Source organism: Chiroxiphia lanceolata, chromosome 2 (genome assembly GCF_009829145.1).
Source record: "Chiroxiphia lanceolata isolate bChiLan1 chromosome 2, bChiLan1.pri, whole genome shotgun sequence".
In the NCBI taxonomy this organism is placed as follows: Eukaryota; Metazoa; Chordata; class Aves; order Passeriformes; family Pipridae; genus Chiroxiphia; species Chiroxiphia lanceolata.
Window position 1 is genome coordinate 113130011 of NC_045638.1, and position 144179 is coordinate 113274189.

A 144179-nucleotide genomic window follows, 5' to 3' on the forward strand; every position below is an offset into this window, starting at 1 on the left:
ATTGTTTGGGACTGAGGTTGAACATGTTTTCATATTTTAGCTGATGTTTCTCTTTTGGCTTAGATTTATTAGCAGCCCCTTTGCTGCTAAATTCTTGGATGAAGGTAAATAAAGCTATAACAATATATTCTGCACAGCAATCTGCTGTGGAAAAAAACCCTTGGATTTCTGGTAGTAAAGAGTGAATGTACTATTAATATTAATTAATTTTCTTATTCCTATCCAGAATGCACAAGACTTTTAATAACTTAAGTGAACAGAAGTCAAAAACATGATCAAATAGAAAAGAAACTACAGAAATTGAGCATCAATAGTGATTTTGTATTAAAATGAAGACTGTTATACCTTAAACACCATGTTAGAAAAAATCCAGTTCACACATTTCAGCCCAGTCAAAAGAAACACCAACAATTACCAGTATATCTCTGACTCTCTAGATCTTTCAGATTTCTCTAATTCATGCCATTTCATACCAATCAATATATTTGTATTATCTGAAAAGCAGGTCTGCTATAATTAGAGTATCAAAATAATACATTACTGTGTGAAAATAACACACCACCAAAATGAATACATCACTGAATATTCATATGTGAGTGTAAAGAGCAATTCAAGCACTGCTTATATTTACATTGGCCTGGTCATGACTGGAGGAATCTATTAAAACATTAAAAGAGATTTGGGTTGGCCAAGTAAATCAGAATCATGCATAATTTCACCTGTTTGAAATAAGCAAATAATAAAAATAAATTAACTTGGTAAACAAATAAAAGAGCCAGTAGCAGGTCATCTGAGCTCATTACTCACCTTTCCTTCCAAAACAGATGACAGACCAGAAAAGACATTTAATCTACACATACCACAACCAAGAGAAGAGCTTTATTGAATAATTATGCACAAATGATCTTTTCAGGTAATCAGCAATGCTCAATAAACACAGACCCATTCTCCTCAAGAGTATATTAATTTTGCATTTTATACCACAGGTCTTCAGCAACCCACAAACAGAAGATACTGTACTTCTTCGTGGAAGGTTTTGTGCAACATAAAAAAAATAAGAAGTTGAGACAATAAAGTGCTATAGAAATGTCCTGGATTTATACTGAAATTATTATGGAAATCTGTGCAATTTGTTAGGTAGAATCTTGTTTTAAAACGGTGTTAAAGGATCCTATAGAAATTAAGGTCATATATAATATTTTTATTAAACACTACAGCATGGTCCAATTTAAGATTGGAGCTTTTCCATTAATAAGATGACTTACCTGCAGTTGTCCTAGACCCTATGCATGCCATATGCAATATCTTATATGTTTTTAACTTACACATTTAACATATATATTATAACCTTATAGGTACTGAATGATCAATATGTTAGATATTTATTATTTGATATTTGTTATTTACATATTTAGTGTATAAATAATCTATATATTTCTAGTCCCATATTTTGGGCTCTTTTACACCATTATGTCCACCTGCAATGGGCAATATGCAAAGTTTTACATCAGAAGATAATAGGGAGCCAAAATATTACCTACAGTAGCTGAAATCGTATTGAACAGTCATAAATTTTGCCTAATTCAAAGCATGTTAAAAAAAAAAAGGAGGCTCCAGGAGGTAAGAGAGCTGAACATGACCATCAATGGTAGAGAACAAACAGCAACACTGTTTGTTTTCAAACACAAAGCACTAAATCTTATCTGAAGCAATATATCAAAACCTTCAAAATAGTAATACAGAAATACAAAATACAAAAAAAAATACAGAAATACAATTCCAGAACTTAAACAAGGTAATGTACAAGAGAATATTTGTAGCATATTTCCAACCTACTGCGGTAGGAAAGTTCATGAATAATATTAGGGGCATTTATGTGATCCACTTTATTCCTATACAATGTTTGTCTAAATGTAATGAGATCTGGATTGGCTGAATATAATACAAATTTTAGAGTGTTATACTTGCAACTGATCATGCATGTTAGAAGGGGAGGGAAAGGCAAATGGAACGTTTTTAATGCATATAATCCCATGTGTTAATATCGACACTCAGCTGCACTTATATAGGAGGTTACTGCTACTGAATTTACAATGCTCACAAATTAACAGCCATAGAAGTCCCATGGATTACACTTGCATCTTCTATATAGATTTTTTTTTTTTAATATCTGTTTCTATCCAGGTCAAGGCCATGACATTCTAATTTCATTTGAAAAATATTCATATCTCATTCTCTGAGGTAGCTGATGTGGGAGAAGTATGACCCAGAGAAGATGGATTTGCTTTGTTCTCTGAAACTGAAGATTAATTTTGTGTCACTACATTTTAATAGAGTCTTCCATGCATATACATACCACTATACATCTCTCTGTGTGTGCATATATATATATATTTTTGCTCAAAGCACACTGCTCACTCAATTAGGCTTGTACCCAAGACCATTTAGAGATTATAGTCCTAAAATAATTGCTAAGCCAACATGACATGAAAGCCTAGAACTTGCAAGTGAAAACATTTAGAAAGCCTTTCCCTCTCAAAGGTTGGAACAGATTCCTGCCTGGTATTGGCTACCATTGTTTTGCTGGAATGGTAAGAATTTAAAGTGGAACATCTGTCCCCAGAGACAATTTATACCTATTAAGGATTTGCTTCCTGCCTCATTGCAGTTCCAGTGGCTACAATCCCAAGGCAGTTTTTCTCCCTTCACACAAAAATGTATTTTCCTCCATTTTTCAAGTACTGCAGCTGACTTGTTTATATTTGCATAAGACACAAGAGGACTCAAGATAATATCTTAACAAATTCTTTATAAGCCTGTGAGCACACCTGCCAGCCTTGAAAGGGGAAATACAGCATGCAAAGTACAATGGGTCTGCAGGGAAAGAACACAGAGCAAAGGACCTCCTGACATAGACAGGAGATGTTTTCAGGGAGTAGATTCAGAACAGCAAGGACTGCTACAAGGTAAGAGCAGTTAGGAAGTCTTCAAGTCTAACATATGTATGTATTACAGCCTTTCATGCAGTAAGTTTGGGAGATAAATGTGTTATAATATTGGCCCTGGGAAACAGCTGTGAGCTGAAACAAGTTGACAGGCCTGTATGCAAGGCCCAACAGACTCATCCTTCCTGGAAGTACAGAAGGGAAAATAAGCTGCATTTAAGTCTATAGCCTGTATCGGGGAGGGTTACTGTATCAAGGAAGGTCCGAGATATACAGACACGAAAAACAGACACCGTTGCTAGCTCAACAAAAACCCCAATATTTATTACAAAAGGTGGCCAAGAAAATGAACAAACCCAAAAGGGAGGAACGAGGAGAGGAATAAGCCCCCAGCGCGATCTCCCCAGTTACCCAGTTGTTGCCTATAAAGTTATCTTACTGACCTAGCATACCTATAATTACCCATAGCAGAAGCGGTATCCTTGGAGAGTCAGTAAGTTAACAAGCTGGCAAGCGTCCCCGCCAAAAGGCAACGTTGTCCTTGAGGTAAAGCTAGCTCTCTGCAAGAAAGCACTATCTGCTTTTTAAACAATTAATTGAGAGACCACAACCTCCCCAGGTGTGGCCAGCACCGCCCCACCAGAGGTCCTCAGTCCCACCGCCCGGTTATGTAAGTGCACCTCTTCTGTGCATGCGTGAGAACTTTGGAAATCCCCGCACACGTGCGCAGAGTGTTGTGGGGGTCTATCTTAATTGAGTCTGGGGCCGAGCCTTCCTCGCTTCATCATCACTTTCTCCTCCAAATGCCCTTGACGGACAAGTAACCAATCACAGGATACCAATTAAAACAGTTTATACAAGAAGCTCTCTTCAAGGACAACTTTCCCGCTTATCAGTGCTTGTTTTCCCATAACTTGGCAGGGAAAGAGCAAAGCTTTCACAGGTGGCAGGGCCAAACACAGACCAAAAGTATCAGCATAAATTCACCCTAATACATAGCCAAATGTGACAATAACCGAGACATCTCTTCTATAGTGGAGGTTGCAATAGCTCAGATCAAATATAAATTAACCCAATGAAATGATGCCTAACATCACTAAGTCCAATTTCAAATAAAACAACCACTAATTTTTCATTGTTTTCTCACCCTCCTGTAAATTTATGAGGTTGGCATATATTATAGACTCTGCATTTTAGTGTAGTATATTCAGACCTTTTGGAAGAGGTGAGAAAAATCAGTTATTCAGCTGAATAATATTCAGATATTATAGAACAGAAAAGCACATGAAGCCTCTGAGAGACAAACTGAACGGATTATGAGAGAAGTTAAAAGAAATCATCACAGACTTGTCATTAAAGACTGTGAATTAAGGACAAAAAGGGGAAAGAATTGGATCACACTCTCATGTCATTAGGCTCACCGAACAAATATATGGCATAAACAATAAGGAGGCATTAACAATAAGGAGGCATTTACACAGTGATATTCAACTATCAGTTGTTATATTTGCTAAATTCTTCCTCCAGGAAAGGCCACTGACACACTGGCTATACTTAGGGTTGACTTTTTCAGACTTATCAATGCTCTACATCAATAATTTCACAAAAGGGGTTCACCAAAGAAAGAGGAGCAAACACCAGGTGTACAGTTTGCTGACTCAGAAGTACCAGTATTGACATTTTGAAGGAAAATCTTCATGTTTACTCTGTGCCCATGGAAATTTGAAAACCAAAAGCAGCCTTGGGGCAAAATATTACTATAAATTCAATAGTAAGACTAGTTTTTAAGGATGATTGAATTTTCTTTAGATGCTACCTGTTGGAGGGGAGAAGCCTGTGAAGTTAGCCATCCCCCTTTGAGAACTCCTAAAGTTCACTCCATGTATCAGACCACACACACAGCTAGTCCACTACCTTGACACAAGTACAGCAAAAAGAGACTGTTGGGAGAGAAAGTGCAAGAGAGAAAGACTTAATGTGTTTTCCAGCTTCCCTAAAAATCATAAGAGTAAATCCTGATGGTGCTTCAAATTGAATGGATTTATTTTGCATTCCACCTTAAGCACTCATTCTCTTGTCCCTCCCACTAAACCATCCTGTTTCCCTGCACCCAGGGTCACTTTTGCCCTTCCTGTGCTTCTAGCAGGAAAGTTTCTTTTTACCTCCCCTACGATTTCAGGTAGAAAGAAACAAAAGAGTTCTCTACAAGCACAGGGGGTGCTGCACAACTGCAGAGCATCACAGGGAGAAGGTGACTCAGGGAGGCTGAGCTTCCCTGTGTGCTCTCTCCAGGGAGAGCAGTGGAGATCCCTAGAGGCAGGAGAGGCCATTCTGCTGGGAGCACAAGGAGAAGGTTGCTACCCAAAGGGATGGGGCTTTTCTCACAGAGGAAGGTGAATCATCTTTGTGTGCCTATATTGGCTTGCTGTGCCCAGGCCAGAACTTTCGTCTTCCTGGTGTGTGGGCTATCAGGGTTCAAATACATTTTGAAGCCTGAAAGCAGGCTTGTACACCAGCTTGTACTCTTCGAAACATGCCCTGCCATCCTCTTCTCCTAAAGGTATCCTCTTTGCAACACCCTGTCACATAATTTAAACAGGGACGTACAGTCTGTTAGAAATGAACTGCCACGATGGCATTTCTAATTTCTGACTGCACCATGGTTGCTACTGCAAAATTTCACACCCATTCATGCCTCATCCTGTTTTGTCCTTTGTAAGAATCATCTATTAAATAGCGTAAACCAATGTCAGGTATTCCAACAAACTTTACCTTTGCTTTTCCCAAACAAGTCTACACAATGTTTTGACTAAAATCCCCTGTGGCAGATGAAATGCACTTTCCTATTCTCCATCAGCAGTAGCAGTTGTGTACCTTAAGTTCACCTGAAGAGCTGTCTTATAGAACTAACTGAAACTTTGTCCATTTTGAGCTTTATGTTAACATTTTCAAAGTGCTGAAATGATTTCGAAAGCCTAAGTCTCTGAGGAAGTGAATAGGACTTTGACACAGAGGTCATTTAGCCACTGTTAACCTTACTACATCTCAGACAGACTAAAGGTATCATGTGAAGAGCGAAAGAGAGTCCCCATTTTCCTTTTAATATCAGATTCAACAGAGGATGTGCTTTCTTGGAAAGCTTTTTATATTCTCCTTGTTTTATAGTCTATTTCAGAAACAGCAATTTTTCTGTCTCCTTTTCTTTAACAGAAAGAAAAAGTAAAAAGAAGAAACTTTGGAAGTCTTACAATTTTTGTGATACTTCTTCCTAGCAGAGGTTTGTTTTTCTTCTTTTCAAATACGCTGCTTACTCAGAGTATAAGAAAAAAAAATCAATAATCCAACAGGTTCAATAAAACAGACAAAGCAAAACACACCCCAGTGCATCTCTGAGCCTGCGAACCTACTCACATACTAGTTATTTGTAAGTCTCCTTCGGGTAGAGGAGTCTAAACTAAAAAGTCTGTATTTGTAGTGCAAAGCTTTCTTTAAAAAAAACCCAAAACACTTAAATAGTTTGGACCATTTTTCCCACAAACACAGATATTTCCTTCTGGCATTGAAGCAAGACTGTATAGTCCAATCTAGTCCAAACCTGAATGTCTTCAAAAAGTCACTATGAAACACATGAGAGGAAAATGTGGATCCATTCAGCAGGGCTGGCAAAGAGCAACTCTTCCATATATTGCCAAGAAACTGTCCAGTGTATGTGTTTAAAGCAAATGGTCAGAAACCGGTCACCAGTAATGATAATTTTGTCTGTTCTGAGTCACAGCTTATTATGACCCCATTCTCAGAATCATCTTGTGAAAACAAACTTCCTGGACATGGATTTTCCCAAGTTTTAATGGTAAACTGCTTGCATAATATAAGAAGCTCCATAGTTACAAATTTATGCAAATCAGTACCAAAGAAAGGGGACAAACCCAGCAGTTCAGAGTACTGTTTTGTTCCCAGGATTCTTTTGTTCAAAGTTTTCTATCACTTGAAAACATTTGGAAATAACAGACAAATTGGTGTTCCAGTCATTACTATAATTATCTTAATTTTCTTTTTACTAGATCTTCCAGATAGTTGTTGGCTTGGAATGTGGGGCTACCGGCTAGCTCTTTTGTGTGTGTGAATCACCCTAGCCATGCCCTCTCCCTCCCTCGTTCAACACCTTTCTTTCACAGTGGGACAGAGAAAAAATTCCCAGCTGGGTTTTTTCTTTAAAACAAGCAAACCTATGACATTGTTTCATGAGACCACTAATTTTAAAAAGCAGCATATACCTCAGACTAAAGCAAAGCTGAGTTCAGAAGTTAAAGCATTTTGAATCTACCAAAAAAAAAAAAAAGTGAGCAAGTCAGGCTTTTGTCAGAAGGCTAAACATCTATGTTTTGGTTTGGTTTGGTTTGGTTTTTTGTCTAATAAAGAACATTTTATATCGCTTTTGCTTAACAACTATCACATATTTTAATCTGTGGCATCTCTGGAGTTCACAGTATATTGCCAACTGCCACTGTGACATCTGCTAGGGAGGGCAGAAATAATTTGCAGGCAACTGACAGCTACTGTGGATTGCAAGACCCTGTCATTTGAGAGATTACACCGGAAAAAAATTGTAGTAAAAAGCTTTCTTTATCCCCAGCCTCTGCCATTAAAGTATTGTACATTCTCAGCAAAAACAGTGAATCCTCTTAATGAAAAATAGTCTCATGACTTAGAAAATAAATCCTCAGTTTAGTTGGCTTCTGGAAATTGGTGGAGTCAGTCAGACCTTTACAAAGGTCTGAATTGCACTGGGGGAGACTGACTTTGGACATCAGGAGGAATTTCTTCACTGAGAGGGTTGTCAAGCACTGGAACAGATTTCCCAGGGAAGTGGTGGAATTACAGTCCCTGGACATGGCACTTAGTGCTGTGGTTTAGTTGTCATGGTGGTGTTCAGTCAAAAGTTGGACTCAATGGTCTTGGAGGTCTTTTCCAACCTTAATGATTCCATGATTCCATGGAAGTAACCAAATGCTACTCGGCCAAGCCTTGCTTTTGTTGCTCTGAGATCTGGGCGGCTCACACATGTGCATGAATTTATCCTCTCATCATTTCTATGAGTAAAACACATCAGCAGACAGATGAAAAAATAATTCCTGGAGACTTTGAAGCCAAAACAGCAAATGTGCTTCAATAAGTCTTAACTCTGTTTACAGGTAAGTCAATAGGAATTTTTATTTTTCACAGCAAGGTCTACACTAAGTGCTTTTAAAATCACATCAGAAGCAAACTACCTAAAGGAAATAATAATTAAAAAAAAAACAACTAGGAGCTGAACTCTGACTTCCTGAGCTTCCAGCTAGTGCTCTCCACAAAGCCAAAAGTGGTTTATAGGTGCTTTACAAGGAATGGTGCTATGGTGCACAGTCTAGCACTTGAGACCCAGCTCTACATGACACTGTTTTCAGCACTTGAATTCAAAGTCTGCATTCTCTTAAGAACCACTTCGGAATATAAATGCCAGCCTGACAGTTCAAGCCAATTTTGTATCTAAAATTAAAACAAGACAAAAACACCCCCCCCCCCCCAACCTTACATATTTAAATACTTACATTTGAATACTTACATGTTTAAAAAACCCACAAACCTCTGAAAATGGCATGATGGTGAAAAGCAGCCAACCAAAACCAGTTAATTCATATGGTGTCTTAAATAAGCGCTGTTTTCCAAGAGTGTCTGTAAGGGACTGGATACAAGTGGACTGCTTGTACACTTAGATGATGATAACGTCCTTCAGAAATTCTGTTCAATTACTGTGTCACCCCCACACAGCAGAGCTACTTAAATCAATATATTCATGAAGACGTTCTCTTCAATGTCATAGCACTTCAACAAGCTGGATACATTCCTGTGTACATCCAGTTATGGAAAGAGTTCATAATTCTTTGCATAATCCAATTCCAGGCCCTTTGACTGCTGCAAGCACTAAGTGGAAGAGTGTATTGTACAGTGTGGCTCAGTGATCCATCACCTACAGGGCTGCCTGCTGAATTATTTAGTCTCTACCAGTACATAACTCACAACTATATCCTAAGAGTTTTAGTTAAACTGCAAACTTCTCCTTTGAGTCCTCTGCAAACCCTGTTCTTGCATTAAGTTGGGAATGTGACTGCTCTCCAGCACACTTTATTGTGAAGAAAAGAAGCTTCTTGAGTGAAGACATTTTGTATCTAAAATTGAAGTCAAGTAATTCCATTTCTAGTGTGCACATGCTGAATGCTGCTATGAAAAATCCAGATCTTTCAATGCCTAACCAGCAAAGTTTACAAATGCTAATATAGGGCTCATACTTCATATATTTTCATTAAATAGCATCAAGGACAAAGGGTTCTGGAGGAAACAGACACCTTATCACCGTTTAAAACATTTCCCAATTAGAACATTAGTTAAAATATCCATCCAAATAAATTTTTTGGGTTTTCCTTGTTTATACCTTGCTAATTGAGTCACTATTCAAATAGATCCTTTTCAAAAGGGACCTTTCTTAGCCTCTGGTGTTGCAGACTGCTGTGTAATGTACTAACCCACTCATCCACACTGCCTTCAATTTTCTTTGATGCTCCCTATTTTTCAAATGCTGTAGTATAATGTTAACCTTGCAACTGTAACACCTATTTCTAACATACTTACCTCATGCACTTTATTTGGGCAAGTTTTTCAAAGACAGTACTTTACATGTGTAAATGTTCTATGTGCATGCTGTGCCTAAAATAAATTAAAAAATAGACAGACAGATAGATAGATAGATAAGATAGATAAATGCCAGCCTTTAAATCCTGTTTTGAAGACAGATCACGTTTTCTCCTCAGCTGGAGACTCCAGCAATGGCTGTGACTCAGCCACTTTATAAAACATTCTCTGAACTTTGGATGTTACACACAAAAATTAGTGTGTACAGGAAATATACATTGTATATCTACAAAATGGGCCATGTACCACTGCCATTAAAATTGATGAGAGTTTTGCCATTCACTTCAATGGGATCAGGAGCAGTATATAGAGATGGATTGGCTATAAGTGTGCACGCTGGAGCTTTATGGGCGTAACAATATAAAAGCCCCGTGTGAAGCAATGAAATGAATTATAACAGTGCTGGGTATGTCAATTTTCCTTCTTCTACCTTCACCTGTTGTATAAGGAACATTAAACATTTCCCTGGTTAGCCATAGAATCATAAAAATTACAGATAAAAAACTACTGTTAAGTCTACTTCCTGCCAAGACAAAATTATTCCTCCTTGTACTGCCGCGGTCTGAAGGGTGGACAGGACACGAGGAAGGGTGCAAGCAGAATCCTTTATGCAGGCATGCACACCCTCTTTTTATCCGCTCGGGAGCAGAACGGGCCAGAACATAGGGCGGAGCATGAGACAGACAAGCAGAGGGACAAACCAGGATAGGGACAACGGCAAAAGGGGGAGGAGTGGGGGAAGCAGGGAGCAGGCAAACTCATGGCAAGCCTGGGCTTGTCCAGGCTGTGCACTGTGTAGTGTGAATACAATGAAACCACATAATAACAGCAAAGTCCACACGACAAAGTCCTGCCAATTGCTGCACGCTTCTCTCCACGCCCGGAACTGTTCCCATCCTGAATCGTGTTTCTTCACATTGTACCTTTTCTAATCCTCTTTGTAGTCAAGTTTTACACCACTCAGATGTTCTGGCGTCTTTTCTTCTCTGTAAAGAATTATTGCATCAGCAATCATATAGTCAGACGAGATAGATTTTTCCTAGAAAGTAAATCAAAAAAAGCAAAATACCCTATTAAAAAAAATGATACATTGCTCTGAATTTCCTCTTATAACCAGTCTTCTTTATTTTTTAAGATGTTTAATAAGCACCGAGTATGTTAAATAAAAAAGGAAAAAAATGCATCTAAAATATATCCTACATTTTGACGCATTTTCAAATCAAGGGACTTCAAGCAGGTTAAGATGCTACAAGAACATATATTCTGAGACACAAGTTTTGTCTTGCTACTCTGTGTCACACCAGAGTACATCAAAAGATGGTTTGGAAGATATCACAGATTCTCATGAAAGACAGCCATGTGTCTCCAGAGATCTCCCCAGCAGCAAAGAGTTATGGAGACAAGGGGAGAACCAGCAGGAATTGTGTCAGAACCCATCCACAAACAGATGCTGCTGTACAAGTGTTACAGCAGGGCAGAACAGGTGACTGAGACACAGCAACAGTTGGATCTCTGTAAGATTTACTCTGACACTGCAAACAGATGAGCCTCTTGTCTGTTTTGACTGCTTTATTTGATTAGCCCTGTCAGGAGTAAGGTCAGGCCAAGCGCTTATGCTCATTAAAGCTGAAAGCCACACTTCAGGGAAGCATCATTTTGGAAAGAAAAAGGTAAGGATGTCACTAACCAGCTAAGGTTTCATTCAAATTTGGATTGCTGTGCTGCCTTCCAGTGCTTCTATTTTCTTCAGCAAAAGACTTAGTTCTGCAGCAACTTTTGCAGCATTGCTTACCATGGGATCGTTACCTGTGGTTTTAGGGTAACATATCTGTTTCCTTTTCCTCTGAGACCATGAAGGGTCACATCACCCTGACACAAGGGTGACCATGGTCTCCACGTCCAAAGGGCCATCCCAAAGTGAAACAGAGAGAAAACATTTATGTTTTCAACAAAAATATGTTTTCAACCACCATAAACAGCTGGTGGGAGCAGAAATTCTTCAGTGAGATACAAAGGCTGACATGAAACCCAGGTTTATGTTGCACCTCTTTCTCTCAAGAGCGGTTGCGACTTTTTGATCCAGACATTTTATTTTGGAAGCACGCAAAATGTTTTTTTTAAATGGAGTCATAGAAGCTGAATGATGCTTGCCCTGTTGAAAACTCTGTAGAACTACTAAGAAACTAAAACCTTCCAAGGCCGTTAGACCTTGACCTTAAGTTTTAAGAGGCAGGTAGGAAGATTAGCTAAAGAATACATTCTCAGACAACTATTTCATGATTGCTATGATCTATCTTATAAAACCTATCTTTAGTCAGAAATCACGTGGCGGGGACACATCTAAAAGCTAAGATGTGTGTGTGCCCTGTGTTCTCTGATCCAAGTTTGACAAACTAAGAACTTGAAGTTTCAGTTTTACTTGGAAGTTAAGACACTACCAATATGTGCTGTTCAAGTTTCCCCTGGAACAAAGAGTCTCATTTATAGCTAATACTGCGTAAAGTTGCATCAGCTCAGCAGTTACAGAACCAGACTATTTAAGTCAGGTCAGATTCTTAAAATTTCCCCCCACAAAATCAATTTTTCAAATAGGAACCCTGTACTGATACAACTGTTCATTTTACAAGAAAAAGGTAGACATGTTTTATTTAAATGCTCATAGCTAACCTAAAGACCTTGCAAATTTAAAACAATCCCACTGCAGTCTTAACTGATGTCCTCAATTTTCCTTCTTAGACAGCCAAATGAACTAAGGGGATACTCCCACCCCAGCACAGTGGGAGTACCTGTGGCTCTCCCACTTCTCTCCCCCAAAGGAACTCTCAAAGGATATCTCTGTGGTACTGGCACTGGTGTGTGCTCTGCATGTGGCACTGGGCAGCAGCACAAACAAGCTCTTCATTGCCTTCATCAGAGATCATAAAGATTTCTCTGGGGACCCCACAATCCAACAAAATGGTCATTTTCTTCTCCCTCATCTGCAGGCACCTGCCTTTTCCCTGAGACTGCAATTTCCTCTAAGATAGAGAAGCCAACTTGTTTACTACCCCCTTTCCATCAGCCTTGCTCGAGAAAGAGGAAGAAGGACGTAGTATTGAATTTAATTACAATTCACTGGCAAAAAAGGTGTGAAAAGGGAAAATGTTGTCGCCTTGTACTGAAGGTAAGCAGAAGTCAGAAGTATCCAAGAGATACTTGAAGGGACACGAAGCCTTTTCAAGAAGTACCTTGAGTGGACACTACCCACCATGTGCAAACCCTGCTCCTTACCTCTACAGGTGTGAACTGCCATCCTTTCTGTTCTTCACTTCTCACTGCCTCTCCCTCCACATGTGCTTGACAATTCCTGTCATCAGCCAGAACTGGTTAGAATAGAACAAAAAAACTCCCCAGCACTCTGGAAGAGCATTTATCAACTGCAAAGCAAAATAAATATCACTTATTAATTAGCCTTGTTTTTTACTCCCTTTTTGATGCATTTTCAGACTGCTTGAGAAGAAACTCCAGATAGGGCTTATGCAGAACTCAGTGTAGCTTTTATATACACCAGTAGGCACTGCAGGTCTAATGCAATTCACAGGGATCCATCCATATGCCGAGATTGAGGGAAGTTCAGTTTTCAAGGGTCCCTTTGTTCCTTCTGTGATTACCCAGTTCATGTACTCCTCAACCATTCAATTGAAGCACATATTTCAATTCCATCCCTGAGTAAGTTACATTCTTGGCTTTCCATTTCAATTTCCTCAGGGCAAATAAAACTGATGGAAAGCTTTTTGACAAAGGTATGGTTATTTCATCCAGTAGCCTGAGACAACTCCAAATCTGGATATGACATTTAATGTTTCTGGGACAGATGCTCTTAAGTCTTTTCACAGGAGCAGAGTATCATCTGCATAGATGAGTAACTTCTGTGTCTTAAGTTGCACATGCTTTACATACTCTTTAAGTTTTCAGAGATATTGCTGATAATTTAATACTACAGGGGCACCTCAAACATTTTTCATCACAAAGCCCCTCCTCTACTTAATCACAGAAACCTGAAGAACCAAAGCTGCTGCTCATAATCAGCTTTTAGGCAACTAAGATTTTATTCAGTTCAGCTGCTGTGCTTCTGACTACTGTCCTCTCACGGTTCCAGAGTTTATGGACAGGACAAGTCAGCAAGGACAAGTGCTGAGTGCTCCATGACCATGGCTGTACTAAGGGAGAACTGCTATGCAGCCAGAGTTGAGACTCAGCAACATAACAAGGTGTGCAGAGAATAAAGGCAGTGAAAAGCCAACTGAATTTTTCAGAGACAAAAGGCAGTTCAGTCACACTTGTAACAAGTATTTGTGATCTCACAGCAACAGAATCAGTTGAGAACTGCTGCATTTCCAGCAGTTGCATGGAGCTCCTTATAGAAGGCTTCATGTGATGAACTTTATTCCTGTGTTTGTTAATGAGGAGCAGAATCACCAATTTGGTAGTTACTCCAGTATTTACAAGCTGTTTATGACATGTCCTTTTGTAGTCAGAAAAAAAAAAAATCTGCATTAACAAGTTCTGTTTGTGGCTGCAAAAAGTATGTAATGTACACACAAAACATATAAAATGTTTTTAAACTGAAGGAGGGTAGATTTGGATTACACGTTAGGAAGAAATTCTTTATAGTGAGGGTGGGGAGGCACTGAAACAAGTTGCCCAGAGAAGTTGTGGATGCCCCACCCCTGCTGGTGTTCAAGGCTAGGTTGGATGGGACTTTGAGCAACCTGGTCTAGTGGAAGGTGTCCCTGTCCATGGCAGGGAAGCTGGAACTGGATGATTTTTAAGGTTCTCTCCAACCCAAACCATTGTATGATTCTATGAAATATATAAATGTACAGTGTCACACACACATCCATTTCCCCATGAGCAACTCATAAACTCTCTCTTTCTTTAACTCCTCTGGTCTTTAAAACACCATTCTTAAAAACAATGATTATAAACTTCCATCTGGGAAAGAACCCTTTGCTCAGAGAGGGATGAAAGGGCTCCTTTTTACTTCCAGACAAGCACAGGATGAAACAAATACACCACAACATGATCCACTCAAGAGCATAATTCAAGCACTGCTGGATCAGAAGTTTTTACAGGTAACACACAGGAAAACAAAAACACAGTCTGCATGTACACATCTGTCTATATATTTATGGAGGAAAAACATAAACACCATCAGTCCATGTTCTCACCTGGTCTTACACACCACAGACAGGACATCATGAATTCACATAACATTTCTTACCTGGGTGGATAAACCACTTTTCCAGATTGCCTGCTTTGCACTTTAGGACTGTAATTATGTAACAAAACCCTCTGAATACTGTGCTGTTATTGTGGTTATTAATCATTCTGCTTCTGTTTAAAATATGTGCTCTAGATATGCTGCATTATGTTACAAACTGAGTACCAAGACAAAACACATCTGAATCTTAAGGACATTTCAATGCAATTTACTCTTTCAATTTGTATTTTTGTAAGTTCAAACATATAAAAAATATATAAAAAAATAAAAAGCTGGTGTCCATATAGCTGCTGACCTTTGCAACTGTAAACAAAAGACAGCTTTTAAACAGTAAACAACTTTGCAAATATGAAACCTGTTTTGCCAGTGCTTGGAATAGTCAGCATTTAAGATGACAGATTCTACATACAAATCAGTTCTCACAGAAACACAAATTTCTAGATGTGTTCAGAGAGAATGCAGGATTTCTGTGACCTCAGACCATAGAAACTATTTATTTAAAAAAACACACTGTGTTAAAACTGAATTAATAAATAAAAAAAAAAAACAAACAAAAAAGTGGGAAACTCCACCACATTAGGCCCTATTCTAGAATAAAATTCCCTTTAAAAGCACCACCTTGAAAATAATACAAAGCTCCCTTGACTTCATAAGGACTTCACAGAGGCCCACAAGTCCAAATTAGAAGACACATTGAGTATTTTAAGCCAAAATAAGTTAAATATCTAGCTTCCTTTTTATTAGGCAGCAATGCTCTAAATTCAGTTGCCTTGAACATGTTCATATACACATCCTGTACTCTAAATCAATATTAATTTATCATATATTCCTTACAAAGATCTAACAGGCACCAGGTGGACTAGATTTTCTTTAATTTAGCCACGTACATTGGACCCCACGCTCTCCCTCTCTCTGGAAGCACCAGAAGTTCATGCTGCTGCAAGCCATCAAGAAAAGTGAATTCCTGAGAAACAGCTCTGCCCATTTCACTTATATCCACAGGCATAACATTGCTGCAGGAGTTTAGGATGAGGTTTATCACATCACTGTTTTCTGCCTTTGAGAGAGTGCACGTAGAATACACCAAGGATCCACCAGGACGCAGTGCTTTAATAGCAGACCTGAAAATAGCAAAAAAAAAAAAAAGAAAAAAGGAAAAAAAATCAACATAAAAGTGACATTTTGGTGTGGGAGAACATGTAAGGACTTATAAATCTAGAGTGTAAATAAATACAACAAAAATAACACTATGAAAATGTCTTAACAGCATATAATTGACTGTACAGGAAACTACAATTTTGTTTTCTCATTTATTATTGCACTCTCAGTTAACTGAAGGTATTTTTTACACAGCAGTGACAACTATAAAGCAGCATCCATTCAGAGCTGCAGAATGATAGCAGCTTTCAGACAATCACATGCTGTGAAAATGCTGCAACTGTGCATACAGAATGGGTTACACCACATCAAACGTGTTGGCTGGATCCTGAGCTGGCTGCTTGCATGAACAAATATCAGAATGTACACTTGCACTAATGGCCTGAACTAATTACTGGGTTGTAATTTTAGAAACATTTCTGCAAATTCTGCAACTTATTTATCAGGTAAGAGGACTTGGGGGTTTCACTGAGTCACTACTTTTCAACCTAATTTCCTAAGGATCATGTGTTCTTTATGTGCCCTTCACCTACTGACCTGTTGACAAATTTTGACTCAACAAAGGCAAAATAGCGGCTTAAAGCCTGAAAGCTTTATAACGAGTGGTGGGTGAAGGGAACAGAGGTTCTTTATCACTTTACCACTGAAACTGAGTTTAAACAAACTGCTTACTTTGCGTTAAAGCAGATCTGCAAAGTCCTTATTTCAGCAACATAAAATATAACCTATGAGAGTTAGAAGTGATATTCAAGCCATATTCACCTACTGCAAATTAAGAAAGTAAGGAGAAAAATCCAAAATCTTGTACCACAGAAGAGCATTCTTCAAATCTAATACCATACTACTAAACGAGAAAGCTACAATAAAGGTTCATTTGCTATTAAATCCCATTAAATTATACATTTTGGAGCCTTGAAGGACATATGGCTCAAAGACTGAATTGTAAGCTAATATTCAAGCAGATACTACTGGGTTGAAGCAAATACCACATTAAAATACAATTGCTCCTTCTATTTGTTTAAAAACAAGAGAATCTGAACAAGTGAATGATGTTACTTAGCTTATGGATATCAGAGAGTCAACAAAGGTAAGGGCTGAGAGGACTGCAAGTGAGTCACTGGGAATTTAGGAGGTGCAGGAGGTGCAGGGATACTGGAAGCATGGATCACAATGACATAGTCACACTGTATGGAAAGACACTGAATAATCACAGATTTGTAGATATTACTGACAATTCTGTGTTCACATTCATACCCCAGAAAAAAAATGTACTGGGAAAAAATAAAAAGAAGAAAAACAAAAACAAACAAACAAAAAACAACAACAAACTCTTCAAACTAGATGAGGTGAGCAGCCTCCAAATGCAGAAAGTCTGATTCCAAGCCCAGACAAACAAATACAATGCCATTGAAACAGCATTTCCTCCAGAGACAAGCTGAGAACTTCCTAAAGGTGATTTCTGAACAAAAGCAGTTGAGAAAGGAAAGAAGAAAATATAAGGGGGAAAACATAATCCCTTTTAACAGAACTGGGACTTTTCAGGAAAAGAATCAATAAAGAAAAGCTTCATCACAAGCAGGATCAAAGCCAATCAGAGATCACAGCTGCACTGAAAGTCCTGTCCGAAATAGGAAGGAAACACCAGGACAAATGACTGTTTCAGACAGGTGAAAACTAAATTGCTTCTCTTGGGAGTATACACGTCACCTCATTTATTTTATGAGTCTTGATTATGTCAATCAGCAAGCCAAGTATATATTTTACTGAAGTTTATGCTTTTCCAGTTTTAGTAAAAGAACAGAGCTCTCTCAACTGATGATGCCGTAAGAAAAATAAGTGTTTAATGCCTCTGTTGTATCAGTAAAAAGATGGAGAGTGAGCAGATGGCTGGCACATTTAGCCTGAGTGAGTAAGCTGTTCAAGTTCAGTCTGTTATAAGTAAAAAACAGGTTACAGTGCACTTAGGTAGTCTAAATATTTTCAATTTAACTGGGCCTAGTGGACTCATTCCAGGATACTTTGAAAATTAGTAAGACATATCACAAAACTGCAAGCTTATCTCACACCTCTGAGTAGCTTTTGAAAGCCTGCAAAATGTTTAAGAATGTTTCTGTCACAGACAGGTATAGCACAACATTTACACTGCCACCTTGAGACAGCAAAAGAGAGCAGCTGTAATCCTAATGTCCTCATGCCTGTTCTGGGAAATCTAAAAGCATTTTTTCACTCATGTAACAGATCCTACTTTCTGGCTTCCACATTAGAACTCAAAGAGAACAGGGCTGAAGTCTAAATGAGCTCTCATAAAGTTAAGCTGATCTTATTATTTTCAGAATCCAGTTAGATAACTCATTTTTGACAAAATTTTCCCCTCCAGCTACACCTTTTCCATGTGTGCAGCAGTGCCAAGCCATGAGAGGGTATCTAGAAATGCCTGAAAATGTTTTGACCTGACAATCAAGATATACTTTTAGCACAACTGATAATTTTACTCACAGAAGCAGATAATGGCACTCCTTTCCTACCTATAAGGCAGGTACTATATAAGCATTTAGACAAGTGAGAAAATACTTTTACCATGTAAAAATGGAAAAGGTAAAGATATATATATAAGTAGTTGAAGCTACTGCTTATAGGGTTAAAAGCCTGGAGACTTGGTAAGTGTCCTTTTCTTACCATACAGAAAGTAACATACAGCCATATGAAAGTAATTTTCAAAGGCACCATGTTCCTACAATTGAGTCCACCAGAGCAGCACAGGCCTCTGAATGCAAGCTTGAAAATCTCACATCAAAACTTGTCTAAGCCTCCTCATCCTGTGAATCTGCACTGGCACATGACCCAAAAAGGTTGGCCTGCTCACTGCAGGTGTCTTTATTTTGAACCTAAATCATGAATTAAAATATCTGAGGAGAATTACTTTCCACTGCAAGGTTAATCAAAGTATCTATCCATCTTGTCAAGTCCAGCAACACTTGTTTCAGTGCCTGTGCTCAAAGTCAGCCCTGATTAAGCCATACTTGGCTTTTGATAAACCTACATTGAGCTGCAAAATTCAAAGTGAAGAAGTGCCAGGCTCAAAGTCACAGAGTGAGACTGCACTGGGTGAGCAGATTCAGGGAGTTTGGTCCTCTCCTCATCAGCATGACAGAGAATTCAGTCATAAGGGAATTTGTCCAAATAAATTTAAGGAACCAGCCTTCCTCTCTAATCAGTGGAGAGAAACAAGTGCAGCCAAGGGATAGGTAGGACATGAAACAGAACCCACCACTGCTACTATAACTCCACCATCTAAGAATGTAAGATCCCTCTTTCACTGGGAATCTTGATTATGCCTCAAATCCTTACTTAAAGCGCAATTCTTAGTTTAAGAAATTTAGTACCTGCTATAGAGTACTTTGCAACTTCCAAAATCAGGCTTCAAATCTAGTATGATTAAAAAAGATGCCAGGGCAAATGACCCTGAAGTACTTTTTCACCTTCCTCCTATTATAACACCTTGTTTAAAAGTAAAACACATTAACTAAAGGTAGTTAATCTGCAGCTATTTTTCTCTTACTAGTACAGAGACATTCATGTTCATTAAATAACTAAAACTTTCAGCTTAAATATAGATGATACTTAACTTCATAATTTTATTTCAGGTACGCATATTTACTATAATGAATTTTACATGTTTACAGGCACTAATACTGCAAGGTTTCAAGCTTCATATGGAGAAACATGAGAACACACATTAAAAGCACTGGAAACTTTTCCTGGAATCTCATGACTTGTTCACCTTTCCCTTCAACCATTTTTGATTTAGTCAACTGTTTTCTGGGGTGCTGAACACAACTTTAGTATATACCAGCATATCGCAACTTAGGCTTTAGTGACAGCAAAGAGTCTGAAATTTTAATGACATTTTCTAATCAACAGTTTGGAATTACAATAGCTGGAAACCTGCATGATAAGAGTGAGATTCACCAGCACATCATTCTGCAAAAACTTCTTGATGCTTCTCCACACTTGCTTTGAACTCCTCCCATTATCAATTTATTGCCACTTAATTCACCTTTAAATCTTTCCAGCACTTCAGCAGAAGAACCATCTGTAATCCAAACAAAAAGGGGGGCTGATGTCCATCCCATTCAGGAAGTTCTGTGAAACAAGTTAACAGGTGCAGATTGCTCTCCTCCTCATTCTAAATGAGGTTTTACAACAATAAAACCAAACAGATAAACAAATAACCCCCCAAAGTATTAGCAATACATTGTGTTTTTGCAGGGTGTGTCTCTGGGTACAAGTTCAATGGCAGATATTGTACTGTGGAGGTGAGAGGTACAAAAGATGGATTAATCTATCCTAACCCCCTGAATTACAAGAGTAACAGACAAGACTTTTAAAAAAAACACATTAATTTAAAGCTATTTTTTTAATTTATTTCTCAAGATTTGCTAAATTAGGGAAAACAGAGCAGTATTATTGTTTATTATCTCAGGGAAAAAAAGACCATGCTAGAGTCAGAATTCTAAGTCCAGAAAACTCTTATATGCCACTAAAATGTAGTTAGCCAGAACCTAAAAAGAGGATTTTTCCCACTTACAGAAATTAGACATGGGGGGCTGACTTTTTTCATTCTAAAAGTCTTGGTGTTTCAAACACCCTTGTAAAAATGGGCAGAAAAATACATATATTTCATACTATAGCTACCACCTGCATGTCCAGCCTACTCGTCCCCTGCTTGGGTTTATGTTGCATGCCATTGGAAGGATCAGTATTAATTATGTTAATCACCCAACTATTTTCAGTATTAAAGTAAAAAGATTACATATTTTTTAGGGCAATTTTAAAATATTACAACACTTCAACAGTGCCATCTTTTGGCAGCTAAGATGTATTTCTGCTCAATATGCCAGATAATGTTTTATCAGAATAAAAAATGCCAACCTTTTTAGAAGTGATTTGCATCTCAAGGACACAATCTTGCCATGTGCTCTGGGATGTCCCTTCCAACCTTATCTGTTCTGTAATTTGCTTTTATCCTCAATTCTAATACTTTTTATTAACTAAAGATACCCACATTACCTTTTTCCTCTTACAAGAGTCCAGATACTTTGTGGTAACATGATGTGCATGTTAAAGATTTTGCTTTTATTTCTTCAAACAAAGCCAAAATGACAAAGAAATTCCTCCTGTGTCAAAATACCAGTGTTTTTGTTTTTTTTTTTTAAATATTTTGTGATGGACAGTGAAAGAGGTGCACAAGAGAAAGTTCAAGTACTCTCTCCACACTCCGAGCACCTACTCCTCTGCTCCTCTAAGCTTTGCTACTGTAGAGAGACATTGCAGCTCAGAAAAACACAGCAGGAACAAGAAAATCATGAAAATGAACTGAATTCTTCTGAATTAAACTGAACTATAAGTAGAAGTAGACACAGGCACCAAAAAACCCTAAACCAAACAATGAAATTCCACAAATGTAGTCCACTGTGACAAACCTTCAATTCTTCTGCCATTTACTCATTCCAGAACTACCTTCTTAACTTATACACTCTCACAGGTCTATCTCTCTTCCCAAATTAAACTTATTATTTACAAGAAGAAAAACATACAGAACCCAAGCAGAACCTTCTCAGCTACAGAAGGGAGAATGAAAGACTTTTAAAGCCAACCCTGCCACCCAACTTCAGGGTTAGAGGTTTTCCTTACTGCTTCTGAAACACACACACACAGAAAGGACTGAAGGTGGAATTAAAGCAAAATTCGTGTCTAAACTTAAATATGTGATCCCAAAAACAACTGACTAGCCACTGGGTGGCTTATTTGTTTATTCATACAGTTATTTATATATTCAATAAACTTCGTTTTCAACATTTCATGAGCAACTTAATCTGTAAGTTGCTCTCAGGATGTTGCCAAAGGCTTAAGGAACCAGGCAGTTCTTAAAATCAGAAACCGTTTATTTTAACCCCCCCCAACTAAGAGCACACAATTCCTCTTCCAGATACATGTGGGAAACTCTACATTTCAGTGAAAATACAGAGATGGCACTGAACGAGGGAAAAGAAATTTTCCCAGTAAATCACAGTATTTACTACTATGTGAAAAAGACTCTTTTTTTCAACAAATTGTACATATTCTATGAAACCTCATCACAAAAAATTTTTGTGAAAACATCAGACACAAATAAACAAACTTGCAGTTAAAAGCTGCTGTTTTCTCTGGTATGTGAAAATCACAGACACACTCATAAGTTTAGCCATTACATTATTAGGTATTCAAGCTTAGCCCTAAAATTTAATTTCTGTCTGAGACCTGATAACACTGGGAAAGCCACTTTTGGGAACCAGTGTATGCTAGCATTTAGCATCAGGAAATGAATATTCCTTCCTTACTTTGCAACCTGTTTTCTGCATGAACACTCCAAATAATAAGATCTGCAGTTCTTGGATTACAGCACTCAGCAGGGATGCTCTGGTTTTGGTACTAACAATCATTACAAATCAGTGGTGCCCTCACTGCTTATAAAATCTGCTGTTCAGCATTTATGCCACTTATTTACATTTCAGATTTCATACAGACTGGAGTAGGAAGGTTGTTGCAGCAGTTTCAACACTTCTTCCAGATCTTCCTTCTCTGAAGCATCTATTCACTTAAATAATTACACCCTATTGCAAACCCTACTTCCTTCCTTCACTTTTCTCTTTGATGCCCCAGCTTCCCCCCCAAAAACAGATGAAGAAAACCAGATTACAAGTTAAGCATTTCTTTAATTCAGAAGAAGGAAATCTCAAATTTTAGGCTGAGTGTTGCTTGATAGAAATATAAATAGAACTCCACTTTGATTTCATTCTTCTCATTTGTATGCTATTCTTAATACTACTGCTAAGTTGAAGTAATGCTTGGTTCTTATACTTCAAGCTTTGTCTTCAAATCACACAACATTTCATAGAATCATGGACCGGTTTGGGATGGAAGGGACCTTAAAGCCCATCCAGTTCCACCCCCTGCCATGGGCAGGGGTACCTTCCACTATCCCAGGTTGCTCCAAGCCCTGTCCAACCTGGCTTTGGATACTTCCAGGGATGAGGCAGCCACAGCTTCTCTTGGCAACCTGTTCCAGGACCTTACCACACTCACAGCAAAGAATTTTTTCCTAATATCCAATCTAAACCTACTCTCTTTCAGTCTTAAACCATTCCCCCTTGTCCTGTCATCCCATGCTCTTGTAATATATTTCTAACAGTACCCTCAATAAAATTGTTGGGATTCAGCCTTAGACTTGTTTTTGTTTTGCAGATACAGGAATCAAGGTGAGAAACACCTAGGAGCATAAAGCACCAGGGAACCTGAATCCATAAACCAGTACAGCCCTGCGTGAGCTGAGTCATGTAAAAAGCCAGATGAATGTAATTTCAGCCCTTCCAAATATTACTGGAAGTATCTGAGATGGGATTCAAACTCAATTTTTTTAATTTATAATTATGCACCCTACCCAAACTTGAATAGAGTTGCATTCCACCGTTTATAGTTTTGCTAAACTTTTAATGCTCTTGTCATGTTTAACCTTTCTTGATCTCATTTTATCATTTACTTTCACCCTTTCATGTGGGATCTGAGACATCTTTAGTATTCGGAATTCATTCTGAAGTGACCACGTAAAAAGAACAGTAACAATACAGTGGACAACTATACATCAAATATTTTACCCAATAACCCTTATAATACCTACCTCTTGAAATTAACCATTTATTTCAAATGCTCCAAAATATTTTAAAAGACCAAAAAAAAACCCAAAAATCAAGGGCACACAGCAATAGATTGATTGACCTACAGAACTATTCAGACCTATGTTGAGCAATAAGATTGAAATTACCATCCTTTTACTACAATTTACATACCAAAACTATTTTGTCCTTAGCAATCTAATTCTTATTACTGTTGCAAGAGTAAAATATATTTTCAACAGAAAGCTTTCTCTTGATTTAGGAATAATTCAATTAAATCTGATTTGGGCTGGCAGGAAAGTATCTTTTTTTAAAAAACAAGGTTCCTGCTGTCATGAGTTCTCCAGGACTACAATCTGGAATGATTTATGCAAATTCTCAAAATTTCTCTGCATGATATATGCTTTCTTTTGGTACAGGTTCACAAATTGGATTTTGTATGTCAGGTATTGAAAAGGGAAAACAGAAACAGGTCAGTGTTTTAAATGTGATTGATTTCTTCAAGGGAAATGGGTGACATGATGCATTACTGCAATAAGATACTCATATTTCTGTTATAAATCACAGGCTTCTGCTAGGCTCTTTTTCAATAGGAACTCATGCAAAACTATCTTCAACTGCTGCAATGGGAACTTTCCATAAAAACTTTGTTTCTTTTGTTTGCAATATGTTATTTTTCCCTCAATTTGCTTTGACAGATGAACTTCAGGCGTGACTGTTACTTCGTAAATAACATTCAAGTTTAGAAGGTTCTATTGAGAAGTCTTTTTTTTAATCCCAAAGAGAAAAACCGTGGAGTTATAAATGCTTCCCACATGCCAGCCTATGGCTGGTATCATTAAAATGTGTAATGCATGACAGCCTTGATTTGGATTTTTGGGTGGATGTTCTTAAAAATAAACAAACAATCCTCTCTCCCTCACCAAACCTCACATTGTTTTATTCTTTCTACTCTATTGATTAGAATCAGGAGTCTTTCTGTACTACTGTGGTAGTTTGGTCTAGGCCTTCCTTGGTGACCAGTTTGTAGCCAAGGAAGGGTCCAGATTTACCCAGTATTCCCTACGATTTTTACGTAAGCCAGGCTATAAGAAGAAAGGAGGAAAGGCCTTCGCTCTCTTTCCTTCCGGCGGCTTGGAGGTGCAGGTTCCCTGCTGTTGAGTCTGCCGTGTTGGGGGTGAGGCCTGGAAAGGCCTTGTCAACCTTGGGAGGCGGAGGTTGCCGGCGATCATTCCAGAGCGACTTTCTGTTGTCCCAAGCAGAGTAGTAAGATAGTCTTTTGCTAATTTCTTTTAGTTGCTAGATCTTGGGCTATTGATTGGGATATATATATTTTATTTTGGTTTTGTTCCTTTTCCCATCCCCCTTCCCTTTCCCTTGTGAAATTGTATATATATTTCAATTGTATATAACTTTAACATAAGTGTAAATATATTTATATATATATTGCTTTAGCTGTCTCTCTCTCATTTCAGTTTTCTTGGTTGTTTTTTTCCCTCTTCTCCCTGAGGTTTTTGAGGGGGGGTACTTCTTGTGGTAAGGTTTGGAGACTTGGCAGGGAGCCAGCTTCAAACCATATCAACTACAAATAGTCAGCCGGGTATTAAATTCAAGCAGCATGTAAAAATGTACAGTAGTGGACTCAATTTCTCCATATAAAGAGCTCAGAAGCAAATTCTGAAGTAGTGTTGACTAATGACCACAGCGATGGTTGGTAACCAGCCCTGACTTACAGCTCAGTCATCAAAAAGACTAATAAATAATAAAGAACTGTAAGGGATAATTCTGTGAGAGAATAACAACAAGAACAAAAGAATTTTGGAGAAGAATGTCCAGTTTGACAGGTGTATTGACTGCTTTCACTGATAGGTAAAAAAACCCCCACTATTACAAATTATGCCTGTTTTTGCTTCTGTTGTGGAATAAATCCAAAACCATTTTAGTTGTGACACCAAAAATATTTTGACATTGTACTAGACTGTTGTGAGTCATCTGAAAATGGGCATATATTTGAACAAGTGAGTTAAGACGACTGTACATCAGTAGGGTTTACGCTGATGATGTCGCCCTTGTTGTCCACACAGAAGCAGCCCTGCAGCATTTAACATCCTGCTTTGCAGACGCTGCTGAGCTCTTTGGGCTGGAAGTCAGCTTAAAGAAGACAGAAGTTCTCTATCAACCTGCACTTCAGGAAGTCTTCCATCATCCCCATATGACCATTGGCCAATCAGAGCTCAAATCAGTCCAGCAGTTTAATTACCTAGGGAGCCTCATCTCCTCAGACGGTAAGACTGACAGAGAGATAGACAACAGGTTAGCAAAGGCATACAGTTTTTTTTGAAAACTCCATAAAAGAGTTTGGCGAAATAAACACTTGAAGAAAAGTACAAAGATCAGTGTTTACAGAGCCACTGTGCTGTCTACTCTTTTATATGGATCCGAATCATGGGTCATTTACCACCACCACCTGCGACTCCCAGAACGCTTCCATCAACGCTGCCTCCGTACAATCCTAAACGTCCACTGGTCAGATTATGTGACTAACACGTCTGTTCTAGAACAAGCAGCAGTCACAAGTATTGAGGCCATGCTGCTGAGAACTCAGCTGCGCTGGGTAGGACATGTCTCCAGGATGAAGGACCACTGCCTCCTTTAGATTGTGCTCTATGGTGAACTTGCCACCGGCTGCCGCAAGAGAGGAGCCCTGAAGAGAAGATACAAGGACTCCCTGAAACATCTCAGCCTTGGCCATATTGATCAACATAACTGGTCTACTCTGGCCTCCAATCGGAAGGTCTGGAGATACACTATCTACAACACTGCTGCTTCTTTTGAGAAAGCATGCAAGATCACTCTTGAGGAGAAAAGACAACGCAGAAAGATTCGTGTCTTGCAGAATATTCCACCTAAGGAGTCTTTCTGCTGTGCCTTTTGCAACCAGACGGGTCTATCTCGTACTGGCCTTTTTAGCCACCAGTGCGCTTGTAACAAATGTGGGTAGAGCCCTTCCCAAATCTCCATTCGCGAAGCCTAGCCATGACATCAGTAGGGTAGTAGAGGACTTAGGGCTCACTGCTGGTCTCGCCCCACCCAGATTTCCACACTCATATTAACCCAGATTCACTGTATATTCTAAAAAGCAGCACAACCACATATTCTTCACTTAATTTTCACATGGTGAATCCTGGTTTTCTTCATTAAACAATGAAAAATCTTGTGTCCCTCCCGGTAATTTTTATTCATTATAAAAAACTACTTGAACAGCTTTCTTTTTTATTTCTCACCTCAGAAGCTGGAATTGTAAACATGATAATTCCTTCCTTTGGATCACTCTGAGTGTAGCTTGATGAATATCAGAAGAGAAAAGCCAACTTCTGTCATTTGAACAAGGAGTATCAACCAGTACCTACACAATAAAAGCAAATAAGATCATTCATAATAAAGATACTCACTTTCTGAACACCATGTGCTAAAAATCTATTCAACTCGCTTAGAAATACTTAGAAACACCCTTTTTATTTTCCATTTTCAGGAGTGAAATGATCCAATTGCTATTTTGAGATGTTTTTAATGGAGTTATCAGGTGAGGAGGTAAGAAATTAGTACTTGAAAAGTAAACTCTACCTAAGTAGCTCTCACTTGTTCCCTTGCCCTTCCTAATTACACATCATGCAAACTAATACAGCTACAAGGTCTTCAGAATTCACTACCAAGGCTGAATGGATAACATCACCTAATACATGAAAAAATGCACAACAGGCTTCATAAAATGTTTTCTGTGGCTCTGCATATCCTGTGCATGATTTGTTCCCCTTGATAGGTCAGATATTTTTGTGGGGGCCAGAAAAAAAATAAATTAAAAAGATAGTAGGAAGAAAAAGAATCAGAATGGAGAAATACAATTTGCTAATAATAACGTTACCTTGTCATATAATTCAGGTTTAAGATCTCCAATGTGTCTGCCATCCAGTTTGGAGACCATTATCGAGTTAATCAAAGGTTGTGGGATGAAGGATTCTATGGTCTCTTCCAACCATCTTGCCCTCAAATCATCATATTCATTGCAGTGAAACTGACCTTAGAAAATTTAAAAAAAAAAGACAAAAGAAATAAGTCTTTAAGGGTTTTTTTTCTATTTTTACAAACATAAGGAGTTAGACCGATTTTAGAAGTTCTACTGCTTTGCCATGACTAACTTAGAGCTAACACCTTATAAGCCTGTTACTGCACTTTTTAGAATGCTACTGTATTCTTATAAACCTAAATTTCAACATGCTTCTACAGAGCAAGCCATAAATATTTACAGACAAATGCTTCTGTAGCAATAGACTTCGACAGCAAAACAAATTCGTTTAATCACAACTCGTATCCAAAGACTAGGGCTGAGTGCCCTCTGGGCTTCTTGAGCCACTGTCTAAATGAAGTTGTGGTGGTTTGAAACTCCCAAGAATCTAAGTTTTAAGTTGAAGCCTCCCCTCCCACAGTTTGCCCCTGTGAGAGGGTTTAGTGATGGTTTGGACTTGATACCTTTTTCACCCCATGTGGAGAGTTTTCAGACAAAACACAACCATTCATTATTGGGGGAAGGGGAAAATATTTACAAAAGTTTATTTATACCCACATATATATTTACATTAAATTAAATTTCTCCTCTTCTTCAATAAAAATCCAAGAAGAAAAGAGAAAAGTCTTTCTGTCACTTCTCAGGCCACAGTTCCTTCATTTCAGTTTTTTCTGGCACTGGTTAGTGTCCTTCATTTTCCTGAGGCAGCAGATTTAAGTATAGCAGTCAGGATTTTTATTCTTACTTTGTGGAAATTTCAACCCTGAGCCCGAGCCTTCGGGGGATTTCCTTGTGGATCTTCACTCCTCTTGGGTTAGAACATTGAAGGCAGCTTTCAGTTCAGTCTTACCAACGCTCTTTTGCTCTGCCTCAGCTCGACAGCTTGATAGAAACAGCAACAGCAGCAGCAGAGGGCACGGCCACCTCCTTCATATTCTGTCCTGGCTCAGCTCTCAGGACAACTCCGGGTTTTCAGCTCCTTTCTCCCTCTGTCTAGCTGCTGCTGCATTTCGGGACTCCCTAAGGGTTTGGAAGTCCACCCCTCCTCTTCAGAGAGTCTCTGGTTTTTGGGAAAATAATTACCCCAAAACAGCTCTGTTGAGTTTTCCTCTGTTTTGTTGCCAGCTCTCCCTCCTGCAGGAACATCTCTGCGTCTTTCAGCCGGCTTCACGTTATCTCGTTGCTACTGGCTATCTTTTGGCTTTCAGCCATCGCTGTCTCTGTTCAGGACTGCTCTGCTGCCACTTTCAGTGTCTTCTGCTGCTGCTGACAGTAAGGAAACTTTTCCAACTCTTGATTACGGGACCCAGTCCAGTTTTGACACTATACTGGGTCTCCTGTAGCCTTGGCTGGGGGCCCTTGGTCCCCAGAGGGGCTCACTGGCCCCCTGCCTCCTCGTGGCTCAGATCATGGCTACCTACCTTCTAAAACTATCTTCACCACCTTCTGTTTCTGTGGGTATGTAATTTCCGTAGGGCGCACATGGACTATTGATTGGTCCAATATTATCAGTGGGGCAAACCATTACTACCTCAGAGAAAAGGTTTTTCAAACCACCACAGAAGTACATTCCCCTTATTATTTAATTACTTTTTAAGTAAATAAAGCATCAGTTTCATGTATGTTAAGCCCAGCAGTCCAATCCCTTATTTATTTGAAATTTAAGCTAGAACTGTTTTAACAGAAGTCTTACTTTTAACAATGTAGCCAGAGTAGTTACCACTTCAGAGTAGTTACCCCCCAGTCTTGTACTGCAAGGGGGGGATGGGACCATGGCACAGCACCGGTCCGGGACACAAAGGTGGGATGCAGGTAGAGAGCTTATTCCTGCGCGCACGCTGCTTTTATCAGCTCTGGAGGGAAAGGGTCAGAACATAGGGCGGAGCAGGAGACAGACAGGCAGGGGGACAAGCCAGGACAGGGACACAAGCAAAAGGGGAGGAGTGCAGGAGGAACCAGGGGAGGAAAGGGCGAATGGGGGCTGTCTCCTGTCTGCAGCTTCTCCAGCCAATCGGCAGAGAAACAGAGGAGCAGGGAGGTGAACAGGTCAGGACACGCCCGGAAGATACAAATTCTGAGGGAACATACAATGTGTGTATACATGATAACTATAAAGCCTGCAGGGGACCCCTGGTGGTCTAGTGGTTAGGATGCAGCACTCTCACTGCTGTGGCCCAGGTTCGATTCCTGGTCAGGGAAACTCCCCCGGGCAGATGGAGCTCGTCAGCCCTGTAAGGCCATCCATCTAAGAGAAGGTCACTCTAAACAAACCTACGTCCTGAGGACCTCACTGCCACTGTCCAAGCTTGCTCGGCCCCGGCAGATGAACCTTAGGATTAAAGGGTGGGCTCAGCTCAGCGCACACTGTGTCTCACCTAAAAAATCCACTGCGCAGGCTCGAAGGGTAAAGACCTTTCCCAAATCTTCGTTCGCAAAGACTGACCATACTACTTATTATACTACTTATAAAGCCTGCATCATAAAGTCCGTTCAATCGCTGTACATATTTTTCCATTTATGGAATCGTTCCCATTTCGATTCTTGGTCCTCGACATCGTACTCATACCAGAAACACAGAATGATACTTTTCCTCTTATTCCAGGTTTCTAATTTTATAAAATTTCTATTTTCATGTCTCCTCAAGTTGTCCTACAACAGGTTTGCCACAGACAATACATCTTAGCATTCACTGAGGTATATTAAGAATTAAATTCCTTACATCTTACATTCTCAGCAACAAATTGGTCTCTCCAGAAGCAGCCAGGGGGTAAAAGTGGGTTGGGTTTTTTTTAAACCTTTTGAAAGGACAATTCCTATTTAATTTACTTCATTACCATCACCTGATTCCTCTACAAGACGGAGGGAAAATCAGTTGTAATCAAGTAATGGTTTTAACAACAAGAGCATAAGGTGCTGCGAACACTTTGAGACAATTATTACCCAAACTAACACATAAATGTGGAAACAGTAATCGCAACTTGCTTTAACTCCCTGGCCCAGAAGAACAGAGCTGCTGCTTGCTGTTGCCTTCTAAAGTGTGATTAGAGTCCTTCTCTAACATCTAGGTGGCTTCAGACACAGAGCTTATTAAATCCTGATACAGACCAATTCCTCATTATAAACTCTCTCCCTCTGCCTATAACTTGCCCATTTAATTTGTTATGCTCTGTTTTACATCAGTACACTTAAATTTATTTACAATAATTGCACAGCATTGGCCAAACAGATAGCAGAGGAAAAGAAAAAAAGAAGTATTCCAAAATTGCAGATTACTTACATCCCTGTGGCAACAAATCTACATGACTTTAAATAACTTCTGGAGAAGTAACAATAAGGGAACTAGCAGAGAAAAAAACCACAGAGCTATTCTCCTGCAGACTGATGGACAAAAGTAACTCATAGTTAAGTGACTACTGTATTTCTCATCCTCTTTTAGGTAAACTGAGTTCATAAAAATTTTATTAAACAGCATGGAACAACTATTGTTTTTTGGGCTTTTTGCCCCCAACCTGAATCATGTACTGAAAACAGACACAGTGCCAGCGATCAGCACCTGGATACATTACCTGGACAGGCACACTGCAGGATAGCCACTGATTTACCCCCAGGTGCAGCACAGAGATCCAAAACATTTTCCCCATCCTTCACTTCCAAGGCCAGCACCGGCAGCAGCGAAGCCGCATTCAGCAGGTAATACTCCTTCAGTTTACCAGCCTGGTGTTTCTGAGCAGGGAATCTCCCAGGAGTTCTCCTGATGTAGCACTTAAATGCTGCTGGAAGATAGGGCAAACCTCCTTGGAAGGCAGGGTGATATCCCTGCACACACAAGCTGTTCTCCAGCTCAGTGCATGGGCTGAACCTGTTCAGCAGAATGGAGTGCTGCCAGCACAATGGGGATGTGAGGACATCTCTACAGGGAAAAAAAAGGAAAAGCTACTTAATAACCTGACAAATAAGTCAAGCTATCATTTCCAAGAAACCCTTTACTTACAGTCTCACCATTGGATGATCCTGGTGTAATCAGAAATTAAAACATTTTGGTTAGATATGATTAAGAAGAGCACAAGAAAATAATTTTAATAGGGAATCAAGATACCATTTTTTCTAATTATTGTATTTGAAACACTTAATTTCTTCTGAGACAAGATGTTCTCCATTTTTCTTAACTCTAACAAATGACTGCAAAAGATATACATGATGAAGCATAATGGTCTTTCCATCTACTTACTACTTACTTCCCTGGGGACAAAGAACAACTGCAATACTAGCTGCAAATATCACAGCAAAAAGAATCACATCACCTTTGCGAAGGCCATTCTGGTCAACACTATAATATGCAGTTTTTACAGTTTTTCTTTTTTACATTTTATGTTCTGCAAACACCAGGCCAGAAAAACTTAAAGCAATAGATATTCCTGGAAGACAGTCAGAAAGCAGTGCTTATGTGGTAGAAACATGCTTGTTTGCTCTTTAGTTCACTTTTTCAGGCCTATTTTGCATGGATTTCCCCCCTTTTCCATTTGAATTCCTCTTAGCAATTTTTCATTCGGTCTCAAAAAATACTCCTCAGGAGTATCCACTGCCTAAAGCAGAAAAAACACTGATCCAAACTAAGAGAGTTTTTAAGTTGATTCAATTAAACTGAAGCTATACACCTATGCTTTTTAATAGATATATTAAAAAAACCCAACAACAATGAAGGCATTTAATTTAAATTACTTTTTAATTCAAAGAGGATAAACCAAAGAGGGCACTTAGAGGAATTACATGGTTTATAAGACTCTGAGTATGACTTTTCATTTCAAGGAATGTTCTTTAGCAGCGGTGTGATCAAGGCCCAAATTAAGCAACAGCGTTCACCACATGTCATTAATATCAATTCCTCTCTCCTCCCTTCCCCACCTCCCCAAAACAACAGACCTGACACTGCTCCATGCATTTCCCAGTTCTTCCGTGTACTGCTTGTCAAAGTGATCCAGAATAACTCGACAAATCTGCTTTTGAAGTTTCCCTTTTGTTTTACTTTCCAGCTTTGGAGAAAGAAGGAAAAAAAAGAAAAGTAGTAAAAACAAACAAATGAAACTCTCCTTAATTCTTCAACATAGTTAAGGACATTCAAATATCAAGATCGCAGGAGATGTGATCAAGATGTAACAGAAATTTCAGAGAGTAAACAAGTTAAGCTGGAGTACACTCTTCTTCCCTGTCTGCGAAGAAGTCAATCAAAGCTTGTTGCTATCCCTCCATATCCACTAATAATACTAACAATGCTAATAATACAGTAGTTTCTGGGACTCTGATCTACCAGGAGCAAAATAAGCAAGGTATGATTATGATCAGTATGATCAGCTCTGCCAAGGTGCTAAACCAAAAGAATGGAATTAATTTGAATCGTTGCGGGAGACAAGCTGAGTTAACCCGCAAAGCACCGCAATAACTACTCCAGGAGTAACCAAAAGCACTACACTTTTTGGGTTTTAACCACCTAAATTTTGTAGGGGGGTGGAGAACTTTCGGTTTCCTATCTATAAGGAAAACCCCAAAGGCAAACACCCAAATTTTGCTGGATATTTTTTTTTTTCCTTAACGGCACCCAGCAGCTTCCTGACGATCCCCATGGAACAGGAACAGCTGACGGAAGGTAGAATCCGAAGGACTAAGTTCGGAGCTACTCCTCTTGTCTCCCGGTTCCTTCACCCGGCACCGAGCGCATCAGCGGGGCCGGGGGTTCCCTCCCTCCCTCCATGACGCTGAGCCGTGAAAGATATCCCGGGCTCGGCACAGATGGCAAGGCTGGGCACCAGCAGCTTTTCGTACAAAGCAAGAAAACCCAGAATTCACCCGCTGGTTCGGAGGAGGGATCCCAAACAGGGCTGTTCCCACTGTCCCCGCCGCGCAGGAAGAGGCCGAGCGCCTCTCCCGCCGCACTTCCGCCTGCCGGGCCCCGGCGCGCCCGGGGTCACTGCTCCCCTGCCCTGGCCCTGTCGGCCCATTGCTCACCTGTCCCGTCCCTCTGCTCCCCTGCCCCGGTGTCCTCCCGGCCGCCCCCCGCGGCAGCAGCACCCGCAGCCGCATGGCCGCACCCGGCGCGGCCGCCGCGCCCCCCGCCGGCACGGCGGGGCAGGGCAGGGGGCAGGGTCCCCCGCCCCCTATGGTCTTTCCGTGGAATCATGGGTTGGAAGGACTTTAAAAACCGTCTATTCTCAACTCCCATGGTTTGAGACACTTCGCACTAGAGCAGGTTGGTCAAGGCACCATCCAAGCCTGGCTTTGGATACCGTCAGGGTTGGGGCATGCACCACCTCCCTGGGAACCTGTGCCAGTGTCCCACCACAATCACAATAAAGAATTTCTACCTAACGTGTGTAACCTAAATTTCCCCTCTTAATTTCTACCCATTACATCTTGTCCTGTCACTACAGTTCCTGACCTTTATGTTTCTTTAGTTTGGACTTTTGTTGTTGTTGGTTTGTTTTTTTTGTTTGGCTGTTTGGGTTTTGTTTCGTTGGTTTTTTGTGGAATTTTTTTTGTGTGTGTTTTTTGTTTGTTTTGGGTTTTTTTTTGCTTTTGTTTTGCTTTGGGATTTTTTGTTCTGTGTGTTTGGTTTTTTTTTTGTTTTTCGGGTTTTGTTGTGTGTTTTTTGGTTTTTTTTGGGGGGAGTGTGTTAATTTATTTGGGGTTTTTTTTGGCCTTTTTTTTGCTTGGTTGGTTAGTTGCTTTTGTGTTGTGTTTTTTGTGTGGTTTTTTGTTTGTTTGTGGTTTTTTTGTTTCATTTGATTTTGGTTTCTTTGTGATTTTCTTTTCTTACTTTGGGAGTCTGTACTGCCATCCTGCCCCCTCTGCCTCTCCGGGAAATAAACCAGGATCAGGCAGCAACTAGATTCTCAGTCAACTTAAAAAACTGATCCTCATCTCAGCACCTGCATCCCTGGGGCTGCTGCCATCCCACCCCACCCACCAGTCAGGATTCTGCTACTGCCTTTTCACCAGACCTAGACTTCTGGCTGGTCCAGGCTTTGCAGCTGCTGTCCCGCTGCCCAAGAGCCTCCTCTGAACCACACTGGGGATCAGCTCCAGCTCAACCCGCTGCTGCCACAAAAAATTGATGGAGACTTGAGAATTATTCCCACAAGTATCTTACATGTGTTTTCAGATAAGCCATTCTCTGGAAAGTGAACCAGGGCTGAAACTGGCATCAGAAATCCAGACTGGAAAGGGGTGCAAAGGTCATCTATATGATAGTAGGAGAGCCATTGTATAGATAAATATTTGAGTTTCAGGCACCTACTCATGAAGGCTAAGAACATTTATGCCAATTACCATCACACTTGAAAGCTTACTTAAAGTGTTTCAATCAGGATTGTGACAAAGGGCCTGCAGGCAAAATGGATACTTCCTATGTATCAAATGTGAAAGAAAACCTGAAAGACTTTTGGATAAATGAGTTGTACCAACAGATACAGAACAAAACTGGTATGAAAAGTAGAGTTCTCTGTGGCTGTTAATTCTGCCAAGGCCAGTACCATAGAAGAAAATATATACAGTAATTGAATATTACAGTACCAATGAAACAAAAAATTATGCTGAGTACCCTCCCCCTAAATCTAGGGCTTAAAGTACTTCAAGTTGAAAGAATTCCAAAAGGTAGGAAGCTAACAGACTATGGCAAAGTTAGTGGGTGGCATCCTGAACTTACAGTGTCAAGCTTTCCACTAAAATACTAGAATATATTACTGGAAAAAATACTGCTTGAATCTTAAAGGAAAAAAAAGCCTGTGCTGATTACTTTGTTACTGTCCATCAATCTTTTGTAATGTGACATCATTAGATCCGAAAATAACCGTTTTCAGGAAATATACTGTTTTCTACTGGAGAAGAAAATTGTCATGAGACCACTCCAAGCAATCTTATTTCAAAAGCCACCTAAAGTAGCAAAACTGGGAAATCTGTTTTTAAGTGACAGATGGGCCTCCAGAGGATCACAGTTACCATCAGAGGTGTGAAACTAAATCTAACGGATATCAAATATACCTAATTTTAATAATACAATTATAGTTATTAATGTGCATTTAAAACCTTTAAATCTATGAGTAAGGTCCTGTGGATTCTCGGTTTTAACTAAAAAGGAAGACAAGCAGAACAACTGATTTTGATGCACTGATTCTCCTTCACATTAATTCAGCTCATAAGAATTATTAATCCTTATTTTAGAAGATACATTTAACTTATCTTTAAAATACATACTTAAAATGTCATACAGACAATGCAAAATGTTCTGCTTATATAGTGCATTTCTGTATTCTTACCACTCCTGTATTTAGGTACAAATACTCTCAGCTGAATTCACTGATACATTTTGGAAGTGATATTATTGACAACAAAAAGCATCAATCTTCTAATTTGTGCAATAATTACCTCTCAATTTACTTCTCAAATATTAAAAGCACTTTATATGTACACATATACACATAACTTAGTGCCAATCTATCAATATATTCTAAATTTGACCACACTGCTATTGCAAAAATATGCAGAAATTCTGTCTATAAGGTCTCTATTTTGTACATTTTAGCAACGTGAGACTTGTAGTCCTTAAATATTTATGACCATACTTGCTTCCAAAAAATTTGTAAATTTATGATAATACAGGAAACATGTTGATGCTGTGCATTAGTTTTATTCCATATATAAATGTCAGCTTGAGCAAAAAAAAAGTCATGGTTGTATAAATTACTGAAAAAAACCCTACCATAGTAAATTACAGAGCATAATAATAGACAAAACTGTAAAAACCATTTTTGAGTATTTTGGTCACATATTGATAAAATTTATTTTAAAAGCAAAATCAAAAATGATACGTGTCCACACACAACATACACAACACACAGTTCATATGTATCAACACCTGACATTTTAGTTTCTCAGACGTTGTTACAACAGCACATTCAGCTTTGTTTTCAGTAAAGACTTCGATTCATTTATTTTTGATGGGAGGTAAAATAAAAGGGTAATACACTCCTAGAAACTGAAGTTGTAAAAAAAATAAGTATAGCCTTTAAGCTGAAAACTTAAGTGGTAACAGAGCTAAAGATAAAATTCAGATTGCACACATAAACATTTATGCAACCTCCCCTCCACTTAATATTTTGTTTGTTTCAAGTGAAAATGACCAAATTCTGAGAATAATCAAATTATGCTACACTATTAGAATACAAAAAAAGTATTCTCATGTAGTGACATACAAAGTGTTTCATCCTTTCACTAAACTTGGACTTTACCTCTCCACCCATTCCAAACTTATCTCAAGATGGATTCCACCCCCCCACAAACACATTCCGTAAAAATCTTAATAAAATTTAATTTTATTATGGTGGATGTCTATTTGTGCAACTCATTGCTGTAAGGGGCATATGGCAAAGATTTCCAATATCAAAGTGCTGAACATAAAAATTGCATTGCTTTAACATCTCCTGAAGTAATTTGGTATTACCATGTTATTGAAGATGGAGAGGAATATAAAATAATCAATAATCAAATACTCCTTCTTCAAAAAAATCCCTCTGAATGGGAGTTTCATCCTTACTGTAACTAAGTGGCATAACAATATACTTTACACAAGACAATTGTTGTCTCTAGTGTAAGAGGAAAAACATATAAACAGGAATATATCAATTTGTAACCCTTGTTGTTAATTAAGCACTTGTATGTGATTTTTTTTTAATGTAGATAAACACATGGAAGTATTGTTTAAATCCTTAAAACCCTGGGGTTTCTTTAGTTTTCAAGAGGGTATTTTAGTGTTATCGAGATTAAACCCTGTTGGAGTTTATCTGCATATTGGTTGATTCAGTTTTCCATCAAAATTCATGACTCAATTAGTGCAAAACTTACACTATGTGCAATTTTCCTGTATGTTGTAGTAGTCAATACAATATCCAACTAAATTTTTTTTCCACAGAATTTATTACCTATGTCAGATTCAGTTAACAAAACAAAGAAAACAACAGATAAGAAAACTTTCAGACAGTTCGAATAGCAATATTTTGTATAAAATGTAGTTATTTTAAACTTTCTGTCTTACTCCTTGCTTCAGGTTGCCAGAAATACGAAATACTACACCTAGTGATATAATCCCTAATAAAGGTGTTTTGCTACTGTAAGAGTCAAACACACTGTATTTATATTAACTTGACCATCAGCTTTCTAATGCTTCCAAGGTATCACTTTATTGGTAGCAGGTACCCATGTCCACTCAAACTTCCAAATAATTTTATAAAAAGGTAGAAAAATATACTCAATATTTGTTTAGCCTTTCTATAGTCACCCTATCATACAATGAATCTTGCAAAATAATTTATGAGCTGAAAAAATACCAACGACTGCACAGCACCTGGAGGAAGGTCTCGATGGGATGGTACAACTCTGTGATCTTGAAGTTGTTTTTCTTCAGGTTTATGGATATGTATTTTCACAAGTAAATATTCAATACCATGTTCACATCCATGGACACACAGACCTTTCTTATTTCACACTAAACCCTGAAGAAGTGCTGGTGATGTGGAATGACAAGATCAACTAAGTTCGACAGAACAAACTCCAGATTTAATTGTCACCAAGTCATTTTGCAACATGCTGATAAAGTGTCACTTTAAAAATTTTCCTTCAAGGGTAAAAAAAATGTTTCTGATGGAATTTTTTCACTTTGTGGTTTTAAATTCTGTTTGGGATCCAGTTAAGCAATGACATCATGGGTGTCACTGTTGGGTCTTTGGCGTAGAGTCAGTGGGGGCAGAGGCTTTCCATAGAAATCTGTGTAAGAAATTCCAGAGAAGAAAAACACATCAAACTGTCACCCAAAGGATTTTTACATATGGCAAATTCTTGCTTCCTTTAATGAAAGCTAGGTAGTCTACAAGTTAAGAGCTAATTCCTACAAGCAACTTTCAAATCTAGTGCTAATTAATGTCTAGAGATGTATTGGCCAAAAGAGGGTTTAATTACATTTTATTATACATGCAGCAGCATTTGCAAGATCAAGCCCAAAGGTGATCTGTAAACATCCCTAAAAATAGGAAATGAGAAACCCAAAGTATGCAAACAACAACTGAAAAAATCAAGTATCAAAATTTGAATGTTGCTGTAAAGTCTTCATTGCAATATAGTTTTAAGCGACAGTAACGCTATGCAGCATCCAAAATTTTGGGACCATTTATGCATGGCATTTATCTTGCAAGTCATCCTAACTTTCTAAAAGAACTATATTAAGAATTTTTTTAAAAAACTGCAACATTTTCTTTTGTCAATAAAGGAGTTCCAAGTAGTAAAACTGCTCTAGACAAAGTCAATAGGTACATCAGAAGAGAGTGACAAGTATTCTCAAACATTTGTAATTGATATAAAATTAAAAAACAACCATGCAGATGGGTACATGCAAAGCATTTCACAAGCAAAATAATATGGTAAGAGGAAACAGGTAGAAATCAAGAAAAAACAAAAGCAGCTTTTTGAAGCATTCAAATCTCAGTTTTATTTATACAGACCACCTCTTCCCCAGCAAAGCCTTGATGGCCTGCCAACACAAAATTCAGCTTTAATAAATCAGAATTTCCCAAGGAGAATATATTCCACTTGTTCTACATATGGAATAACTCCTGAGCTAGAATTAACAAAAGCAAAGAAGGTGGATTACACTACTCTAAGACTTTGTGTACATGTCTGCAGGATCAAGGTTTTAGTTATCCTTACATTTAATCAGCAAAATGATAACACTTTTATGTTATTGTAGTAAATCTTTAGATTTTAATAGTGCTAATTCAGTGTTACAGCAGCAAGAAAACTGCAACGAACGAGTACAAGGCAAATAAAAACCTGTACAATGGATGGTTTTATTAGTTACTTTATTAATTTCTTGAGGTCTGGCAGACCACTTTAGGAATGACAGATAATTGTACCTCCTATACTGGAAGAGGTTTATTATTCTTGCAAATGTATCCTCCACAGACAATAAACAGACACTCATTACCTAATGTTGTGCCAGAATCACTATTATGATTGGAAAAATTGCAGTTTCTAGTGAAATAAGTGTATAATTAAAGACTTATATAATTGACTCTACTGCCTGTTAACAGCCAATATAACATTCTCTTCTAAGAATGACACAAAAATGACTCAATATACACATTAAATAGCCTGCTCATCAACACTTAAACTTTCCAGTTTGCATAATTAAGGCAGAGTTATATGTTTGAGAAGGCCTAGCATTAAGAACTAGACCTTTGGAGGTTGTTTCAGCCTCACACTACCCGAATTTTACATATTTCAGCAGCAAGAATTACCAAATATCTGACACTTAAAATAAAAAAATAATTCAAGACAAACACAAAGGACTTACTACCCTCCTTATTGAAAAGTATCTCTACTAGAATCTCTACTTTCACTGCAAATTGTTCCTTCAATTTATAGGAGCTATTTATAGAAGCTATTTATAGAAATTAATCATGAAACCAAAAGGGAAATAAAAATGCCTTTTTATTTCACAAAGGTTGAATGTCTGAGAAAACTTTTAAACCCAACTTGGGAGTGGATTTTGGGCAAAGCTGGGGGGAAAAAAAAAAATCAACACTGAGTTATTTCTCTCCTGAAGGGACAGCCAAAAAGATGATTTTTAGAAAGGTGCAATTCAGGGAATATTCCAAATAAAGAATCACTGGTCTTAGAAAAATTCCAATAAGTATCCCATCAAGAGCAGGCTCTCAGTTTGCAAAATATGTAAAAACTCACTGAAAAACACTGTTGCAAGGACAGATGGCAAGTTAAATCAGTGCAAGATAGACTTGGCAATGTTGGGTTAACAGTTGAACTCAATGATTTTAAGGGTCCTTTCCAACATAAATGATTCCATGATTCTATGGATCTCAAATGGTCAGAATGAAAAAGAAAACAGCTGCTTTAACCAAAATAAGTAATTGATGCTCTTGGGTATCAGGACCTAACTGAAGGTTTGACTGTGCATTTGAAGAGCTTTTTTCATTTATAAATGTATGGCCAGTCTTTGCGAACGAAGATTTGGGAAAGGTCTTTACCCTTCGAGCCTGCGCAGTGGATTTTTTAGGTGAGACACAGTGTGCGCTGAGCTGAGCCCACCCTTTAATCCTAAGGTTCATCTGCCAGGGCCGAGCAAGCTTGGACAGTGGCAGTGAGGTCCTCAGGACGTAGGTTTGTTTAGAGTGACCTTCTCTTAGATGGATGGCCTTACAGGGCTGACGAGCTCCATCTGCCCGGGGGAGTTTCCCTGACCAGGAATCGAACCTGGGCCACAGCAGTGAGAGTGCTGCATCCTAACCACTAGACCACCAGGGGTCCCCTCCATTTATAAATAGTGCTTTCCTAATGGATGTTTTCTTGCTTTTCTTAGGATTTTCTGTTCTGTGTGAAACTTGTGAGTCTCAAAATTCCTGAAAAAAAAAAATTATAAATCTCAGCAAAGGGTAGCCAAAGTCTTGAATTCAGCTGCAGAGTTCTGAGCACTTCAAGTTTGCTCTGATCTCAGTGGTGACACCTCTGGTTAAGAGATCCCTACCAACATATTTTCCAGTGTTAGCTTCCAAATTAATTGGTTTTCTCTTTGTTCCCACTCATGCTCTTGCTACAAAATTCAATAGACAAAAATTGAAATTCCCTTTCTTCCCCTCCCTACCTCTTCATCTGGTTTTTCTCTCTTGCAGCCTTCTCTTTATGTGCCTTTAAAAAAAGAGTAAGACGGTTTTATGATTAAGATAATAAATTACATTTTATGCACATGAATCTCATTCCTGTGAGAAATAAATATCTCAGGTTTAGAAATCTTATTTTCCCTTTAGGCAGCTTTTGATTCTTTGGCAGAAAAGCTCCATGTTCTGTTGTTTCAGAATTTCACATGACAATAGCTCAATTAATTCAAGTCAGGGTTAAGCTCAAGAGTAACTACAGCCACAGCTCCTTTCTCCTTAAGTTTCTCAATTAATGTTCTCTTTATTCAATTTGTATAAGTGTTCTCATTGCTTTAGTTTGGTTGTTCTCCTCTCGTGTTACTCCAGATGTCTCCATGTTCACTAGGCTATTCAAAATTTGAAAAATAAAAATGTAAGAAAAACAAAGAAAGTACCCTCTAAAACTCAGAAAAAAAATGCAGTGTGAGCATATGAAAAACAATCTTCCAGGATCTTCCAAAAATAGAAAACAGCCATTACTGAAGCAAGAAATCAAGCATCTTCCTACCTCACCTTTATATTCCCAGTTATTAAACTTATTTCTGCTCGCAGGTTATGAACGCTAAGGAACTCTGATTCTTCAGGTAAAGCAGCAGATCCCAAGCTTTTTCACTGACATTTCTACTTCCAGACCAATAATTTAGTTTTCATTTGGACTCTTAAAATAACTGGTCCTGAACTGGTCCTCTTACCGTTTGTAATATGGCACTTTTTAATGTTTAGGTACTGCTGCTATGTTTAGGTTTGCTGCTATGCAAATAACTTCAGATCATTAATAGCTCCTGATATCCCAAGCCATTCTAAACTTTATAAGGGAATCTAAGATAAATTTCCTTTCCATAAAAAAAAAAAAAGGAAAACTTGAAAAATCAAAAAGATGCTTTCTACTAAGCAAAAGGTTTAGGTTTTGGTCAATGAAAATCAGAATTAAGACATTAAAAAAAAAAAAAGATGAAGAATGAAATGAATGTAGAAGTGAATGAACAATGGAGAACGCATTCAAAAAGTACAAAACCCAAAATACTTTCAATTACCAGCATGATGTGTTTCACCAAGAGGCTCGAGTTTTCGAAGTCTATTAAGTTTGGGAGTTCCCCAGCCAACTAAAGGAAAACAAAGACTGTCAAAACATGCCATGACTGCTCTTGATTCTGAGGAACTGAACAGAAACCAGCTCATTTTGGGGGAAATCAAAGCATTTACAAACACCCAAGGTATGCAATATATTGCATCCATGGTGAATAACTATGAAATACTTTTAAAAGAAGCTGATTTCCCCTGAAATAGTGATAATTTTAATCACTTTTTCGGGAGTAGTCAAGTTTCTGACTCACTTTTTGGGAAAATAATGTCTTCCTCCACGGAACAGGCCAAATCACTACTGCTGGAAGTTCTTATAATGAAGTGGCAAGCTGCATCAAAGATTTTCTAGAGAGGAAGGTTTAGTAGCATTTCTCTGTATGAAGATCATTCCAGTTTCATTATTCCCAAGTGAATCTTTTAAAGGATTAACAACCACAAATTGAGACATCAATTACTGGTGGTTAGTACACTCACCTGGTGGAAGTGCTGGTGGTGGTGTTGGATTTTTGGGAATAGAATCCTCTGGATTAATAGGTTCTACTCTGTGGCCCCTTTTTAATTTTGGTTTTTTACTTTTTTTCTTACTGTTATCTATAGCAAACAGAATTAAAACATTACATATCATACACTTATATTCAGAGAATATCTTAGATCATCTTCTAAAACAATTATTGAGGAGACACATGAGTGTTTTCAGTCCAAATTTACGCACAAAATTATGGGAAATGTAAAAGTTACACAGCATTTTGCTATAGAAAACAAATTTTAAGCATAAAATATATGCAAACTCTGTGTTTCCATAACAAAATTCAACTTAGCTGGGTCCTGTTGGAAAGTGGACTGCATATTTGATGATGATAAAAAACAAACCCAATTTCAGCTACAGTATCAGCCACACCAACAAACATGCACTTTTTGGAAGAAGATTTTCCAATACAACAACCTAATTCTGCATTTTCATGTTTTCAGTAGATTAAATTGATGTGTGTTATCATGAAAAATAATAACAAAGAATAAACAAAAAATATATTATATAATAAATATAATTAAAAATAATAGAAAATATGGAAAAACAATGTGAAAAATCACATGAAATGACACATTCAAAGGAAGTTTTACCTGAGTCAAGGCAATCTGAGGCTTGGTGATCATTCTCTTCCAAGTGCTGCAAAAGCTGTGTAGTTGCAGAATTGCACATTTCTAGTCTGCTGTCAGTTGTGTTTTGGCTGCTGCTACTTGATAAGTGCTGGGCATCCATCTGGTCCTGCTCTGTTTGTGATTTCAAGACAATTGTAGCCTTTTCAGTCTCCAACCTTTGCCGCTTCTTCTCCTTTTCTATTTGCTTTTCATTCTAAAAAAAATGGGTAAGAATTTTTTTAAACTGACTAATAAGACAGGAAGGTTATTAAAAAATGAAAAAAATTTTCTGTCCCACATACAGCATGGAATTTATTGTCAAATAGGTGAAGAAATTAAATTTCAAATATGATGTACAGAGGGAGGGAGGGGGAATTAACAAAAAATGAAATGATCTTTATGTTTTTTGACTGTTTTCTTGCTTTACTTTTAGTCATATTAAAAAAATAAACCAAAATAGGAATATAAACAATAGCAACAGTCCTGAGGTTAGAAAACTTCTAATTTCTTCCTCTTTGATTACGTTTTACTTTATGTTTATTTAAAATAAAATACAGTTTCACAGAGCTTAAGTATCCTGAAAATGCCACCACAATTTGGACAAATACCTATTGTGTCATACAGACTCAATCACAGGCTGTTTCACAAGTTCTATATCACTAAATCACCATCTCTGCAATATGCACACTCTATCTTCCTCCTCTGTATGTTATAATTAAGTGTATTATTGTGCATGCAGCTGACTTTACACGCTGCGTGGATGTGGGTGCTTTTGTCCTGGAGAAAAGCAAATGTTTGAGTTACTTACTGGAAAAGTTTATGTTTTTCTTTAGATTATGTTATCTCCAGTCAACTGAATAAAAAAATATGGCACAATAAATAAGAACTACCGGAACTGAGAAACACGGGTTAAACAAACTTAAATATATGAATGTGATTTTCATATTTCAAAACTAAAAAACTTCTCAATAGTGTCAATTTTCAACTGAAAACAGGTTATGCTCAGAAATCTAAACAGTTGTAGAAGTCAGTCAGATTTTATGACTCACTACATCATACAAGAAGCAAACAGACCTTGAATATTTCCACTTCTGAATCCCCACTGGTTTAATTAGGAAATATGTTCAGTCGTGTGTTTAGATCTATTTTACTATGCCTACACCACTTTTGTCCCCAAATCAATAATAGGGGGTTTTTTATCATGAAAACATTGATTCAATGCACACAAAACAAGACTGCCAAGATTAAATACAAATTAAAAAAATGGTGTGCAGACAGACAGACCAATTCTTGGAAATTAACCATTTTTCTTATGACCTCTCAGACATTTGTTAGTGGCAGTTCTAAAATAATCCAGATTTCCACACAATCTCATACCTCAGAGATTACAGCAGATATAGGTTGGAAGGGGTTCTGATATTTCCCAGGCTCAGGGTCTTCCTCATCAGGTACAGCTCCTTCTTTTTCCCTTTGGCATTGTTGGTGGGTTTATGTTGTTGTTGTTTCGGTGGTTTTGGCATTTGTGGATTTTGGTTGGTTTGGGGTTTTTTTTTGGGGGGGGGGAGGAGGGAAGAGGGGGAGAATGAACAAAGAATTCTGAAGAAGCCAAGCCATAAATGTTATAGAGAAAAATTATTAGATCACCCAACTCATGTCCCAATTTATGCCAGGATGGACTTTAAAGGTCCCTTCCAAATGAAATTACTCTATGGTTCTGTGAAGGGAATCACACTTCCTTCGCCCAGACTCAGAAAAGTTCAGAAAGACACATAATGCTCAGTTTACCAGCACTAGTTACGTTTTATGTTCCAGAAATTTATATAAGAAATATTACATTGCTATGTATTAAATAATACATCATTGTTAAAGTACATTCTCATCAAATACTTCTCATGAATCATCTGATGGTAATTGCACATAGAAGTCACTGTTGCATCTATTTTGCAGCTGTAAGTGCTGAGAGAGGAAGGAACAAACTCCTTGTTCAGAGGCACAGATGGGAATGAAAAGGAAGACAGTAATCCGCCCATGAAAACATAATGTTTGGAAGGAACAGACAGTGCTGTTGAAAACTTCACAGCACTACCACTGTCTCCGGTTTTCCATTGGAAACAAGGTCGTTGCTACTAACATATTGTGGAGGAAATGCACTTTCTGAACAAAAGAGAAGCCTGGGGAATTAGTGAAACACAAAATGAAACAGAATTACAACTGAATCAAGATTAACCTATTTCTTACAACAAGAAATTGATTTGATGCAAAACAGCAAATCGAGAGTTCATGTCATCTCTTATACCTGAGACAAGCAAAACCAACAGAAGTTACTACTCAGGTTTCCTTTAAGGTACAAGAACTTTAGCAAAACTTTTAAGCCTTTGATCCAATTCAGACCCAATCAATTTTTCCAGTGAACAAATACAACTAAGGTCACTGAGTGGGGAGAGGAAATGCCCATATCATCAGCCAGTTTCTTTGAGACATTTTTCAAAGCTACTCCTCCTCCCCACACTTCCCAGCATGGCATTAACCCAATGCAATTCATCATGGTCAGAAGGTTTTGTCTGTACAGAGATATCTGGTAGACTAACAGTATATGGGTTTGTAAGTTTGTGAAACAGGCATGAAGACCATGTCAAGTTCCAGGGGTTTAAAACCTGCTTCAGTTACTTGCTGAAGTAAACCGAAACAGCAAGAGTATAAGCCAAGGCACTTCACAGGAGCTTCTCACAGTAACTGAGACTCACAAAACTCTGCCTTTATAAGGAGGATGGGGTGCTCAGCAAATATTTTAATAATCCCTCAGTAAAATGATTCACATCAGGCTTTAATAGGAACCACAGTAGGTTGCTGAAGACCAGAAACGGCTTTGAAGGGAAGTAATAAACCACTTGTCCTACTTCCCCTCACTGCACCATCTTTGGTTTCTTCATGCCTCACCTATTGGATATCCTGGAGTTTATTAAGCACAGTGTTCAATAGAGTTTCACATCTAGTCTTTGATACTCACATATTGGTTACAGAGTCTAACTTAACAGAAGTTTAATTTAGAACACACTTGAAGGCAACTTAAGATTAAATGCCAGGATTTATTTTTTGGGTTAGCCTTCTGTGAAGTTATATTAGTAAGGCAAAATTTACTCCACAACCACCATGCAGTTCTCATTCACAGTACATTTCAAGAAGGGAGCAAATAAGATAAAGGGCATGAACCAGACAAAAACTTGTAGGTCCTGCAGAAAAACTCTAGAATTCAGGTCTGTACTTTTAATATGGAGACTCTTGGACTGTAAGTTTTAAATCCTTGACAGCTTGGTTGCACTTACAGAAATGAATCAATTATCTTAGAGAAAATAAGAAGAGGAGGAAGCAGAAATTACAGAGACAATACCTTTCTTCTCGTATCCTTCTCACTCGCTCAGCTCGTTCCAGTTTCTTCTGTTCTTCATATGCCTTTTGCTCTGTGGTGTCTCTTTGGATTCGCTCATTTAAGGCATCAAAATCTTTGGCTATGATATGTAGAAGCCAAAATAACCCCTTTTTTATTGATTTGTCAATTTTTTTCCCATAGCCCATGATAGCTGAGCAAGGTTCCTGTAAATATAAGGGGAAGGAGGGGAAAAGTACTTGCAGTTCAGATCACATTCCTTGACTGAAAACAAGAAATTAGCTAAACAATTACTGTCTACTGCAAAACATGGAGAAGTATGGGAAGTAAATTTGTATTTAGGCATTCCACAAATTCAGAAATATTTACAAATCCTTTTTTTGCCAAGAGAAAAATCACATCTGAACAGTGATCCTTCCTGAATGTCAACACAGGCAAATTCCTTTTCTGCTTCTTTTTAAAAAAGCTGGAATTTGCTGTTCAATTAAACAAGTTTTAAACTGCATCAGTAACTTAATTATTCTTACATGGTTTCAGAACAGAGCAGCAATTACATTTTGAGGATCTCCATTGTAAACATTTGTTAGAATATCAAGGTGAGCAGTAGAATTTCTTGCAGAACAGATACATGGACTGTATCTTTTCTGGGAATGCAGGATTTTAGTTTCTACCTTACTGGAAGCTTTACATATCATTCATTCATGGCTAGGCTTCGTGAAGGAAGATTAAGGAAGACTCTATCCACATTTGTTACAGGCACGCTGGTGGCTTATGAGGCCAATACGAGATAGACATAACCGATTGCAAAAGGCACAGCAGAAAGACTCCTTAGATGGTGTATTCTGCAAGACATGGTTCTTTCTGCGTTGTCTTTTCTCCCCGAGAGTGATCCTGCGTGTGTTCTCAAAGGAGACAGCTGCGTTACAGATGGTGTGTCTCCAGGCCTCCCGATTGGAGGATGGAAGCTTTACATATATATTAGAAATTAGAAAATGAAGCGTGTTACAATATACATACAATTTGACAGAGACACTTGTGTTCATTGACAAGCCTCTCCAGAGACAAGGATTCGATTACATCTGCCTCTGACAGAGCTCCTTCTCTGTCCTGCTTATTTGCCAGCCTGGAGAAAAGATCAAAAGAAACACTTAGCACCCTGACACAAGAGAGATTCACGAATTTCCAAAAGCTAAGTTTTTGAGAAAAGTAGGAAGAAGGGAAAGAGTGAGAAAGGAAAGATAAAATGTCTTATTTCATCTTTAATTCATTATCCTTTCTACTTAAACTTTCTACTTAGTCCATGCACCCTTTTCATCAGATATTAAAACTAAACAATCACTAAGGTGCTTAGTAATTCCTTAATAATTATTCACAGAGAAAGCAATTATATTTACAGCTAAGATGTAAAAGACCATCCTGTTTTACATCTAAAGTTACACAGTGTAATCTGTTGGAGTCACTGGATGAAAGTTCCAGAACTTTGCAACTTTCCAAACCATAAGCAATTCCTGCTTCATGATCACCTCAGGTCTGCCTTATTATCAAATATTTCTCTCTAACGCCAAACAACTTCATATGTGAAGTTTTGAATTTGCTCTTCCTAAGTAAAACTTAAAGCCCAGAGGGAGGAAACATACCTTATTAAATAGCAGGAAGCAAAAACACCCCACATAGCTTAAAAATAAAAAAGTGTTCTGTAAGATGAAGTGCTATCATTCTCTTATTTCTTAGAGGACTCCAGAAGATAGACGTCCATTTAGGATTACAAGAATACAACACAATCTTATTTTGCACATTCTGCAACAGTAATAAGTGCAAAGCTAAGTGCAAAAGCTGCAAGAGGGAGTATTCCATAGCGTTAGGAAATCTGAAAATTGCACTTGCTTCTCTGTAATAAAAGATTTCCACTAAAATAATGTTGTTCTGAAATTTAGCAACATTTCAATTACATGAGAACTCCAATTCAACCTTCTGGATAAGAAGACAAATATTTGGCTTTCATGAACTCAATGGCAGAAGGTTTTGGAACCAGAAATCAAGTCATCATCATTAACTCAAATGGCTTTTAGGGAATGTTAGGTCAAAGCTTGTACTTTGGATTTATCATACTCCTTGCTGGGAAGGAACAATGGTAAGAATTCACTCCACAGTTAGGAGAACTTGTCAGCACATCAGTTTGATCTAAGACCTTATTCTTTCCTATTTTCCAGAATCACAGTATGAGAGTTTCAATTCTTAATTATTTTACTGCCAAGGGTTTTTACTTTCAAAGAAACATTAGGGAAAAAGCTGTATTGCATCTACAGTTCAAAAAAACATTCCTTGTCATCATTAACCTCATGATTCATTATCTAATCTTTCATCTTTTCTAGAAGAGTTTGTTTATGAAGGAGACCATAGAAAAGTAGCTTCTCAAATGTCCAGTCTCTCTCAACCTTCATCATTCTTAACTATTTGTGGTCCAAATGGTTCACTTATTTATCATCATCCTGGGAATACAATCCCTACATCCCATTGATAATCAGAACTTTACTGACTTGCCTGCAGAGCTAAAAAGAGCATAAGGTTCTTCTCCCTGCCCCTCCTTTGATAACTTGTTCCCACTTCTGAAAGAGAGAACTTCAGCACCTTCGATGATTCACTGCAGAGATTCCCGGTCAATACATATACAGAGCCTATGATATTTTCAATGTTTTTGTCACTGTTTCTTCTCAGCAACCAGCCAGAACATGAAATGTCCTCTCAGTGTTTAGCTATGAAACAGGATAAACCAGGGAAAAAATTAAATTAAACTCAAGAAAGCTATGGAAAGTAATTACAAGATTGGAAAAAATTATCTCCATTTTTTTTCTCCACCACTTAACATCTTTGTTACAGTCTGAAAATCCTACTGTGCTGCCCTTCAGTCTCCAAAAGCATTGCTCAGCAGTGCTGTCAATTCATCCAGATCTAATTGAAGAAAATATTTCTGAGTAGTGTTTGTTGCCACAGACTATTCCTTTCTCACCTGAAGATTAAATAACTGTACTCTGTGCTGTGTTATTGGACTGCACACTCTACAAAGCACAGCTGAGGCAGAATGAAATGCCGGTGAGCTGCACAGCTCAGTGTCAGTGTGACACTAAAGTCCTACAGCTTGCAGTAGCTGCTGATTTTTACCCTCTAATAGCTTGAAAGGTGTCATATTTGTCTTTCTGGTCAATTAGTTTCCATCTTCTCTGCAGCAACACTGACTGAGCATTCAAAAAATATGGCTAAGGTGCTACATCTGGAAAAGCAGCATATCCAAATAACTGCCTCCACCTAATGCTCCCCAGGAAGTGAAGTGGTTTTGCTCAGGTCATACATTTACTGAGCACCTCAGACTTTAGGTCAAACGCATAAATGGAGTTAAAATATTTTTAAGATACTATAGTAAAAGGCATTATTTTGCTGGGTTTTGTTTTCCATCTACTATTAGATCCACCTAACCTTGCTTCTCTTTCCCTTCTGGTGCAGAAGAAAGCAAGCCCTGCACTTACACTTGTGCTCCACTTCCAGCTCTTAAGGCCTCTCTATCCCAGGAGCTGCTCCCAGGCACTTCCTGCTGCTGGGCAGTTCCAGCAATGGATCCACCCCTCAGCAAGGCTGGGTTTCAAACAGGCAGAACCAGATTCCCCAAGTAGAAAGTAATCAATTTGCCTGTCTACTGCAGTGGCAGAAGTTTCTCTCTCACACTACACCCTCCTGAACACTTGAACAACTATATAAGAACTAGAAGCAGAAGGAATGAAGAAAATCCTTAATGGAAAAGTCACTCAGGACATGTTACTTTGGGAAATATTCAGAAAAATGTTTCTCAGATTGTACTGAAGCAGGAGTTCTGCTGGAAAGGATAAACCAGAAAGCCATCAGCACCGGATTCAGAGGTATATACTTTTTTCTTACCTAATATATATAAAGTTGCAAATATCTGAAGAAAAAGCTCTGTACTGGGGATTTAGAATGGAAATGTGTTCAAGTGTCAAGACATACAAATAACGTATGTTGACCCAGCAAAGAATTAGGTATTTCTGCGGGTGAATATAGTCTCAGAGCTCTACTCCCCATGCACAGGAACACCAGGTTTCGAGTTAAGTTTTATGCAAAAAAATACCTTCTTCAGGGAATACATCAGAATTATCTTAACGGATAGACTTTGGTTTTAAATTTCCAAGTCCATTAAACTTCCTATATAGCAATTTTTCATGTTTAAAACCCCATAAGAGGTATATATCAAAACATACTTGAAAGCACAGGAGTGTGTCTGTTGGTTTATCATGTTAAGTTTGCTGAATAAGAAGCTTTCATATATAAAATCATGCTTGGTTTGCTTTCAATTTCACATAAAGTATATTTGGAATTGTGTTGGTGTACCAAACTTACCTCATGCAAGAAATACAGAAAAAGTAGGCACCTACTGCTTTTATATCAAGTAGGATTTGTCTAAGCAACTTAAGACAGCTTTTGAACTTTAAAAGTCACAGGAAACAATGTGGAAAGGGAGTGTATGTGTGCACTGGCACAAGTGACATCTGTAGTTCAGTGACAATATTTCTTTAGAAGCCAGAAGACATGCCAGAGAAAAACAAAGTCTGAATGCAATCTATCCTTGAGCTGTTTATAAAATTACTGAGCAAAGAGGAAAAAACCAAACAAAAAACCAACCAGTATTAAAGTTTACTTTACAATAGAAAAGATCTGGTGAAAAAAAAATCATGCATGAAATGGACACATTTGTATCTTGGCTTTCATTAGTAATCCAAGAAGTGTTACAGAAAGGGTATGCGTGGGAAGAGGGTTTTATGTGTGAGGGTATGCGTGTGCACATGTGTTTGTTTTCCTGTTCTGCAGAGTTGGAGTTTTTTTTAAATACTGTTACTTTCCAACTGATGCATTTCCCTCCACTTGTGTGGGATTCTTATACAGTAACATAATACTGAACAGTGAATATTGCAGTGGGTACACACTGGAGGGTGATCTGTAAAAATGTCTCAGATGTGCTGCTTTTGGGGTTAAGTTTAATCAGAATCAGTGATCACAGACCCATGGTGGCCATCAAAATGAAGAGCAAAGCATCCCTGAGGTCAAAATATTACAGTATCAGAGCTATCAACAGGTTAAAAGCAAGTTTAGGAAAATGCATCTTTACAAGAATGATTACTCTGAGATCATTAGTCTTTAAGGTTCCTTGAAGAAGCTGTAGCTTTGTGGGACAGAGAATTCCTGGGGAAACAAGGAAGACAGAACCTTTGAATTTAAACAGCAGCCTACACACAGGAAAGAACAGTGCTCTATTCTTCAGTGTACAGACAACCTTCTATTTAAAAATGCTGTTCTACCTTTTCTCCCCTCAGAAATTTTATCTCTCATCTATTAACTTTTTTCTTGGACAGCAATCAGAAGGATGTTTTATCCTAGAGAAGCAGACACAGCATGAAAAAGTTTATTAGTCTTTTTATGCTTTGCTTATGTTAGCCATCCACAAAAGTCAAACTCCCGATCCACAAACATGTCAGTTTGCCAGCTTGTTTTGCTTGTTCTTTCTTCTTCAGTTACTGGCAGTTCATGAGCTTTTTCAGGAAGTCATGGAACATAAAATTCTTTATATTTTTAGCAAACAAACAGATAGGAGAACAGACCAACAGTTTCAGGTCTTCTTGGTTGCTGACAATAATGACAAACCCATCAGTAACCTTTTACTGATTGACACATAGCTCTTCCTCAAACAAACTTACCTCATTCCTCTAGTTTGCTTTTCATGCCTTCAACCCTTATGCAAAACAATCCTTTGGATATTAGGCTAAGCTATAATGAAGAAATGATGAATAAAGTGCTACAAGATTATCTGCCTGCAAACAGCAATTAAGAGTTTGCTTTCATGCAGTTGCAGGGAGCTATGAGACATCTATTTCAAGCTTAGCCCGAGACAGTTCCTCCAGGTCACATTTAAATAAGAGAATAATTAAGAATAAGATTCTAAACTCATCCTGTTATATCATCTCTGGGCAACTTCATTCTCATATTACCTTTTGAAATGGTCACAAGGTTGACAATAATTATAATTTGTTTTATTTTGTTAAATTTTATGTTTTCTTACCATAGGTCTGAACCATATTCATATTTACTGAAAACATATTTCTCTGCTCTGCTCTCAGTTCAATCACACCTGTTGATCATATAGGCTGCATCCAAAGAGACGTCTGAGCTCACATAAAACATGTTATTTTCAGCTTCCAGATGTGTAATTCCAAAAGAAATAACAATAAGTTATGTTGCCATATATTTCTGGACAAGATTTTAAAAAAAATTGTAAACATGAATTAGTTTTTTATACTTTATTTCACCTTGATATATCAATACCTAGGCAAACAAAGTATAGTCAAATTGCCTATAAGATATGTTTTTATAAAAAACCTGCCTGAAAATCCTTACATTTATTCCAGGTGAGTTCCAAGGCTGTGATACAAAGCTCTGTGGTCTGACAGAAATGAAATGGGAATGGAAATTAGGTGGGATATTGTACAGGACAAATTTTGAATCTACAATTCCACTGTCAGGAAGACAAAAATCTCAAACCATTTAGAGCAATAAAAACCCATTAACTAGGATATACATATAACAATATATCCTATTAAACTGAGAGAATTTCACCTGTCCCCTATCCTGTTGCAGCCCTTTCTCCTGCTCCTATTTTAATTTTCAAATACTGCTTTAAATTATATGAATATTTAGACCTTAATTATGTGATCTTTTAGCAGAAGAGATTATGATTTTCTTTCTGGATTTCTGTGACCTATAGGTGGCCATCATATTTGCACCAGCTAACTAAGGGAAGTTGCTGATTTCTAGTCTTATTCTTGCTGGAAATAAACAAATAAACCGAGGTACCTGCAACATATACATTTATTTCTCTCTGTTGCTCATTTCTGAGGACTCAAAGAGCATTATTGAAATTTTTGGTTAAATAGGTGAAAAAAATGACCATCAAAACATTAAATAAGTTTCCAGTTTTGCTTTTAATCAAGGGATACACCATTCCCTCACAATTACAGAGAAGAAAGCACAGATTAACCGATTTGCAGAGTGAGATCATTGTTGTGTCAGTGAGGACTTGTAGGTGCAGTGTGTGTGTCACCACAACCGTGACTTATGTGAGTGCAAAAGCATGAACTCACCACCTCCCACTTCCCAGAGTATGAGCAGGGAACATGAGAACTGCTGTCTGGACATGTGGAAATAGTGGAAGATGCTTTTCCTCAAGTCTTCCCTATCTGCAGCCACACAATCACAACAAAGGGTTTCAAAACTCCAAGGAACAGTCTCAGATTTGCAACTGAATCACTGTATCTTTGAACCAAATACTTCATAAAATAGCAAAAATCTCCCATATTTTTAATTGAAACACAAGAGAAGAACTGACAGTTGTAGAGATTTTGAAAGTATAAAAGCTTGTACCAGGTGATTCACCAACTGCTGATTCTCCCACTCCACTAAGTAGTATTCCCTTCTCTCTCAGGATTCCTTCCCATTTCATGCAGCACCACACAAAACCACAAGACACCTACATTTCCTACATCATAACTGTGTTACGGATTTATGCTCAAAGGCCCAAGAACATCTGCATTATTTTAAGTAACTAAGGTCTATTTTCTCCCTCTCTACATCTCCCTTGGAGAACTTACTCCAGAGCAGCATGATTTGGTTGCACTTTGGACTAATTCTTACACACCTTATGAAATCCTTGAATACTCAGGACTGCTTAATTCTATTTTAATCCCATGTTTTTACTCAATATCATTATTTCTCCACAAACTACCTTTGCACTTTAGTATTTTTCAATATTGAGAATAAGACACCTTAGCCTGTAAGTCCCCTCTGCTGAAAATGTTACCGATTTTGTACTCTCATCTCATAAATGGCATATTTTTAGGCAGGGCAAGCTCTCTGCCTCTGGTATTTTCTTGTTGAACCACTCCCACACTTCCCGCAAACAGAAACTTAAACTTACAACTATTTCTAAGCATGTTTTTCTAAGGACTTATCTTAAGACAGAGATGCTTTAAGAGGATATTTTCACCCAACCAGCTTGTGTCCGGTAATCCTTGGTTTAAGCATGTTTGTTTATCAAGTATTTAAGTTAAAGGACACTTTTTAAATAAAGGACAAAATAAATGTAACTTGTAGCAAGAAATCCTACTTTAATTACTTCAGATAAATCTTTGACAAATAGGGCAAGATTCCCATCAAACCCCATCAAACATTCTTGTGAGAATATATGAGAGAGCACAGCCTTTGGAGCAAACTAGATTTCAACTCAACTAGTTTTCCTCACAGACTACTAAAAGTATTTTAAACTATATGCATTTAAACGGTTATATGTCTCTCACTAATTTTTTTTGTTGCTAACTTAAGATACTTAAGCAGGAATCAACTTCCAGCCCAGAGTATGACTCCAAACACTATCCACAGCCATTGTGCTCCAAAGTTATATAGGTTTGTTGTCATCATATAACAGAGCTATAATGTAAGTTCACTGCAGCTGGGAACATGAATAAAATAAAATTTTAAGACGACATGTGACCCAAAATTCCTTTGGGACATGTTGCCTGAAAACATCCTCTACCCAGTGCCCTTAACTGACTCGTAACTACGGGACAGGAAAACAAACCAACCTTTATTTTTGTTGCAACCATAAAAATAAATATAAACCCAACCCAACCAACAAAACAAAACCCCAAAATAACATAATAAAACAAAAAACCCACTAACAACAAAAGATATCTATTTCAACCAAGGTAAAGAAAGCAGTATGATCCAGAACACAGATCATACATATCAAAGGGCTCTTAAAGAGAGAATTCTGTTTCTTAATTGCCTCCAAGTCCTCTTCTCTGGAAGAGTATGCAGGATGTTAAAATGAAGGTAAGAAGGCATGAAAATTGTATCAAAGATCAAATATAAACAGAGCTTTTTGTGCCAGGCATTTTAACGAAGGCAACAAATAACCAAGAAATAGTGAAGAAAATTATGGAAATTAAAATAAACAGGAGGTTTTGGTAAATTGGGGGTGGTGGGGAAGAAATAAAACAATCCAGCAAAGCCCAAAAGAAGTCATTACACCTAATTACAACCAGCAACACGAGTTCCATATGATCAACTTAACTGCTTCACATATCCAATTGTATCTTTTAACTTGATGCAGTCCAAATCTCAGTTTTGGATGCAGGCTCCACTTTTATTGGGTGTATTTAAAAAGTGGAAGAATATTCTATGTCGTTGCTTTGCAATTAAGCAAATGGACCTTTTAACTCGTCTTTTTTTTTTTTTCCTTTAAAAATAGAGAAGAGAATATAAAAATTTTCATTATCTTTGAATTTAGGACATACTTTATCATCGTGATAGATTAATAATGGTGGTCCAGCTCTCAGGATCTATTATTCCACCAGCGTGCTGATGTAATTGTCTTTATAAAGACTTTCCCAGTCACTTATGTCATGGGTTTGACTGCAGAGATTCACATAACCCTGATGAGCAAAACAGTCAAGTTATCAAAAGGCAAAGACTCTTGCAGTCCCCTTAAAATATATTGATAAGAATGTAAAAATTGCATTTCTGAACCTGACAATTATATATCTAACTATACATAGCTATATATAAAGGTGCCTACTAGAAGAACAAATACAAACTTAATCAACAGTGGATTTGCTTGATAAAAACACTGAGAGGAGCAGGGAAAAAAGCGTTTCTGGGAGATACAAAATACCAGAGCAACCAAACTGAAATGTCCCAGTGCATTCCTAATTTTTCTCCCCAGATAGTTTATGAAAGCATATCAATAATCCCTGAACTGGGCAAAACTGGACCTGATTCATCCTCCTTTATCTCTGCCCCCTCCTCCTCAAATCCATCCTGCAGCCACATCAGTTCAAATAAGTAATTGCAGCCATATTATTAGAGTAATTCCATTGCTACAGATGATCTTTTTTTAACCACCAGCCTGTGATTCCAGTTCCAAACATGGTTTCAGCATCAGTAATAGTTCAGATAACAGATGTCACAGCAGCATTTATGACTGAGGAATGGCTAGAAACACAGGGAAACCTCACTAACGCTTTTCAGATTTATAGGTATGAGAGCATTTAGAGCTATTTCTAAATACAGTCAATAATTTAAAGCTATAGTTTAACAAGTAAATGCTTTCCCATCTACTGATTTGCTTTGGCTTTCCTGCAGTCAGTCTCTTGGCTGCTTTAACCCAAATTTTCCAACCTCTGATGAACAGAAAGTCCAATGAGGACGTGCCAGTCTGTGCTACTTTATCACTGTAAAAATATCATCTTTTTAAATATTTTTTTGAATATAGGGGCACACTAACTCACGGGATTGCTTCCAGTCCACATATTCTGTTTACTTAAGTCTAAAAGAATAGGCATATTCTCCTTTTATTGACAAAAACTTCAAGGAAATGGATCTTTCATCTCAATCAAAACCTGACGTGCCCCTATCCACATACGCAAACACACAGGACAAAAACAAGGACTTACAAAGCAAAGCTTGTTGTGGAACACACAAGAAGCCAAGCCAACAATTTCCAAGGTTATCTTTGTCAGGAAGACATCCTTATTTATTTGAAACCAGCATGTGTTTCAGTTGCCAGTATAATCAACCGCATTTATTGTCAGGTACGTTCAGTGGCAGGTTTTGAAGGCAAACCTGACAGAATATAAGATATGAAACTAAGGTTCAATTGCTTGCATTCCATTCTTTTGTGAGAATAATGTTTAAACAAGAAAAAAAAATCCTAAGTATTTTTTGCTTGCTGCTTTGCAAGTTTGATAGTTGATAATGTTTGGAGATTTGCAATTTTGTTCGTTCTCTCCATCCCCCCCTAATTATATGAAGACAAATGCACCTAAAACATTGAAAAGCAGATGTCAATCATTAATGCATATACCTACTGAAGATAAAGTCCAGCATATGCTCCAGTGTTTAACTTACTTTCAAATCATAGGAGATTAATCATATGAAAAATGGGTAACTGCCATTTGTGGTCTGAAGGAATAACTGGATGACTTCATGCATGTTTCAGAGCTTTTCAGAAATTACTTGCATTTTCTTGGATACAAGAAAGTCTTGCCACAACACATCATAAACATTAATGGTGCCCTTAGAACTTGCTTTTAATCCCAGGTTTGCCAAGCCAGGCTAAACTAACATGGGCCAGCAGCATTGGGCTACACTGAAACACAGTTTCAGGTCACTTTCCCTGCAGCAGCTCTGAAACATTCCTAAAGGATGTTATCTTGAAGGAATAGCCTGACTTGTGCTGTGGGGAGATACATAGGAAGTTCAGCAATGAAGAGGCATTACTGTAATGAAACAAATACATGTTGCATTTTCTCCACTCCAAAATAATACTCCTCAATAAATAACCTGCAAGCTTTTCTGATCACAAGTTTCAGTACATTACTGTAACTTTTTGGATTCTCTTGATGTGAATCAAACACTACATTCAAACACTAAAGGATTATAAGGAAAAGAAAAATGTAGTATGGGAAATCCACACTAGGGTAGAATATCAACATTCTTTCTCATGGTTGACCCCTGAAGCAGTTCAAGTTTTGTTTTTCAGTTAATCCTCCTGCAGAAAGCCACATTAAATCTGTGAAGATGTCCACACTGTTTAACTCCATGACTTATATTATTCAAAAATCTATTTAGGGACTTTAAATATGAAATATCATTTCAAACTGTTCAAATACAACAAAATCATTTGCATATTGACAGGTTACCTGATTGATCCTTTGCAGTTATTACAAATGCATCCTTCTGGGTACTATAAAGAAGTACTACATTTGCTTAGTAATAAAAAACAAATATAAATCTTTAGAATCAGGGTTTAAGAATAATTGCACCTTTAAGTCTTTCCTGAAACATCCAAAAAACAGGCAAAAGATACTTCTGTCCTGTTTAACTGCTTGAGCAGCCCTTTGGAAGACACGCATTTGATTTAACCAGAAGACCCCAAGTAAAAAAATCCCATAATCTTCTAGTCCTGAACATTTTACTTCTTACTGAAATTTTCCATTCTTGATCACAGTCCAAGCAAATAATTCATGTAGAGTTTGAGAAAAACACTTTCTTCCCTATAATTAAAACCAGTTGAACTCAGATGTTTTCTAAAACATGCACAATGGAAACTTTCTCTTAATTATATCTTCAGTAAAGCTATATATTTAAGAATATAAAATATATATTTAAGAATATATTGTGAATTACATCTTCACAACATCTAGGGTATAAAACAAAACTAAATCCACTTTCTATTAAATAAGAAACAGCACTGAGTTGTATCCCACTATGGTGCACAACGCACATTTGCATAAATTTTATGAAGACTGTAAATGATAATGTAAGAATATAAGACAGTAATTGAAAATAGGCTTAGAAAATCTTCATTCTGCAACATTAGTGATGGGGATTCACCTCTAGAAAAACTCAAACGTAAAAAAAAATAATCTATTTTCATGCTAAATCATTAGTTTTTAAATTACGAGAGTTGTGTTTCTTACAGAGAATCCAAAAATGGAACAGCAGATTCACTTCTATTTCCAAAAAGATTTAAAGGTTGATTAATTTTAATCAGATAAAGAACTAGGATAAATAAGAATTTGAGTTACTCCTCTCTTCCTCCCCAAAATAAAAGTGCTCTCCACACATTATGTTCTTCACTGGTCCAAGTTCTGCATTCTACTCACAAAAATGGGACTGGGCTCCAAATCACTGTATGTGGAAGGAACACTGTAGTGAAGAAGCTGAGGAAAGACTGTAACCAGACCCATGTGAAGGTGGTTATGATAAACTCCTCAAGAGCCTGGAATAAACGGTGGAGTGCACTGACACCACCTATCTCATATATTTGTTCAGAATACCCACCACTTTTACTTTTGCGCATAGAGAAGTGGCTCTAACCTCCCAAACTACTTTTTATGTTATACATACAACTGCTAACATTGATTGTTGTTACGTTTTGATTACAGTGAAACAAAACCAACAAAAAAAAAATTGGATTAACTTCCTGTGTTCCAAGAGGGGGGAAAAAAAGCCCGGGGAAAAAAAACAACCCTGAACACAAAAGCCATGAGAGACCGACTGCAAGAGCTTAAACTGAGGGCTAAGGAACTACAGATAGCTGGAGAAAACAACAGTGCAGCTGTCCAAGAAGAGGAGCAGGACTTTGAACAGCAGGCCATTATTTACGAAAAAGAGCCCATAACTGAAAGGCACTTGCATGAAATCCAGAAGCTTCAGAATGAAATTAATAACTTGGTGGAAGAAGTTAATAAATTCAGCCAACAACAAAAAAGCCTGGTGTCTTCAATGAGGCGATTCAGTGTTCTGAAAAAGGAATCTAACATAGCAAGGGAAATAAAAATTCAAGCAGAGCACATAAGAAAATGTTTGGATGAACTGTCGAAGACAGTGAGAAAAGCTGAAAATGAGCATGGGCCATCACGTGCCACGGTGAGAATCCTGACTTTTCAACATGCCTTCTTATCCCACCGTTACCTCAGTGCCATGCTCTCCTACAATGAAGCCATAACTGCCAAGCAAGAGAAATGCAGGAGGTTTATTGTCCGTCAGCTCGAAGTAGCTGGTAAGGAAGTGTCTGAAGAAGAAGTCAATGACATGCTCCAACAAGGAAAATGGGAGATTTTCAATGAAAATCTCCTCACTGAAGCCAAAATAACTAAAGCTCAGCTTTCGGAGATCGAGCAGAGACACAAAGAACTCGTCAGTCTAGAGAACCAGATCAAAGACATAAAGGAACTTTTTATCCAGATATCAGTGCTGGTGGAGGAGCAGGGGGAGATGATCAACAACATAGAGATCAGTATGAACAACACTCAAGAATATACTCAAGTATCTAAAGAAAAATTTGGGCTTGCAGTCAGGTATAGAAAAAGAAACCCCTGCAGAGCAATATGCTGCTGGTGTTGTCCGTGCTGCAAATGATAAAAGAAATGAACTCCTGGAAATACCAATGGTTCCTACACAGCAAACTGATCTTGAAAAGCAGTCTTAGGATCTCATTTTCCCTTCAACAGCGCTCTCAGGAAAAACTCTGTCTATTTATCCAAAGAGAGTTAGAAGAATGCAAAGAATGTTATGGTTTTCACACAAACACATGAATGAGGGGAAAGGATCAAAGGACAAAAGTGCCACTTTTTTGTTCTTCTGACTCAAACTAAAATAATGTGGCAACAAACTATCTGTGCTTTTGGGAAGCATTGAAAGCATTGTTATCTCAAAGACAGATTTCATAATAATGGTCTAGTTGCTTTTTACAAAATAATAATTGGTATTTTTAATTGCCTTGTGTTTTTTAATACTTTTATTTACTTGATTCAAATTCTAAGGGTTTTTTTTCCCCCAGAAATCTGAAATTCTACAAAACCAATCTACACATAAAGCAGACTCCATTAGTAACAATCCAGAATGTGATGCCTAAACCAAACAAGAAGTCAGAAGAGAGTTATCTGGAGTGTTTCACTACAACCTCTACAGGAAAAGTTACTCACAGACATTGGGTTATTTATTTAATAACACCCTGCTGTATTTCTTACAGATAGGGGTTGAGCTCCTGTTTTCTGAACAAATTAAAGAATACCAGCAGCAGCAGAGCACATCACCAAGCCTACAAGGATATTTGTCAGCAGCTTGCTGAGAAGCCAAGCATTAACAAACCGACACAGATATTTCTATTATTCAGCTACACAGGCAGACCCCCTACTAGGTAAAGATAGGGTAATATGATACTTTATCACACAGTGTTAAGGCATTTTCTTACTGCTGCCTGTTCTATCTAAATGTTCAGTTGCATCTGCAGTCTCACTTTTGCTAGTACAAAAATTAAAGGAAAAATATAACAATAGAACTCCATGCTTATTTTAAAAAAAATAATCTAGAACCAGAGGATGATTTAGGGTTGGAAGGAATTCCTGGGGGACCTCCAGATCATCCTCCTGCTCCAATGTTTGCTCAAATCAAGACAGAAATTTTCCTGGTTGCAGCTCTTATCTACCACTTCTGATCCTACCACATGCCCCTGAAAAGAACCCTGTTATCGTCACACCTTATTGCTTAGGCAGCAGGAAGATCTCTCCCTTAGTTTCTTTACTTCTAGTCTGAACAAAAGCAGCTGTCTGACTCTCCTGATATGTCACATGCTCCAGTACCCAACTGGACTCACTACATAATAATCACATTTATCTTCATGGTAGTCCTGTGGTGGGAAGTCCAGAATGGTGCAGGACATGGATTTATTTGTACTCTACAGGAGTTGCCAGAACTTCTAATGGAGGGTTTCCACAGCTCTAGATGGTTCCATGAAATTCTGCTGATTGTAGAAGCTTGGGATATTCAAATAGGAATGAAGACCAGATGCCTCAAGCAGCAAATAAGAATAGCTCCCCAGCAAGCAGAAAAGGAGTGCTTTTGCCTTCCATATTCCCAATGGCTGGCTTCTACCCCATTCCCAACTGCTTTTGGAACTTAACGAGAAACAGCTCTCTAATGAAATTTAACAGAAAATAACACTGCAACCGAGGCGAAAAAAGTTATTTCCAAAAAGAAATTTTTTTAAAAAAAATTCCACACTAAAACCGAACCCCAAACCAGAAACGTATTTCTGAACTCTGCTGTGCAAAGGCACAATCAATACTACTATATCTGCATACAGTCAGAGAAGGCAGAACAAACTGCATTATAATTCTACAAGGCACTAAGTGAGCTACATGTCTTCAGTTTCATCTAGTGGGACAAAAAAAAAATAAAAAATCAATCTACTATCAAAGGGCACTACTGAATTATTGTTACATTGTGATACTTATAAATAGTTGGATTCCTTCCATCCCACATTAAAATTGCAACTGAAATTAACTGTTATCAAAATACAATCAAAGGTCTGAACCTTAAAAAGAAAAATATTATAACATTTATAAGAAATAAAGTTAATGACTCCACAGATATTATTTCATTAAACAACCTCCCTTAACTGCTGCATATATGGAAACTACCTTTATGTTCCAAGAGCAAAGTAGAAACCAGACAATAAACAATAGAGAGAAAAAAGTTGCTATGGTCAACCTATATATATATATGTATGTATTTATGTATATAAACTTATATAATACACACAGAAATACGCACCTAACATCAACACGACCCCATCTTCCTTTCCTGTTTTTACTTCTAGAAAAAACAAAGGTACATAACTTTCCTTCTCTCCTGGGCCCTTAAACAGAAAGGTATTGTGGTACTTCTTGAGGGATTATTTCAGTCATGATTGACAGGAGAGAAAAATCAAAATACAGCAAACACCACTGGTTTACACAGCATCTCCCATGCAGAGGTGTTCACATCCTTATCTGAGAGGGAAATGTGTTCCTGGGCCAGCTGCCTTCTTCATACAATAGAGATGTTTCTCTGAAGCAAACACAATCTTGTTAAACAAGAGCTGTGCTTTAAATTGTGGAGTAAAACTTGAGTTTCACGAATACGTAGGAAAACAATACAAAAGTGAACAATTCGAGTAGTTCTCAGATGTATATTTGGTTAGAAACAGGCAAAACAGAAACATATAAAACACACTGAAGAAGAACTGGGAAGTGAGAAAATCAGGACTTGTGGAAAGCTTTTTCTTAATACAGGGTGGTAATAACTGAAAATAAATAGCATTAATAAAGCTTACATTGAAATCATGGGAATTTGATATTGAGCATTCAAAATTATGAACAGCAGAAATTTTGCAGTGATCATTAAAGTAACTTTCCAGTGTTTTTGTTAGTTATATAATCATACAGAAGAGCAAACTAATTAAAGCAGAGCTCTGAGTGTTCTACTAAAAAAAATAAAATATTAATAGCTATAATCCCTTATCACCAAAATAACAGGCAGAAAGGAGCTTTCTACTCAAATAAAAACACCTGACCAGCAATTTCCCTGGTATAAAACCATCAGCCATAGCACACAGACTTGTATTTCCTCTTGCAACATAAAAAACCCCAGACAACCCAAACAAAAGCCCCAGCAGACAATTAACCCCAAACAAAACTAGTATTTGCCTAAATAATAGAAAGTCTGTGTGTTCCTTTCTGATAAAAGGAAGGACAAAAAAAAATATCCTAAGTGAAGAAAATTTAAACCTGTATACCTGTATAAGGCTTGAGGATGCTGAAAGAATTTACCAATGAATCTAAGGACTGTATGAACTACTTTCTACAACTTAGTGCCCCCATAAATAACAGACTAACTCCTTAAGCGCTTGAGTGTTGAACATGAGCAAAGCAAACATAAATTAGGTGATAACACTCAAGAGGAAGAAAACTGTTAACATTTTTAAAAAGTTTAACATTTCAAAGTAATTTGTATGAAGACTCAACAACAGCCAATACCTTCTGCACTTTAAGAATCTATTAGAAGGCAATAACATCAACAAATTTAGTTTAGTCTAAGTAACCTCAGTTAATAAATACACTTGGCCTTCTGATTAGCCGCTGATATGGATCATAACGCAGGATCAAGTCTCAGGGAAGTGAGCGGGGTCTCTGCAGGTACAGGCAGCCACCCACATAAACTCCAAATAAACTCCATTACAGGATTAGGGCACAGAGATTTCTACAAAAAACAAATCAAACAAACAAACAAATCCCCCCCCCCAACAACAACAACAACAAACCCCAAAAGAAATTACAACAACAACAAAACAAACAAAAAAACCCACAACCCCCCCCATCATAACCCAAAACCACCCTGAAGTTGTATTCAATTAGAAACAGTTGTCAACTGTCACAGCCGCATTTTCAGAACAGATTTGGGTTAAAGCCACTACATTAAGCTGCCTTTATTGCCTTCCCTTGCATTAGTAACATTCAGAGCAATGGAAGGTAAAGTCTAATCTATTTTCAACATATACACCATTAGCTTGCTGAACTACACTCCATCAAAACAATTAGCCACTTGCATCCTGGTGGTTACCACAGCGTCACCATTTCTTTAAAGTAAGATGCTTCTCCTCTTAATTTTACAGATTCCTTATGATAGCACAGAAATGTTGTGCAATTTAAGGCATCATGGAGGTCTTATGCCCACCATTGTCCTGACAAACCATTTTGAACTTTATTTCGTAACTTCAAAAGGTATTTGTTATCAAAGACCTTTGGTGGGCCTGAATTTAATGAAATATGTTATTTCCAATATTTTGAAAAACCTAATAAGCAGAAAAAAAGCACATGCCAAACACTATTAAAGGAAGCTTTCTTTAATAAGATTTTGCTGATCATGTATCAGCAGCACCACCATGTGTTAAGTGAACAAGACATTTATTGCTGGGAGATCACCAGTATTGTTGAGTATAATCAAGCATTTACAATTTAAGTAATTGATGCAGGCCTAAGTAATGATATTTTTACATCGTGTTGTCATGCCAGATTTGTAAAGCCTGTCATTTCAAGTAATATTACAATTTTAAAGTATTAAAAAATCCCATCTTATTGTTTTTCCACTGCTAAAGAAAGAGAAGACAAATAAATATCCCTGAGAAGGATTAAATAAGATATAAAGTCAGAGGCAGTGAATGGATTCAGGATATCACCAGCTACTGCGGAGGGAAAGAGGAATGGAAAGAGGGAGAGAAAGACGAGGCTTTGTTCCCCAGCATGATATGAGAGTAACATAAATAAACATAAATATCATAAAACTAATTGTAATATTGCTTAGTGCTAAAGTTACAGCAGTATTAGTGTACTTTAACTTAGTAGTATTAGTTATTAGTATTACTATATTACTTTAACTTATGTTCATACTATACATAAATGATTTCTCAGAAGGTTTAAATCTCCCAAATTTCAGATTATTAGGAGAACATTTATTACATTACTTACACCAATACGGGTTTTCCTGATATCTTAGGGCTGTTTAAAACTTCTATCATGGCTTGTTTTGTTTCTTCCATTCTTTCAACATCACTGGAATCCACCACAAATATCACCCCGTAGGACTCAGCATAGTAGTTCCTCCAGATATTCCGAATTCGTTTTCCACCTCCCAAATCAAAGATTGTCACTTCAAAGCGTCCCTGCTTAAGATCAATTTTGGAAAACCCAACTGTTGGAGCCACATCTTCAGGACACTCTGTCAGAGTTCAAAGAAGAAAGTTTATCTTTCAGTTTAAAGAGGATTTAATATCGTGATTCGTGTAGCAAAATTAATATTTTAAAAACATGGAGAGAAATCTCTGTTAAATGGCATCACATTGCCAAACACATTTTTATTTTTATATTAAGATTTTCCCCTTTTCTCAGGTAATTCTGAATTAACACATTAGTCTTTTAGCCAGTTGCATTACACTAATTTAGATAGGAGCATTAGATCAAGGGGGTGGAGAAAAGAAAGGAACCAAAAATGCAGTTTTTAATAATTTATTTATATTAAAATATATTTATTTATATAATAGATTTATTTTGCTATTTATAAATAATATAATTCATATATTTATATTGAATATTTAATATTTTAATATAGATAGTTCCATTGCAGCAGTCTTCAGTGTACGGCCATTTTTACTTCCCCGTCACCACCATCTAAACAGTTATCCAGCATTTGCATGGTATTAATTCAAGTTTGAGAAGGAAAACAAACAAAACATTATGACCTGGGAACCCTTGTGCTCTGCTAAATTTATTCTTTATCTTCCATGGTTGCCAAAACAACTTGAGAAGTTTAAACCAAGACCCAAGATGAAGTGAACGAAACCATGTTCCTTTGAGATGTAAACTACTTAACTCTCTTTATTCAAGAACAAGTTTCAGCCTTTGTTTGTTTATTGTTATTTTCTGTGTTTCTAGTTTGCCATGCAATATGCTAAAACTATTATAGTTTTATATTTGAAACTCTTGCTCACTGTCTGCCTTCCCTGAGGGCAAAGAAAGCTTGTACTTGCCTCACACCACTAAGCTCTCTCTGCAGGGCTGAGATAATTGGATATATTCAACTGTTTTATGTAGTTTGGTAGCCACAAGGCAGGAGAAACAGGTGTAAGATTCAGTTATTTTGGCAAATAAGTCTTTGGTGGCCATGCTGATTTACCCAGAGCGCTAAAAACTGAGATATGACAGCTGGGTTTTAGCAGAAACCAACTGCAGCTGCAGTCTCCTCCTACAGACTGGGTATCTGATGCACAGCCAAAAATACCGGTTCTAATCTCTGCAAGCCCTGCTAAGGGAAAAAAAAACCCCCATAATTGCATTATAAGGCAACTGTTTAAACACTGCAAAACAGTCACAGAAATCAGAACTATCTTTTCCTTGAGTTTAGAAATACCCATCTTTACCTTATCTTTTTTCCCCAGAAAAATAGGATTTTTAGAAATAACTGTCATGTTGAGCTAATAAAGGGATTAAAGTGGATTTTGATATAGAATGGAAGGCTAAATAACTAAACACTCATGTTTTCAGGGCAAAGATTCAGGAATATGAGAGAATATCCTTAATTTTATTCCTGCTTTCTTACATAACAAAAGTAAACAGAAAGTTGAGGTGGAGTCTCCAAGTCTACCAAAACACTACTAAATACATTCTTGTTATTGCACAAGATGAAAGTTATTTAGAACGACAATTCCAGAAGTACAGGGGAAAAATCCTACAGAGAATTTTTGTTTTCATAAGCACAAGTTTTATCTCAAATTACATCCTGCTTGCACTGTCATTGGATGGTTCAAAGCACCCTTCAAAATGAAGTTGGCTCTTACTGCTAATTTTCTAGGCAGTAATTTCAGTGCTCTTCTGATGATAAATGATGATAAAAAATATGTATTATTAGAACCATCCTTAATGTTATTATACACACATATGCAATTTCCCTCTTTTTAACCTTTTTGTCATTATATATAATTACAACACTGATTTTTACATAAAGTTTGCACGTTACTGGATGGTCACCTGAGAGCAACCTGAGCACAGGCACACAAGTAAAAAAGAAAAATATGAAGTCCATTGATTTCTCTAATGTACACCAACATGTGAAGCAGATCTTTAACCAGAATATTTTGTATCATGGCATTAATTCAAAGTAATTATTACATAGAATGTGGTCTACAACCTTCAGAGTTTTTGTCCTACACTTTCGCTTAAAGCAACTGATGGAGACTAGCAGCTTGTTTGTAGTTACAATGTTCCTTCAGCTATTTATTGAACTGCTGAAAAGACCTTATTCTTGTCAAAAATATCCTATGATGCTCATGAAATTTAAAAAGAACCCAGAACATATTTTGTTGCAATTTAGCATTTTTTGTTGCAATTTAGCATTTTGCGCAGTTAACAATATATAAGCATCAAGATACTCTGAACATTTGGTTTTTTTGGCTTTTCAGATTTAAATGATTGAAAATTAGGAATTATTCTCTCTCAGTACTCCATTTAGACAATAAATAACTTCCTTACCTCCTTGAATTCCTCGGACTGTAGCAGTTTTACCAGCATTATCAAGACCGACCATTATTAGCGTCACCTTCCTCCATAAGGATACAAATAAAAGAGAAAGATATTTAAAATCTTTTTCTCCCTCCAGCTAGACATCACTTATTTTATTATATTTTTTTAACACATGCATAGCAAATTTACCAGCAAGCAGTAGAAATAACAGGTTTCAAAATACCAAGGAGTAGCATTGTTACAATTGCGTATCTGGTGTTCAGTATGTCAAACCACCTGAACAGACAGAACAGCAGAACAAGGTATGAAATGAGAAGTCTATTATTGTGGTTCTAAGTTTCATATGAGACAACGATTTTGCTTTCAATTTGTATTTGCCTGCTGAAATTTAATTTCATGGTACTGTAAATTTTATTTGGTGTGGTCATGGTCCCTTTAACAATTCCTGGTAAAATGGTAATTTCATTTCCATTTTCCTGTATTTTTACCATCTCTCTGCCTCAAAGCTGTTCCTGTATTAGGAATTTATTTCTTTTTAAAAAGGAGTGCATCTGAACAACACTACACAGTACATAAAACTTGTATAGACAGCATCAGATGCTGTAAATATTTACCAGAAGAGGATTTTAAACAAAGCAATAGGAAAAGCATGACTGTGTACTCCTCAGTTTTTCCTTCTATTCATAAACACTCAGAGCAGTCAAATGAAATTTGTTCAATTTTATGCCCCTTTAAGTGAAGTAATACTAAAAACATTGTTATTTCCAGACTTAAAACTGTAATAGTATCAAACATGAAGTATAATGTATGGAAGTTCTTTCAGAAGAGCCAAAAAGCTCTGAGAAAAGAATCTAAAAATGAAGAGTAGGATCATAATACATTATACTTTAACAGGAATCTAAAATTAGAACTTTTATAAACTCACAATTGTCTCTAACACATTGGTAGTGTCAGAAAGCTACTCAATCCAACATAGTTCTTTGAACAGCAGCACCTTCTGTAAAATCTAAACTATGTAGCACTGAAGAAAAGAGCAAATCCTCCTACATGAGTGTGAAGTATAAATAAGTTTATTTATTTCCCATAGTTTGCACATAGTTTGAAACAAACTATGTACTATCTGTGCCTCTCTGCTACTTGGAGGAAAAAGCAAGATGTCAAAGTAATAGAAACAAAGAAAAACAGTAAAATTCCATAAATGAGAATGGATCACCAAGCTACCCAGGAAATGCAGTATTAAGATACTTAATACTGCATAAACTTAATAAACTAATAAAATTAGTTTTACACTGGGGCTACTCTTGACAACAAAGTGTTTTAACACATTATACTTGAAAATTTCTAAATGCAGAAACGAAAACAATAAGATAAAACCCAAACAAACACAGTAGTCCTTGTGGTTTTCTACCATGGAGTGACTCCATCAGTGGACAAGGGACAGGCTACAGATGACATTTATCTGGACTTCCGTAAAGTCTTTGATGTGATCCCCCACAACATCCTTCTCCCTAAACTGGAGAGACGGATTCCAAGGTGGATAAGGAATTGGTTAGACAGACACATCCAGAGGGGAATGGTGACAGCTCAGAGTCCCCATGGACATTAGTGACAAATGGTGCCCCTCAGGGGTCCATATTTGGACGAGTGTTATTTAATACCTTCATCAATGACAGAGATGAAGGGATCCCCGTTGGAGTGAGTCCAGAGGAGGGCCACCAAGTGGATTTGAGGGATGGAGCACCTCTACTACGAGGAAAGGCTGAGAGAATTGGGATTGTTCATCCTGCAGAAGAGTAGACTTTGGGGTGACCTAATTGCAGCCTTCCAGTACCTGAAGGTGCCACAAGAAAGCTAAGAGGGACTTTTTACAAGAGCTTGAAGTGACAGGACAAGGAGAAACAGCTTCAAACTGAAAAAGAGTAGGTTTAGATTAGGTATTAGGAAAGAAGTCTTTACTGTGAGGGTGGTGAGGCCCTGGCACAGGTTGCCCAGAGAAGCTGCGGATGCCCTGTCCCTGGAAGTGTTCAAGGCCAAGTTGATGGGGATTTGAGCAACCTGGGATAGTGGGAAGTGTCCCTGCCCATGAGGTTGGAACAAGATGATCTTTAAGATCCCTTCCAATCGAAGCCATTCTATGATTCTATAACAAACATTTTAGCACCACCCCATAATGCTCAACCTGAGGAAACAGGACATGAAAGACAGTATTTTGAATTTTATACTTTCCTGAAGTCAGAAACAAAGCACCCAAATTGGAGATGACTAACATTTCATTTTTAAGATCAGAAGATGTATTAATTATCTCCTGGAGAAAAAAACTGATGGATTTTTGTAACTGAATTAAAAAATACAAAGTAAATGAAGTAAAGTATAGGCGGGATACAGGAAGATCAGCACAGAAATGTAGAATAGCTTCCCATATTTACCTGACAGGTTCCTGCCACCGTTTTAACCAGTTGCAGCAATTGGCCATTAGACTGAACATCCCTCTTCACTATCCATCCAGAGCCATCCAGAAACAATGTGGACAGGCCAGAGCAACTCAAAAAAGACTTCGTCTTGTCACTGCTGCTAGCAAGGAAAAGAAGGGGAAAAAAAGGCATGGTTAGCCCCTATGTTTAACCAAGGCAAGGCATTTCCCTATCTGTTCATGTTCACTTAGCCCATGACAGTCCCATTATTTCTTTCTCTTTTCCATCCTCTCAAATTTCATCTGCCCCCATTTTACGTATCTGGGCAGCAACAACACAGTATTCACATAAAATAATAATGCAAGGCAACTGCACACAAGGAAACCTGCAAGTTAGAAGAGCAAGACATATCAAGCTACAAAATTCCAGTGCTTGCCTTGCTGACACATCCCACAGTTCTGCTGAGGGATGGAAAGTAAGGACCAATTTCAAGCATGAGTAAGGCTTATAAGAACATAACAGGATAAGGCATTAAAAGTAAACACAGAATGTCCCTACCTGCTAAGTGTATTCATTTAACTGTCAACTGCTTTTACACAAAAAGATCCCACAACAAGGAAACTGGGTTCTCTATTGCATATTTTGAGGAACTGGCAACTGTATCTAGTAATGGTCACTAAATTAAATAGAAGTATCAATTACTTCCATCATTTCACAATTCTACTTTCTACTCTTTAAGGAGAAAGAAACTGAGAACATTCCTTCTTTTCACGCTGCTCTATGAAACAAACAATGGAGAATAACTGTGTGATACGTGCTTGGCTATTTTGTTGTACACACATTTATATTTATTTATGTTTATATATATTTATTTATGAAACAGTAAAGCTTACACGAACCATGCAGTCAAGGGCACAGAGATGCAAAAGCTTTAAAACTCCCTCAGTTATCCAAGTTACAATAATCCTATGGCCAACAACAGTAGTTGTCCACGTAAAGGCCTTTTACTTTACTGTATATCAGAGTCCAGCACTTGTTAGGGGCTGGAAAAGGCTGTTTAGGTTGTTTCTCCCCTGGGAAAACGCAAAGCCATTTGTGGGATTATGTTTTCTCAAGTGCACTTGGTGGGTAACATGGAAGAGTGGGGAAATCCAGTGTGCATCTCAAGGAAATTTAAACTTGGGGGAAAATAACCCATGATTTGAGTTTTATGTTATAGGATGTGCACTGTCACCTCAGCTCATCTCAGCTCCCGTTTTGATCAGCAGATTAAGCTAAGAAAACAACTGGATTCACATCAGGGCAGCTGGGATGCAGACATATATTCCCTGCTGCCAACCTGCCTCCATGAGAAGATGAACTGAGAGTTGTGACACTCTGAATTACCACAGCAAGCCTCCTAAAGCTTGAGTCTCAAAATCCCTCTCATATTTTAAGTTATAACTAACCTCAAATCAAGGTAATTTCAAATGATGCAGAAAACTGAATAATTAGAGATTATAACAACTTTCCAAATCTGTCATCTTTCAAATCTAGACAAAAGTGAAAAAGAATTGAGGAACTATCCCTAATAGACCTATGTTGTTCTTAACAAACTGTGGTGGTTTAGATAATTTTATACAGGTAGGAACTGAGAGCTCTTCCTGATCCCACGAAGCTGCTGTATTCAAGGATGTCTTTGTGTGGATTTGCTGTCATTTAATATCAGAAATAGGTCAGATTTCTTTCAAAGCAGAGACAGATACTCTTTAAACATTTATATTCCATTGTACAAGAGAACCTGAGCTTCTCCACAGGAGAGTTGAGTGCATGAAGAACACAGAAGTTTTTAGAAAGTAGAGCAAGATGAATGCAATTATCACAAATAGTAAAACTGAGCTCTGAAGAATACAAAATCATAAAAAAAAAAAATGCAGTGGGGTATGGTGCCTCAACCCACAAGCAAGTAACAACAGAGCTAACTTTGAGAACATAGTTGCACAAATTTTCAGCTGGTTCTACTGAAAAGCAAAATGTAATAGCTCAATGAACAAAGTGTGCTATTGTCACTTTGTCAAATGACAAAAATGTGGCATTTTCAGTGCCTGAGCATCCTTACAGAACAATTCCCACCCCATATTATGCAGACCGTCCAGCTTTGCAAACTGTTCTCAGCACACATGGCCCAGAGCATTCAAATGGGATTCAGGAGACCAGGAAAACTTGTTAAAGACTGAAGAGCAGAGGATTACTATGTCATAGCACAGGAATCTCTGTTTAAATATGGAATCATAAAGGCAGGTGGGCAGGAAGTCACAAATAAGATAAAAATTTTCACAAACATGCCACTACAAAGGGCATTCAACACTGCTGAAAAAATCACGGTAGGGAGGCAAATCACATTGTGTTATGGGAGCTTGGAGAGACTCGATCCCTGAAATATGTATGGCACATGACAGGTATTTTATATGTTGCATTAACAACATCCAAAACCTGTTCCAGACATTACATCTGTCAGTTGAAACTCTTTGTGCCTGTTAAGGTCAAACAAAACCAAGGTCAGAAATACTTCACAGTTAAGCCAGTACACCATTTACGTAGCAGGTCAGCACAAGTGCCAAGGACTAAGAATGTCAAAGATCCCACTTTTAAGTACAAAAAAAGGTGTAGCATAAAGAAAACCAAGACAGATAAGTGCACTAACACTCTAGATTAAGATCAAGAGGTACTCAAGAGCCCTGATGTTCATGATCCAAAGCAATGGGTAGCAACAAGTCCAGCATCCAAAGTCATCTAATGAATATGTTTATCTACTTTCATATCAAAGTGCAAAACCAGCACCTTTTACACATTTTACTGTAAGAATCTACATTAAATGTTGTGCCTTCAGTAGAGGCTTTTATAGTAGAGAATTTCTCTCAGTTACAGCAGGGTTTCACATCCTTTGAAATGCAATCAAACAAACCATTTAAACCTGACCCTCCTCACGAAACTTAATTATTTAATTTCCTACTGTAATGTTCCTCATCTGATGTGTTTGAATTTTATTTTATATTTATATAGACTTACACAGAATTTTAGTTCTGTGTCGTTTTCAAACAGTGGTTTTCACATATCCATTAAGAAAATCTTTGCACCTCAATTACCAAGGTCTTAGGAAAAGTTCTGAAATATTCCGAAGTAAGGTACATATTTCTCAGATTAAGGCGATGGTGGGTTATCATTTTACAGAAAACTGAAAACCTTTTCCTTCTAGTGGCACAAAATTCCACTTCTCAGTTCTGCCAGGTCAAAAGATATCGGTCCTTAAAGCTGTCACTGGTTCCAAACAGAATAACGATGGGCCTCTAGCCAGAGCACGATGAGAACTTCCAAAAAGTTATTCCTCAAGCAAAACTTAAATTTTGCAAGCGGCCGTTTCTGAGCATTTTAAGAATGATTTTAGAATCAAACCCCGAGAACCGCGACGTCTTGAAAAGACTTGAAGCATAGGAGTATCTGCAAGAAAACAGCTATGAGACCGCCAGCTTTCCTGGAAAAGAAATGTCACTACAAGAAAACAACTTTAGGACCTCCAGCTTTCCAGGAAAAGCAAAGTTACTACAAGATTCACTGCACTTCCCAGCCACGCTCCTCCCCTTCAAAAAAAAGAAGCAACTCCAAAATCCAGACATCCATGCACGGTCCCTTCACTCGACTGTCCCACCGCGGAACGCGTTTTTTTTGTTTTATATGGAAAAACCCCCCACTTTCTAAGGGCGAACACCTCCCCGGTTGCCGAACCCCCACATGGCTGCGCCCCCCCCCCCCGTCCCCGTCCCCGGGCGCTCACCGGTGGCTCTGGCGGAGGCGTCCACGGCGGCGGGACGTCGCGGTATCCCCCAGGCTGCGGGGGGAGAACCAGCCAGGGGCGGCGGCCCCTCTCCGGCCCCGCCACGCTCGAGGCGGCTCCGGCACCGTGTAAGGCGCCCCCGGCCCGTCACCCCGGGATACGGCGGACGGCGGCCGCAGAAGGACAAACTTAATGGCGGGCAAAAGGGTTACCCGACGCCCGGCCAATAAGACCGGGCGGCTCTGCCCTATCAGCCAATCAACTGCGAGCATGACCCAATCACCACCGCTCCCTCCGCCTCGCTCCCCCGGCCCGTGCGAAAGTAAACACGGCGACCCTATAATAACACGGGTCTATAGAGCTGCTGTGCTTGTTTCGGTCCATTCTGCTGGGATGCCTGCGCAGCTCCATGTGCCCGGCCCACTGTGTCCGGTCAGGCTGCTGCCCCGGCGCCCTGCTGACGCTCCCCGCCGGGCAGCGCTGCCCGGCCTCCCCCTCCCGCCCTGCCGTCCCTCCCTCCCGCCCCCGGAGCCTCGCCCGGCTCCGCCGAGTAGCGCAGTCCCGGCCGCCCCCCGGCAGCGATGGGGCTGCGGTGGCTCCCGCTGCTGGCGGTGGCCATCGCGATGGCCCAGGCGGCGACCTGTGAGTGGGGAGAGGGAGAGGAGCGGGGGGCACGCGGGGGGACGGGCCGGGGTCGCGGGGACGGGGCCGCCCGGAGAGTGTGTGGAGCTCATCGGTCCCAAGGGATTCGGCAGCTTTCTGGGACAACCGAGTTGTGACTCGGCGCCGTGAGCGGCTCTGGAGCTGTTTATGGCCAAGGGGAAAGAGTCCCTTCACGGGGTTCCCTCTCATGAACAACCCTTGGGGATAGATCGAGGTCTCCAGGAGACACCGCGTTATTGTGCGGTCCCTGACTTTTGGTAAGTTCAGACCTAGGTAAGGGCTGCTTGGTCTCACAGATTAAAAACCAATAATAATAATAATAGAGTCTTTTCGAAACAGTCTTTGAGCCTTTTAGTAGTAAACGAAGACTGCATCTGGAACAAGCTCAAAGTAAGCCTCTTTCTGACCCATTTTACTAATGATTAAACCGGCAGAAGAGAAACCCAGTGTTTACAATTCAGGCTTTCTGTTTGAATGCTGGGGTTTCTGACTCGAGAAGGGAACAGTATCGAAAGATGAAAGTTAATTTTTTAACTTTTTTTTTTAACGGGTTCTGAAAATAAATTTTCTAATGAGTGTTTCATAATGTTCTTTTCTCTTGTTTTCATCACATTTTCGGTTCCATGTATCTTCTCCATTGCATACCTTGTCACTTTCTCTTTTCTCAATAGCAGTGTCTTGCTAATGCAAATTTTCTGTGGTCCATATAGTCCTGTCCCTCTCTCTGAACAATGGCAGAGATTTCTGGAATGGCAGGGAGGCAGGAAGAGAAAACAGCTTAATGATGCAGCTTGTACCGTTCAATAATCATAAATGAAAGTTGCCTCTCTGCTGGTCTTAGTGCAGTTGTTTGGTCAAACACCCAATGAGGGACACATTTTGGAGAAGGAACATAAATATTAGCGGCTGACATTTTTTTTTGTTGGCTGCATAAAGCTTATGTCACCGATAAGCATTTTGGGAGACTCTAGTCCCTGGAATTTTGAAGCTGTTTGCAATACAACAGCATCACATGTCCTTTTTATTCAGTTTATGGGGGCTCCGAGTTTCTGGAAGAGAGCGGGACTGGGCTACAGCTGCTTTCCATGACTGGGGGATTAGGTAAGGAGCTCTAAGTTAGGTTTAAGTGGCCCACTTAAGGCAGGTTTGTGGTTGCATCTGCAGAACAAAACAGCTGTAAGAAACTACTGAATCTCTTCCTCTCCCACAATTTTTCTTTTTTTAGTAGCATTACTTCTAAGCAGGTGCTTGATAAGTCATCATTACCCAGTGTCTGTACAACACCTATGGAAATTGTAAGGCATGATGCTTCAGTGGAACACACCAAGTGCATTAAGGGTTAACTGTTGGTTTGGCACGGTCAGAAGTAGGCTGGAGTTTCCTGTAATCAAACTGGCAGCAGTAGCAGTCAGGATTGTTTTTTAATAAAGGTCCTATCATAATCTTTGTAATTAAAACACGGATTATTAAATACACTACAAATTCTGTGTATGGGAGTTGAAATATTTGCACCCCATGGAATTTGCTTTGAGTTACATGTTTTATTTAAACTCAATGCCATAGGAAATCATCTTAGGAGAAGGATAAACAGCTGTGATGTAGCGAAAAAGACCTGTTTCCATTACCCCACTGTGTACTGAAGACATGAGGTAGAAAGTGTTATATCTGTTTGCATGCACTTGAAGTTTTCTTGTGTTTTATTTACTGTAAAACTGTATGAAAATGAGAATGATGCAGCTAAAAGTCAAAACAAGATTGTTTAAAGTCAGCTGTGAATTAGGCCTCATCCACACCACAGAGCCTCTGCCCCAAAGCTATGTCAGTGTGTTTGTAGAAACCTTCAATGCAAATAAAATCAGCAGATGTGGCACACAATTTTACTTTTTTTGTTGTCACTCCTTTTGCCTCAGAATAGATGGTTCTTCTGCATCCTTCTTATTAACTTGCTTTTATGTAGTGACAAAGCATTTACTCAAAGTAATTAAAATGACACTGCTAGCAACAGTTGATGGTAAATAAGTTATCAGAGTGTTTTCCTGGGAGTGCTTTCCAGTGCAGTTAGGGTTCAGAAAAGGTCTTAGGAGGCCTTTCTTGTCCTGTCATCTCTCTGTGCATTTTGCCAATCTCCCAGGAGACAGCATATTAATGGTGGGCTTTTGGATTGAGAGAAAAGGTCTAAGACATCCACAGTTGCAGAGTTTCCAGTTCATTGCTCCTCCTCTCTGCTCAATGAAGAACAATCAGAAAATCCAAATCCACCTCTTGAAATACGTTGTTAACAGCCTTTCTTGAGACACGCTTCTGGTATACCTTAAGGATTGTGAAAGTGGAAGACAGCAGCAGAGAAAAGCAGGCTTGAAGCATTTCTTTTGTGACAAGAATTTTGCGGAAAGTGGAGGCCCAGAAAATAAGATGAGATTGTTGTTTCTCCAAGCAGTTTCCTTGAGGATCAGTTTCACCTTGCAGGGTTCCTTCTTTTCTCCAGTAAAAGCACCACGTGGATTAGCATGTCTGTAAGAAAAAATGAATCGTCAAATACCAGACTGATACACTTATGAGCAGGGAAGGACACAAGCTGACCTCTCCTCCTTGCATTCCTAAGCAGCTTGTGGTTGCTCTTTGAGATAAAGGTGTGCTTTAAAACTTTGGAGGTGTGCTGTAGTACATCCACCTTATGCTAAAGAAATTTTATCTATTGCCTTTCTAGAAAGATTAATCTTGTCAGAGTGAAAGCAAATAGATCAGTTTGGAGGTACAAGCTCACCCCACATAAAATACATTCGGGATGCTGTAACAGAAAGGTTTCTTCAGGTCATTATCCAGTGTTGCAGAGTGCTTCAGCTGTGTTCCTTAGAACTTGCTAGAGACCATAAGATGTTTAGGATGGATGGTATGGTTTTATTAAATATGTCATCTAAAAGCCATTCTCGATTCAGGTTCTGGGCCTCATTAGCTACTCTAAGTTTTCTCTTTCCTGTCAGTGCACAGAAATTGGGAGGCTGTTCCCTGACACTTGGCTGCTCATGTGTCTCAAAAAGGTCCTCTGGGTTTGAGGTGTTATCTGCTCATGATGAGACTGAATTGACTGTGTCTGCTTGAATTGGTCTTGTCTGCAGACCTGTGATGAACACCAAGTCTGATCTGTGCTGCAGATGTCAGGACCCTCACATGGTTGTGCTCCTCTGAAAGGTTAAGTTGTGCAAAGGCTGGTAAAAGAAGGGCAGGTGTAGAAGTGTAGGTACTCTCCAGTTAACATGTGTCATCCATGCTCTTTAACCCTGTCAGCTGGACTTTTTCCAATTATGCTCATCCATTTTTTCCTTTATCACAAGGTGTGTCCAAAAGTTAAACATGAGGCAGTCTGATTTAGTTGCTCTTCCTGTTGCTTTGTCTCTAAAAAGAACACCGAAGCAAAAATGTCTTTCATTTTTAGTATCATTTCTCAACTCACCTATTTGTTCACCATTTGTGTAAAAGTCAATAAAATGACAATAACAATATATGTGAAAATTAAGTAACAACACATAACATGATGGATCTGAAATATAAAAGTTAGCTAGGATTCTATTTTATCTTGGTAAACTGTGAATGTATTCATAGATTATCTGAGATTTCTCACCTTTTACTTTGTCTTGTTCTGTACAGTTCTGAAAAATAAAATTACATTTATGTTAATTACATCTAACAAGTAGCGTGATTTTATAAGACATATTTTTGGTCTCACATGACTTAAATAGCACCAGAATATTTACTCCTAGATCACTGAGACAGGTAATACAAGAGGCTTTGCAGCTTTTTTCCGCTTGCTGGTTACATATCTCATTTTGTAATACTCATAACTTAAAAAAAAAAAAATCTTGTCCTGAATATGAGAGTTAAATTATGCTTTGGACATAGCATTGCACAAACATTTTGGTGACTCAGGATTTCTTTTTTTGGTCAGAAACAGCTCCCCCAGATACAGAAAACAGACTTCTAGGATTTCTTGACTGCAGTTTTCAAAATGACAGTGAACTCAGCTCTTGACTAAGCATTTAATTCAGAATTTTGTGTTAGGTTCTCATATTTATTCACTGTTTATAACTTTTTTCAGCTGTTAAAAAGGTAGATAAGTAATGAGAGAGCTTTGTTTCTCCAAAGTTTTACCCCAGCAGTATGCCTCCCAGTTCCTGCTCAGGAAACGTCGAGCCAATTCTTTTATGGAAGAAAGTAAGAAAGGAAATCTAGAAAGAGAATGCATTGAAGAATTATGCAATAAGGAAGAAGCCAGGGAAGTCTTTGAAAATAATCCTGAAACTGTAAGTATTTTATGAATATCTGTGACATAGATAGTTCTTTGCAGAGGGAAAGCCAGAAGTACATAGAATTCACTCTTCAAAACTATAAGAATCTTAATGAAAGGGTTAGATTTAATTACTGCAAGATTTTTTTCAAAGTGAGGAGGACTTGATTCCTCAGTTCAGTACCACTGCACGTTGTTTGGTAGCAGGTATATTTTGTTTACCTTTTTACTATAAAAGGTTTATTATATTTTGCAAACTGTGTCAGTTCCAAGTTCTGTCTTTGATAACATTGGATATATTTGGCTATACTAGTTGTTAAGTTTAAATAGTTTCAGTAGTCAATGGTCAATTGCTTTTAGTAACACTTTTCATTTTATTTGGAATGAAGTTGCTGTGAGAAGTTAAATGTATTCCGGGGGGGTTGTTTGTTTTAGGTTGAAAACGGGAAATAAAGGAGCCTAGCTCTACATCCAATAACAGCATCAGACCAGATCCTCCCATTTAAAGAGAATTTTCAAAGTAATTTTGACGCCCAGTTCATTTTCATTGCCTTCATTTTGCAAGTTCCCAATTCAGTGCAGTATCTTAATCTCTCCACTGAATCTTGTGTGTATTAAATAATCTACTTGTTTAGGCTAAACAACAATGGTATAGAAAGCTTGGCCTATATTCTGTGAGTCAAAGTAACTTTTAAATTAGTTTGTAGTCCTAATACCAATATATTTTAGAATGTAATCAGTGATATATTTTACTCTAATTTTATCTACCTGAAATTTTTCCTTTCTTTCCGCAGGAGTATTTTTATCCCAAATATTTAGGTAAGTACAAAAAAAACCCCAAACAACTCTAGTATATAATTCCCTGATCCTCTCATTTGGATAATACTGGTTTAATTATTCTGCCCAGAGCACTTGAATGATTTCCATGTTGATTATAATGCACAGAATCTCCCTGAGTGCTTAGATCCTTAGTGCAGAAGCACTCAGGAGGTTGCTCTGTGATCAGCCGTCCTTAACATGCCCTGACAAGTTTCCTAATTCAAGCTTTGGGAACAGACTCTTTGAAGATGAATGAGCTTGTTGTGATTTCAGTCTAAATGGGTGCTAGTATCATCAGCAGATCGTGTGGGTTTGCATTTGCAGGCTGCCTTGCCTCCCATCGAGCTGGGGTTTTCAGGGTTGCTGCAGTTACTCCTGATTCTCCAGCTGACCTGAGGGCCTGCGTCAAGGGTGAGTGCTGCTGTTAAATGCTTTGCCTAATGCACTCACATCTAAGAACACATGCATGGCTACAAAGCAGTTCCTATAGGCAGAAAAAGAGACAAATAACCATTTAACTCAACAATCTAAAGCAGAAATGGACAAAAAATGTTAGGTGAGACAGAGCATTTTCAGAGAAAGCAGTTTAAGCTTTATGAAGCACCCTGGAAAAGAACTCTGACTAAGTGCAAAATGGAAGGCAGAATTCTCCTGGAAACAGAAGTGTCCTACAGCAACCCACCAACATTCCCCAGTTCCTCTGTACTCTACTATGTCTTTAACTCTTTGCATCTAGCAAGTCATGTTCTGTTAGTTAAGGTAACTGGTTAATTCTTCATTGTACCACTCTTTGGCCCATAGCTGCACTGTGACCATTCATGAAGTGGGTAACATCAGCTGAAAAATTCAAATCTTACATGGAACACAGTCGTTGACTCCCCAAAAAAGGACACAAAGCATGAAACTTGTGATGTTTCTCAAATATTTTATTTTTATGCCTTTATCCATTCGTAAATCCAGTGTGAGTTGTGTTCTCGTTAGTAAATTCACAGGAAGCAATTTTTACCATATTCCCTACCTGCCACAGTTGAAACATCTCTCTAAACCTCTTAAACTTTTACAGCCTAGTTAAAGAAACCTTCAGTTTGTTTGAATGGGAATGGGGATACTTAACCTTCTGACACTGTTTTTGTCACTGAAAACAATGGTAGGCAAAAAAAAAAAAATCCTCAATAATTTAACTGCACATGGTCATGGATGAACATATTTTCCAGAAGACTTGTCCAGTGTGACTGCTGCTGTCACAAGCTAAAATATGCTCCCATTCATATCTTTCTCAGTCTCATTAGAGGTCCCAGGAGGAAAGGATTTAGCAGAGCTGTGTGAATATGTATTATGCAGTGAAAAAAACCTAGTTCACTTGATAGTCATTGTATTTCTCCCTTTGGGTTCACATTATAAAATCAAATTAAATAAATTATTACTAGTCACTAGAATAAAGGAGAAGTGCGTATGCATAAAATTTTCAAATATTTATAAGGCTTAAATTTATGCACGTTTCTGGAGGGGAGCCACTGCTGAGAAAGTAGAATTTAAAATTCCTATTAAAACTATGCAACTTTTTTTTAAAATGTGTTTTTATTGAGACAAAGGTTTTGCGATACCGATATCAACATTTTTTTTTTAAGTTTTAGAAGTTTTGTCTTCCTGAACTTCTCAACCCAAATGGTTTTGATACTGTGAAATGAAAAATCCAATTTTACTAAGGAGAAATAAATAAATAATTGTAATTAAGTGTATTATAATACAGTAAATACTTTCAATCTCAAGCTGAAAAAAAAAAATCAAGGAATAAAAATAGCAATGTGAGCAGAATTGAAAAATAATTTGTCCAAATTATTTATTTGAGAACACAAAGGAACATACATTTTAAAGACACAGATTTCTAGATAAACAATTATAAAAATCAGTGAATAGATTGACTTTAATCCTCATCTAGGAAAGACAAGGAAAATTCTGCAGTTCTTTATTTCTTTTGAGTGAAGTAAGAAATGTTTAAGAAACCTAGTGAGGCGTTATGTACAGAATTGCAACAAGTTTTCTGTCTTCAGGAACATACTTGCCTTTTCACTCCACTTTTTTGAATATGAACATCACTGAATCCTTTCAACTTTTCATTCTGCAGTCTGGTTTTTTAGGACACTATTTTATTTTTTTTAAAGCATGTCTCAGAAGGACATTCTAGAGCTTTAAAGTAGAAACAATGCATTTTTAATGTTTGGAGGCTTGCAGAAAAATTATCCAAAAAGACAACATCATAGTCAGCAGACACAAATACAACAATGCCTTATGTGGTATGCTGATGCAAAACTATAAAAATCATGGGAACTGCTGAAAGAAATGTATGTGTTTCAGTTGGAGAGAAGAAGGCAGTGAATTCTGTGTTCTCTGCCCCAGTCTACATATTTTGAACTTTGCTTTCTGAGATCTTGCTGGCATGTATAAAGAGTCTTCAGTTTCTCTTTATAATGCAGATTTGTTTGTTGTTGAAGTTAATATTTGTAAAAGGTGACAGTATTAAATGCTGATGTATCCAGCCTACCCTTGACCTGGATGGCCAAGGCAACCTGAGGTGCCAGTTTCTCTGTAAAAGTGACCCACCTTGAATAGAGAAACTCATCTAATTTTGAAGTCTTGGTATTCTTGAAACTTTCACCTGTCTACTGAAATTTGTGGCAATATGATGGGGCAGAGCACTGTTCTTTAAAAAGTGAAATACATCTGTAAAATGTAATGAAAACAGTAACAAGTCTGAATTTGGTCATATTTTGCAGGCATTGGCATGGTTTGGCAAGTAATTTGTCTTCTAATTGTTTTCTGTCTGACAAAGAAAGTATTCGTGGCTTGGTATGTTCTCAGTCACTTGTAAATTAGCAGCAAGATGGTTGTGGGGCTACTTGATGTTCTGCATCAAGCCCTTTACTATTTCATGACAGGTACCTGTAGGAAGAGAAGAAGAATAAACTGATTTCTGAGGAAAAATAACCCCAAATAACAAGTCTTTTCAATGTTTTCCATCCCACAGAAATTTCAAACCAGTGCAGCCCTCTGCCATGCCATAAAGATGGATATAAGGATTGCATAGATGGACAAGGCAAATACACATGTGTCTGTAAACCAGGGTGGAGAGGAGAGAACTGTGAAGAAGGTATAGTCTTTGATCTCGTATGTTAGTTCTCAGGAGTACAATTACAGTTCTGCTGTTATTGAATAGTATCTCAGTTGGTTGTATTTTGTTTTCCTTCCAGATATAAACGAGTGTGAAGACTTCAATGGAGGTTGTAGCCAACGCTGTTCCAATTTACCTGGGAGCTACCGTTGCTTGTGTGAAGATGGATACTTCATGCACTCGAACAAACGCGATTGTGGAGGTACAAAGTGAGACTTAAGAACATTATTACATGACAATACACTCTCTGCTGACTAGAGAGAGGAAAGAATTTAGTCCAATAGTTCCATAAATGCTCCAAGTTCATAAAAGGTTGTATTGCCTCTGAAAGATGCAGCCCTGCTTTAACTGGGTTACTCACTGCAAGCATTTCTGACAACCACATAGTGATCCAGATCAAGGAGAAAAAAAGAAAGAGGAAAAAGGCTGTCGATGAGATTCTTCTTCATTTCAGAGCTCCATAAAGCTTGGTTTTATCCCTTACCAGTCTCACATACGCTTTAAGCATGCTAAAACAAGAATCTAAAGTGGTGTGACCAGCTAATATTGTTACCATGGAAATCCTGCCTGGGTTTTGGCTGAATCATAATTAGTGATGCTGCTCTTTTGGGAGTTTGAAGTTCATTGGAGAAGAAACTATTAATGATTCCAAAAATTCTCATAATGGAAAGAGAGATTTGGCGTTTATTCACCCAGAATAATTTTTTTTCTGGACCTGCCTGTGTCTTTTATTATTGGCCATGAACTACGTGCTTCGTTCCATTCCAGATAAAGACCGCGTACTGACATAATTAGCAATTCTTACTGCATAGTTAGAAAAAAATACAACTTCATTCTATTTTAATGTCATGTTTTATTGCCAAACTATGACAACAGTTTTGGATAATGTCAAATAATTTAAGAAACTGAATTTGATGGGCATCTTCAGCTATCACTTTCTTTAGTCTATAAATTTTTGTGAATTAATAACTTCCAATGCCACAACAACCAAAGATTGTGGTTTTGTCAAAAAGGGCAAGCAGATAAGTTGGTTAGAATCTCTGTAATTCTTGCAAAGATACTGGAAAATTTGGTTAAAAAATAATCAAAGATAAAAATAGACGGCTATACCTTAGTACCTCGAGTACCAGTTCTGTCATTTGATAAACTGGATTTAAGTATTTCATTACATCCAACTACAGTTATACAACTAGGAATTTGGAATACACACAGTAACTGTAGAAAGGTAGTCCAAATTCAGGGCAGCTTTGACTTAATAAGGTTCCAGGAATCCTGGCAAGCCAGTGGAAGACTCTATTCTCCCTGTGGTGCACCATTTCCACTACTACTAAACCACAGAGAAAACTGGAATGATCCCTGCACATACAAGTGGGGATGAAGTACTACCAGGGATCTGATATTTTTCTGTCCAAAATACATTTAGTAAGGTTGATGCTATGTGCTGAGTCCAGTTGTCACATCTGCATTGTGAAAATGAGAGTGAAAAACTGGAAACACCCCAGAAGACAGATGCTAAAATGGTTTGAGGGATAGAGAGACAGTGAGGGACTTGAACACCTGTCAGCAGAGCCAATTAAAAGACAATTGTGACATGAATTGATTGTAGCACGTAAGAACCTCCAACAGGATTATCTCTTGTCTTTCTTTCTGGATGTCTTTTTCTAAGGTAGGATTTTATTCTGCAGTCTGGCTTAGTTTATAGGAAGTCTGCAGACTCTTTCTCTCCCTGCCTTCCTGGACAAGCATCACTTTTCCTGTTACCCACAGAACACATCAAAGAATGAGAAAAATAGGCAGGCAGAGACTTTTTTTCCACTGAGAGCATGCAGAGGTGTGTTTTCCCTCTGGAAATCTTTATGGCTATAGCTGTAGTCTGCTAAGAAAGCATGGTAGACCAGTTTTCCAGCCTCACTCAGTTTGGATAGGGTTAGGAAAAAAAATTATATGGAAGAGAGTGACTTGGTTTTTAATAACTTGTTTGTATTTCTAGATATAAATGAGTGTGTGCTACATCCAAACATCTGTGGGACAGCCATCTGTAAAAACACCCAGGGAAAATATGAATGTGAATGTGCAGAAGGCTACACATATAATTCAACTTCCAAGAACTGTGAAGGTAGGGCTTTGCTCCCAAACCACTCCTTTTCTCTTTCATCTTCTCACCCTTCCCGTTTTCTTTTTTTAATCCACAGCTACACCAAACTCCAGCACCTCATCCAGTCGTGTATTTCTTAATCTTCATACTGTTTATTAAATGATGACTCAATTGTTTACTCTTTCAGAGGTTCAGTCAGGCTATATTACATGTAGTGTATACAGTTGCAATGACTTATTCCCAAACATTGGATTCTCAGTTCATGGGATCTCTCCTTTCCCGCTGCAGGGAGGACTTTCAGTCCAAGCTCTAAAAAACTGTCTGACATGTTTCTTGCAGGTACTTTGGACCAACGTGTTGAGGACCCGAACATTACTAGAGTAATTTGTTCTTTGTTTTTAATCGTCATTGCAGTTATCATCATGGCTAGGCTTCGCGAACGAAGATTTGAGGAGGGCTCTACCCATGTTTGTTACAAGCGTGCTGGTGGCTAAAAAGGCCAATACAAGATAGACCTGTCCGGTTGCAAAAGGCACAGCAGAAAGACTCCTTAGGTGGAATATTCTGCAAGGCACGAATCTTTCTGCGTTGTCTTTTCTCCTCAAGAGTGATCCTGTGTGTTTTCTCAAAAGCATCAGCAGTGTTAAAGATAGTGTGTCTCCAGACCTCCCGATTGGAGGACAGAGTAGACCAATTATGATGATCAATATGGCCAAGGCTGAGATGTTGTTTCAGGGAGTCCTTGTATCTTCTCTTTGGGGTTCCTCTCTTGCGGCAGCCGGTAGCAAGTTCACCATAAACCAATATCTTAGGGAGGAGGTGGTCCTTCATCCGGGAGACGTGTCCTGCCCAACACAGCTGTGTTCTCAGCAACATGGCCTCAATACTTGTGATTGCTGCTTGTTCTAGAACAGATGTATTGGTCACATAATCTGACCAGTGGATGTTTAGGATTTAGGCAGCGTTGATGGAAGCGTTCTGGGAGTCGCAGGTGGTGGTGGTAAATGACCCATGATTCGGATCCATATAAAAGAGTAGACAGCACAATGGCTCTGTAAACACTGATCTTTGTACTTTTCTTCAAGTGTTTATTTCGCCAAACTCTTTTATGGAGTTTTCCAAAAGCACCGTATGCCTTAGCTAACCTGTTGTCTATCTCTCTGTCAATCTTACTGTCCGAGGAGATGAGGCTCCCTAGGTAATTAAACTGCTGGACTGATTTGAGCTCTGATTGGCCAATGGTGATATGGGGATGATGGAAGACCTCCTGAGGTGCAGGTTGATAGAGAACTTCTGTCTTTAAGCTGACTTCCAGCCCAAAGAGCTCATCAGCGTCTGCAAGGCAGGATGTTAAACGCTGCAGAGCTGCTTCTGTGTGGGCAACAAGGGTGGCACCATCAGCATAGAGCAGCTCTCGGACAAGATGATTTAAGGTCTTAGTGTGGGCCTTCAGTTGCCTTAGGTTGAAAAGGCTTCCATCAGTACGGTATCGAATGTAGATACCATCTTGATCATCGAGGTCTGCCGTGGCCCTTTGGAGCATCATGCTGAAAATTGCAGTTATAAGGATGGAATATTTGATATCAGTCAATAAATATCCCTAACTCAAGACAAGCTATAGTAAAAGCAATTAAAAATACTTATTTGGCAAGTTAGGGAGATTTATCAGGAGATAATCACCAGAAGTGCAAACTGTGCTTAATCAAGCTGTCTCAAGAAACTAAAAAGATTGTTTTTATAAGTCTATTTAGATGCTTATTTAATCCTCATGGCCAGGAGCTCAGTCTTTATCCTTTGTATGTCCTTAGATCTCAGATATTGGAAAGACCATTTCACTGAGGTCCCTGAATTCCATTTGACATAACATTCATCTAATCCTTCCTAGAAGTATCTACTTATGTTAGAAAATAACAGTGTTACAGTGAACTGATCTCCATTCTAGGCTGGAAATGACAGCATGGCAGTTCTCTAAACGATTTTTTTATAAACTCTTCACATTTAAAATAAAACTGTTCTTAAATATCAAAAAAAAAAAAGAGCTATGAAAAGAAAGGAGCTGCACCAAAAGCATCTTTCCTGAAATGAAAATCTGTAATTAAAAATTTCCAGACAGAGTTCTGTAACAATTACAGCAAAGTTGAAAAATATTGATAGCCAAGTAGCAAGAAGCCATTCATACACAGACCATAATAAAATAACTTCTAAAGTGTTGAAAGTATTTGCATAATTGTTTTGGAGTGTGTTTTATTTCTCTCTATTTGTTAAAGGTTTTGTTTAGTACACATCAGAAATTAAATTTCAGTTGTAGGACAGCTATGAAAGCTCTTAGAGTTTTACAATGAAGAGGAATTTTCTACATTGCCAGTTTAAGAAAAATATATCAATGACTGGTTTTTATATTTTAGATGCTACCTGTATGTTACTGCTCAAAAGGACACAGAAGTAGCTTCTTACTGGCCATGAATCTTTTGCTCCATGACTTTTCATGCAGGTTTCTTGTCAGCTCTTTGTCCAGTTACTATGGGATTAAAATGCTACTGACAATTTTATGTTCCTGTGTGCACCAAAGTGAGAAAAACTTCTTAGTCTGATTCTTGCTTCTCTCAGTATTTTCTTCAGATAAATTCAATTTGATGCAACCCATGTAAGTATTGCTTTTCTAGTGGAACGTGGATTCCAGGAGGTTGCAAGATGAGGATGTTACAACGAAAAGTCTCACCTCTTAGAAGGAGATTATGCTGCTAAGCTTTTAGACCCTGTTGTTGTAACCACATTAAATGAGTCACCAAATCCTTTCTGAGGACAGGATTGTTCAGACTGACGGGAATGCTAAGTGACATTAGCTTTTCATTGCCATATTGTGTGTAGGTGGCCAAATTCAATTATGGTTATTAGAAAAAGTGAATTTACATACACTTATGCACAGCTATCTCTGTGATGACAGATTCTATTAGACTGGAACAGAAAAGGGTTTGTTGTCTTTTTTTCCTCACCCATTCCTGGGAGAATGTTGCTGCAGTTCTTCATGCCTGCTGGAGATGGGAGACACTATGAGTGGAAAATATCTGTACAGTATTTTGTTTCATAGTAGCCGTACAATTTTAGACACATAATTTGATTATCTTTTTATCACTTTTGCAAGTTCAAACACCCTGCCAAAAAAAATAGGTAATGGAAATTAGTAAGTACACTTATTGTGCTAGAGGGGTCTGTCTTGCAGTCAGGAGAAGTGAACTCATCTCCTAAAGGATCAAGGTTTTCTCTTCCCACATGAGTTGTCTAATGCACACAAAACCCTGCCTCCCCATATCCATGCATCATCATATTTCCTCTCTCTTCCTCCAAGCAACAGGAAAAAAAAAATTAATATTTAAAAAAATCGCAGCATAGTATAAAACAGGTTTAAATGCATGCATTGGTACAAAATTGTTTATTCCCACTAGGAGGGCCATTTGTTTCAAAACAAATGTTGCAGTTACTTCAATCTGAGGCTCCAAATCACCCTCATTAGAGTCTCTTGTCAAGGAAAGATTTTGTTTGTTTTTATATTAGAACTGTAAAAGTTACATTGGCCTTTTACACAGCCTTTCATTTTAAAGTTATTTGTTGTGTGCAACCTGCTAAATAGAAAATGAAGTTCCTTGAGTTGATTTAGCTTATTTGCAGTTCAAATCAGGCTATTGTCTCTACAAGCAGATGCTGTTTGAAACACAGCTGTTTATGAGATGATTGTATTTTATTTTAAAAGGTATTTTGCCCTGAGATTATTTTGGATTTATATCAATAAAGCAGGTCCTTTCTTCACATACTTGCCATATATACTCTTAATATTAAATCTAAGCTCTCATGATGTCTTATAGGGAAAGGAAGAGATCTACCCCAGAATGGCATTTCTGCCATATGTGGTGGTCATTTATGAGATCTCTTTCACTACTTCAACCACATTACAGCTCAGCTTCTTAGTGCCTCACAAGTCAGGCAAAACTGTCTCCAGTTCTCCACACCAGGGCTCTATCAGATCAGTAAGTCTTACGCACCCAGCAGGTAATTCTGGATTGTAAATTTTACATAGGAGATATTCCATGAGCATTAGTTTAGCTTAGCAGCAGTCACCTATTGGATTCCTGTTATTCCAGAGAACCTATTTTGTCCATTATTCCACTAATTTGTGTTAGTTTATCAGTCTATGCCATGAATAAGTCTTCCTGTATGCTTTCATTTCTCCTAGATATTGATGAATGTGCTGAAAATGTTTGTGCTCAACTCTGTGTAAACTCTCCAGGAAGTTACAGCTGCTATTGTGATGGCAAGAAAGGGTTCAAGCTCTCCAAGGACACGAAGAATTGTGAGGTAAGACTGTGCTATGCAAAATTCCATGTGGGAAATCACAAAATTGGGTATTTCTTGATGACAGGATAAATTAGATTAAGGCAAATGGTTCTGGATCTCTTTCCCCACATGGTGTGGGGCGCACCAGTTCTAGTTCCATTTCCATCTGAGGAACCATTTCTGACGGCTGAATGTGGATAGGGAAGGGGAAAACTCCAGCGTCAGGGGTTTCTTCAGGTCCCGGATGCTGGAGGGGAGAGCTTGTTCACCCCTCCCCCCACGCATGCTGTCCCATGGCAGCCAGAGAGACAGCACACGAGACATGGAGAGGAGGCGAGAGAGAGGGAATTTATTGTTGGGGGGGTTACATTTATAGGGTTTGGAGGATTCGCAGAGTAACCAATTAAAAGTCTCAAGGGGTTTACAGGAACACCCAATCACAGGAAGGGGTTAACAACCAATAGGAAGGGTCAAATTAACAAGGTCCAATGAGAAGACCTCAGGACATCTTCCCAGGACACTCCTGCATGGGAGATAAGAGTCCTTCACAGAGGGTGTTGGGAAGAAGGAGCAGTGACTTCGCAGAAATACAAAAAGCCATTTTGAAACATGTTTAAACCACAGTTTCTCATATAATGCAGATTTACTGACACAAATGGGAAGCTATTTGAGAACAGATTAAAAATTACTGAAGATTCTGATCTATGGTTTGGCTCACAAAGCAGGCCTGGTAGGGATTTGGATGCCATTCAGTTCATGAATGCTCATTTACAGGAGTCCTGTCAAAAGAAACTTGCCTTAGCCAGTCATCTTTATTATCTGCTGCTTCCAAAATAAGCCTCAGCTTTCTCCTCTCAAACAAGTAATTTCTGTTCAGCCTTCTCCAAGACAGAATGATCAGTTTGTCCATATGTGCCCAAGTTTTCCTTAGACTGCACAGAAGTTTTCATTCACTGTTTCAGAATTAGTCTATGCTTTGCCTGTTTGGATTGAAAAGAAAAACCGCACTGGGTTGTTTTCCACAGTACTCATCTGCCATAGCTTAAGAAAAAGCACTCAGTAATACTTGCCAAAATTGGCTGTTCTTGCTCAGTTTGAAAATTTACACTTCTTAGTAGCAGAAACTTTGAAACTCCAGAGGATCAGAATTCAAGGATTCAAGTCCAAGGATTTTTTTGTGTTCTCTGTATGCTTTGAAAGGTGCAGGCAGGCTGAGACTTGTTATGTGAAGGGAAATCATGTGACAAGTGCCAACAAAAAAAACCACCTCTAACAGAGTCTAACAAAATTTGGATTAAACTTCAGGAAAAAGATCTGACACGGGTTCTGACATCTGTGTGTTAGATCTTGTTTGTACTTTCTGAAGTTTAGTATCTGAACAACACTTGGCAGTAATTATATTTCATTTTGCTCCTCCTTGAAATGGTAACATGTAATGAGGCTGGAAGATGCTCTTATTTTTAATACTGTAGTTCAAATGGGATTAATTCTCTATCTGGAAGTTAATTTCATGCCTTTTAATTGGGGAAAAAGAAAAAGTTTAATCAGCTGAAAATAAATGCAGTCTAAAGACTAGTGATACCAGCAGGCTTAAAATGAAGTAGCCATAAAATTCAAGATGAGCACCTCTACATTTAATGGAACTGCTGCATCGGGAATACGGAAGTCAAAGTTTGGGAACTGCATCGATAACTTTTACAGGAGTACAGCATTTCTTGAGAACAGAAAAGTTCTCACACCTACTCCTGACCATTCTGTTCTGTAGTACTACTATTCTGCCATCATACAGAAGACAGTCATGGGGCGTTTTGAGGGATAAGGTTAGATCCAGATGACTTTTAGGCTCCTACTATGAGACTTTTTTAGACTCCTCAGTGAGGCAGGTACTTTAAACCCCATTCTGGGACAGTCTTCCTACCTCTTTCCACACACACAGCCTGATTTCCTGAACATGAAGGAATCAGTGTTTTACTTTTAAATAAAATCGTACATATTACTTAAGTACAAAATTACACTTTCAGAAGATAAGTCAATAGTGCCTTAGAATGGATAGCTGACATTTCTTTACTGAATATTTTCCTAGTTTAAACTTGCACCACACAAAATAGATATTATTCCTGAATAGAAACATCTTTGTTTAAAACATCAAGTGGATGAATACCTAAAGGAATAAGCACAATTTCCCCCCTGCCATTGCAACTATGATTACTCACATTGACTTTAGCAAGAGCATTAGGATTAATCCCAGTTTTACATATTGTTTGTAGTTGCCACAAATACTTAGAATTTTTTACACTTTCCCTGATAATGTAGTCTTAAGAGGTTCATAGTCCCACTATCAATCCTCAGAAATATTCATCATCATGGCTGGGCTTCGCGAACGAAGATTTGGGAAGGCTTTATCCACATTTGTTACAGGCACGTTGGTGACTTATGAGGCCAATACGTGACAGACATATCCGGTTGCAAAAGGCACAACAGAAAGACTCCTTAGATGAAGTATTCAGCAAGACACGGTTCTTCCTGCGTTGCCTTTTCTCCTCGAGAGAGATCCTGCGTGTGTTCTCAAAGGCTTCCGCTGCGTTATAGATGCTGTGTCTCCAAGCCTCCCGATTTGAGGCCAGAGTGGACCAATTATGGTGATCAATATGGCCAAGGCTGAGATGTTGTTTCAGGGAGTCCTTGTATCTTTTCTTCGGGGCTCCTCTCTTGCGGCAGCCAGTGGCAAGTTCACCATAGAGCAAGATCTTAGGGAGGCGGTGGTCCTTCATCCTTGAGACGTGCCCTGCCCAACGCAGCTGTGTTCTCATCAGCATGGCCTCTACACTTGTGACTGCTGCTTGCTCAAGAACAGATGTATTGGTCACATAATCTGACCAGTGGATGTTTAAGATTGTACGGAGGCAGCGCTGATGGAAGCGTTCTAGGAGACGCAGGTGGTGGCGGTAGATGACCCATGATTCGGAACCATACAAGAGAGTAGACAGCACTATGGCTTTGTAAACACTGATCTTGGTGCTTTTCTTCAAGTGTTTATTACGCCATACTCTTTTGTGGAGTTTTCCGAAAGCACTGTATGCCTTTGCCAACCTGTTGTCTATCTCCCCGTCAATCTTGCCATCCGAGGAGATGAGGCTACCTAGGTAATTAAACTGTTGGACTGATTTGAGCTCTGATTCGCCAATGGTGATATGGGGATGATGGAAGACTTCCTGAGGTGCAGGTTGATGGAGAACCTCTGTCTTCTTTAGGCTGACTTCCAGCCCAAAGAGCTCAGCAGCATCTGCAAAGCAGGATGTTAAATGTTGCAGAGCTGCTTCTGTGTGGGCAACAAGGGCGGCATCATCAGCATAAAGCAGCTCCCGAACAAGATGGTTTAGGGTCTTGGTGTGGGCCTTCAGACGCCTTAGATTGAACAGGCTTCCATCAGTACGATATCGAATGTAGATACCGTCCTGATCGTCGAGGTCTGCTGTGGCCCTTTGGAGCATCATGCTGAAAAAGATTGTGAATAAGGTAGGAGCGAGAACGCAGCCTTGTTTCACACCATTCTTAATTAAAAAGGGCTCAGAAAGTGTGTTGCCATACCTGACTTGGCCGTGCTGATCCTCATGAAGTGAGATGATCATTTTAAGGAACTTGGGGGGACAACCTAAACGTTCCAAAATCTGCCATAGACCTTTTCTGCTCACAGTATCAAAAGCCTTGGTGAGGTCGACAAAGGTTACATAAAGACCTTTGTTCTGTTCCCTACATTTCTCTTGCAGTTGTCTGAGAACAAATACCATGTCTGTGGTGCTTCTGTTGGCTCTGAAACCACACTGACTTTCAGGTAGGATTCCTTCTGCTATAGTGGGTATTAGTCTGTTCAAGAGTATTCTTGCCAGGATTTTGCCAGCAATGGAGAGCAGAGTAATACCACGGTAGTTTGAGCAGTCAGATTTAATACCTTTCTTCTTATACAAAGTGATGATGACAGCATCACGAAGGTCTGATGGTAGTTCACCGAGCTCCCAGCAGCGCACCACAAACTCGTGAAATTTGGTGTGGAGTGCAAGGCCCCCATGTTTCCAGACTTCAGGTGGAATTCCATCAACCCCAGCTGCCTTGCCGATTTTTACCTGCTGTATGGCCATGAGGGTTTCTTCTAAAGTGGGGGCTGTATCCAATTCATACTTTACTGGTTGTTGTGTGATGGACTGAATTGCTGAGTCTTGGACCACACGGTTGGTACTGAAAAGAGTTTGAAAGTGTTCAGACCATCGATTCAGAATGGAGGTTTTATCTGTTAGAAGCGTTTGGCCATCAGCACTGAGTAGAGGGCTTTGAACCTGGTATGTAGGCCCGTATGCTGTCTTCAAGGCTTCATAGAAACCTTTGTGATCACCCATATCTGCGCATAATTGAGTTTTTTCAGCTAGATCGATCCACCACTTGTTCTGGATGTCACGGAGTTTCTGTTGGAGCTTGCTGCATGCGAGACGAAAGGCTGTTTTTCTTGCGTGACAGGATGGCAGTGCAAGGTGTGCTTGGTGGGCGGTTCTCTTCTTCCTCAACAAGTCCTGGATTTCTTGATTGTTTTCGTCAAACCAGTCCTTGTTCTTCTTGAGGGAGAACCCTAAGGATTCTTCGGAGGATTGCAGAATGCTGTTTTTAATATGCTGCCAGGTAGTTTCAGGAGAGGAATCTGCAGAAACTGTGGAACGGTCTTCAAGCCTAGTTTGAAGGTTTGCCTGGAATCTCTCTCTTACTGTGGCTGATTGGAGATTGTTAACTTGGAGTTTTCTCCTTGTGATGTTGCCCATTTTGGGTTTGAATTTAAGATTGAAGCTGAGTTTGCAGCGCACAAGCCGATGGTCTGTCTGGCATTCTGCACTGGGCATCACGCGGGTATGGAGGACATCGCGAACATCTCTCCGTCGCACCAGGACATAATCGATGAGATGCCAATGCTTAGATCTGGGGTGCATCCAGGTTGTCTTCAGACTATCTTTCTGCTGAAAGATAGTATTAGTGATGGTGAGCTGTTGCTCTGCACAGAATTCTAGCAGGAGTCGACCATTATCGTTGCAGTTACCAACACCATGTTTGCCTAATATTCCTTTCCAGGCATCAAAATTCTTACCTACTCTGGCGTTGAAATCACCAAGGATAATGATCTTATCATCTGCGGGCACTTTTTGGGTAAGGTGGCGCAGGTCAGCATAAAATTTGTCCTTTTCGGCAGGGTCAGCTTGGAGAGTTGGGGCATATATACTAAAGAGGACGACGTGTTGGTTGTTGTGGAGTGGAAGGCGTAGGGAGATAATGCGGTCAGAGTGACCTGTTGGCAGATTTTCGAGTTTGGGAAGAATAGAGTTTTTGATCATGAAGCCGACACCTGAGAGATGTTTTTCGGTTCTGGGCTTACCTGACCAGAAGAGTGTGTAACCAGCACCATGTTCTCTGAGGCTTCCTTCCTCGTGAAGGCGAACTTCACTGAGGGCAGCTATGTCGATGTTGAGACGAGCCAGCTCATGGGCAATTAGGGCAGAACGCCGCTCAGGACGTCCACTATCCGTAGAATCAAGCATGGTTCTGATGTTCCAACATGCTATAGTTAATTTAGGTACACCTTTGGAGGCAGGTGCATGCCTTTGTCTTTTACTCTTTGTGCGACCGCATTTGAGGAAGATGCCCGTTGGTCTGCGGTTAACCAACCGGGTGAAAGTGGAGATGAGCTTTGTTTAGGCCACCTTTTCTAGGCCCCTCTCCGAGTGGAGCAAGCAGTGCTGTCCTTGAAAAGGCTGCTTGGTCGTTCAGGGTGCTGCCCCAAGAGACTGTCAACTCCGGTCAGTCTCAAATGACCAATATCCTGAACCGCCTGCATGCGGAGTTGAGTCTGCGGCTCCCAGTGCATCTTTCACCTGCCGTTTCGACCCTCGTCCGTCGCTACAGGACTTTTTGCATGTGGGTAAAGCCTTCAAGCCTGCGCAATGGATTTTTTAGGTGAGATGCAGTATGCGCGGAACTGAACCCACCCTTTAATCCTGAGGTTCATCTACCAGGGCCGAGCGAGCTTGGACGGTGGCAGCGAAATCCTCAGGACGTAGGTTTGGTTAGAGTGACCTTCTCTTAGATGGATGGCCTTACAGGGCTAAGCGAGCTCCATCTGCCCGGGTTTGAGATTAGAGTTGTCCTTCTCCTAGGATGACTGCCAGGAGGCTAACGAGCTCATCCTGCCCGTAGATTTATTGTATCTGGCCCTGCTGTTTTGACCTGTCTGGCATGGGCGGCCCTACCGAAGGCATGTACCATCGCCAGCATAGCCCAAAACCACACAGGGACATACAGGCTATGTTCCTGTTAGAATGGTTTGGGCAGGTTTTTGATTTTCTGTTTTACTATCACCTATTTATATACAGTCATAAGGAGATACCCAGGAACAGCCCTTTGTCCTGCCCACCCTTTACAGGACGTAACAGAGCAGAGCAAACTTATCTGGAACATGCTGAACCTGGGCAGTCGCAGCAGATGAGCCAAAAACAAACAGAAAAACAAACTGACCAGGTGTTTTGGCCCTTGTACCCATCCAAGTCTGAGGTGCTTTTCAAGTTCCCAGCTTGGCTGGGACCCCCATCACTCTGAAGGAACCCCACTATTCAGAAATATTAATTCAGTGCTATTCAGTAGGAATTGTGGTGTTACTTTTGTCAACATTCCTTTCCAGAGCTCAAATAGGACAAGTACCTTCAAGGAACAGCCAAGATAGAAACATTTTCTTCTAATCTGTTACTTAACCACTTGTAAATTGTTACTTTTTATTCCAGGTAAATTATTCTAGTAGTACTAGAGATCATTCAGCTATGAGTAGCTGTAAATCAGTATTGATAAAGAAAATAAAATCACCTTTTAATTTTTTAATGCAATCTTCTCGAGACACAGCTCTGACCCATTCCCTTCTAACACCTGATCAGGTTTAGATTCTACAGAACTTCAATAATGGAGCTTGGCAGGACCTCCATTATGTAGGTGTCAGACATCCCTGATGAAAGGAAAGCACCTTATGGAAGATTTGAATTCTTAATTAAAATACTAAATATTTAAATAGTAGTTTTGATCCACCAGAAATGTGTTCCAACCTGAGTTATCCTCCAGCAGTTTAAATAATGGACATTTCAAGCAAAAGCAAAACCACACCACTTCATTTGTACATAGGTATTCAAGTTTTAAAAAGCCCAAAAAAACAGAGGTAAGCCATTCTTTAAAAAAGTACAGACCACCAGCCAACAGGAGTTGCTTCATAAGCTATCACAATGCATTAACAGTTTTTTTTCTCTACCATTTTCAGTCTGTTACTGAGTGTATCCCACTGAACCTCGAAAAGAATTATGAACTGCTTTATCTGGCAGAGCAATTCATAGGAATTCCCGTCCTCTACTTAAAGTTTAAATTGCCAAATGTCACAAGGTAAGCATTTATTGTTCATAAAAGTGTGCATTGAAATTATGGACATCTGTGTTCATTAATTTTCTGAGGGTTTAGAAAGAGTGCATTGCATGCATAAATTATATCACCACCTCCACAGTGGTTAAGATACCTTTGTATGAAGAATAAATTAACTCGGGTTCCTACATACGTCTGTGAATAACGAAGTTGAAGTCTTCAGGCAATTACAGTCCCCATTACCAGTGCTGCTGTAAGGGAGAGGGCTATGGGCTGGGAGAAGGAGTTCACAGAGATCCAGAACTGAATGGTGTGGCTTTCTCATGACAGAAGCTTCCTCTGGAGGAAACAGCAGGGGCTGGGGAAGGAGGGAGGCAGTGATACAGGAAGACATTTAAAATTATCAACAGAAAATTCAGAGATTATAGGAAAATAAATACTGTACAGCTCCTAGTTGTATATGGGAATGCCTTCAGTTTGGATGTTGCTGCTACTTCACGTCTGCTCTGGGTAGATAGAAGCTGTGACACACTCTGCGTATACTGCTCAGAAACAAAACCAAGCCAGTGCTTCCTTTTGCAGTGTGTTCCAAGGACAGCACCTTGTCTAGAGATTTTCTTTACAGCTGTCAGAGCAATTGTTAGTGCGGGTGATCCCTTTATTACTTGTGGACTTTGCTGCAGCAGCTGAAATTGCAGCTTGACTTCCTGACAGAACAATTTGAAGGTAACAGCAGCAGCAGCTCTTGAGCTGGTGATCCCCAGAGCCTTACAGAAGGACATAAATACTGAGGACTTCTTCCTGTGCCGCTGTTCCAGGTTGGCCAGGCCTTAATGCTGTCCTGGAAGACCTTTCTGAGGTGATAAATGTTTGAAGGTGTCCTACTAGTGTCTGTAAATGCACGACGGTTCTCGGTGCGGGTCTGGTGAGGGGCAGCTCCATCTGGTGGACAAGGAACAGCACTGCGAGTGAAAGCCACCCGAATTAATTACAGATGCTTTCAGCGAGTCCTGACTTCCAAATGCTTTGCTTTCCCCTTTCATCTTTAATCTATTTTATCCATTCCCAAAACTTCAGGAGATACAGTTTTTTTTACTATACTTCTATTCTCTTCTCTTGCACTGTACAGGTTCTATAATGCAAACTCTCATTTTGCTACATGTACACATTCAGCCAAGATCCAGATAACAAACCCTCAAAAATTAGAGGATAGCATATAAAAGGCAGCATAACCAAAGCAAATTGCCAGTTTACAATCGTTGTAGGACAACACTTGGCAACCCTTGTTGTACTGAAGCACATCATTGCTCATATATTTTGTCTGCTTCACATCCCCACAAAACACAATGGGAATATTACATCCATCTTATTCAAGGGAGTGGGATATCCTTCACATGTAAAGCTCATAGTGGATTTGGGAACTGAACCAAGGTTCTTTCAAATCCCAGCTCAGACTGTTAATCTGGAAAGTTTTCACTGAATTCAGGTGAACAAGGCTCACATTACATTCTGCTTTTGACTAATTCTATGCAAATATCACAACTCCTCAGCTGCAGAGATACCAAAAGGTATATCTGTGAACTTTTTTTAACCCTGGTAATGGGTTATTGTAGGCTGTACAGTATTTCATGTTTCCTGTCTTCTTATTAAGATTCCTTCTTCACAACTCAGATTTACAGCAGAGTTTGATTTTCGGACATACGATGCAGAGGGAGTTATCCTGTATGCCGAATCCCTTGACAATTCAGCATGGATATTGCTGGCTCTTCGTGATGGGAAGATTGAAGTTCAGTTCAAGAATGAATTTGGAACAAAAGTCACCAGTGGAGGCAAAGCCATTAATGATGGACTGTGGCATATAGTAAGCTGGGTTTTCTTCTCCCCTTTCCTTCCTTTAACCCCCTATGGAAATATTCTGTGTTTATAAGTAAAGTAGAGAGAAACTAAGCAACCAATAAAAGACTAAAAATCATGCACTCACACCCCAAATTTAAAAATCAACCAAGAAATGCACAAGAATGCCTTACATCAGGAAATTGTGTTGCCTATTTACAGTCAAGAAAGGGACAATCACCACAAGCTGTCAACATAGCAATTATTCTTTTTAAATATGAAAAAGGAAGTGGCAGAATATTGAAAAGTGTGATTGCATGGTCAAGTTCATAGTTATTAGATACTTTGTGTATAGAGCAAGTTTTACATTTGCTAGACCAAAATCCATTTTGTTCTTCAAGCCTTCCTCTCTGAGATGAAAGGCCTGGCTCACTTACTCCATTTATAAATAGTTACATTTTTTTATGTGTATATGTCTAATTATTTGTATCTTATTCTAGATATCAGTTGAAGAACTGGAGCACAGCATAAGTGTAAAAATAGCTAAAGAAGCTGTGATGAGTATTAACAGCCCAGGAATTCTTTTTAAACAGTCCCAGGGTTTCCTGGAAACTAAGGTGTACATTGCAGGATTACCTCGCAAAGTGGGCAATGCTCTTGTTAAACAGGTAACTAAAATAACAAGACTAATGTTGATTGATACTGTTCTGCTTGTTCAGTTTTGTATTATTTACTTAAGAGTCACAGAGGAAGCAAGTTTGGCATGGAACCCATTTAGGAAATGAAAATCTGGTTATTAAACCACTGTTTTGAAAATAAGAGCTTTGTGTTCTGTCTTCAGTAAGTTTCAGTTGAAAAAACACAGAGCTTTTGGTCTAATCTTTCAGGATTCTGTAACCTGTTTCCTAATAAAGCTTTAAGATTTCCTAAATCACCATCACTTCTGCTGAGAGGGCATTTTGGAGTGATTCATGTTTATGGTGCTGGCTTTTGGTAGGCTCTGAGTGGGTACAGAATTTACTGTGCAGGCAGCACAATGAGCTTCCATTTTTACTGGGTTTTATAATAGCCCAGGCTGGTGAAGCCCTATGATTCTTTCAGTCTTCTAACCTCAACAGCTCATGCTGGGGATGGGTTCAATCAAGTTGCAACTGTCTGCCTTGCAGTCCAGGAGTCCTCAAACTAGTTGGCAATCTAAACAGAGGCAAAAGGGAACTGTACACCTTTTTTTTTATTTAAAAAAAAAATATTTTGCTCAAAAGTGAGGCAGAAAGAAAAAGTATGAAACAATACAATGACATCCCCTTATCCAATAGAGAGCAATTCCAGAAATTTCTTTGTGTTTTGGTATAAGAAAAAGATGAAACTTCAGACAAGTAACAGTGCTAGTGATCAGTGTCTTTCAGCTACAGAAAAGCTTCCAGCCTTTTGTTCAGGTCACAACATGAGCTTTAAAAGTTGAAGGAGTCTATTTTTGTACAGATCACTGGCATCAAAGTGGGAAATGGTAAATCAAAAACACCTTTGGAAGGCTCAGATACTAAAAGCATGCCTTTTGTTTTCTCCCAGCATCAGTGCTATACCCTATGGCATTGATAAGACTATTATTAACTACACAGAAGTAAGTTGATGTGTAAAATAATGCCTTATTTTTAACATTTTTAAAACAGCTTGGAAGGCAAACACCTAATGCTGCAATTCTTCTACAGATTAACCCTCGGTTAGATGGTTGTATTCGTGCCTGGAACCTGATGAATCAGGGACATTCAGGTGTAAAAGAAGTTATTCAAGAAAAACAAAGCAAACACTGTTTAGTATCAGTGGGGAGAGGATCCTTCTACCCTGGCACTGGAATGGCAGCATTTCAGATAAATTATAGTGAGTATTTTTCTATCCTTATATTTGTTTTGCTGGGGTAGTAATGGAACTGATGAATTGTTAAAAGAAAGAAAATAAGAAAGGACACACAAAATAAGCTAAACACCACTGCATCCACCAATGATTCCCTTAGCTTCTGTTACAAATTTGCTTGAATGAGCATTCTGATCCCAGTAGTGTCATTTATTCAGTTTCTGGAGTGCTTTACATTCAGGAGCATATTCTTTATTTGCAAAGGATGGACACTGTTGAACAGCACATTCACTTTACAAAGATTAATTCTGTCCCCTCTTCGTCAGTGGGGAAAACAAAAAGTTGGAGATATAGAAAAGGATCACTGACAGATTTGTATATGCAATTTTGCTCCTCAACAAACATCCTGTCTTGAGACTGTAAGTGCATCTCTTGCTCCTTCCTGAACCCAGAACTTCCTTACCTGACCTCCTGCCTTAACTTTAAAATTTGCAATCCAGAATCTCCTTGTGCACACTTGAAAGCCCAAATCTCTTGGGCATTGTCCCAAATCCTGTTGTCATTATACTCTTTCCCATCCCAAATGGTGTGCTACCCTTCAGCCCCAATAGTTTTCATCCCTGAACTTGCTCTTCTCTCACAGTTTTAAATTCCCTAGCACACTTAAAAAGATTTCTCCAGCATTTTCTATTCTGTGCTTCCAACCAACTTATATCAGTTTCCTATGCCACTCAAGTTGTAAATGTAAAAGGTGTGAGAACTGCCAGTTTTTCTTGGCTGTAGTTTATGGGTAAATTGTTTTTTTGGATTTAATTTTGAACTGACTTCTAATGAATGTGGCACCCATTCCATGTTAGAATGGAGAAGGTAGCAAAAAAACCACCCCAAAAAAACCAAAACAAACACTCCAAAATTTTATAAGCATAAGGATTAAAAGTTAGGTGGGTTTTGTTTTGATTTTGTTTTTTTTTTTGCTTGGGTTTCTTTAGACTTACAGTTCTTTCTATTAGTTCCAAAGTTCACTGGGTTTTTTTGGAGATTAATACTAATTTTTCCATAGCGGGCAGGAGATTAAATACTAATTTTTAACACCGTAATAATTTTTCATTACCAGATGGATTTATTAATTTCTATTATTCTTTTTAAAACAGATAACCTTGACAGTGCTGAAGACTGGCTAATAAATGTGACTCTGAGTATTCGCTCATCCACAGACACTGGTGTTATGTTTGCCTTGGTTTCTAATGAAACAGTGCCTCTTGCATTGTCCATAGTGGACTCTAACTCCTCTGACTCACAGGTGATCTTACAATTATCATAGCAATTAATTGCATATAAGTCTCACATCTTGGTTTTGTCTCACTGAAATTACTGCCCCATTTGTGAAAAATCAAGCTACAAAAGCCACTCACATATACTTGCATAGTAGCCTGACTTAATATTTTGAAAAGGATTTATATCATATAATGATGTGCAGAAAATATATTTCTATCAGAAAATATATTTCTATTAATGACTGATTAATGTGTATTAATATATTTCTGTTAATGAAAATATAATTGTATTAATTATGTCAGCTACATTACATTATGTAATCTTATTTAAGATCCTTTACATCATGATTTCTTTAATCTTTCCTTCTTTAGCCTTTCCTTCCAAATGCACAAAGCAGAAAGGGGAATATGACAGTAGCGGAATGATGATGATGATATAGTAATGGCATCGTGTTAGTTTGAATTCATAAACAGATTTTGTTGTCCTTAAGTTTCCATTGACATCCATTTACATCATCTAGAGCTGTACCTTGAACATCCCAGGCTAGATCATGATTATATTCCATGGCTAATCCATGCTTCTGCCCTAAATAAGAACCTATAGTGAACACTTGGTTACCTTTAAAGCTGTAGTGGTACTACTTTTCCCTGTAAGTGAAACGGGATTTCACCTCAGAACCATGGCCAAAGATGTTTTACAGTGAACATTCTCACTTACAAATTTAAGAATGGCATTTATCACCAAAAGTGATCAAACACATCAACTTTGGTAAGTTTTCCAGGTGAGGGTACCAGTTTTTAATGGGTTGGTCTAATATTTCCTGTTCTTCTACTGTGAAATATAAAGTGCACCAGAACAAAGTATAAATATGTGTTAAAGTTATACGTGACATCTTTTGTGATCTACCCTTCTTCTCTTTAGAAAATCACTGTGACCATAGGAAACATCACTGTTGCACATCTGGAATCAAAGAAGTTGTGTACCCCCAGAAAGGTGCAGGTTGGACTTTTAGTAACCAAACAGGAACTTGAACTGTCTGTGGATTCACACACAGACAGAAGCAATTCAGAGCACCTGTCTGTCCTGAATCAAGCCATGATGGCAAATGCTGTCACTTACTTGGGTGGGCTGCCAGGTAAATTCTGTTTGTTTTCATTACTTTGTTTATTTGTACAAGCTTGTTTATATTCAGCCTTACTCAAGCTAGGAAAAGCCTACACTTGTAAAAAAAAAAGATGTGCTTCTTGTTTCATCCAGCTTTTAAGGGAACCTGCTTTTCAACAGTAGCATTTTATGGCCCCTTAAGACCTGGGTTTCTCTTTAGATGTTTTTAGTTTGGAAAATGTCTTCATTTTCGAGTTGGGAAGAAATGGGCATTGCATACTTCTGAAATGCCAGCAGCTGGCACAATTTAGGGACTGCATCATGCATGTGGGAAAACCAGGCATTCGTAAGTAATTTAACTGTCAGAAGTGCAGAAGGAGAAGTCAGAAATACGGTTTCAACAATTAAACTCTGACAATAGATAACTGGAAATCTTTGTGTTGAAACAACAAATATTTTGTTTAAAGGAAGCTACAAGTGTAGTGCCAGTCTTAAGACATGTACAAGGATTATTTGGTACCGGAATTGTACACATGCTTATCTATAAAGTAGTTTGACTTCGGGGTGAATCAAGAAGTAAAATAGCATTGCCCCAGGTGAGGAACTTTCAAAGCCTAAGATACTGAAACTTGAAAATTGCCAGAGGAAAGATGCCATGGTTACAATGTTACTACTGTTAGAGCCTTTCCGTGTCTTCTATTATTTTATGGAGAATGAGTCACAATTCCTAAGAAAATTCCAAGGGTTTGACCAACATGTTTGGAATTGACATCCATTTTACATGTAGGCTGCAGTGTTACAGCACTGCCCCAGATACTCAGCATCTTTATATTCACCATGTTTTTCTACAGAAGACAAGGATGTACAGGAGTAAGAAGAGGGAAGGGAGTTATCCATTAGATATGATCTCTTTAGGCATTTCTTCCAAGCTGGTGTATTTTTTGTAGTTCCATCCTCAGACTTGCATGTCAAAATAGAAGGAATGTGTTCAGGGCAGCACTGCAGGTACCACAGCCTGTCTGAGATGGTGGTCCCTTCAAAATCCAGGACCATGTGTTGTAATTTAATTGTTCTCTACAAGTCTTCACACACTGGTAATCAAGAATGTAACAAGGCACCAATTTCGCCTTGAATTTTGTTTTTGAGTGGATATGCAATATCTTGGAAACCAGATAATCAGGTGAGTTCAATTCAAATGTAATGTGTAGAATGAGAAGAATGCACTTAATGGTGCAGTGCTGTCACATACCACAGGAGTGTTTTTGTAATACCTGCCTGCTTTTAAAGGAGAGATGAAGTCAGTATTCACTTAGTAGAGGTGAGTCAGGAGGTTAACTGAGCCATAGCAACTAAGATTCCAGTAATTTCTTAGACCTCTTCATTTTTGGGATATGTATATTATTCTTTCTAGTACATTTCCAACCACAAAGCAATTGCGGTCTTAAGAGTTAAGATCTTTGGTTTGGGCCCTCCCAAATAGATAAGAAGCAAGTATTAGTTACTTACTGTTCCTTAAAAGTAATCAGTTTTAAAAGGTATCTTCAACATGCAAATTAACAAAACAAACAAAAAAACCCCCACCCTCTATATGAATAAAAAGTTTCTACTTAAAGGTGTCAAAAAAACCCAACAAAAGCCCCTATGTTATGTGAAGGAGGCTCTTCCACAACAACCTCTGTTACCAAAGAGGGAAAAAGTAGTATGGAAAAACTAGTTCAGGTCCCTCTGTACAGCCATTCTGGCGTTTATTCATTCCGGTTCACCTCTGAAAAGCCTCTAGGATTACTGAGCAGTATAAAAAAGGTAGGTAGGGGTCCCCACACTGAGCTACAGTGCACAGAACTGTGTGGTTAAATTATGCATTTCATGAAGACCATAAGTCCCTCACTTTGATACACCTTTCTTCAAACTAGTAAGTGTTGGGAATATGCCTCTGTTAATTAATTCAGTGCAGGCTAAATGAGACTTGCACGGTTCTATGTCAGCAGACATGTTATCATCACTGGTGTAAAAAAAAAACAACCCAGGACTATTTGTTCAGTACCTCAGCTTACAGCAAAATAAAATCACAAGGAAGCAACATTTGTTCCTCAGATGATCAAGTCTGTCTCCTAAGGAGGAATAGGGTGATTAACATGCTTTTGAGATCAGCTTCTGGTCATCCTCATTCTAATTGATGAAGATGCTTTGTAAGCTTTGTAACCTTGTAAGAATCCAGTTGTACCCTAAGACCTCAGAGTAATGCCTGCTTGCTTTTGTGCTTAACATGCTGTTTCCTGGAAGCATATCCATAATCTGATGCTGCCAAACAACACCTAAATGAGTAGCAGACAAAGTGAGTCTTTTACAGAGAATTTGAATTTGCAGTAAGGAAGCAGTAAAATGTGAGGTTCCCAGGGGTCTCCAGTTGAGAACTGGCAGTTTTGAATCTAGAGTAGCTTTCTGGCAAGAGCAAGACAGTTCTTTCTGTGACCTCTAAGCCCATAAACATTTGTTTGTGCATCAAGACAAGAACAGCAGACTCCAGGAAACAAACCACTGGTTTACTGTTGTTAATACAGGAAAAGCTACTATGAAAAATATTCCTGTAGTTCGGTTTCTGGATGAGAATTCTAATGGATATTTCAAATTTTACTGACCTTTCTCAGCTTTGCTAACTTTATCTTGATCTTAAAGAAAAGGGGAAAGAACTAAAGTGTTTCCTGACAAATTGCTCTTGTCCCATGACTAAATTTAGTCCCATGCCTAAATAATGAATGGAGAGTGGAGTATTCTCCATGTTTTTTGTAATCTGAAAAATACATATGAATTTGCATGCCTTGGCTTAATAAATTGAATGTGCTTTTGTGCAGATGTTCCTCTGGGTGCTACACCAGTGACTGCTTTTTATAATGGCTGCATGGAGGTGAAGGTCAACAACAGGCAGCTGGATCTGGATGAAGCCATTTCCAAACACAACGACATCAGATCTCACTCGTGCCCACTGATTATGCAGTAATCATTCAGATCTTAATTTAACTTTTTTTTCCTTTCAGATATAATTTGTGTAATTAGTCTCATGCCATAATAAAGCCTGCATTGTTTTATGCAAGATGTGCCAGGGAAATAGTGTGTTTTTCTTCCTTTTTATATAGAATGGAGGAAAAATCCTCTGTTCAGAGGTAAAGAGACAATCAAGATGAAAATTCTGTAAAATGTTCCTTTATTCATATCAGTGGTAAATCTTGAAGCTAGATTTATCTTCCATGTTCATACTAGGTCCTTGGCATATTTAGCTTGGAGAGAAAGCTTAGGAATTTCCATTTAGAAACAATTTTACTTTTCATTTTTCATGTATCATCACAAAGTTACAAGTTGAAAATCATTTCAATGTATTAGAATCTAAACAAAACTTTTCCGAGCATAACGTGCAAAAAAAGATCTCTTCAAGTTTTGTAATATGAGCTTTTGGTAAAGGAAAAAAATACCCTGGAATCCATAGCCCAAGCTCTCTGTGAATGTGTTTACAAGTTATATTTATATTGGTAAAGCAACTTCAAAATGGAAATGTTTCTTTAAGTAGCTCAATTTTTGAGAATATCTTTTGTTATACTGTGCCAGCTTTAATTCTTCTATCTTTAGAACCCAGCTTTAGATTTTTTTTTAAAGAGTTTTGGATCAGGTTAGGTAATTTAATTTAAAGTGGGTTAAAATACACCTAGGCAGTTTTGGAAAGGAAAGGAAGTGGCTTGAAGGAAGGAGCTCTGGTCTTCATCACAGGACATCAAACTGAAATTTGCCAAGTGAAACTGAGAAATTGTGGCAGATATTTCTTCTATTCAGGACAGATCCAGCACTTCTCAACATAAGCACAGTCTGATGGTCCATCATATTCCCTTTATTTAGGTCAACCTTGCATTCACAGAGCTCCAGAATAGATTTATTTGTGAGCTGTGTTTCTGACATCCTTAAAAGCCCAAGTTTTGCTGGTAACATCAGAAAGTAAAGCCGTATTCTGCTCAGCCAACTTTAATATACCAGCAGGTAATTAGAAAAGTGTTGCTTTCCTCAGGTGTGCCAACTTCAGGCACTCCTAATATTTTTTTAGCATCCTTTGAGTGTTCTTTCCACTTCCAACCTCATTTTCACACAACCACAAGCCTCCCTCTGCAGCTCACCTAGTGGTTTTGTTAACCCCAAACCAAATAAATAGCAAGAGAATTGCTGTGAGCTATGGATGTGCACTCTCATCCATCAACCAGGGTCATTTATCTGCCAGTATTCTTGACCTGAGGTTTGCTTTCGACACTTGAGACACTGAAGTGGAAATACATGTACAGAAGGATGGATTGTGACAATATTCATTGTGAGGGTTGCCTTTCTCCAGAGATATTCTGAGTGACATTAGTGAGGTTTCTTCCATTGTGGAATGCTAACCTTAATACATAAGTATTGCAGAATTTGTGCCCATCTTTCAACATTATTGCTCTGTCTGAAGTTATTGTTAAACTTCACTTCCCACTTGTGACATGTAAGACAGGATTTGCTCCAACTTTCACACCAGTTACAGCCTCTGAATCTGTCCAAGCACTAGTTCATATGTAGCTGCTGACACCCCAGGGCTACTTGCCACTAAACTACTAGTTTTTTTCACTTTCTAGGATGGTAAAACAAGCTTTGATTTCTCCTGACTCCGTGGAGGGGAGATAACTTCAGGAGAATATCCTTCCCTGCATCCCAGGGATGGAATATCCATCCCAGCACACACTTTCTTCACGTGGTCCCAAGCTGAAAAATAACTTGGCTGAAGTAAGCAGGTTTTGCAAGCAAGGCAGAGCTGAACTGGGACTTTTGACATCAAATGTGGCCACTTCGTTTATGGTATCTCAGCAGCACCCATTAATTCTGGGAGGCTCTTAGGTCAGGCTCTGCCTTGCACAACACAGGAAGTATGAGATGAGGGACACAAAGTGTCAGCAATGTTCTAAATGCTTATGCTGGCATGGGAACAGAAGAAAAGGTTGGGGGTTTTGGGTTTTTTTTGCTGTTGTTTGGTTGGTTTTTTAGGTTTTGTTTGTTTAAATGTAATAAATTGTATAGAAGTGAAAGAAAAAAAATCACTTTCTCACACAGACTGTTGCTCTTTGTTTTCATGGAATAATATCTTAGGGTTTTGTAGTTACAAAGAAACCTCTGCACTTCTTTTTTTAAATGTAAAAGTGCCTCCCTATTGTAAGAATTAAATAAAGCAGCATTTGCAAGTTTCTATTCAAGTTGTATTTGCATATCTTTGTTCATTTTCACTGTGCAAGACTTGTTCTGGTGATCAAGTGGCTCAGTCAGGAGATTGTGATCATCTTCAGCATCAAAAGAGTTGGCTCAAATTAATATACTCTTCAAATAGGCATCCATGCTCTCTTGATAAATTTTTAAGCTTATTAATTGTTTAATATTGCCTGAGGAAATTAAGCTTTCCTTAAAACTACATATGGAGAAAAAGATGAGGGAAAGTAACCAAATTCTTGTTTTTTCTCTTTCATCAGATGTATTTCATTGTATTTTTAGGCATAATCATTTCAGCAAGGGCCACTCTGTGTTTATAGAGAACAGCTGGACCTGCTCTGCATTTTCAAGCTCCTGTGCATGTGTGTTACAAATCAGTATATCCTGATTTCCTTGAAAATGAAATTTAGTCATGAAATTGGTTCCCAGTTATAAGCTTCCTGCTTACATGGCTAAATTCAGTTTACATGCTCTAATGCCTGCATGTTTTCTGGTAGATTAAGTGTGAATATCTTTGCTGTTGTTGCTCAAGATTAGCTCTAGAGCTATCTTCAAAGAATGAGTGACCAAACTCATTCTCTGCCATTCTCATCCTGCTTGTTATTGATGTTAGCCCTTCAGTGTCATTAATCACATATACACACTTTACCTCAGCAACCTTGTTATATCAAAATAACTGCTTTGATTTAGATGCAATTGCATGTTTCATCTGTCAAAAAATAACAGTTGCGTACCAAAAAAATTAGATACAAGGAAAGCCATAACAGCCCATACCCAGGAGGAAAGTGAGGCATCACTTTGTGATTAAAAAGAACTGAGATACTGGTTTTGTCCCATCTTTTCCTGACTAAAGTCCTGCAACAGCAGCTCAGAGCCAAGTGACCTTCATTCTTGTCATTTTAGATTATTACTCAATATACTGGTGCAAAAGTGCCAACAAGACAGAAATAGTGTTGTGCTAAGAGCAGCATCTACAAAAAATTCTACCCAAATTACCTATGAAATCTTCACAGGGTGTATCCTTCATGTTTTTGAAACACTTTATAGCCACAAAATAGCTGTACCCTTATTGTTACACTGGGCACACCCTTTTGCTCTGGGGGTAGCTACATTTTGGTAATATGTGAATAAGCAGCTAAATTATTCTGGTTTTGAGTAGGGACTGTGTTGCATACAGGCACTTGAATCAATGGAGTCGGTGCAAATTCATGTAGCTTTTATGTCATTCAGGACTTAATTATGTGGTTCTAAAAAAATGAAGTTGAAGGCTTGTTTTTTTTTTTTTTTCTTTTTTTTTTTTTTAAGGAATTTGTAGCATATCAGCAAATTAGGAATGTGGAAAAAAACCACAAGCAACAAGACCTGAGTTTAGCCCAGTTGGTTAAAAATTGGTGCTAATAATGCCAAGGTCATGGATTCAATTCCCTATATGGGCCATTCACCGAGGAGCTGGACTCAATGATCCTTGTGGGCCCCTTCCAACAGAGAATATTCTGTGATTCTCTAAGAAATTAGTATCACATAAGATGGGTTTGTTGAGCCAAAGATGTCCCCCTGCCACATCATTCAGTATGAGGACCATGGGAAATGCAGCAACATACAAAGCATAAAACATTTGGAAGTAGGATGGTGCTTTGTTTCTGTCTCTTGATTTGGGAAGCACCAAAAAGTCAGAAACCCAATCCACCTGGGTGTACTGGCTTTCTATCCTGGCTAGATAGGGACACGCACAAGGAACCAAAATCACCCATTAGAAACAACACTATCTTGAAACAGCATTCCCCCCCAAAATCAACAGACACACAAAGAAAAAAAAGAAAACTATTTGATCCAATAGATATTTTCAACTCCTTTCCTCTCTCTTCCACTCTATGCCCCTCCAAGCACATAAACACGTCTTTCAAAAGAAAAAAATTGAAACCACAGCTCACTTTTTAATCCTCATTTGACATATTTACATCAACCCATGTTGCAAGAGTTTGCTCAAAAGTCAGGGCTGCGTCATGTCCTGTCCCCCTGCAGCTTTACAAACACCTGTACTTGAACAGGCACATTTGCACATCAACTGGAGCTTAAACAAGGACTTGTTGCTCCTGAGTATCTTTAATCTCTGAGTCATTAGCAGAGTAACCAAAGACACCAAAAGTACAAGACTCTGGTTTGTAATGCCAGACCTGCTACAGATCCAATCTCTTGGTCACCTTTCCTGATAAGAAATATGAATCCTTGAAACTACTGAGAGCCTTGCTTGACTTTTACAAGTAGTTCTAAAATAGTGTTTTGTTTCCTAGTTCTCATTAAGAAGCTGTTTCTCATCCCACAGTTAAAGGGTAAATAAAACACAACACAGCTCCACAGTTATAAAAAGCTTTTCTAGAAAATTAGCTTTTCTATAAATGGAGCCAGAATCATTCTTCTCTGATCATCCTCAGCTGAAGGCCTGAGGGCTACAGAAACAAAGAGCAATATTTCTAGAACTTACTAGTTGTGAGAAAAATCTCATTTTATTAAATTTAGAAAAATGGCAAAAGCTTGCAAAACAAAAAGAATAAAATGAAAAGGAAAAATTACAACACGTGTTGGGTATCCTAGGCATACTCGATTCCCAGGAACACGCCTTCCAATTCAAATGTCCCGCTTTTTAAACATTCTTAAGGTTCAAGCCTGTTCACGTCATAGAAGAGGCGTTTCCCTCTCCTTGATTGGCTGTGTCGTGTTATGATGTGGAGTGTCCAGTAGTATGGCGTCTCTCAGGATCAACCATGTGGCATAAGGGGGTTCTTTACTAATATTCATTTTACAGTTCCTTATTCCCGTCCGCATGTTTCCCTGACACCGGTTCCAGGCTGAATCCGGCGTCTTACAACTCTGCAATATGCCTTATATTTGCTTGTAATAAAACCGATTCTTTATTTCTCACACTAGTGGTTTTATTTACTATATCATAAATAAAATATTAATTAAATTTAAGGACTTAATTAGCAGGACATAAGGAGACTACTGTAAGGCACATGCTAAGTTGCATGTGAATTGTTGCAAGTTTTGGGTGGCACAGAAGAAGCCAAGTAAAAATGGCTTTGCTTGAAACATACCTCCCAGAAAAGTGGTCCGTGTATAAAACAACTACCACTCTTCAATATCTTACCTCTCCAGGAATGGTTTTTCCCTTCTTCAGATTCTGGTGTGATTCCCATCAACCAGAACTCAGTTTATAAAAATAAAAACCACCAAAACAAAGCTGTCATTAAAGCAAGCCTTACTGTTTCCTACTCTGTCACAGAGTGCTTGATCATTCCCTGATCATTCCCAGCAGCTGGTCACAGACTCCTAACTCAGCCCATGGAAAAGCAATCTGCTCTTTTAAATCTGGGTGGGAGCCAGCCTTTTGCTTAAAGGGTTTCTTCTGGAAACAGGCAAACCCCATCACCTTGTAATTCACAACTTTATACTACCACCCTGGGCAATGGAGGCATTGATTAAGCTGCACAGAGCTGGAGTTTGTGTCTCACTGAAGGTTTACACACACTCTCACAATCTTTCAGAGGTTTCATAAGTAGTTCATTGGTAGCTTCACAAAATCTTCGTAGTGAAGTCATTATTCTGCATTCACTGTTTTCCACAGATGTGAACCAAGATGACATCAGGATCTGCCCCAAACTGTCCTTCCAAAACCCCTAGTCCTTGGGGTACTCCACTCTGTGAGGGAAATGAAATTAGTCTGGGTCAAAGAGTCAAGACAGGGACTGGTGTCCTGTGTCCACAAGAGGAGGCTGCTCTCGCAGGCTGTGATAAATAAATAATTGTGATTCGTGAAACAAATGGGTGATTACATCAACATAAACCAAACGGATTGTAAAACTTAATTACACCCCCATAAAGAAATAAAACAGATCCTTACAAGGTCAAGGGGCCCTAAACCTCCCTACTATCCTAAGAATAAAATATGGTCTTTTAGGCACCTGTTCGTCAAGGAATGCATGACGAACAGGTTGTAGAGATAACCATTTAGCTTTAGCTGTAAGAAAACCCATATATTAAATACTTAGCAAAAATCTGTAGAATGTATATGTATATGATATAATTAATATGCATGAAGTAGCTAAGATAAATACTAAATGTACCCTTGTTATAGGTTAGGAATTCAGGAAAATCTGTTTTTCCCCTGCACCCCTCCCACTGTAGGAAAGAGGGAGTTTGAGTGAAAAAGGGGGAAGGGAGCCGATTAGCATTACAAAGAATCTAGCCGAATGCCTGCCTAATGGGCGATCAGGAGCTGAGTGGAGCAGGCCGCCCAGAAGGAAAACTGGGCAGACTGCGTGGTTGGCTGCTCGGAGGAGAGGGAGACCGCAGAGTTTTCGTCTGGAGGATGGAGACGGGGTCTGTGCCCGGGGCATTTTGGAGAAGAGGACCTGGAAGCCTGTTTGTCCGGGCATCCCATCTTGGTCAGCTCGGACTGCTGGCTCCGACTTGCCCGGTTGTCCCGCTCGTCGGACCTGCTGTGTCTCATCGGAGAGTTTGCATGCCCGCGGGAGAGAAGGGGGGAGGTTTTTGAGACGCCATCACTTGAGACAGCAGTGAGTCCCGTGGGAGTGCACTGCCTTCCTTCCTTTTTCTCCCCCACTGAGGGAAGGATCCCCCATTTCCTTCTCGGCTTCTCCCGCGGGCCAGGACCGCTCCCGCCGGACCCCTCTCCCCGCGTGGTGACTGCCGGAGCCCAACAGCGCCCCCTGCTGACCGCGACTGGGTACTGCAGGCCCTACACCTTCAGCGATCCCACGGCACCCCCTGCTGACCACGACCAGGTACTGCAGGCCCGACACCTTCAGCGATCCCACAGCGCCCCCTGCAGGCAACAATTAGGACTGCGCTAAAGGACAGAGAATTATTCCTTCAGACTTTTTTTGTTTTCCTAGGACTACTGTCTAGTTTTTTTTGTGCTCTGTTACTGTTTTTGCCAACATACATATATCTTTTAATAAAAGGTTGTTATTTCTTCTGTTTTTTCCACACGTCCTCGATTAAAGCCCCTTAATTTTGAATTTACAATTGCTGAGAGAGAGGAGTTTGGTCTATATCATAACTCATCCTCTTTAGCAAACATTCCAGTCTCATCAGACTGAGACAACCCTGTAGTAGGAGTGCAGATTTGGGAAACTGGTCTCCATTTCTGTCACCCAGCCGGCTGCTTGCTTTTATCATATAATAAACTCTTATTCAAAAACTTACAGAAACTCGAGACTTTGTTTATCACACAGGCACTTAGCATTTGAGACAAAGACGAATGAAATATATTTCCATATAAAGCGCAGACTGTCTCTTTAAAAAATACAACATATGAGAACAACCATTTCACACAAGATGAACACAGTTACTGTCAGTCTTTTTAAAGCAAGATGAGCCTTGCATTATTATTTTCTGAACTTTATTTATACAGGGAAGACTTCAAGCAAATAGCCCAACAAGAACTAGAAATACAGTCTGATTTTTTTTTTTCCAAGCAAGTGGACAGAATGTAATCACAATAATTTGTGGTAAGATGGATTGGTAAGTTCTTCACATGTCACTGAAAAGCCCAACCATTAATTTGAATGATGTGAGTCATCTTTCCATATTTTGTTCCTACAGATAATGTTTTTTAGAGCTATTGAAAGGCAGGTAACTTCAGTGGTTACTTTCTCACCTGTTTGCACTCTGTAGCAACCTTTCTTCTGAACTGGATGAAGATACCAGGAGTCCCAGGTTCCCCACCATTAACAGTATTAGCAGTTGATGCATTTAACTGTTCCTCTCTCTGTTTTGGGTGTCAGTAATGTCATCAGCTGAAGCTGGTGAAGCACAGCTATGACCTGTGATCTCAAAGGCTGAAAACGTAGATTAGCTCATCTACAAGAAGTAAGAACAAATTTTACCAATACTTGAAATGTCCAGCTACTACCAGAAACCTGGAGAAATCATTGCTAAAAAAGGATGAGATTGATCTAGTCAGTCTCACCTTACACCCTTGTACCCCTTGATATAAAAAGAATCCTTCATCCCCTTCACCCCAAAAAAGCCCAAACTAAAAAAAAACCCCAACAACAAAATAACCAGTGAATCTTAAAAAAGTAGACATTAATTCCTCAGGAATATGCACAATGAATATTAAACAGACCCCCAAAACATTTAGTGCCTTTTCCCAGAACCAAATGGTTTTTCTTCATTATGTGCATTGCTTTTTCTGTTGCGAATGTTGGGTTTAACCCCTAAATTGCAGAAACTTTGTGTAGGCAGGTGGCAAAACAATACAGGAAGGAATGATCTCCAAGGGCACAGAGGACATTAGGTATCCACCTACTGCTGAAAATCAACCACCCCACTATCCCTCATGCCACTGAAAAACTGTCTTGTTACACAGAGGATCCACACAGAGTATCTCAAAGCCAAAACTTAAGTTATACTCTATTCTTTACCAGGACAAAGACCTGCCTGGATACAATTACAGAGGTTAATGTTTGCAGTCAGAGGAGAAATGCAATAGGTTCAAAGATTCTCTGACCTCAAACAAAACATGCTTGTGACAGCACTACACTGGGAGACCATTTTTAACCTGTCCCTGCTGCGTGAGGCAGATAGAGAGTGAGAAAGCAACTTTCCAGACAATCCAGAGATCTGATGACTTCCCATGTCTGTTGTACACTTTACTATACATAAACGCATAGTGTAATACCTTTTAAACTGTTGACTGTAAGCCATGTTGGCTTTATGCAGCAATACCAAGTTTGAACTCCTACCAGGAACTTCCTATTCCAGGCTTTCGGTTCCTAATGACGAAGCAAGTTGCAGTGACACTAATGCCTTTTGCAAACTGCAGCTGGTTTTGTTTGCCACTGCCCCAGTGAGAGTGTTGGGGACTCCGGTGTGCAAAATTCATCTCCGTGTCTGTTCCACCAGAGTTTGAAAGGCCAGTCACTGTGTCTGAGCCCTGGGAAAGAGCTGGCTGGCTCTCAGGTCACTCAGCCCTCCCAGTAGAAAGGAGAAATGGCTGGCTGTGCCAGGCAAGCACAGCAGAGAGAGCAGATGGTTCATGTCTGGTTGGTTGGGGTTTGTGTTCAACTGATGTTATAAAGGCCTGCAGTCCTGAGGTACCACTGGATGCTCAACCACTGTGTGGACTGGAGCACTGCAGGAATGTAGCCTGCAGATAATGCATCTCCCCTCCAGGAAGCAGTTGCATGTCACAGTCATCTGTCTGGCTTTAAACAAGTTGCATTTGACACAGGCAGGGAGCTGGTGCAAGCCTGTTTGTGCTGCTTCATAAAGGTTCAGGTAACTCTGCAGCTGTTCAGGCTGCCAGTCCTTTGCCTCCACAGACACTGCAATGTTCAAGTGTCGATTTGCAAATATACTTACATCAATTCTGCACCTTCAGATCAGGTAGGTGGGTTTGTCTGCTCAAAGACTTTGGCTTTTTGCTGCTGGTCACAAGGTTCACTTTTTCATTAGAGTGCAGTGCCAATTTTGTTATCTTACCTTGTAGGGCAAAAGCCAATCCTTCCTCTCAGCCCTCTGCCTTTATAGCAAGAAAAAGTTTGTCCAAACTCTGTCCTGAGGCAAATTCTCTTTCCATGGATTAGGTGTCCTATCCATCACCCACATCGGTGAATGTACATGGATGTGGTGCTGCTCACTGAATGCTCACACAGAAATTCACCTGAATACAAACGAAGCATTTTGAGATTCCAGTGAATGTCCATGTCTGACTTGCTTAGCTTAGCAAGAAAATAATGGCTGTGGTAGCTGCCAGTGCAGCAGCCTCATCTGAAGTGTAATTGGGCACACTGTGTTCTTCCAGGCTCAGGCACCACCTGCACTGCAGAGCCCATCACTGGTATTTAGTTATAAACCCTTGCTGTTTCATAAACCTGAAAAGAATATGGCTTGCTTTACTATGACTAGGTTGGTCATATAAGACTCTATCTCTCTCTAATCTTTTGTAAAACCTCCTCATTTCTAGCCCTGTCATTCAGTTTTTCTCAACTCCAAGCTCTTAAAGTCTCCTCATGCTTTTGGATGAGGAAGTTCCTACCTAAGCCTCCTTCTCTGATTCGCATCACACTTATTTTTCTGCTTCTGCTGTTGGTCACAAAGTGGAATTTAAAGCATCTAGTGCTATCCAACAACATTTTAGTCTTAGATTATACAGCTCTGCAAGCTGTACTATCTAATACTTAGATGATGTAGCTCTGCAAGCTGTACTTGCACTTTTGGGAGGACATAGTTCCCCGCTGTCCCCTTGGACCAGTCTGTGAGCTATCCAAAGGGGATATCCTACTTCTAGGGTTGCACTGAGATATTGTATCCCGCTGAGATGTAGTTTTGAAGGGAAAGGTATTAGCTGTCGTGGAGAAGCTGAATTTTGAGCACTGTCAGGGGAGTGACAGTGCAGCAAGGCTCCTATCCAGCCCTCTGAGGTGACACAACCAGTTATTGTTGGATTCAGGTCTGACCCTGGACCTAGACTCACCTCAATAGCTGCACTTCCATCTACCCCATGTGCATGAAGTTGATGGTGCTATGGCTTCATTCATACCAAAAGGATCCGCTCTCAGGTTCTCTGTCACTGTTTTTGAAACTTCTATTTCTTGGTGGAGGAGTGGAGGCCTTGCTTCAGAAAACACACATCTCGTCTTGACCCTTCTTAATACTCTACACTACCCTGGCAAAAGAGACCCAAATGTCAACATTGACATTAGACAGATTCTGCACAGCTCTGCAGGGGAGAAGTGTTTTCCTGCTGCTGCCCCTTTGGAGCTCACTCTTTATGTACTGTGTGGTCTAAGTGCTGGTCTTCAACAAATACCTGGAGAAAGTCAGCACTTCAGATCCATTGCTGGGAACAATCTGTACATGGTTATCTGGTCATGCAAATTGAATTGCTGCTACACTTATTAAATATCTAATTATCTGCCCTGGAACATTAGCACTAAACCTGCCCTCTGCTGCTCCTACCTGATGAGGACAGAGGAAGAGAGTTAAACAAAATAGTCTGATCCTTCCAGGAAATACACATCTGGAGTTGATGGTCTTGTAGAGATGCTGACCATCTGTTTGTTTATTATTTCTCTGGAAATCTTTGTCTTGTTTCCAATAAAACACTTTCTGTCACAGTTTTACTACATTTCCCTGAGACTGGGGCACTGTTTTTCTTTTGTATTCTCTGTTTGCCAGCCAAACATCGCATTAAAACCAGGGAAAGTTTGCAAGAATGTAGAAATGTATTGGGGTGGAAAATAAACACTCTGAGGGTATTGCAAGTATTTCCAAAACAAGCAATGCACCCTCAGCAAGGTCAGAATCAAAGTTCATCTGAAGAGGAACACAAACACATGACGTTTGAGACAGCACAAATAAGAAATCCCATACAAAACACTCTGGATTGTGGGGCAGGGGACCTCCTGCTCACATGACAAAAGGTGATGTCCCACATTAAGAAGAATCTGCCATGTAGCACTTTTGTCTGCCCACTCAACCACTCTGTCTTTGCCTCACTGGTCAAATATATTTAATTAAGATACTGAAACCAGTGAGAAAGGGATATTTCTCATGTCGCTAACGACTGATGTGCTATCACTGGAGCCTGTATTTGTGGAGAATCACATATTTTAAGGGACAAAACATATCTCCGCCCCACCAGAGAATTTCTAGGTTAGCTGAAAAAAATTCTTACCTGTCAAACTGCATTATTTTGGATGATCTACTGCCAGTTTCTCATTCAATGCTTTGATATAATGGAATGCAACAGATCTGTTATGTTTATGTAAGCTGTTAAACCCAACACAGTTACCTGGTAACACACAAACCAGGTTTATATAAAATATTTGCTAATAAAGTCATCAGCGCAGCAACACCAACTTGGAATCTGGTGGTCTGTCCACACCCTTGTCATGAGGAGTTACATTTTTCTCCCCTGAGGATCAGCTATCCATCCACTTGATGTTCCATAAATCAGGTTTCCAGGAATAATACCTTCTAAAGGTTATGCAAGATCTGGTTGTGGAGAAAATATATGTGCATTGCATTGCTATCTATGGAAAACTTCTGTGATTTTCCTCCAATAGGTTGGTTTTGCTTTGGTTTTGTGTTTTGTTTGTTTGTTTGTTTTGAGCTTTTTTGTTTTCCAAAAATAATACAGAAATGTGAAGGAATTGCAGAGAAGTGGAAATTTCGTGTGAATTTAGCTTCAGAAGAAATGTTATGCTGCATTTAGGGATGATTCTGGTAGGTGCTGAGCCAGGTACAGGGTTTCCTGAGCAGGCAATGCAGAAATGCCCCAGGAATGTCCCAGGCGCCCAAGCTGGGATGGCTCCTGCCTGGCTGTGGAGCTCAGGGGTGGCAGCATCAGCATAAATCATAAATTTATAATCATCCTATTAAATCACAACACAGCACATTGGTTTCTCAGTTCGGGCACCCCCGGGCAGCTCCAGCTCCAGGAGGGAAACGGAATGAACAGAGAGGGCTGTTCACAGCTTCTGAATCACAGGGGAGATCTGGTCAAATCCAGACTCAACACTCCTTAAAGGCTGGTTATTACGTGTTCTACTGATGTTTATGTCCCCATTTCCCGTAGTTTGGGGAACACGGAGGCACCCGGGGATGCTCCATGGGATGCACTCGCGGTACCGGGATGGGCCGCGCGGTGGAGCTGCGGCATCGGGAAAGCCCCACCACCTCCCTCCATCCTCATCCTCATCCTCATCCTCATCCTCATCCTCATCCTCATCCTCATCCTCATCCTCATCCTCGTCCTCTCCCGCAGCTACAACCCTGGCGGTATTTTAAGCAAGAAAAAGACCGGTGCAAAATTATAATCTCTGCTCTTTTTTTGGCACAAACTCCACCAGGACAAACCAACCACAAGTCATCTTCCAGAGCTGTGAACTCCTGTAAACACACACATAACATTTAATTAATTTTTTAAAATAAATTTATATTCAAAGATAATAACCACAATAAAAGGTTGACGTCTCATTTAGATGAACATCTGAAAATGGCATTTGAAAATTTCATGAAATAACTGCAGCATATCTGAAGTGATCTGGGTAAATATGAGAAAGAAGTTGCCCAGAGATATTATAAACAGAATGAGTTCACAATCTTATTCTTAACTATTCTCTTATTCAAATGTGACCTGGAGGAACTATCTCAGGCTAAGGTTGAAATAGAGAAATGTCTCATAGCTCCCTGCAACTACATGAAAGCAAACTCTTAACTGTTGTATGCAGGCAGATAATCTTGTGGCACTTTATTCGCCAGAGTTGTACTGTCTGTGAATTGAAGGGAATTAAGTTGGTTCTGTCTCAGCTTTAACAATTACATAATTTGTAATTATGCAACTTTCATAAAATTGGGAAAAACCCCACCCTATAAATTGCAAATGAAGATGAAAGCAAAGAATTAATTAGTGAAGATAGTTATGAACTTTATAAATGAAAAAGAAATATTTTAAGTATATTAAGCAGAAACTACTTAGTTTTCCTTTTTAGCTAACCCAAAACTTTTCACAAAAAAGTATGAGAAATATACTCATGGTAATCTCAGATAAGCGGAGGATCCTTTCAAGTTATATTTTCAAGTTTCTCTACGTGGCCTGATTATTCCTGAAGGATTTTCAGGCAATTCCAGCTCCATAGCACCCAAAATAAGATTTTGTATCTGACAGTAAAGAGGACCAAACCCAACGGCTCAAGATATAACAAAGGCAACAACCACATGGAAATGCTCATTTACAGCTAGTATCTCCATACACAATTCATGACAAAAGCAAACACAAAAGAAAACCCAAACAAACAAACAAGCAAACAAACAAAGGGATCAGGAGTCACTATTTAAGATTCTGTTATGTACAGCTGGATATCCATTCCCCATTAGAGAGATAAATAAAGGTCACTTATATGTCCAGATAGGTTTGTCAAGGCTTTCTAGCGAGGAAAAACTTCCCTGAAGCTCAAAAGTAAAATTAAAGTAGCAAGTCCACATATTATCATCATCAACCACATTCTCTGTATTTAAAATGCACCGGGATGAAATGAGCACATCTGCTTTATATCAACAGGCATTTTGCATCTCTGTGCGCAAAATGTCACAGACCTGCACCACACAGGCAACAGGAATTTTATCTTACAGTAATTTTATCATGCAGCTTTGGTTGTCCTGTTATTGAACACAGCCCCACCAATACAGATATTACCTGTATTGAGATCACAGTATTATTTATGTATAGCCTGTTTATACCATTGGCTATAAAAAAAGAGGGAAAACAAGGCCAGACAAATTAATTTTCTGTGCAGAAGCTTCTCAGGAGGAACGGGATAGGCAAAATGAATTTTTATTCTAATATGTACTCCAGTTATATGTCTTAAACCAAAAATATCACTTAATCCTAATTTTTCCCCTGAGTACTGGGGACAGGGAATAGACATGAGGCCAGTCTTTAAAATAAACCATACTAATACTTCATGGAAGTGGTAATACCAGCTTTTCTCCCAGGCATATAAACCACCAAATGTCTCACAGTCCTTGTTTGATTTTTAGGTCATATTGATTCTTCCTCTCCACTCAGCTGTGCAGTGAATGTATCTAAATTAGACTGAAGGACCTGGTAAGACTTCAAGTTAGAACAGAAGGTAATCTCCTGTCAAAAGCCAAGCAAAGATAAAAAACCAGTAATACCTTTCAACTGAATTTGGAACAATTATTCATGCAAAAGAACTGAGGATGGAAAATTGCTTTGTTTTGCTCTGCAATAAGTATGGGCTTGGGTTGGGTTTTTGTTGTTGTTTTGACTATAATACAGGAATGTTATACCAGTTTGGAAATATGAAAGTCATACATAAGTTCGTAGTTCCTGATTGTCTTGAAGCCTTTTTGAAAAGCAGCATCAGACACAGAATATCATAAATCTCTAAAAGAAGGCTGACTGAAGTGGTAAAAAGCAATAAGAGTTGACTGTTCTTTGAGTTTTGTTAGAGTTTTTGCACGAGGTCCTTGTCCCTGTTGTTGTGTTGATTTATTCTAATCCACTTTACTATCAAAGCCTTTGGGTATCAGCAGCTCCTCAGAACAGTCCCCAACAATTGGTTTTAACAGGGAAACTTCCTTGACATCCTCCGTAATGAGCATTCACCAATGTCATACTTTCAAGCTTTTCTGCTATGGATTTGTCCTTCTATAATGGTCTTTCTACATTTCAGTAATATATTGTCCCCGTCAACTCGCTGGTAAACTTCCTGTTTTTGATGCATCTGAAAAAAAGGTTTTATTGTTAGATTTTGGACCCTTGCTCCTCAGAATCTTTTTTTGGCCAACTTTATTATGTCTTCACATTTATCTTGACAGAAAGTTTATTATCTTTGATGCAATTTTCATTTGAACTCCACTTATTGAAGGATGTCTTTTATACTTCTAATAACCTCCTTAGATTCCTTTTAGCCATACTGGCTTCCCTTCTTATCCCTGGTTATCTTAGACTTTAGGAGTGTTGGACTAGACTCTAAACACTCTCTCTGAAAAGAAAAATATCCAACTTCTTGAAAGATGCCAGAATTATTATTTACTTTTTAAATTCAATTTGAAACTGAAAAGTATGCCCCCCCTGTAGCAGAAAACTAAGATTCTAAGTAACTTATTCCCTCTTAGATCCCCCATAAAGTCATCATAGTTTTCCAAGCGGAAAACAGAAGCATCTGAAAAGCTGATGGAGAATATCTTTCATGTGGGGAACCCCAGGAGCCAGCAAGATTTAGGAATGAGATTAAGTTCTTCAATATGCAAAACACCTACTTGCAGGTCTAAAAAGTCAAACCAGACCTTATGAAGTGATGCAAGTTCAAAGAATTTAACGTGAGCAGTGCTTGGGAAAAAATACTGTGATGTTGATAATGCCAGGAGCTCTGAAGTGAATAATTCTCTGAGCATGTGCAAGGAGCTGGCAAAGACTATGCCCTTAAAACAGTGGTCAAGAGGGAATGTGTGATTTAGTGAATCAGTCAAGCAGTGAGCTCTCATCTTTGGAACCCTGGTTTATGACTTACTTAAGGGCTTAATTATAAATGTCTTGGGTATCCATTCCTCACTTAATTAATCTCCACAAAGTGTGAATCCAGATCATAACCAAAAGCTCTTCCAGCACAGACGGCCTCATCTGAATAGAGGACAAGGAAAGCTGCTTCAGGATTTAGACAGAGTAGAAAGACAACTCATGCCTCAAGGCTGACAAATACCTGTGCACCAGAGAGAGAAGATTTTGGTTTTTTCTCTGGTAGTGATCTTCCAAGTCTCAGGATCCTGATCTAAACAGGCATCCTCAAAATTACATCTCACAAAAGAAGGGTTTGCAGGTTTTATTGTGCACCAATGCGGCAGGAGTTGGTTGCTTTAGTTCATACTGGCCCATGTGGTGCATAAACCTGTGTTGTTACTCAAGCAGCTCACAGCTACTGTGGACATCTACATCATCATTGTCCCATGTCCGCAAAAAAAGACATGTCCATAACCTTGTGGTATCTGGTCCTTCATTGTGCACTGGAGTAAAATTCGTGATTCAAACATTTCCCATTGAAATTTCATTGATGAAAAGGAAGTTGAAAACAGTAAGAAAGGTCGTATGAAGGCCAGAGAGAACAGAGACATAGGGAGAATTGGGTACCAAAAAGAGAAATAGATCCTGAAGAAAAAAAAAAAAGAAAAGCAGTAGACATGTCAAAGGCAATTAGATTGATTTAAATGCTTCAGAACATGGAATTTCCTACATTAAGTGGGGAAACACTGGCAAACGGTTTGTTTCACTGTACTAAACAAAGCCACAAAGCACTCATTAATTAAAAAGAAATAAATCAAAGCTTAGGTTTCTGTGCACATTCTGATCTTGTTGCCTGTGTAACTTGATTTTTAAAGATTTTTTTATGTCTTCTAGCGATGAGTTCATATAGAATAAAGTATCAATGGATTTAAAAAAAAAGCTTTTTACATTACCATTCTTTTCAAGCTGTTTCAGCATGAACATTCTTCCTATGATTAGTTTTGCACGTGAGTTAAAGATATAATTCCATAATGAACTCATCAGGTTATGGTAGCTTCTATCATTTATGCAATCCATTTATTACTGAAAAGGCAGAGAGGCACACACGTTATTGCAAAGCATTACCAATCACCATAACAACCTTCAAACATTAGATGGTAGTGGTTATTTTATTTTTTAAAATATTTTATAGTTTAGTTTTTCTGCACACAGTCAAGTTTTAATTAAGACTGTAGTTAACTGAGGCACCACAGTTTATGTCTGGGTCACTTTCAGTTTGGAAGCTCATATCTATCTTTTAAATTACTACAGTACAAAAATTTTCAGAAGTTAAAATTTTGCATTCAGAGATTATTATATGGAACATCTGACCTCTTTTTTCACACCCAAAGGATGGAAAAACAATATTTCTCACACAGTACAATCTTTGTCTGCAGACCCACTGAATTTGGCCCTGAAATTCCAGGTGAAGGTTATGCTTGATGAATAATCACAGGTTTAACATCCTCAGTCCAACTTCATTTCTGCTCAACATGTGCACCAATAGAGTGCAGTTAACTAACTGATCTAAGTAGAAAATATTGCTATTGAACGAACGTATGAATAGTTTGATCATTAATTTTTTTTCCTGCCTGTGAATGGATAAGTTTTACTACTCACAGTAAAGCTATGATTTTAGTATTGCTATTTTAATCAAGAAAAAACAACATTTCCACTTTTTGAGTACAACCAAATGTGTTAGAGGGGCATCTGTTTATAACTGTCTCATGGTTTGAGATACCCCAAAATCCAATTCCCTAGCTCCATTCCCCCTCCCACATCTCAACCCAATGTGAGATGGGTTTTTCCAGACAAAACACACCAGACTCAAAATGGGGGAAAGGGAATATATTACAATGACTGTACAAATAAATATTGTAACACATTGTACACACGATCACAACTATCTCTACCATGACATATAGTATTTACAATGGATCAGATCTCTTCTCCCCTCCAAATAAAAGTCCAGGAGGGAAAGAAGGACAGATCCCTTCCAGTCTCTCAGGGCAGCAGTTTCTTCAGAGTAGCAGTCTATCTCTCTCTCATGCATGCAGCTGTTGCTGGATCTCTGCCAGCACTCTCGAGGGAGGTATCCAAGCTCCCTCAGCCCCCTGACGCAGGCAAAGGGGTCTTCCTCCGTGGACTACGTCACCCCAGACAAAGGTCGTTCCACCACAGTCATATCACGAGACGCAGGGGGTCTTCGTGACGGTCTGGTATCTCCAGGAGATTCAGGCTCCTTGCAGGGCCTCTGTGCCCTGTCTCAGGCTGCGAGCTTCTTTGTAGCTTGCAGCAAGGGAGGGCCCCCAAGGCCAACCTCCCACACCGTCCTGGCTCAGCTCTCAGGATGACTGAGCTTCTCAACTCCTCTCTCTCTCCAGTGCTGCATGTCCAAAACTCTTCTCCAAGATAGGAGTCCATCTCCCTCTTTTTCTAAGAGGGGTCTCAAGGGAGTTTGGGGGGGGGCGGGTCTGGTATCAGTTCTTACCCCCAGAACTCTGTAGCTCTGCTGCTAGCTTCTGCTGCTTCTCCGGTTCAGTTCTTATCTGTCCTGGCTCTTAGCCAGAGTCTCCGGACACTGCGTCTGCCGCTACTCCTGCCCATGATGGAGAGGAAACATCTCCCAGCATAACTACAGACACTTAGTCCAGTCTAACACTGTTCCAAGTCTCTGCAGTCCCCCCAGCCGGGGGCTGGAGGCCCCAGAGGCCCAAGGGGCTCAGAGCCCCTTCCTCGTGGCTCTACAACATGGTTACTTCTTCTAACAACCAAAACTACAACTCTTCTCTTCCGGTCTGGTTGTGGTATGTTTACATTTTTTGCAGGAGCGCCCATTGGACAAAACTTCAAAACTTTCAGGGGTTTCCACCCCTTGGGGGTTACCACTTCTCTTAGCCTCTGGGGGGAAAACAAGATCCAAACCACTACAAACTGTCAAAGGTCTGGCTTCTCAGCAATGTAAAATCACCAATAACTAACGTACCTGCAAATTCCAATAATCTTTTTTACTTAGAAGCAAGCTGGTCGATGATGCAGAAGTAAAATGTAGACAAACTGCAAGAGGTTTTCCACCAAGGACCTGGATAGAGTTCAATAGATAACTCAGAAGAAATCTCTTTTGCAGAAATTATCAAAACACAGTAAAATATATATTTGCTATATTGCCCTCAAGGTTGTTGAATAAACTTGGAAATGTACTGCTTAATAGCTGGAATTCAAATAGGTAGCATCTCTATTTATTTAATTTAAAAATTCTGATTTGGTTTTGGTTCCCTAGATTTTTGTGACTAGCTGTTGTGTTGTGTTTGAGAATGCTGTTGTTTTTAGCCACTTTTTTTTCCAGTTAAGGTTAACCAAAACCCAGCTTTGTGTATCTGATTTCTTCCTGTTTCTGTAGGCTCTGTGCATGCAGTCACATGTAAAGGATTGTGGCTTCATATGACTCTTATGGACCAAAAGGGCTTCAGGGAACAATTTAACATACCATTACCTTCAGGCCTCTTTTGACACAAAAGCATAAAGTTTCAGCTGCACTGTAAAATTACAAATCTAAAGTGAATCTCAGTTTTATTTTGCTTGGAACCCAATGGACAAACTTAGGTTCTGAAATAAAGCAGATGAAGGATCATATAAGGGACAGGACAAGGTGGAATGGCTTCGGACTTGAAAGAGAGGAGGTTTAGATTGGAAGCTAGGAAGAAATTCTTTACTATGAGGCTGGTGAGGCCCTGGCACAGGATGCCCATAGAGTTTGTAGATGCCCCATCCCTGGAAGTATTCAAGGTCAGTTTGGACAGGGCTTGGAGCAACGTGGTCTAGTGAAAGGTGTCCCTGCCTGTGACAGGGGGTGGAACTGGATGATCTTTAAGGTCCCCTGGTACCTCCCACATGACAAAGCTTTCCTGGAGTGCTCTTCTCTGGTTTGGCTTTATGGCTCTCATTTCCTTCAACATTTCCTAATGGAAATTTCCTCCCAACATCAAGAAATTTGTCTGCTCCATCACTGGATACCTCTTCTCTTTTTTTTTTGACTCCTGAGTCAAGTAAAAAACACGTATCACTAGGTATCTTGCTTGCCATGAAAAGGTGTTAGATCTGCAAATATCTTAGTTCCTTAAGCAAAAAAAAGATGCAGACTACACTAAGACTGTTTTCTGTGTGCCCTGACTTGAGGCATGAACACCCTGCAAGTCAGATTCTTATGGGGACCTAGAAGATCACAGGATGAGTGGGACACAAGAAAATAAAACACTTTTATCACGTAATCTGGGAAGTTAACATTACTTTCCATTTTACATGGGAAAAAAAAAAAAAGGAGACACTCTTAAAACATAAAAAGCTCATACAAATGAGTAAGTGCTCAAAAAAAAAAATAGAAGCAAGATTTTTTTTCCATTTAAATGGATTATCTTGAAATATCACTAAACAAAATGCAATGTTTCAAATAATTCATCCAGTCCAGTCAAAACATGGACAAAAATCCCAGTCTTCATGAACCTTTTTTTTTCATTTTTGAGTTTACAATTCTGCCTGTTTTGTGAGGGCACCATGAGACAGGTGGAGGGGTGGAATATGGAGGGAGTTAGTAAGGGTGACAGATTCAATAAGAGCCATCACTTTCTAAATAGTTGACAGTCATTTCATTTGCATTGCTTCATGATGGGTACAGGCATCTGATAGTCTTATTTCCATACGACAGAAACAGATATTTTAATAATCCCATAATTTTCCACCAGTAGGCCATGAATATTCAATCAAAAATATTTCCTAAAATATTTCTTATCCTGGCCTTTTTTCCTTCCAAATGAAATTTAAAAGAAAATGTGAAAAAAGTCATAGTTACTTGCTTTACAATCCTATTTTCTATCTCTATGGATTTTCTATCTGCTGTGGATTTGAATAATACTAAAACTATTCAATAACTACCAGAAATCCTGGGTGGCAACTACCAGTTTTCATAGCTTTTGTTCTGTTCTAAATGCTTTTCCTTAAGGACTTAAAAAAGGCCTAGAAAGTGGTAAACACTACAGATTTATCTCTTGTGTTATCCTCTCCTTTGTGACTGTTTGACACAGTATAAAAGATGGTATAAAGAAGATGATTCAGTACCAAGTTAATCAGAAAAAATTACTTTCATTCCTTTATCAGACTTGTAATCAGAAATCCATGATTGGAGGAGCACAGGAAGTGAAGTCTGTGTTGATGCCCCAAGATTTATACTTGGACAATGATGATAATCTCGTACCTTTACTATGCCAAATGAATATATAAATAGATTACGAATGTTGATACAACATCCATAACGAACTATATATATTTAGGATCTGGAATTATTCGTACAGAAGTCAATGGAAGTCTTACTGACAATTTCAATGAATTCTGCACAATGTTCTAGGATGGGGGAAATAAAAGGATTTGCTCCTATGACTACTTTATGCCAATTCTGGCCTCCACTAAAATGTTATGGGTTTTTGTATTTTTTTTTCCCCCAAGCATTTAACAGGAACAAATATTTGTATAGCTGTTACACAATTGTGCTATGGGGAAATGCTGAGTTACAAAATCAGCTTCATTCCTGACAAATTGTAATTACTGCCCAGGAGAGTGAAAAGCAAGAATCTGCTTCCTCTCAGTTGTGGGAACCAGGCGTGTGCTGTGCACCTGATCAGAAAAAAAGAGAAATAAATCCCCCACATAAAAAAAAAAAAAATCCCATAAGCAGAGTACTTGCACAGATTCACACCAATATGTTTGGGATTTCAGAGTTCTGTGCAGATGTTGGATAGGGGACTGGGATAAGAGAAACCAGTGCCTGGTAATTATGGTTACATGAGCTGACATAAAGGAAATTTGAGAGCAGAAACTCTCCCCGAAATCCAGAGGCCAGAATACCTCCTGTTTAACAGAAGTAATTCCTTTTACTTCCACAATATGGCTCCAGATACACAACACATGCAAAAGGCAGGATCTGCCCCTTTCATGTCTTCTTGTTTCCACACTCCTGATATATCAGGAGTTTCAAACGTGTCACCATCAACTCAAAACATTTAAAAAACCCCAACTGTATATCAAGCCTCAAAATACCTGAGATATGTTAAAAAGTAGACTTAAAAATAATAATTCTCAACTCTTTTAATCTGCCTACCCCCTTTCATGATATGTAAAGCTCATGTATTTCAAAATCCACAGGGGGCAAAAATGTATTTCTTTTCCAGAAAGGAGTTTAAGGTCAAGTTAAAACCTTTATCAGCTTCAGATTTTGTCAATGGTTTAAATTTAAGGAATTATAAGGTGTGATTGAACCACGTTGCCCGACAGGTTTTAATGATGGCAAATCAGATCCATTTATATTAAATGAATTATTTATTATGATAAATGAACAGACAAAAGATCTCAATCAGAATTATTTTACTACACAGAATAAAAGCTAAAAACTGCTAGTAGATTACTGTATAACATAGAATAGTATAGTGCACTACATTGAAGCTAGCAAAAAGAAACCATCATCTACAGATGACAGTCACATGTGAGGTATAAGGCTGAGTATCCATAAAATGGGTACATTTCTTTCTGTTTTCTCATCTAAGTGGAGCACCTTTGGGCTTAGGGTAAAGTCCTCAGAGATGTCCTCACTCTTTCTTTTAGTGTTCCTATTTTTTTCTCTGAATCATTTCAGACAATTAAAGGACTCAATTAAATGGGAGTCTCTCCTCTGTCCCAGCCTGCTTCCGGTGATTTTGTCTGATCTTGTCTGTTTTTGTTCACAGTTGAACAAAAACAAGCTCTTCATCTCCTCCTTCCTGAGGTACCTTTTTCTTTCAAAATAAGGAGTTTTTTCTTCTCCAGTCACTCCTTGTCCTGGTTAGAACAGCTGGGACCGATTCATCACTGAATGGGTATAGTCCAAACTGTGTATTCTATAGCCCTCCATGCCATTTCCCAGAAACTGTTGTCAGTAGAGGCCTGCGAGGTGTGTGTGTGGGAATGTTCCTGAGCACCCTCATATCCTTTTATGGAATGAGTACCCTCATACCCTTTTATGGAACTCCCTGCTCTGAGGGAAGGACTAAACACCCTTTTATGGAATTCCCCGCTCTGAGGGGAGGACTGAACATTCCCACCTGAACTGGAGAGTATATAAACCTGGAGTTTCGGAACCTTTTTACCACTCGTGGGATCCAGAGGAGGACTGCAGCAGCTCTCCCACCAGCAGGTTTTTCCCCTCTCCCTTTGCTTTGGACTCAAGGGGGGGCCCAGGTAGCACCGCTTTGTTTGTGCCCCGGGGTGCTGGGTTGTACATTTGGGCTTTGTGGGTTAGTGCCTGTTGCTTGTCTGTGTGGTCGTACTTATTGTATTATTTTATTAAATTGTTATTCTGACTTGTAATCTCTCTTTGAGTTGGCTTGGTTTCCTTTGCTGGTTAACTTTCAAACCAGCACACTCCTGATTTTTCATTTCTATGAAAAGGGGTACATTCTCCACCAGTCCACTTCTTGAGAAGCTACAGGAATCAGTTCTAGGAAAAGCTTTCAGATACAGATCAAAGACTCAAGCCTTAATTCTCCACAGAAGCTCAATCTGCTCCAGTTACAGTCTGGAAAAGAAAATCTTCTGGATTACCTTCTGCACTCATCCAAACCTGCACAAAATCATTCAAAGCAAGACAGCTCCATTGAAGACTTGCCCAAATGCACAAAAGACAATGGGAATTTCAAACTTTGGGCTCAATAGCAAGTATTTAAATAGCTTTCCGATTCAGTGAGGCATTTCAAGATTTTTATTAACATTTTTTCAAGCTTTTTATTAACAGTAATTATGCAAGAAGTAGAGGTCACCAACAGAAATTTTACAGAGCTTAAAGAGGCAGGATTCAGAGTGAATTTAAAGTTAGAAAATTAGATTTTTACATTAACACAAGAGGCAGATAGATGAAAGCTGTTTTTATTGTGAATCACTGCCTTGAAATTTAAATTGGGTTTTTTCCCCCTATGTTGCTTTTTTGCAACTTTTCACTATTAAAGAACAAAAGTTTGAAGTCCGAGGTGCTACTAACAGGACTCAGTGAGGTAAATGAAGAGAAACATCATGTTGAATTAGTCTCCTAAATTATCATGTAGCATGATTTCAGATGGGAAAAAACAAAAATCATGTATTTTGGCAAACATTCTCTCATTCTTCCCATCTACTACATCAGGTAAAACCCAGAGAGACCTAGAGATTTTGGTTACTGAGGTACAAACTGAAGTTCTCTTCCTCAGAAGTGCTTCCATGTAGGTGTATTCTGAGCAGCAACACTTATAGGATCACAGCCCTCGTGTAAGATGCTGCCTTTCTCTGTGGTATTATTCCAGGAGTATCCACAAAAGGGCTTTAATGGAGCTGGACACCCTTGGAAACCATTCTGATTTACTGAAGTAGCTGCACACAGCAGCTGACCTTCATGCTCCTTCGAGAGCGGGCCTGTACTTAGAAAATTCATCTTTCATTTTCACACCACATGGGTCAGAACCCCTGAAGGACTGTGGACTTTTGAAATGCAGTGTGCTCATTCTTGGGAGGGTGGAGATGTGCGAAGCCAGCTCCAGGTCTCAGCATAAGTGCTGATGCTGAGCTTTCCACCCAGCACGTTTCCTCACTCTAGGGCAGCTACAGCCTCATTAAGAACAACTGCTGACTGTACTCATGTACGATTGTGGAGTAGGAAGAGGAAGCAAGCAAAGACTTCTTGAGCTTTTGCCTCATGGTTTGCATTTCTGTAGAGAAAAATTGCATATTGGCTGCCCAGATGAAATTTTTAATAGGTATTTGAACTTTTAACTAACTGAAGTTTCCCAGAGGTATAATCAAGGGCCTCTATCAAGATGGGATATTGATGGGAAGCCGAATTCCTGAAACATGGAAGCATTTTTGCCCACCTGTTTGATTTTCCAAGCATCAAGATTGGAAAGCACCTGTCTTCTAAATGTCACTACTGTCCATCCAGGGGAACTTCAATTATTGGCAATGTGATTATTCTACTTTGGCAGTGCTAAACAAGTACAACCTGGTACATTAGTTTCCTTTATTTCTTTTTGATTCAGGAGTCGAGAGTTTCAAATGGACTGAGCAACTCAGGAACGCACATTTGAAACCATCAGCAGCATGTGCTCCTGTGGTGGGGGGAAACAGTTTTCCCCCTGCAGTTATAAAATGGTAAAACCCCAGGGGGTGGTGACCCTTGAAGTTCTGAGGTTTTAGCCAATGAGTGCTTCTGCAAAATATAAACATATCACAACCAGAACGGAAGAGAAGGTAGTTGTAGTTGGTTGTGGAAGAAGTAGCCATGTTGTAGGAGCCACGAGGAGAAACAGCAGCAGCCCCACTGGAGGCTGGGCCCCCCCAGCCCCCAGTGGGGGGCTAAAGGGACTTGGAACAGTGTTAAACTGAGCTAAGTGCCTGTAGCTGAAAGCTAAAGAAGTTTTCTCCACTGTGAGTGAGCAGAGACAGAGCAGCAGCAGGAGCAGCGTCCAGAGAGCAGTGGCAGAGAGCCAGAAAAGATAAGAAAACAGCAGAGGCGGCTTGCAGCCAGGCAAGAAGACACAGAGATGTCTAATGAAGAGAGAGAGAGAGCAGGACTAAACTCTGCACAGAGTTTTGGGGGTAAGAACTGAACCAGACCCTCCAAAACCCTTTTGAGACCCCTCTCAAGTTGGGGTGGTGGGCTCCTACTGGATGGAAGTCCTAAAATGCAACATGAAGCACTGGAGAGAGAGGAGCTGAAAAGCTCAAAGATGTCCTGGAGCCAGACGGGATGGCCAGACGGAATGCATTGGGGGGTGACCTTGGCCCCCCCTTGCCACTGCTGCCAAGCTGGCAGCCTGAGACAGAGCACAGGAGCTCTGGTAGAACTCTTGAGGCAAAGACCTTCAACTGAAAGCTGCCCAAGATGTTCTGACTCAGGGGTGAATCCCCTGAGGAAGGGACTTTCACGAAGATGCCCCCGCACTTTGTGATATGCCCATGGTGAAGTGAGTTTTGTCCCTGCTGGCAGTCCACAGGTGAGACCTTCGCTTGGAGTCGAAGGAGAGCCAAGAGGGGTGAAAGGAGACCCCCTTGTGTGTATTGAACAGAGATCCAGCTACAACAATCCAGATACAGATGCTGCATGAGAAGAAGAGAGACCTGCTGCCTTAGAGACATCGCTGCTCTGAAAAAGGATCTTCCTTCTTCCCTCCTGGACTTTTATTTGGAGGGGAGAAGAGATTTGATCCATTGTAAATACTTATGTCATGGTAGAGATAGCTAAGATTGTATATAATGTATTGTAGTATTTATTTGTACAGTCATTGCAATATATATTCCCTTTCCCCCATTTTGAGTCTCATGTGGTTGTCTGGAAAACCATTTCAAATTGGGTTGAGATGTGGGAAGAGGTTTGGACTACGGAATTAGATTTTGGAGCTCTCAAACCATGACAGCTCCAAAATCATGGAGCACACTAAATGTCTTGCTCTACAGGAAGCAGAAGAGGCCAAGTCCTCAACAAACAACAAGTGAAGCTCATTTGGATTTGAGAGTGATACACTGATTTCTAGCAGCTGTCAGACTGTCCATAATGGCTTTAAAATACACTGTAATGTAACAGGATGAAAGTCACAATATATTCTTCTAGAGCTGCAGAAGCTGTAATTTCACGTTCAATCTGTAAGTCTGGATTCTGTTAGAAATGGGTGTGAGTTCATTTCTTGCTTGTGTTGGTAAAAGACCTCTGTGATTACAAGGCACAGAGAAGAACCAAGGCTCTATAAATGAAAAATAATAAACTTTACTTGCCTAAATAATATAGGGGCTGTGTGTTCCTGCTTGAACTACAAGCTCTGATGGCACAAGTTAAAGCAGAGTATAAGTTAATTCATTCAGGGACTGCTACTGGATAAATAAAACACAATAAAGACAAATGGAACTTCACAAAAGGCACGTATTGAGTTAGACAGTGTGGGCTCTCCTCAAACTGTCTTTACTTTTGATTAATCATTTGTAATCTGATCAAATGGAAGAAAGCAAGCTGCCTATTTTCCCATTCTTAACAGCTGACCCAACAACTGGGCACCCTTCTGGGCTGAGGGACAAATTAATATTCCCCAAATGACTTGAAAGCATTTAGAGACTGAAACAGGCTGCATATGGGGATGTAGCTAAAAGTAGGTTAAACAGTAAGCAATTAGCTGCATATAAACCCCGAATCAGCCTGTTTTGATGATAAGACTGTAATTTCAGCTTTTGCCTTTTCAGTACGTTTCACAACACAATAGGAAGGCTTGAATTGAAATGTGAGCAAAATATAACTGTGTTGAGCAAGCACATTCCTTCCTTTCTTCCTTCCTTCCTTCCTGCTCTCTAGGAACCAGGAGGCAGGTTCAGTGTAGACACTTTGTGAAGTCATGTTTTGTACGATCAAGCCCTTAAAAAAATATGAGGGAAAGATTTGCAGTAACATTTGAGTGTTCCATTGGGAAATGAAAGACACCACCAGTATGATCAACAGATCAGACTTTCTGTGTGGTATTATATTTTTAATCAGTTAAATATGACTGTCCATATAAAACTGATAAGTACTAAAAAGGTGATGTCTAACCACAATTTTTTTCCTTCTTAAATTGAAACGAAAGCTTATGTTTCATGTTTGTTTGTCAAGATTAGAGCTTCTTTAGGATTACAGTATACTAAATACTTACATCTCTACCTGAATTCACAGAGTAAAATTTTTACTGATGTTCAAAAAGAGAATAAAGGTAACACAGAGGTCCAAGAAATGCCAAATGACAAGAACATTGACCTGGGGGATGCAAGAAAAAAAAATAACCCACTAAAAAACTTTTCCGATTGATCTTAGGGCTTCTGTCCCAAAGTATTTTAATTGGATCCATTTTATGGTTCAACTCACTTGCACTCCTTGATTTGAAGGACAGTGTCAGAGGCCTGTCTACACCTTGATTAGTAACACACAATCTCATCAAACACACTGACATAGGGGTCAGAGTTAAAAGAAAGTGAAACGAAAAGAGGGTATAACCATGGCTATTTTAACCACTAACCACAACAGCAGGCTAATTTGAACAATGATTTTATAAGGAGTGACTAATTTATTTTTCTAATTTTTTTTAAAAATTTTTATTCTTTGGACTTTCTCTTAAATTTCCTTCTATTCAGGTAATTTTAGTTTAAAAGTGTTCTCTGCCTGTCTGTAGGGAAAGGGTAGACAGAGACATGGTAGTTTTAGGAAGATCTGCTCACTGAGGCCTGTTGCAGCATTGTAAATTGTGATAGATCCCTACATTAACTCTGTCAGCACCTCATGCATAAAATATATCATCAAATTGTGCATATTTCTTTCCTACTATGCACACACAGGAAAATGTGCGGATATCAAAGAAAATTCTGCAAAGATGGAATGAAGGACACAAAGGGAAAAAAATTTTCAGAGGTGCAACTTTCACCTCTTGCTTTCCTTTAGCCTCTCAGAATTTCATGCTTACTTTTGACCTCCACCTTTCTCATTGCTCCTGCTCCATTACATGGGCATGCACCTCCAAACCACTAAGGAAAGCTGGTTATATTTATAGTGTTGTTATGAGACTGGCCTTGGCAGTGCCTCACAGAGGCATTTTATAGCATTAGCCATGGTTAGGCTGAGCCCAAACCCTGCAAAACAAGAGCTCAGACTGTAGTAATGCTCAGGTCTGTAACAGGGCCAGGGATTCTGTCCCTCTTACAGACCTGAGCTGTGTTTTAGAAACACAATACAAAATTTACTTATTTTTTATATACAAAATCAATGTACCAAAATAACAATAGAGCATGAAAGAGATTGTGCTTCTCAGCAATAGCGTCTAGAGGATAGCAGTGCCTTTCCCTTCTCTTATTCATGGCATGCTGAGGCAGGGACACCAATGATGAAGCACTAAGAGATTTATTGACAGTTTGGTAGGTAAGAGGTGAACAGCGAGTTAAGGGAGCAAAAAATATATTAAAGTCCTCCTGGCTGCGGTTCATCTCAAACTGCTATAAATTAGTAACACAACCTGGCCACTTAGTCATCTTCTTTTTGGAGAGTTCTTTTCTCTGCTTAGGTCAACTAAATTATCAGATCATTTTGCTGATGGACACACCAATTTCTAGCCTCTTCTTAGAGTTTTTCTCTGCATGCCAGAGTGGGGCTGTGGGATTTGGTGCAGGCTCAAACTGGACCATGTAGGCCACCTTCTCTCCAGTGATGACCATGTGTGAACCTGTGTTGCCCAACATTTGTTTTTAAAATCAAGTTTATTATGTCTAATGCAGCCACGTTATGCTTGTGTGGGTTCTGGAACACACTCTATAGTCAGGCAGAGACAGGAGTGTTTTGGAGCTGGTCCTTCTCCTCAACTCAGTTAACAAGAGTGAAGATAACTAGCAGGAAAGTTAACTGCAAGTTTAGTGCCTTACTTCTGGTTTGCCAGTGGAGAAATGATCTCACCTTGATAGCATTTTAAGGACAAATTTAGTGGAGAAATAGAATAGATACACTTTGTGTGTTTCTCTTGTAGAAAAACCTTACAAAGTTTGACTGAAATTTAATACATAAATTTATAGAATTTTACTAGAGTTGAATAGACTTTAGTTATAAAGGCCTGTACTTATTAAAGCACTCCTACCTTCAGTGGGAAAAGGCCATCTAAGAGACTGTCAAATAACATAGGATGGAATATTTTCTCTTTTTAATCATCCTACGGAGTCCCATGAATGTGATGTAATTCTCTATTCAATTCCATAGAGAAGGTATCATCTCCTATTAGAGTCCACCATGTGTTTGCATGCAGGTTTACTTTCATAGACTCCTTAGCATAGCCAGAAAATTCATTTTCTCTGTACAAACTAAATGGTGCAGCTCTCTTCCTCTGAAGTCATGTGATGTCTGTCACCACAAAATCATCCCCCGTGCAGCTGAATCTCTTTTGCCATGGCCTTGCATATGGTTTCTAGATGGAGGCAAATACCACTGCAACAGAGAACACTACTTAACCAATAAATTGTCACACAATGATTAATTTCTCTTTCATTTTCAGCATAAAAATCTGTGTCATAGACCCCCATGTGGTAAAATAATAGGCTGAAAGATTAGCCACTGCCACCATCTGTTACTTGTCCCTGCTTTCACTCTCTTTTTCAAGGGCCAATTGCAATTTCAAAATATTTGACTGAATGAGTCTATTTTCTTTCAAGTTATTACTTAGATGACTTCAGTAATTCTGTATAAATGGGGCTTGAAAAAAAGAAATGCTGAGAGCAGTGAAGGCGCGTAGTACATTTGCATAATGCAATGGAAGAGGGAGTGCTGTGAGAGGAAATTCTCAGGGCTGGTGTCTCCCATTAGTGTTTACAGGAGTGTAACTACATTGCCTGCTTTGGAGTCACTCCAGAGATCCATGCTGCTGCAAGAGAGAGAGAGAAATAAGGTTTTCAGTGTCCCATTTCTTACCAAATTCACCTATTGTGTACAACAGGTGAGTGATAGATTCTATTAGCATACCTATTACATGGTATTTTCATTAGATGGGTGTTTATGTCTATATAGTTGACTTTATTATCTCCAAAACTTATGAATGTAAAATGCAGAGGGGAAGAAGGAAGGATAAGGAAAGCCAAACAAAGAATAAGCATATCCTAGGAAGGCACAAAGGGGGAATAAATAAAAAATAAGTATGCTGTGATCAAGCTCCCCATTAATTCAAATGACTGATGGGCTTCAAGTCACATAAATATGCCCTGTACCTTTGGCATTCAGCCCTTCAAATGTATGCCAGTCTTTGCAGAAGAACCTTTGCCATTTCAAGGCTCAGTACTGTGGGCACAGCGGACACTGGTTGCACTGTAATGCACAGTTTTTGATAAGCATAAACCATTCTCATGGATCAAGGCAAGGCAACCAAGCCTAGTAAGCAAACACACATGTTCAGCCTGTAGTAAACCTTACTGAAAGCAGAGAATCCACACTACCACTCTTTTTTTTCTTTTTTTTTTCTAGGTATGGGAGACACTACAAAGGCATAAGCTGTGCCTCTTTGTTTTACCAGCAGCAGCATTGGAAACACTACTGCTGTTTCAGAAACAGAAGTAGAAATAAATGGCACTTCTTATATTAACCATATTTATGTTCCCATTTGAACAGGAAAATAACTCCCACCTTTGTGTCTTTGGACAAAGTTGTATTTAGTGGTGCCCTCTTCCCTCTCTGTTTCTTTGTAGGGACTTCCCTTAAGGCTGCAAAGTTTTCCTTCTTTAAACTTTGCAACTATATGTCCAGCATGGCATCAATGAAGAATGACATTTTTCTATGATATGTGTAAAAAGTTCAACTTCTTTAGCAATGAAGTGAAATTTCACTATCAAATTTTTAATTTTGAGAGAGCAATTTCTTTATTCCAAGCTAGCATTAAAAAGCATCTATACTACAGGATCTGCTTGTTTTAATTCTCTTCTTTTTATACAAATATTTAACTTGCAACTTTTTATTCTTTTCTTTGTTTTCCAGATCCATCACTTCAATTGTTCACTTCGGGATATCAGGCTAGATCCTCAGTGGAAGTAAACAGCACAGTTTAGCTGTGTGTGACAGGGCTGCCCCTAAACTGAGCTACCAAAGTTTATGTGCAGAAAGAGCCTAAATGTCACTCTCATGTCTGGCTCATGATTCAGAGACAGAAGACCATAACTGTTTGACATAGCCCATGTATTTGTTATTTTAGGGGGCTGTTTGGAAGGAGATGGCAAAGGTTTAGGAGTCAATGATCTCCATCAGCTCTACAAACAAGGCAAGACTGCTGGGCTTTGTTTTCTTTTGGGAACTTTCCAAGTATCAGTACTTTGCAAGTTACCCCCATTGGCAATTCAGCGTCTGTTTCAAGTTCATGTGCTTTGTTTTTCAGGCCACAAATAAAATCAGAACAAAGCAAAAGTTCAGATTTGTTTGAAAACAACCCAAATTGTGTACCGTGTGAAAAGAAAGGTAAAAAAAGGGTCATGGAAGCTGGGAGTAAAGAGGGCATGGGATAGAGAAAATCTCTCCGGAGGAGGGAAAGTGATTTTTAATACACAGAAAAATGCACTGAAGAGAGGGGAAAAAGATAATAGTTAGAAAGTCTATGTGAAAATCACTTTGAAATGCTGTAGCTCTCTTTCTCCCGGTGAGGCTCTGGCCTCACTCACAAGAGGGTCAAAGAGACCGAAACTGTCAGCTCTCATATTTCCATTGTATTAGAGACACATGAAGCAGATGACATCAATAAAATCAAGATACCGGGCCAAATTCTGTCCTTGATTACAGTAATTCAACTAATTTAAGAACCTTGTTCAACATGACCTTTTAATTCTCTAATTCCTGAAAAGGTTACAGCAACAATGGAGGACTAGCATTAATCAGACATCAAACACACATATACCTTTGTTAAAACAAACTGAACCATGGAAGGATTTAGAGGGATCTTTCTTTGCAAGAGCAGAGATCTGTTTCCAGATCTGTGAATATGATGCTGTGTTTGCTGATTTTCCCCCTACCAAATATAAATTTGGTCTCATCCTACAGCTCTTTTCTCAAGGATGGCACCAGAGGCTTGAAAAACATAGTTTTACAATTCTCCACTCCTTTACAAATATTGGATGAATCCAGAGACGGTGGCTCCCATTTGTCAGGTGGGATTACATTTTCCCTATTACATAAATAAGGCAATGCAAAGAAAAATGTGAGCTCTGTTAGTATCTTTTCTGGATTGACGTATTTTCTCTCCTACTCTGTGAAGTCAGCCTCAAAAATTTCCATTGGCTACCATGGAAACTGCACTGGACCAGTAGTAGCCATAGCGATGCCAGATGGTAAGAAGCTATGCATATGACTGAGATGGAGAATTGCTCACTGAATACTAAATTCAGATGAGTGCATTGGATGCAAAGTAATCAGAACTGAGCCATCTTTTAACCTAGTAAAAAAGAATGCAAATATTTTGTGAGAAATTAAAGCAAAATAAAACTGTGTTCAATGATACAACCACTTATCCACTATCAGTGCTGTAGTTTCAGCCATTCACTGGATGGGTTCCCCTTCTCATGAAGACATGCAAAAGAAAGAAAAAGAGAAAAAAAGTTCGGGAGAGCTGATTTGGCTAAGATGAATGCTGAGCAGCGGAACTGGCAGGCTCAATGAACTGTAAATATGAGACGAAACCTTTGAAATCCATGTCAGTACTTCAAGATTGACTTCAAATCAGTGGTGACCCACAGCCATTATAATACCTGGGTGAGATTTTTGGTTGGCTTTGTATTCTTAATCCAATGAAGAACAATTGTTCACATCAAGCAATTAAAAACCCAAACCTGCACTCTCAGTTAGTTGAAAGAAATAAAACCCCTAAATCTCATTTAAGTAATTGTGTCCTTGTCTAAAGCCTGGAATTAAAAGGACCAAGACTTCCTTCCTATATAGCTCTAATAATAAACCTCACTGCCTGGATATTACAAGGAGGACAGCCAAGGAGAAATTCCATGAATGTGTTAACTGTCACTTGGGATAAGAAAATTGGTAGAATGGAGAGAAATTTTTATTTATCTTGTAAATTGTATGACTATTTTTGCACTATTTTTGTTGTTTGTTTTTCTCTGAAAACCACTCAGAAAACTCTGCTTGTGCAGAAAGCCAGCAAAATCAGTGTAGGCTTCACCAGGCAGGCAAAAATTTGCAATGTCCAGTTATCACCCTGCCCAATAATTTTATTTACTTTGCAAGAGATAGACAGAAAATCGTTACCTCTAGAAAAGTCTCTTGCTGGCAACAACGAAGAGATGAAGTTGAAAGGAAAAGCAACATTTCAGATGTTTCCTTTCATGAAAAAGTTTCAAGGTTCTCTGTGAAGGACCAGGAATCAGAATGGGAACATCTCAGAAGTGGAAAAGGATGTACAGTGATTGAACGGACTTTATGATGCAGACTTTATAGTTATTATGTACACACACATTGTATGTTCCCCCACAATTTGTATCTTCGGGGCATATCCCAGCCTGTTCACCTCCCTGCTCCCCTGTTTCTCTGCCAATTGGCTGGAGAAGCTGCAGGGAAGAAACAGCCTCCATTTGCCCCTTCTCTCCCTGGTTCCTCCCACATTCCTCCCTCTTTCACCTGTGCCCCTATCCTGATTTGCTCCCCCGTTTGTCTGTCTGATACCCCACCCTATGTTCTGGTCCTTTCCCTGCCTGAACCGATAAGAATCCTGCGCACACCTGAATAAATCATTCTACCTGCATCCCACCCTCATGTCCTGGACTCGTGTAGTGCCACGGTCCCATCCCCTCTTCGGACTGCGGTAGTTCTCTTTCAAGAACCAATGTTCGACAGGGAGAGAAGCACAAATTACTCTCCTCTTTGATGATTAAAAAAATAATAGAAAAAGCCATTTCAGTAAAGCTGCAATACGAAAGAGGAAAAAAGGCAGTTACTCACCCTTGTAATAGATTAGTAGTAGTAAAGTAATTTACTCATCAAATTAGTAGTGTATGTTATATTCCTATATATGTATGTTATTGTCTGTTAAGGCTGGGAGACTGTAAATTGAAGAATAGTTAATTAATCTGTCAGCATTACAAGCTGATAGTCCTGCAGCTGGCAGTTCTCAAGCTCACAAAACAAGTTATTGTGCCTTGCTGAATAAGTATTTTGTATCTTGTTTTTCTAAAAGCATATTTTCTAAAAAGCACGCATTAGGTAACGAAGAGAATGACAAGGATCAAAGGGTACGATAAAGGGAATCTAAAATGAACATCTGGAGAGGCCTACACACTAGGCCTCAAGGACGGATGAACTAATGCACCTGGCAACTGAAGCGAGCCTGAAAAGAACCAACCAGATCCAGACTTGTGAACTCGGATCCAATAGAAGGATAACAAGTGACTATGGGAAGGGAATTGACAATGGTATAAAGATTACTGGGTTTGCCCACTGCATTTGCTGGCCGTGAATGGAGCAGGGGTCTCCCCAGCAGCCCAGCGCGCTGTTTTGCCTATATGCATTTTATATAAATCTTTAATAATTTTTTGCTGCTATATTTCAGCCTAAGTTTCATTTACCTATAACACCCTGGATGCAGCTGGAGGAGCAGCCAACATGGTGAACAGTTTGAAAATGTTTCTCCACACACAAATTGAATTCATGAGGGAATATATTTTTGCTATTGCTCTTAAAATTAGCGGGTGGATGATCTTCCCAGGTGAACTAGGCACCTACCTGATTTTCAGTGTATTTATTTCCTCAGGAAGAGACACTGATAAATGGCCATTCTGTGCAATGCAAATCCCACTAAATCATTGATATTTTAAGTTCAGCAGCTGACCTTGCATTGGTTGCTTACAAATGCAGGCAAAGAGACCACACTGATTGCAGCAGTAAACCTAACCCATGTCTCAAATTGGGTTGAAGATGCAGTTTGACAAGTGCTGCTTAAACAAACCTGAGCACATCAGTTATTTTCAAATTATTTACTTGTTACAGACACTCATAACATAACAGCCAATAATCAGTCATTAGTACACAGCAGAGAAAGTTTTCCCCAGGGTATTATGTATCGTGTTTGGACAGTTAGAACTCACCACTATTATTTATTCCTAGCACCATAAATTATTCTTCTCAAAATGAACCTGAGTCATGTAAATGCTGACATGGACACTATCAGAGGCCTCTCCTTTCCTGCAGCATGTACATTTCCTTTCTAACAAACTTCCTGCCTATAAAGGGAAATCCAAAGGCTAGTGGAGCTTAGGGGTTTAAAACCAATACCCGGAAGGCAGAGGGGAAAGCAGTTTGGTTAACATTTGCTGTGTGCCTTTCAAGGCTCTAAATTTAAGGGCTTAAGTTGTTCCAGTACTGCAAAGCAGCACCACTAGTGTCTGTGAGTGACTTTTGTACTGGTTTAAGCATAAAATTATTTTTCACAGGCTTTTTCCTTCCTCTTTTTTTTTTTTTTAAACATAATTTTTTCTGTCAAACAATACCCAAGTAGGCACTCCAGACATCTAGACATGCAGCAATTTTGAGTAACTATGCATGGTGCCACTTATAGCAAGGAAACCAGAAGCAGTCAAGCAGACAGAGTCAGCTCTCTGCACAGGGAAAAGGTTTTTAGGATATAGATGTTGTTCATATTCCCAGTGTGATGCAATCTGATAGAAACTGGGCTATAATACCAGTGCAGTTTATGCAAACCTTCTGATGGGCAGTGATGCTGTCTCGTGGACATTTTTAAACAGGAATTGGTTTTAAACCAGGCTGAAAAGCTCCCTGGGAGTTGTTATAACCAGCCAGAACTGGTACTGAATTATCCTGAATTATCACTAAATTGAAGCCATTTCACAGTGCCTCTGTGGTGGTCCATTCCCACAGACAATTCCACAAATAGTAGATGAAAGAAAGATTGTCATTGTTAAAAGTGGAGGGGAAAAACCACCAAACCAAACCAAGAAAAACCAAAGTCAAACCGCAACCATGCTGTTTTCTGCTATATTCTGGATTAACCTGATTTTGAAGAACAGTTAGGCAGAGGTACCAAGGATGAACTGACAGAAACTGAGTTGCACTCATAGGTCCAAGAGCTCTACCTAGGCTCACCCAGCTCCCACTGGAATAAACTAATAATGCAATGCCTTCTGAAGTTATCAGCATTGTTGCAGAGCATTTTAGCGGGCAGCCCCTAAGCATAGACCATGTTATGTCCCTCAGCCTCCACAACAAGTCTAGTGATATACCAGTGTGTCATGGGGACCAAGTATCCCACAGAATGTAGTCCAAACAATGATTGAGTTGGAAATTTCAGTGGTAAATTGAATTTCTCAGTGTTTAGTTCTTCCTCTGTTGCTCAGCCTCTGATGAACACACAGACCATCTCAGCTCTAATATTCCCAGAGATAATTGTGCTACAACTTCTGTATCTGCCTTATGCAAACGCACAGGGCAGAAGCACTGT

The 144179-nt window shown here is 39.0% G+C and overlaps 4 protein-coding genes and 2 non-coding genes across 12 annotated transcripts; 3 read left to right on the forward strand and 3 right to left on the reverse strand.

Moving 5' to 3' along the window:
• Positions 1 to 14733: 14733 nt before the first annotated feature.
• NSUN3 (NOP2/Sun RNA methyltransferase 3) lies at positions 14734 to 33965 on the reverse strand. The gene is made up of 6 exons (XM_032680518.1): positions 33868 to 33965; positions 32788 to 32897; positions 31434 to 31777; positions 27727 to 27881; positions 27089 to 27210; positions 14734 to 16055 (listed from the first exon to the last, which is right to left on the reverse strand). The coding sequence occupies exons 1-6, from the start codon at positions 33940 to 33942 to the stop codon at positions 15794 to 15796; spliced, it is 1068 nt and encodes a 355-aa protein (XP_032536409.1). The 5' UTR covers positions 33943 to 33965; the 3' UTR covers positions 14734 to 15793.
• Positions 29995 to 30066, forward strand: TRNAE-CUC. Its single transcript has one exon. It is a non-coding gene; the product is annotated as a tRNA-Glu (tRNA).
• Positions 33966 to 36673: 2708 nt separating the features above from the next.
• ARL13B (ADP ribosylation factor like GTPase 13B) lies at positions 36674 to 75241 on the reverse strand. 7 transcript variants are annotated; one of them, XM_032677477.1, is made up of 12 exons: positions 74955 to 75241; positions 71159 to 71300; positions 68742 to 68808; positions 66186 to 66435; positions 48238 to 48343; positions 47224 to 47426; positions 45213 to 45303; positions 43818 to 44049; positions 43173 to 43289; positions 42650 to 42718; positions 41564 to 41607; positions 36674 to 38676 (listed from the first exon to the last, which is right to left on the reverse strand). In XM_032677477.1, exons 1-11 carry the CDS (start codon positions 75224 to 75226, stop codon positions 41600 to 41602), a joined length of 1557 nt encoding a protein of 518 aa, XP_032533368.1. In that variant the 5' UTR covers positions 75227 to 75241; the 3' UTR covers positions 36674 to 38676; positions 41564 to 41599. The 7 variants fall into 7 exon arrangements, with proteins under 7 accessions (XP_032533368.1, XP_032533387.1, XP_032533361.1 ...); XM_032677496.1 differs by lacking the exon at positions 42650 to 42718; XM_032677470.1 differs by lacking the exon at positions 41564 to 41607.
• TRNAE-CUC lies at positions 41155 to 41226 on the reverse strand. The gene has a single exon. It is a non-coding gene; the product is annotated as a tRNA-Glu (tRNA).
• Positions 50875 to 62880, forward strand: STX19 (syntaxin 19). The gene is made up of 2 exons (XM_032677533.1): positions 50875 to 51128; positions 60282 to 62880. Exon 2 carries the CDS (start codon positions 60382 to 60384, stop codon positions 61255 to 61257), a length of 876 nt encoding a protein of 291 aa, XP_032533424.1. The 5' UTR covers positions 50875 to 51128; positions 60282 to 60381; the 3' UTR covers positions 61258 to 62880.
• Positions 75242 to 75465: 224 nt separating the features above from the next.
• PROS1 (protein S) lies at positions 75466 to 109051 on the forward strand. Its single transcript, XM_032677462.1, has 15 exons — positions 75466 to 75596; positions 79758 to 79915; positions 80694 to 80718; positions 81043 to 81129; positions 83744 to 83866; positions 83967 to 84089; positions 85878 to 86003; positions 90211 to 90332; positions 97642 to 97760; positions 99408 to 99597; positions 100070 to 100237; positions 101279 to 101447; positions 102572 to 102720; positions 103617 to 103830; positions 106652 to 109051. Exons 1-15 carry the CDS (start codon positions 75536 to 75538, stop codon positions 106795 to 106797), a joined length of 1980 nt encoding a protein of 659 aa, XP_032533353.1. The 5' UTR covers positions 75466 to 75535; the 3' UTR covers positions 106798 to 109051.
• The last annotated feature ends 35128 nt before the right edge of the window (positions 109052 to 144179 follow it).

Coding starts and splice junctions, on each gene's coding strand:
- PROS1 (XM_032677462.1), top strand. CDS start 75,536: ATGGGGCTGCGGTGGCTCCCGCTGCTGGCGGTGGCCATCGCGATGGCC. Junction 81,130..83,743: donor CCTGAGGGCCTGCGTCAAGG/GTGAGTGCTGCT, acceptor TCCATCCCACAG/AAATTTCAAACCAGTGCAGC. Junction 86,004..90,210: donor AACTTCCAAGAACTGTGAAG/GTAGGGCTTTGC, acceptor CATTTCTCCTAG/ATATTGATGAATGTGCTGAA.
- ARL13B (XM_032677470.1), bottom strand. CDS start 75,226: ATGCTCGCAGTTGATTGGCTGATAGGGCAGAGCCGCCCGGTCTTATTG. Junction 44,050..45,212: donor TATCTGCTGTAATCTCTGAG/GTATGAGATTGT, acceptor CATTTTTTTTAG/AATGAAAAGCAAATAGAAAA. Junction 43,290..43,817: donor CTCAGATTGCCTTGACTCAG/GTAAAACTTCCT, acceptor TGTTTGCTATAG/ATAACAGTAAGAAAAAAAGT.
- STX19 (XM_032677533.1), top strand. CDS start 60,382: ATGAGAGACCGACTGCAAGAGCTTAAACTGAGGGCTAAGGAACTACAG.
- NSUN3 (XM_032680518.1), bottom strand. CDS start 33,942: ATGCGGCTGCGGGTGCTGCTGCCGCGGGGGGCGGCCGGGAGGACACCG. Junction 31,778..32,787: donor AATGCATGGAGCAGTGTCAG/GTCTGTTGTTTT, acceptor TTTTCCCTGTAG/AGATGTCCTCACATCCCCAT. Junction 27,882..31,433: donor CCTGCAGTGTGCCTGTCCAG/GTAATGTATCCA, acceptor AAATTTTCTAAG/GTCAGTTTCACTGCAATGAA.